Genomic DNA, 113,572 nt, shown 5'->3' with positions numbered 1-113,572 from the left:
GACATTCACGCTAAAACATTTAACGGTCTTCAATAAAATAGAGGAAGTTTTGCGGAGGTGTCTAAGATATGGAAGAAGTTAAACGACTTGGAGGACAGATCCAGGAGAAACAACGTGCGGCCAGTCGACTTACCGACAGGCGCTGAGGGCGACAATCCAAGAGGTTACCTCCAGAAGATGCTGCCTGATTGGATTCCAGCGCTCAAGAATTCCCACAGCACTCCACTGGAGATCGATAGAGCACATAGGATCTTTTCCAACAACTCCTCAAGACCGCGGACCATGGTTTTTAGGCTTCTAGGGTACACCGACCGGCAGGCTATCCTGGAGGGTGCGAGGAAAGCCAAACCTACTCTCCCTGATGGCACCCAGCTACAGTTCTTTGCCGACTACAGCCCCGGCACGATGCAGGAACGGCAGGGATACAAGGAGATCCGCGCTAAGCTTCGACAGAAGGGGATCGACTCGTTCCTCATATACCCAGCGATCTTGAAAGTGACTATCAAGGGCATGAAGATGTCGTTTAACTCGGCAGAGGAAGCAAAAGGAGTTCTGAAATCATCGGTGCTGGGAGATATGGAAGAAGACCCTGGGCAAAGTCCACACGCCCCTCGGGAGGAGATGGAACGGCATTAAACACAGCCCTGATCACAGTTATACCTAAGCCCGGTAAGGACCCCTTGGAGTGTGCCAATTACCGTCCAATCTCCTTGATAAATGCCGACCTCAAGATATTTTCCAAAGTCTTAGCCAGTAGACTTGAGACAGTAGTTGGGAAAATAATCAGCCCAAATCAAATGGGCTTTATCAGGGGGTGTCTCGCATCTGATAATATTCGCTGGCTCTTACACGTACTGAGTGCAACACATAAAATCCCGGCTGCCTGTGGCCTGCTATTTCTAGATGCTGAAAAAGTGTTCGATCGCCTTGAATGGCCATACCTTTTGAGAGTTCTAAAAGAATTTAAGTTCGGCGATAAATTTATCAATATGATTCAAACACGGTATGCTAATCCTTCAGCCCAGGTATGTGTGGGAGGAGGTTTCTCAGAATTATTTGACATAGGACGGGGCACACGACAAGGGGACCCTTTGTCTCCTTTAATTTTTAATATATCTATTGAACCGCTTGCACAAACTCTCCTCAGATCTCCCCTATTACAATAGGTACAACATTGCATTCAATATCAGTTTACGCGGATGACACGCTAGTTTATATGGCGAATGTTCAACAAACTCTCCCCTATGTTTTAAAAACACTGGAGCAATTTGGATTTCTTTCAGGATACAAAGTTAATTTGTTAAAATCAGACCTGATGCTGATTAATACGGATAAAAGTAAGGTGTCTCTTCCTCCCCAGATTAAAGTTACAAATGAGGTCCTCTACTTGGGTATTAAAGTTAATATTTCCATATCAGCTGTGGCTGAAACAAATTACTCTTTAATTCTAAAAAAAAGAGGAAGATATTAATAGATGGAGACACCTGCCAGCATCAGTCCCGGCCCGTATTTCGGTCATTAAAATGAACATCTTACCCTGCATTAATTTTATCAGCTCAATGATCCCACTTGCACCTCCGGCAGGATATTGGCAAAAACTGGACTCCTTACTACGATGCTATGTTTGGAATGGTAAACGACCCAATATAAAATGGTCAGTTCTACAATTCAAAAAGTCGAATGGGGGATTGGCATGTCCAAATTTTAAATTGTATCACTGAGCATTTGTATTAAAAAGTCTTAGCTATTGGATGGAGGAGGATAAAGTTTCGTCCTGGAAAAATATAGAACTGGAGCTAATAGCACCAATAAGGTTGAAGGACTTTCTCCTTATAGGTATGTCTACCAAAAAATGTGATTTGTATTACGATCCAATTTTAACCCATATGCTACAAGTGTTTAGGGCAGCAGAAAAATTCCTAAAATTTAAAAGTGTATGGTGTAAATCATCTCCATTATGGAACAATAATCGTTTTCTATCTGGGGGGAAACCATTCACTAACAGAACTTGGGTGGATAAAGGTATTACTACTCTTCAAGATATTAATGGGGCAAGTACTATCCTTGGCTTTCAAGAACTGGTATCTCGATATAATATTGATAAACATTCTCTTTTTTGCTACTTTCGAGTAAGATCAGCTTGTAAAGCCTACGGCGTTCCCTGGGGGTCAGATTTAAAGGACCATCCCATTTTAAATTGGATACAGAGTCCTCCAGGACAGATAGTGTTGTATATCTATGATAAATTAAACTCCCAGAAATATATGCCCACATCGGGAATGAAAGCTTGGGATAGGGACATATCTGAATTGGGACAAGACTTGGACTGGGTTGCGATTTGGGATAATGCTGCCGGTGCTTCGAAAAACCCAAATCATTGGTATATACACTTGAAATTTTTGTCATAGAGCATATTTAACACCGAGAATTAGACATCAAATGGGACTGGTTCCTGACTCTTATTGCTCATTTTGCCCCATGGAGCCATTGGCACTTTTATACATATTGTATGGGAATGTCCAGGGGATTTTGGTTTGTGGGGGAAGGTTATCAGTACTCTTACAGAACTAACGGGGGTACAATTACCAATGGACCCCGCTGTACATCTTCTAAATGATGTCTCCCACCTTTCCCTTACGGAAAAAACATGCAAAATCTGGCTGGCAGGCCTGACTGCAGCTAAGAAGATTGTAGTCCAGCGTTGGAAACCTCCCCACGATATTTCAAATACTCACGGGCTTCGGAGCTTTTTGGACATTTCTTACCTGGAACTTTCATCAGCAAGAGTAAATGATGCACGACCAAACACAATCTTAATGTGGACAAATTTGATATCTAACTTAAAAGATCTTTTGTTAAAATAGGAATGCTTTGTCTGTGTATGTACTACTATTCAGTTGATTGGTGGAGGGGGGATGGTGATGAAGGTTGGGGGGTGGCGGGGTTTAACAGTCAAAATGTAATTGGCAACTGGTTGTATTGAATGTAATTTGTTGGTGTTGCAATAAAAAATTAATAATAAAAAAAACATTGAGAAAATGAGGGGAGGGAGGAAGAGGAGGAGCCCCTTCAGTCACCCACCCTGAAACAAAATTAAGACAGGTGACCATTAAATAGGAAAGGTACGTCTTTCTTGGGAAATAGAGACTAACAACTAGGCCCCAGAACAGAAACTAATTCCCCAAATAGAGAGGGATAACGTGAGAAATTATAACTCTACAGGAATAACCATGAGGAAGAATAGACTTGTAATGACCAGTTTGATCCAGACACAGTACTTGCCCCAACCTCCCAGCTTGCCCCCATGGGGTAGAATGCATCCCCAGCACATGGCCCTGCCCTGAAACCTAACATCTTCATCCCCATAAACACAGGTCCTCTTCTCGCCAGGGGGCCAAACTCACCCTTCACCACCAGTTATACCTCCCACCGCCCAGCGGACTTCCCCTCAACCCTACCCCCCAACCTGATCGTAACATCCAAAAGGGCCTCACACCCCAACTAAACCAGACGGCGCCCAAGTGGACCCTGCCCACAGCCCCACAAAGGGGCCTACTTAACGATGGACCCCATGTTCCTCTTCTTCCCACACCCCCATGGGTAGGCCTGCGTACACATTCCTCGGCCGTATCCCTAAACATAATGACTTCACCCATCCTACGCACCCCCATAAACCTGAGCCCCCTCTCCACTGGGGGGGGCAAGTTCACCCGACTACACCATCGGTTTGGGTGCTCTAACCCTAACCCTCCCACCACCGCAAAGTCCCGTGACCTCACTACCCAGCCATACACCTCAGCCTAACACCTCCAACCCTTCAGCACACCCCCATAAACCCAAGCCCTCTCCTCACCCGGGAGCCAGGTTCCCCCCACATTACCAGAACCATGCCACCCCACAAACATCCCCAACCCTAGCATTCACCATAACCATAACTTCCAATGGACCTTGCACCAACTAAACTGGACAGCACCTCAAATAACCCAAACCACACCACACCACATAAAAGGGTTTATATAACTGTCCTTTACCCTACCCCTAAACCTAACAACTCCAACCCTGCTACACACCCCCATAAACCTAAGCCCTTACCCCATCACAGGGCCAAATTCACCCAATATCACCGGCAGTTAGGATCCTATTTCAGCCCTCACCCCTACTGCAGGGGAACCCCCCCCCCGCAATGCCATTTGCCATCCCACCCCACCTCCCTTCGCCGTGAATCCTCAACCCCCATTACCTAACTCTACCCCCGGGCATGTCCCTCCCCACACACCCCTCAATTAGCTACCACACAACCCCCAGATCACAGCACCCAGTCCCTGTAAAAAAACCCCCAAATGCAAAACACTATCCATAGGCAATAACTCCATTGTAACTTAAACGCCAGAATGGAGGTTAAAGAGGAGGAAGATCCCAGTCGGGGACCGAGATGATGACAACGTGGGCTAAAAACAAAGTGGCAGGGTAAAGTGATACTGCATCTCCAGTACGAGATCCACAAACACTAGAGGGATATTTTGCCCACTGCCCGCATACTCGCATCCTAACCAGCAGTGACACGTCCCTCATCATCCTGGTCCTCATAAGCCAAAGTAAATCCAAGGAGCTAGGAAAACTGGCACAGACGACTGAGGTTAAACCCCAACCCCAACATACATCAGCCACAAGCTCCGACCACATTATACCCACAGAACAGTAAACTCACAGTTTGAACACTAAAGTCACAATAAAACAATGTAATCCTAAAAGGAGAAATAGGATGAAATCGAATCTCAACTCTAACTAGGTATTAAAGGAATAGAAATGAAAAATTTGGAGCTAAAAGAATGGGGAGGGTCGAACAATAAAAAGGAGCAGCGCGATTAGTGGATAATTTGCCTTTAAGAATCTTAACAAACAAGGCAGACCGGGATCTGGGCAACAGCCAGAGGCTGCAGCAGAAATGGAGAAACAGGTTTAGTAAAACAATACAGAGGTGGGAGGGGGCCGGGGGTGGAGTGGAACATTTTAAAGGAGAGACCACCTCAGTCTTTACAGAATTCCCCATGAGGAAGCCACAGAGAAGAGGCGAAATTGGTGACTCTCCCAGTCGGGAAATACGCTTTATTGAAGGCAATATGCTTTGTTAAAGGCAATTCACAGGAGTCGAAATCACTGAACCCAAGATGAAAAGCAAGCGATAAGGACATTAATTAACTGGACTTCATCTGTGGTTTTCTGATTATTGTCTTACTTTAATGACGTGGAGGAGAAATTGGAGAGTATTAAAGGCAATACGCTTTATTAAAGGCAATCCGCTGGAGTCGAAATCACTGAACCCGAGACGCAGAACAAGCGGTAAGAACATTAATTAAGCGGACTTCATGGGTAGTTTGGTGATTATTGTCTTACTTTAACGATGTGGAGGAGAAATTGGAGAGAGAGGACCGGGGGCTTGTCAGCACATGGCGCGTCAGACCACCGTGGTAACTGCAGAGACCTCGGGTTTCCCAGGGATTCCTTTTCCACCACGGTTAGATTAATATATAAAATAATCCAGACTCTGCACCACCTAAGAGTTTTGGAACAAATGAACAGGCCACCAAAGGGGATTACTACCCAGGCATATAGACTGACCAAATTCATAAAGCCGGCAAACCCCTCCCAAGAAACGCTTCATAAAATTGCTGCCAATGCGGACGCTTGGGCTAAAGAAACACGACAAATTTTAATTGGACACTACCAAAGTAGCCTGCAAGAATTGGAACTTGAATCGGATCTGATTGATCGCTTACCAGAAGCAATCACCAAAACCGTAATCTGGAACATACGAAATTTAAAGGAAATTTTCAAATCAAATTGGAGGCTGTCCAAAAGCATATTTTTGGGATCTGGTCTCAAGACCTGTGCCAGAACGGCAGACCGGGCCCACGAGGCGCCGCACAATTCGGACGTGGCCACAATGACCCCACGGACAATGGAAACCGCATTCCAAGGGGGAGAGGGGAACCTTCAGGGACGGCTTCTGGGTCAGCCGTGACCGGACTCGTATCACACCCGAGCCCCGGAAAAAGACCGCCCACGCTGCACCCCGTCCGTCGGCGCCGAGTAAAACGAAGTTGTGGCCGGTAATTGCGCTGCGGGACTGTCTCAGGCCAACAGGTCCTGAGAACGATGCATGTAGTGGGAGTTCCGGCACCGTCCACGGGAGGGCGCCAGAGCCGGTCAGTCCTCTCGGCGCCGACGCCTGCAGTGGGAGTTCCGGCACCGTCCATGGGAGGGCGCTGGAGCTGGTCAGCCCTCTCGGCGCCGACGCCTGCAGTGGGAGTTCCGGCACCGTCTGCGGGAGGGCGCTGGAGCTGGTCAGCCCTCTCGGCGCCGACGCCTGCAGTGGGAGTTCCGGTATCGTCCACGGGAGGGCGCTGGAGCTGGTCAGCCCTCTCGGCGCCGACGCCTGCAGTGGGAGTTCCGGTATCGTCCACGGGAGGGCGCTGGAGCTAGTTAACTAACTCGACGCCGATGCGGCCCCACTGCCCCAGTCACAGGAACAGAGAAGACGCCAGGTGAGCCCCTCCCCAGCCATGAGCCCCTCGGAGAAGACGCAATCCAACCTAGGAGCAGGGGAGCCCCAGCCCGCCACCCCCACGGCCTCCCCGACCCAAGACTCCAGGGAATCAGCACCCCACCCCACACCAGTGCGGATGGGCAGACAGACAAGGGGAGCCAGTACACGAGGACCGAGCAAGTCTTCCACCCCAGGGAACCACACAGCCCGAGAGTCGGAGGACGTGGGACAAACAAGAGGACAGGTAACCCCTATTTGCAACAACCAGGAGGGCCAAGTAAGGAGGCATCCTCACTCTAAACAGAAAAATGTAACTTGGGAACTAAGGCCCCTTAAACCTATACTAATTATAGGGGACTCTAACATTTCCAGGATCAAAAGATGCCCTAATAAGGATGTTCAATTGGACAGCTTTCCGGGAGCCAAATTCACCCATGCCACTGCTATCCTGACAAAGTTAAAGCCACAACTGGAAACTAAGAAGGTTATCCTTTCCTTTGGAATAAACAACAGATCACATCAACCAGCAACAGCGACTAAACAGCTTCAGCAACTATTAAGAATGGCCCATATTAAATTTCCCAATGCCAGTATCTGGGTGCCAGAACTGAACTTTAGCCACTGTTTGACAGAGGCAGAACAAGCAACCCTGGGCCAACTAAATGAGGTTATTAGAACTAAGAATTATATCCCTGCAGTCCTGGCGAGGCAGTTTAAGGTAGACAGAGACCACATCGATTGGACAGAGAACACAGCCCTGACCATAGTCAAGAGGTGGATGCAGTCTTTAAACTAGAGTGGAGACAAAGCCGAGAGAGGCAGGGTCCACGACTGGGAGAGACCATCGTGAACCTCTCCCGTACGTTCATCCCTACAGAAACCCAGCAAAAAGTTCTGAACAGGGGCCTCACTTTTGTACCAACTGCAAAACTCCATAAGGAGCAGATTGAGGAGGACATGGATAAGTTCGATAGGAGATTGGTACTCGTCCACTTTGTTGCGGAGGCAGAAGGTAGAAAGACCCATTTCACCCCTCGCTCAGACTGGAGCCCCAAGAGGAGGTACAGGTCAGAAGCGGTCCTACAATTCGAGAGCACACTGGATGAGATAATGGAGAGGGAGGGAGAAGTACAGGATAAGGCCAATTTAACTAGGAAGGAGAGAACAGCCCTGAAAGAGCTGAAGGAAAATATGGATATTGTTATCAAACCAGCAGATAAAGGGAGCAGCATAGTTATCATGGACAAACAGCAATATCTATTTGAGGCACACAGAGAATTAAACAACACCGAACACTGCACTAAACTAAAGGAACCCATATACTGGGAAACACACACAGAAATTAGGAACATTCTGTGAGAACAAGAAAGGACTAGATACCTGGGGAAGAAGCAGGTGGAGTACCTGACAGGGATACAGCCACGAGCAAGAAAGTTCCATATCCTCCCCAAAATACACAGGAACCCAGACTCATGGACTGTTCCGGGAGAAATACCACCCGGCAGGCCCATCGTGTCGGACTGCAGCAGTGAGTCATACAGGATAGCAGAATACATTGATGCCTTCCTTAACCCACTATCGCAGAAACACTCCAGCTACATCAAGGACACGTACCACTTTGTCCGGATAGTCAATTCCATGTCAGTGTCCCCTGAGGCCGTACTCTTCACCATGGACATGGAAAGCCTGTACACCAATATAGAAACGGACAGGGGTATACCGGCAGTGAGCGATATCCTTCGGGAGAACCCTCAGCTAGAGAGACCAGACGAGGCCTTGATAGAACTCCTTCACCTCAGCCTAACTAAAAATGACTTTGAATTCAATAATGAATTCTACTTACAAGTCAAGGGCACAGCGATGGGAAAGAAGTTTGCTCCAGCCTATGCCAAAATATACATGGCAAAATGGGAGGAAACAGTTTATCCAAAGTGCCCCAAGATACCCATGTGTCTTTATAGATACCTGGATGACATCTGGGGAGTGTGGACACACTCGGAGGTAAAATTAGAGGAATTTATTCAAATCCTAAACACTCATCATCCATCGATTAAGGTTAAGGCCACAATAAATAGGGAGAAAGTTGACTTCCTGGACACTACGGTATTTAAACTAGCACCAGAAAATGGCAGCCAGAAACTAGCCACCAAAGTATTCTTTAAAACCACAGACACACACACCCTCCTACACACAGGGAGCCACCATCCCAAACACACCTTCAGAAGCATTGTCAAGGGACAGCTGACCCGGTTTCACCGCATCTGCACCAGGGCAGAGGACTTCCACCAAGCCACTACTATCCTCTTCTCTGCACTTAGACACAGGGGCTGCAGCAGACAGAGACTCAGACACATCAAATCTGACTTTTTAAAAAGTATCACAAATCCCCCAACACAGGACAACACAACACGGAAACTACCCTTGATAACGAGATACAGTGGGATTGCAGTGAATATTCACAAGACAGTTAAAACACACTTTGAAGAACTAAAAGTGGAAGGTAGGGACACTGGGACAATACACCATAGTCTCAGCCTTCAAAAGGGGTAGAAACTTAAAAGACATACTAGAACCCGAACCCGAACCCCGATGTGAGGTTATTAGCTTTGCTGCTCTCTTGACAGTCACTTGTATCCATCATCATCATCATCTCCCCTTCCTCCCCTTCCTCCCCTTCCTCCCCTTCCTCCCCTTCCTCCCCTTCCTCCCCTTCCTCCCCTTCCTCCCCTTCCTCCCCTTCCTCCCCTTCCTCCCCTTCCTCCCCTTCCTCCCCTTCCTCCCCTTCCTCCCCTTCCTCCCCTTCCTCCCCTTCCTCCCCTTCCTCCCCTTCCTCCCCTTCCTCCCCTTCCTCCCCTTCCTCCCCTTCCTCCCCTTCCTCCCCTTCCTCCCCTTCCTCGTATTCCCAGCATCCAGTGGCAAATGCTCAAATTAAAACTGAAGATGTTGTCCAATCTGAAACTGTTCTCGGATGGGGTGGCAGAGGAGGGGCCCAGTGAGGGGTCCACGTTGGATGGGTTTGGCTTGGGGAAGTGGTCCACATTGATGGGTCCTGACCCTGATGTAGGAGAGGGTTTTGCATTTGATGGGGCCTGGTGAAGGGGTGGAGTCCACATTGGTGGGTCCTAAGGTGGGGCCCACATTTAATGGGGCCTCATGTGGGGAAGGATGTCTGCACTGTATTGTCCCCAGGTTGCTGAATGATGTGCGAGAAGTTTTGACCGACCTTCATTTCCCTTTAAATCGTTTTTAACATTAAAAGAAAGAGTGCCCGTTAGACAGCTATTGAAATGACTTTCAATGCCGACCTCATTATTCCAGTGACTTGAACAGCAGTGCCAGTGGATGCTGTGATTACCTGATGGTTTGGTTAGGCAGCCATTGCTTCTGTATGTATTAGTTAAAGTAGATTCTTCAATAGCTGAGCTTCTCCTCCCGACCAGAACTACACAATATTGTATCATTCCAGTGGTCTAGTCACATTTGGGATGCCATTTCAATATTGCAAATCATGTAATTTAATGTCTGTTAGCTTTCTGAATGATTTTAGAGATTGTGTTAGGCACGTTTAACCTGTTACCAGTGGACATCTTTCTCCTAATTTGTACATTACATCGTTGTTTTGACTGGTTTCCCTAATAAAGTGGATTAAGGTAAATGCAAACAACAGGAATTCTGCAGGTGCTGCGTTCACCAGCAACTTTTATGTGTGTGGATTAAGGTAGACGCTGCCTTGTGTTGCACACCAGAGAGGTGCAGGATTTACCTCCTTGAGACTTTTGCAGAGCAGAAACACGTAAAAAGCATGTCATGTGTTTCATTTCCTTGTCATTTTTTCCTTCTGTTAAATTTCTTTTTGAAGTAGCTTTCTGTGCTGTTCACCTGGTTTTAGAGAGCAAAGTCTTGCACACAAATCAGAGTTAGTCACTGAAGATTTAGTCAACGTGGAGAGACAAGTACAGCAGGGGAACAGGCCCTTCACCTCTTCTCTCTGGCGTCTTCTCTCTTCATCTCTTCCTAACAAAAGCCTCAAGCCCAACCTTAGTGCCCCTCACCAGAGAAACCTGCCCTTAATCATAAGACCATAAGGTGGAGGAGCAGAAGTAGGCCCATCAGCCCATCGAGTCTGCTCTGCCATCCAATTCTTCCGGTCATTCCCATTCCCCTTGCCTCCTCCCCATACCCTAGCTAATCAAGGACCCATCGATCTCTGCCTTAAATACACCCAATGATTTGGCCTCCACAGCCGCTCATGGCAACAAATTCCACAAATTTACCACCGTCTGACTAAAGAAATTTCTCTGCATCTCTGTTCTAAATGGATGTCCTTCAATCTTGAATTCGTGCCCTCTTGTCCTAGACTCCCTGACCGTGGGAAATAACTTTATCATATCTAATCTGTTCAGGCCTCTTAACATTTGGAATGTTTCTATGAGATCCCCCTCCCCTCATTCTCCTGAACTGCAGGGAATACAGCCCAAGAGCTGCCAGACGTTCCTCATACGGTAACCCTTTCATTCCTGGAATCATTCTCATGAATCTTCTCTCAACCCTCTCCAATGTCAGTATATTCTTTCTAAAATAATGAGCCCAAAGCTGCACACAATACTCCAAGTGTGGTCACACGAATGCCTTACACAGCCTCAACATCACATCCCTGCTCTTATATTCTATACCTCCAGAAATGAATACCAACATTGCATTCGTTGCCTTAACCACCAACTCAACCTGGAGGTTAACCTTTAGGGTATCCTGCTCAAGGACTCCCAAGTCCCTTTGCATCTCTGCATCTTGAATTATCTCCCTATCTAAGTAATAGTCTGCCTGTTTATTTCTTCCACCCAAGTGCACGACCATACACTTTCCAACATTGTATTTCACTTGCCATTTCTTTGCCCATTCTCCTGAACTATCTAAGTCTCTCTGCAGGCTCTCTATTTCCTTCACCTATCTTGGTATCATCGGCAAAATTAACCACAAATCCATTAATCCCATGGTCCAAATTATTGACATACATCGTAGAAAGCAGCAGTCCCAACACCGACCCCTGTGGAACTCCACTGGTAAGCGGCAGCCAGAATTGGATCCCTTTATTCCCACTCTGTTTTATGCCGATCAGCCAATGATCCACCCATGCTAGTAACGTCCCTGTAATTCCATGGGTGCTTATTTTGCTAAGCAGCCTCTTGTGGGCACTTTGTCAAAGGCCTTTTGAAATCCAAATACACCACGTCTACCGCATCTCCTTTGTCTACCCTGCTTGTAATCTCAAAATCTTGCGGTAGATTTGTCAGGCAGGATTTTCCTTTCAGGAAGCCATGCTGGCACTGGCCTATCTTGTCATGTGCCTCCAGATACTCCGTAATCTCATCCCTAACAATCGATTCCAACAACTTCCGAACTACTGATGTCAGGCTAGCAGGTCTGTAGTTTCCTTTCTGCTGCTCCGACCCTTCTTAAATAGCAGAGTAACATTTGCAATTTTCCAGTCATCCGGTACAATGCCAGAATCTATCGATTCTTGAAAGATCATTGCTAATGCCTCTGCAATCTCTCCAGCTACCAAGGGTGCATTCCATCAGGTCCAGGAGATTTATCCACCCTCAGACCATTAAGCTTCCTGAACACCTTCTCAGTCGTAATTTTCACTGCACATACTTCACTTCCCTGACACACTTGAGTGTCCGGTATACTGCAGATGTCTTCCACTGTGAAGACTGATGCAAAATACTCTGCCATCTCTGCGTCTCTCATTACAATATCTCCAGCATCATTTTCTATTGGTCCTATAGCTACCCTTAACTCTCTTTTGCCCTTTATATACTTAAAAATGCTTTTAGTGTCGTCTTTGATGTTAGTCACCAGATTCCTTTCATAATTCATCGTTCCTTCTTCCATAAAACTGCAACTTTGAAGCACCCAGGCAACAGTCGTTGTATGCACAGACTTTCCCATCTCAGCCTCTGAAGCTTGTAACTTCTCCAGGGTTGTCACAGGTCTCTTCATGTACTCCCTCACTACTCCCCTTCTTGCACGGTCACTCAGTTTTCGAGAACGGCCTACTCCCTTCAGATTTACAGCTGTGCCATATCCTTTCCATTTCTTGATGATTGACTTAACTGTACTCCAAGGGATATTCTGCGACTGAGAAATATTCTTGTATCCATCTGCTGACCTGTGCTTTTCAATAACCTTTTCGTGGAGTTGCCTGGAGTGTTCTTTTGTCTTCGTGGTGTAGTTTTTGCCAGGATACTGACTCACCAGCAGTTGGACCTCTACTTCTTCTTCTTTTGTGTTTTATGGCAGTTGGCAACCAGTTTTTCAGTGCATTACCGCCATCTGCTCAACTCGTGGTGTTCCAACCAAATATGTCCTGGAGTTCTCTACTTTAGACAATCTAGTTCAGCCTGCAGTTCTCTATTAGCATCACTCTGTAGTTGCAATACCTGGTGACTGCTTAATGCGCTCATTAGATAATGCCACAAACTGCTATCCCTCCCTAATTTTCTCACATGCTTTCATGTAGTTGCATTACCTCAATCACATTGATTTCATCTGCATCACTTGTAAGACTAAAATCGTCTTGTTAAAGAATAGTAACTATTGCACGTGATACTTTTAAAATTGCTGTTTTTCCAAGTCTGCTGCTTTTTCAGGTTTTCCTTTTCTTGGATCGTAGCCTGCAGTTGTTTACTGAGACCTCGGAGTTCTTCTTCATTTGCTTCCATGTTTTCATTTTATAATCCAAATGTAGATAATTCACTTTGCAACACACTCCTTTTCTTTTTGTATCTTTGTAATAATTTCCTCCATTTCCCAATCTCCTTTCCAATTCACAGTTGTTCTTGTCGGGTACTTCTATTTGTTGTTGCAGTTCTGCACCCTGGGCTTCAATCATAAAATCTGAGTATTTTCCTTAAGTTCTAAAACATATTTCTTAAATTCTTTTTTTTCATATTATTTTTAATTTTTTTTATTGTACAAAAAACAGCACATCTACAAAAACCACGACCTTAACAAAATCTAATTAAATATCGAGCAGCAAAAGGGAGAAAAATATGAAGGCTAAAGTAAACATACACAGCAGAGGTGCACCGCACCAAAAAACCTCAGTCCTCACCCCGTGAGAAAGTCCAATACAGGGCCCCATATCCTTTCAAAGATGTCCCCTCTGTCCTCATTACATAGTCTCAGTCTCTCCAAATGTACAGTATTTACCAGTTCTCTCAGCCACAGATCGTACGTAGGCACAGAGTCCATTTTCGGCATTTGCAGGATTAACTTCTTAGCAATCACCCTGTCAAACAATACAGCCTTTTTTTCATACCTATTGGCTGAAGATAGGGAGCTTGTTGCTCCAAGGATGGCTATGAGCGGATCTGGTTCCCGTCGCTTCCCATAAGCCGCAGAGAAAGAGTGAAAAATACTTTTCCAGTATGCATAAAGCTTACAACATGACCAGAATGAACGTGACAAGTTACTGCTCACAGATTTACATCTATTACAAACTGGTGAAACTTCAGGGTAGAAACTGTGCAACTTTACTTTGGAACAATGAAGTTTATGTATTGTTTTAAACTGTATAAGTCTGTGTCTGACGTTGACCGAACAATCATGCATACTCTTTAAACACTCATCCCAGACCTCCTCTGTCAGTTCTATACCCAGTTCATCCACCCATGCCTGTTTAAGACCTGCAGTATTCACCCGAGCTGCATTCTGTAGAATCTGACAAAGATAGGATACCGCACTACGAGTAACAGGATCAAATTTATTTATTGCCTCCAGGGACTCATGTTTGTCTAAAACTTCGAAGTTAGGTATATATTTCCTAATATAATCTGAATTTGTAAATATCTAAAAAAAACTAGATGCAGGGATATTATAAACTGCTTGTAACTGTGCAAATGAGGCAAAGCTTCCATTACTATATAGGTCACCTACACTACAGATGCCTCTCTGTTTCCAGGTAGAAAAAAACAGTATCATTCAGGCCAGGCAAAAAGGAATGATTGTCACAAATCAGAGTGTTAATATAAATTTTTGCGGCCTTAACGTGGAGTTGAATCTGCTTCCAAATTCTTGTAGCGCTGCCAATCACGAAGCTGTTACTAAAATGTGACTTATTAACTGCAGTGGGGCAAATAAGGAGAGCTTGTAAGGAAGTCTTTTTACAAAGCACTCGCTCTCTGAGTAACCATGCTGGGCACGAGGCTGAGGTAGAGGGTGGGCCTTTTTTCCACCATGCAAGCATGGATAGGTGGGCAGCCCAGTAATACATTTTAACGTCCAGCAGGGCAAAACCACCTGCTTCCCTGGGCTTTGACAAGTGCTTTTTAGTAATTCTAATGGCTTTATAATTCCAAATGAAGGGTATAATAATTGAATCCAATTGCTTAAAATATGACAGAGGAATAAATCATGGAATTGACTGGAAACGATGAAGAAATCGTGGCAGTACAATTACCTTGATTGCATTAACCCCCCCACCAAAGAAATCGGAAGGGTTTTCCAAAAGTCAATATTGCATTTAACCTGCTCACCTTTGTTTCGCCAATTCACTTGCAAAAGGTCATCTGGGTTTTTTGTATTAGTCACACCAAGATAGGAAAAATTATCATGAGTTATTTTAAAGGGAATGGACTGTAAATATGCTGTATTAAACCACTGCAGTGACTGGCATTAGTTCACGCTTATCCCAATTAATAGAGAAACCTGAGAAACTACCAAAATGATTAATTAGAGTCAGAAGGGCGGGTATTGATGTTTGTGGGCTGGAGATAAACTCATAGTCATAGTCATACTTCATTGATCCCGGGGGAAATTGGTTTTCATTACAGTTGCACCATAAATAATAAATAGTAAAAAAACCATAAATAGTTAAATAGTAATATGTAAATTATGCCAGTAAATTATGAAATAAGTCCAGGACCAGCCTTTTGGCTCAGGGTGTCTGAACCTCCAAGGGAGAAGTTGTCAAGTTTGATGGCCACAGGCAGGAATGACTTCCTATGACGCTCTGTGTTGGATCTCAGTGGAATGAGTCTCTGGCTGAATGTACTCCTCTGAAAACCCAGTACATTATGTAGTGGATGGGAGACATTGTCCAAGATGGCATGCAACTTAGACTGCATCCTCCTTTCAGACACCACTGTGAGAGAGTCCAGTTCCGTCCCCACAACATCACTGACCTTACGGATGAATTTGTTGATTCTGTTGGTGTCTGCTACCCTCAGCCTGCTGCCCCAGCACACAACAGCAAATATGATAGCACTGGCCACCACAGACTCGTAGAACATCCTCAGCATCATCCGGCAGATGTTCAAGGACCTCAGTCTCCTCAGGATATAGAGATGGCTCTGACCCTTCTTGTAGACAGCTTCAGTGTTCTTTGACCAGTCCAGTTTATTGTCAATTCGTATCCCCAGGTATTTGTAATCCTCCACCATGTCCACATTGACCCCCTGGATGGATACAGGGGTCACCATTACCTTAACTCTCCTCAGGTCTACCACCAGCTCCTTAGTCCTTTTCACATTAAGCTGCAGATAATTCTGCTCACACCATGTGACAAAGTTTCCTACCATAGCCCTGTACTCAGCCTCATCTCCCTTGCTGATGCATCCAACTATGGCAGAGTCATCAGAAAACTTCAGAAGATGACAAGACTCTGTGCAGTAGTTGAAGTCCGAGGTGTAAATGGTGAAGAGAAAGGGAGACAAGACAGTCCCCTGTGGAGCCCCAGTGCTGCTGATCACTCTGTCGGACACACAGTGTTGCAAGCACACGTACTGTGGTCTGCCAGTCAGGTAATCAAGAATCCATGACACCAGGGAAGCATCCACCTGCATCGCTGTCAGCTTCTCCCCCAGCAGAGCAGGGCGGATGGTGTTGAACGCATTGGAGAAGTCAAAAACCATGACCCTCACAGTGCTCGCTGGCTTGACATCATCAGCGTATAACGAAAGGTGATGTTTATGTCCATGCATATCAATAGGAGCTATCAAAGGGTCCTGTCGGATGCTAACAGCCAGTGGCTCAATGATAACTGCAAACAAAAATGGAGAAAGGGGCAGCCTTGACGAGTCCCACGATGAATTGCAAAAGGGGAGGAAATATTCTGATTAGTGATAATAGAAGCAGATGGGTGTGAATAAATTATCTCAATCCATTTAATGAAAGATGGTCCAAATCCAAATTTCTTAAGTGCAAACATCATATATGGCCATTCCACTTGGTCAAACGCATGTTGCGCATCTAATGAAATGACTACAGCCTCTTCTGCATGTTTTGTGTATAAAGTATTGAAAGGATGTCGCAAATTAAACTGCATATATCTACCTGGCATAAAGCCAGTTTGATTTGGATGAATAATAGAACAAATGCATTGAAATCATCAAGAGATCCTTCATATGAAAAGGTATTCAGAAACCAAGACAGGGTCAGCAGGACTTGCGTCAACTTCTGACATGCTTGCAGAATCTTCTCCTGTTGCAGTCAAGGGTGTGGATGTTAGGGAGGAACACCGAGAAGTGGAGAGCCAGCAGGCCTCAGTCTTTGTCTCAGAACCCTCCAAGATCATCTTCCGACTCAGAATCCATTCCATGAAGTGGGATGAGATGTACTCACATTACCTCTTCCAAAAGGTAGAGGGGAGCACTTTGATCCACAGCTTTAAGGAAGAGGTCCGGTAGCACCCTTGCAAATGGCCATACTGAGGAGCTGCAAATGCTTCTATGCCATACTCCTTAGTTACTCCCATTGACTTCCATTGACTTGGCAATACAGGGGATTGATATCAAAATTCATGCACTTATTTACAAATCCTTCCATGGCTTCATCCCACCTAGCCCACTTAGCCTTTCCCGGCCAAGTATCCCAAATCTTGTCTTCCCCTGTTCCAGCTCTGGATTCTAATTCTCCAGATGTTCCCACACTCTGAGACTTCCACCTTGCATTGTTATCTCTGCACCTCCTTCCAAAAAATGTCAAACCACCTGTCCAATCTCCTGTTTAACAACTAACAATTTTTAATCGTCCAAAACACTGCTGCCTTGTTCTAACATGCACCAAGACCTTTCATCCATCTCTTCTGTCCTCACCAAACAACCTAAACTCCTAGTTAAACAACATTTCAATCTTAAGACTCTTGCTTTCAATCCCGTCTGTTTCTGCAACCTCTCCCACACCTACAAATCACCCCACCCCCAATCTCTGCACCTCCAATTCCAGCATCTTGTTCAACCATGACTTTAAGCACTCTGCTATTGATGACTGTGCCTTCAGCTGTCTGTGTCTCAAGCTCTGGAATCCCTTCCCAAAACCTTTCTGCCTCTCTCCCCACCTCTGTGATGCTCCTATGAAACTTCCCATCGACCAAACGCTGGTCACCTGTTCGAAAATCTCCTTTCACGGCCTGGTGTCAAATTGTGTTTGATGCTGCTGCTATGAGTGTCTCAGGACCTTTTGCTGTGTAGCTGTCAGTTCCAGTTCCGTCATAATTAACCTTTAGGCTCATCGGCCACTACAGCACAGAATCAGGTCCTTTGTCCTGTCCAGTCCGTACCAAACTATTATTCCACTTAGTCCCAGCTGCCTGCACCTGAACCTCGCCCTCTGTACCCCTCCTATCCATGTACTTATCCAAATTTCTCTCAAATGTTGAAATCAAACCCTTATCCACCACTTCCTCTGGCAGCTGATTCCACATTTGCACCACCCTCTGAGTGAAGGTTCACCCTTAAGTATTTCACCTTTCACCTTTAACCTATGACCTCTAGTTCTAGTCTCACCCTTCCACCATGAGAAAAGCCTGCTTGCATTTATCCTATCTACATCCCTCATAATCTTGGATACCTCTATAAAATCTCCCCTCATTCCCCTACACACCAGGGAATAAAGTCCAAACCTATTCAACCTTTCCCTATAGCTCAGTTCCTCAAGTCCTGGCAACGTCCTTGTAAATTTTCTGTGTGCTCTTTCAATCTTACTGATATCTTTTCTTTAAGTAGGTAAACAGAACCGCACACAATACTCCAAATTCGACCTTACCTTTGTGAAAGATTGTTTCTTTACATTATAAACACCAGTTTTGTTTTTATCAAACGTATCTGAAAGTGACTTCAGGCATATTACTATCTTTACCTGCTGGTTCTTAATTATTTTGGTCAGTTTCCTCTTTTGTGTTCCCATGTCAGGTGGGTGTCACTTAAATGTTCCCTTGGCCATGGGAAAGGAGTTATGGGCAATTTATACTTCTGCATTGAATCTACGCCATAGGTACGGCGTAACCACGTACGCTATGCCGTAGCCTGACCTGCATCTCCCCAAAAATGTAACCACGCGTTGCGGTGACGCAAACAGCAACAACTGATTGGTTGGCTTGATAGCATCGCATTTCCTCCTGTGCATTTCTGGTTGCTTCTTGTCTCTCAGTGGCCGGACAAGCACAGAAAATTCACCCTCCTTCTGCCTCAATCCATTCAATGCTCGTACACACCATCTCCTCCCACGTCTCGGCTCCTTTCTGCGTCGCAGTAACTTCAATAAAAGTAACTCTTGTTCAACATTTATTAGCTCCAACTGCAACATGATGCGCTCAGTTTCAGTCGCCACTGCTTGAAGTACACGAAGAAACTCAACACAGTGGCATAGAAACCCCATCGCCAACTAGCGTTTTGGCGGTGAATTGCAGAGCGACGCGGACACACCAGTGCAGAAGTATAAATGCTCACAAGGGCATAGACCACTTGCGTAGGCTACGGCATCGGCTACAGGTTAGAGCCGACGCAGAAGCATAAATCAGCCTGAACGGTGGGGTGGATGGAGAAGGGACGAGGGGAGGCCAAGTCAGTCAGATGACGTCTTGCATCTGGGTTCGATCGGCTGTTTCTTTGTGGCAACTATTCACCTGTCTCTCTGCTGAGTGCACAGATTATTCTTATTAGCACTTGTTGATGTGGAAATGTCTTTGGTACCATAGTATTATATGGGAGTTGAATTCCAAAACAGTCCAATTGGCTCAACTAATCTGTCTCAGTGTTTTGCCCCCCACCCCATACAAGAAAATAGTACTGATCATATTTACCCAATCAGCTCCTATCTGTCTTTAGACTTGTTTCCATCCTGCACCTGTCCAGTCTTTCTGCTGCAACTGTGAACTGTGAAAACAAATTCCATGGCTTCTCCAATATCTCCGGTCTTTTGTTTGAAGTTTCTTGCATTTACTGCTGTATTCATGGGCCTTTGCAGTCGATCCCATGACTACTACTGGTCCATCTTTGCAACATTTGAGAAAACACTGTCATTGCAGCACACTGGGTTCCCTTTGTCCTTACCTACCAGCCCACGAGCCTCTGTATCCAGCACATTACTCTCCAAAACTTCTGCCATTTACAGTGGGATCCTACCACTAAACACATCTTCTCCCTCCCCCCACCCCCGACTCTCACTTTCTGCTTGTCCACTCAACCCTCCCCACTGATCTCCCTCCTCCACTTATCCCTGTGAACTGCCCCTAGACCACCTCCCTCACCACTATTCAGACCCTTAAACAGTCCTTCCGTGTGAGGCGATAGTTCACCAGCAGGTCTGCCTGGGTCACCTGCTGTAACTTGGTGCAGCCTCCTCTACATTGGTGAGATTCGGCGTAGATTGGGGTATCAAATATTTGAGCACCTTCACTCTATCTGCCACAAAAGGCAGGGTCTCCCAATGGCTATCCATTTCAATTCAACTTCCTATTCCCATTTTGGCGTGTTGGTTGTCTCCTCTACTGCTTGAAGAGGCCACACTCAGATTGGTGGAGCAACATCTCATATTCGATCTGGGTAGCCTCCAGCCTAATGGCACAAACACCGAGTTCTCCAATTTCCAGTAATCTTTCCCCACTCCCTCCTTCTGTCTGTTTCCAGCCCTCATGCGGGCTCCCCTCTTACCCTTCTCTTCACTTCCTCTGGTTCCCCCCTCCTCCTTCCCTTTCTTCCATGGTCTCTATCAGATTACCTCTTCTCCAGCCCTTTCCTTCTTCCACCTATCACCTTCCAGCCTCTCACACTCCCCTCCCCCTTCCCCCTCACCTGGTCTCGCCTATCACCTTCCAGCTTGTACTCCTTCCTGTCCCCGCACCACTTTATTCCAGCTTCTGTCCCCTTCCTTTCCAGTCTGTCCTGATGAGGGGTCTGTTTATTCCTGTCCAGAGATGGTGCTTGACCTGCCAAAGTCCTGTGTTAGTGTGACCTGTGCTGTTCCAACAAGAAAGATTCCAGTTTCAAGGTCACTCAAGTTAAGAGCAGTGGGGTAATCAGGTTGTTCTCACTGAATCCTGGTCTTCATTGGTGTGTTTTCTTGCAGGGAGTGCTGTTGGAGAGAAGTGGAAACACACTAAATAAGGAGAAGTATGTGACCTAGCATGGAGCAGTGTGCAGGGGAGCCGGCTGGATTCGAACTGGGGACCTTTCGTCCCCAAGTCCGACTCTGATGCCACTACACCACCAGTCGGGTCACAGAAGGAGTATAGATGGGGAAATGCAAGCAGGCTTTTTCCACTGAGGTTGGGTGGGACTACAACTAGAGGTCGTGGGTTAAGCGTGAAAGGTGACAAGCTTAAAGGGGAACATGAGGGGAAACTCAGAGGGTCATGAGTGTGTGGAATGAGCTGCAAATGCAAGTGGTGCACGCAGACATCCCACCCTGCAAAAACTCATTTCAGGGAGGTAGCACCATCAATTTGCGAGAGACTCCTGGAACTTTCCGGAGAGGTGGGATAGCTGCAATAGAGTAGCTCCTTAGCAGCTAGCCTGCTAGTTTAAATAACGTTAGTTATGATAATGAATGAATGACACCTGTTAAACTCACCTCAACATGTCTTTTACAGTCTTAACCCACCATGGGCAATAGAAAAGTCACTGTTGCAAGCAGTGCAGCAAGCAACACTGTCATTATTTTTGACACCTGTTAGGCAGGGGTACACTTTAGTGTAGTCTGGGGTGAAGTACGTTTTATATTTTCTTTTTTCTTTTTTTGGAACACTCTGCCATCCATCCATCCTCTCTCCCTGCGCCCCCTCTCCCCCCTCCCTACCCCTCCGCCTCTCTCCCCCCTCCCCCATCTGTGTGTGTGTGTGTGTGTGTGTGTGTGTGTGTGAAAAAAAATCGATTTCCAGGATATTGTACATAATTTGCAGCCATCAGGGAGCCGCTGTCAATGTGCGGGTGACTCCTGCAACTTCCGCGAGAGGCGGGATGTCTGTGCATGTGAGCTCAATTTCAACATTTAAGAGAAGTTGGGATGGGTACCTGGGTGGCAGTGGTGTGGAGGGCTATTAACCCAGTGCAGGTTGCTGGGAGTAGGCAGCTTAAATGGTTTTCTATGAAATAGATCAGCCTGGGGCCTGTTCCTGTGTTGTATGACCTATGGAAGGCTATCTTAAGTATGAAAAAACAGTTCCAAGGGAAGCTAGAGACAGAATCGGATGCACCTTAGCTTTGGCAGAGTTTGCATGCTATTACTTCCTACAAGGTGAAACCTAACATCATAAATGGCTGAATTAAGATGAATGCCTTTTATGTACACTTTGAAAGGCAGAATAAAATAATACATGTGTAATTCCGTGCAGCATCTTATATCTGTCTCAGAGGCCGACATCTGAACAGCTTTCCAGAGGGTGAACCCTTACAAAGCTTCAGGCCCAATGGTGCACCTGGCAAGGCACTGAAAACCTGTGCCACCCAACCAACCAGTTCTATAGGAAATGTATCTCATTGGTACTGAAAACCTGTGCCACCCAACCAACCAGTTCTATAGGGAATGAATCTCATTGGTACTGAAAACCTGTGCCACCCAACCAACCAGTTCTATAGGGAAGGTATCTCATTGGCACTGAAAACCTGTGCCACCCAACCAACCAGTTCTATAGGGAATGAATCTCATTGGTACTGAAAACCTGTGCCACCCAACCAACCAGTTCTATAGGGAAGGTATCTCATTGGCACTGAAAACCTGTGCCACCCAACCAACCAGTTCTATAGGAAATGTATCTGATTGGCACTGAAAACCTGTGCCACCCAACCAGCCAGTTCTATAGGGAATGAATCTCATTGGTACTGAAAACCTGTGCCACACAACCAACCAGTTCTATAGGGAATGTATCTCATTGGCACTGAAAACCTGTGCCACACAACCAACCAGTTCTATAGGGAATGTATCTCATTGGCACTGCACTCACCCTTGCACCAGCTGGTCAACAACAATGCCTACGTCAGCCTACTGTTTATTGATTATAACTCAGTGTTCAACACCATCATTCCTTCATTACTGATCAACAAGCTTCAAAACCTGAGCTCCTGTACCTCCATCTGCAACTAGACCATCAACTTCCTGATCGGGAGATCAAAAATAACATCTCCTCCTCCAAGACAATCATCAAAGAATTATTGTAACTTATTTATTTTGTTTTCTGTATTGCAGCCACAAACAACAAATTTTACAACATATGCCAGTGATAATAAACTTGATTCTGATTTTATAATGAAGGTCCACGAACAATGCATCATTATGCATTTTAAGCACTAGTTATTTTGAAATTTGTAGCAATTTACTGTCTTTGGGCTGTACTTTTGCAACTTTGCACTTTAAAATTGCTGCAAAGCAGCTAATTTCCTGTCATATGAGACAGCATTAATAGACCTGGTTATGGTGTCATTGGAGACTTTGCTCCAGGAGGTCATCATGCCCTTAACAGTAAGTACTGTAGAACTGGTGAGTAAGGCGAACAGATTGAAATTACAAATGAGGCTAGTATGTGGATCCAGACAGCACCAAGGAAACTCCAGTCCTTGTATCTATTCAAGAGACTGCAGAATGGATGAGCAAAATTACCATAGTACGATGGTAGAAAGAATACATTTTCCAAAATCCCACCTCTTTCTTCTTGAGGTTCCCCTCAACTGGAAGGAAGTAAACGTAACCCCACTCTTTAACAAAGTTGGGAGAAGACAATTGCAGAGAAAATACTTAAAGCCTATCATTGAGTGACTGGCAACAGCACATTTGAAAAAGTTGGACTGATCAGAATTGGCGTGTAACTTGTTCAAGTTTGCTGAGAATTGATGAGGAAGACAGTAATGCTGCTCATTAGACTTTCAGAAGACCTTGAATAAAGTGCCACAGAAGAAATCATAAAGCACATGGGATTGAAGGAAATATTCTTGTGTGGGTTGAGGATCAGTTAATAAACAGAAAATAATGACCAGGAATAAATAGGTCACTTTGAGATTGGGAGGTTGTTGACTAGTGTTGCAGGAGTTGATGTTGAGCTCTAATATTCAGTCAATACCAATGATCTTGTTGAGAGGGTTTACAGTAATATACAGTATCCATGTTTGCTAATGATACCAAGTTGGGGTCTGATGATGCAGAGAAGTTTTAAATGGATGTACACACAAAATGCTGAAGGGACTCAGCAGATCTATGGGAATAAATAAACAGCCGATGTTTTGGGCCAAGACCCTTTATCAGGGCTGGAGAGGAAGGGAAAGATGCCAGAATATGAAGGGAGGAGTAAGGGAAGGAAGACAAGTTTGAAGGTGATAGGTGTAGACAGGTGGGTGGAGGAGGGGTGAGGGAGAGAGGAAGTAACAAGCTTAGAGATGACAGGTGGAAAAGGTAAAGGACTGGAGAGTGGACCATGGGAGACAGGGAAGGAGGAAGGGCACCAGAGGGAGGTGATAAACAGGGAGGAGAGGTAGTAAGAGGCCAGAGTGGGGAATGGAAGGGGCAAAATTACCGGAAGTAATTCAAGTAAGAGAAATCAATGTTCATGCCATCAGCTTAAAGACTACTTAGTTGGAATACGAGGTGTTGCAGTGTGGGATAAGGGAACAATGAGGGTTGGTGGCAGTGGTTGGGAGATCTCCAGAGCCGGTGAGGTTGCTGGTGGTGTCAGAGACAATATCCTGATGGTCCCAAGTGAGGTCCTTTTCAAGGGGTCAGTAAGAGGAGGTGTCCAGAGAATTGACACCTGGTCCCAAGATTCACAAAGCTGAATGGTTGGGTAGGCCCATTGTTTCTGCCTGCTCTCGCATCCACATACCACAACTCCATTTTATCCCTCTTGTTTCAGTTGCGTCCCACCGACATCTGCAAGTCACCTTCCAGCTTCTTACATCATTCCCCCCTCCCCCATCCACTTGGCTTCACCTATCACCTTCAAGCTCGGTCTCCTTCTCCTCTCCCTACACTTTTATTCTGGCATCTTCTCCCTTCCTTACCAGTCCTGATGGAATGTCCCAGCCTGAAGCATCAACAGTTTATTCATTGTTGGAGCGTGGACGAAATCATCAGAGAGACAGAGTCACTGGTAGGTACAAAGCAGCCTCTTTATTCGACACAAGCTACAGCAGGCATCTTACGGACGGAGACACCTTCCGCAGAAAGGTCTGCTAGCCCAATGCGGGCTCAATATTTATATGCTAAACACAAAGGCAATCGCTACTTAAAAAGTTATAGACAATGCTTCCTTTTGAGGCTACATACAAAATATCACACCATCCTTTCCTTCCAACGCCAACATGTCTGGGTTGGTATCGACAGCCTTTAGGAATGTAAATTAAGTCTACGATACATTTATTTGGCATTTCCCATGCTAACATAGAAAACAATTAATATTTATAATGCATAGATAATACTGTCTTCAAAACTACAGCATCAGGTCAAACTACGGTGCCAGAAGCATAGGAAGTGCATTGTCAAGTAGAAGTCTGGTGGCCAAAGTCACTTAAATGTAAACAAATCATTACCCCCAAAAAATTCACTCTAACATTCATTTCCATAGATGATGCCTGACCTGCTGAGTTCCTCCAGCGTTTTGTGTGTGTTGTCCTGGATTTCCAGCATCTGCAGTATCTTTTGGGTTTTAAATGGATTCATGCAGGTTATGTGAATCTGCAAGGTCACAGCTGATGGAGTGTAATGTGGAAAAGTGCAAGAGGAAATTTGGTAGGGAAAATAGAAAAGTAGAGTAGTTAAATGATGAGAGACTGTAAGGAGTTGGTGCTCAGAGTGACCTGGGTACCAGTGTACGTGAATCACTGATGCCAAAATACAGCAAACAATTAGAAAGACAAATGGTTTGCTCGTCTTTATTGAAAGGAGAAGGAGTACAAGAATAATAACATTCAAGTACATTTATATAAATATCTGGTAAGATTGTGCCTGGAATATTGTAAAGAGATCTGGTCTCTCGAGCTAATGAAGGATATGAAAACAAACGAGACTGTAGATTCTGGGATCTGCCAGCAAAAACAAAACTCTGAAAGAACTTAGCTCATCAATTAGTATCTGCAGAGGAAGAATATAAGTTGATATTCCAGGCTGAGACCTTGCACCAGGAGTGGACTGGGTGTGAATAAATGATATACTGTACAGTGGATTCTGGTTAGTTATCCTATCAGTTAATCCAGACAGCCACTTATTTGGGACAACTCTAAATCAACATAAACTAATCAAAAAAATAGCCAGAATTTCCTCACTTATTTGGGACACTATGTCTCTTAACTGGGAGGGGAGAGTATTGCCAAACAGTTTCTAACTAGTGTCAGTTGTGTGCACTTGTGTGTCATTAAATAGTACACCGTGCTTAGAGTGAACAGTTTTTAAATATCATCAGCTTGTGTTCAAAAAAGCAGTGGTTTATGTCAGGGATAGGTAGAGAGAAATAAGCAGTAAGACAATTCAGAACTGTTTTTCTCACTACAGTTTCAAGCAGTCAGGCTTGGAGATGCAAGAAATGGCTGGGAATGAAAATGAAACAATTTCACTGCTTCAACAAATTAGAAACCACGAAGAAAGTTAAGATATTGACAATCATCTTGAATGCTACAATGAAAATGAGGATTTGGAGAATGCAACAGTTTCTAACTAGCATCAGTTGTGTGCATGTGTCTGGCCATGAGACACTACAACATGCTTAGAGCAAATAGCTTTTAAATAGCATCAATTGCGTATGCTTGTGCTATGGTATTCATTTGAGCCTACTGATGCCAAGTGACAAAGCAACAATTTTTGACATGACTTCAACACTGATTTTGTTCATTTACAGTCAATCAAAAAGAACAGAGCAGCGTACACTGTATGCTGTCGGAACTATTAGGTGTTATCATAGTACTACAGTTATATTGGTAATATTCTAATTTGTTCTGTATTTATTTAAGTACATAATTTGTTACTCAGTTGAACATAGTTAGCCTTTTTAAAACTATTTTCATGAAACTTTGGCTAATTGTGGCAGCCACTTCATTGGGCCAAAATGTACTGATCCTGATGTCTCCCCATTAACTGGAATCCACCATTCTGATAAATGGATGCAGGGTTAGTAAGGTAGAAGATCAGCCATGATTGCACTGATGGTAGGACATACATGAATAGGCAAAGTGACCTAATTCTGCTTCGATTTTTTTAATGATCTCAAAAGAACGGTCAAGATCAATAAGCCTACCTTCAAAAGTCATATTCCATTAACTGCACCAACAGCCTAATTGACTAGTAAATCACCAGTTTTGCATCAGACTATAAATCAGGCCTCATATGTAACATTAGAGTACATCACCTGTTCTATCCATGCACCAACATTTGACCCCCAAATCCAAATCTCACAGGTTACACAAACTGCTCGTTTCAACCAAGATAACCATGTCAACCAGGTGACACTTACCGACAAATTGTATTGCCCCTTGCAGAACAGGATGGTGTAGGGTCAGAAGCACTGGGTGCTTACTAAATGGGATAGGTGGACCACCACAGAATGAATGTATCATGACTGCATTTAGTATGCTGGGCACTGACCTACATGATTCACTGCCAATGGTCACGTCAACTGGATCTTGAGGAAATGCTATGACCTTCTAAAATATACCAGTGTTGCCTGCAAATTATGTGCATGCAGTAATTGTGCCCTGTACCCTAGTTCAGCTTGCAACTCCAGTGAAATTACTGCACATTCTCAGTAAATTTGAACAGTCTTAATATCTCTTACACAACAGAGGACAACTAACTGTGAGTTATTAAAAACAGCTCCAATCTGAGAGAAGCCAAATGCTAAAGAGTTGTCACCACATTAAAAGGCAATGCTGTTCTTTCCCTGTTGTTGTAATTGTAGCTGGTGATTTATTTCAGTGAGTACTTTGTGTAAGGCAACCTGCACCTCAACTAGGTATCTTACTGAAGTTCAGAGAGGAGAATGTTCCATAAAGATTCTGGGCATAAACAAACTTCTGCAATGAGCCTTTCTCCACTTCCTCTCATGTCAGGATGAGTGGCTGTCCCAGCTCTGCTTGGCCCCTGTTATTAGTCACAGAATTGTACAACATAGGGACCTCGTACATTTGACCCATTGTGTCCGTTCTATCAAACAGCTCATTTACACTAATCTGATTTCCTGTTATAATAATCAATTAACCTAGTAACTTGCACATCTTTTGAGTGTGCCTCAGTAGCAGCACAGCAAGTTCCTAATGGGAATGGATGCATCTGGTGGGATCTCAGAACGAATGTGTAGACTCCACAGACAACACTAGAGATCAGGAAGGAAGCTAATGTTTGTACCAGACCTCCAAGGTAATCAGTTTCTCTCTCTTTGATCCAATACCATTCCCTACTACCATAACACACATCAAAGTTGCTGGTGAACGCAGCAGGCCAGGCAGCATCTCTAGGAAGAGGTACAGTCGATGTTTCGGGCCAAGACCCTTCGTCAGGGTGAACTGAAAGAAGAGCTGGTAAGAGATTTGAAAGTGGGGAGATCCAGAGTGATTGGAGAAGACAGGAGGGGGAGGGATAGAGCCAAGAGCTGGACAGGTGATTGGCAAAAGGGATATGAGAGGATCAACTGTCCAGCTCTTGGCTCCATCCCTCCCCCTCCTGCCTTCTCCTATCATTTTGGATCTCCCCCTCCCCCTCTCAAATCTCTTACTAGCTCTTCTATCAGTTCATCCTGACGAAGGGCCTCGGCCCGATATGTCCAACTGATCAGTCCTACTTTTTTAAATGTGCTGTTGCCACTCACTCAATGATAGGCTTTAAGTATTTTCTCTGCAATTGTCTTCTCCCAACTTTGTTAAAGAGTGGGGTTACGTTTACTTCCTTCCAGTTGAGGGGAACCTCAAGAAGAAAGAGGTGGGATTTTGGAAAATGTATTCTTTATACCATCGTACTATGGTAATTTTGCTCATCCATTCTGCAGTCTCTTGAATAGATACAAGGACTGGAGTTTTCTTGGTGCTGTCTGGATCCACATACTAGCCTCATTTGTAATTTCAATCTGTTCGCCTTACTCACCAGTTCTACAGTACTTATTGTTAAGGGCATGATGACCTCCTGGAGCAAAGTCTCCAGTGAGACCATAACCAGGTCTATTAATACTGTCTCATATGACAGGAAATTAGCTGCTTTGCAGCAATTGTAAAGTGCAAAGTTGCAAAAGTACAGCCCAAAGACAGTAAATTGCTACAAGTTTCAAAATAAATAGTGTTTAAAATGCATAATAATGCGTTGTTCGTGGACCTTCATTATAAAATCAGAATCAAATTTATTATCACTGGCATATGTTGTGCAATTTGTTTTTTGTGGCTGCAATACAGAAAACAAAATAAATAAGTTACAATAAGCCTTTGATGATTGTCCTGGAGGAGGAGATGTTATTTTTGATCTCCCGATCAGGAAGTCGATGGTCTAGTTGCAGATGGAGGTACAGGAGCTCAGGTTTTGAAGCTTGTTGATCAGTAATGAAGGAATGATGATGTTGAACACTGAGTTATAATCAATAAACAGTAGGCTGACGTAGGCATTGTTGTTGACCAGCTGGTGCAAGGGTGAGTGCAGTGCCAATGAGATACATTCCCTATAGAACTGGTTGGTTGGGTGGCACAGGTTTTCAGTGCCAATGAGATACATTCCCTGTAGAACTGGTTGGTTGTGTGGCACAGGTTTTCAGTGCCAATGAGATTCATTCCCTATAGAACTGGTTGGTTGTGTGGCACAGGTTTTCAGTGCCAATCAGATACATTTCCTATAGAACTGGTTGGTTGAGTGGCACAGGTTTTCAGTACCAATGAGATTCATTCCCTATAGAACTGGTTGGTTGGGTGGCACAGGTTTTCAGTGCCAATCAGATACATTTCCTATAGAACTGGTTGGTTGGGTGGCACAGGTTTTCAGTACCTTGCCAGGTGTACCATTGGGCCTGAAGCTTTGTAAGAGTTCACCCTCTGGAAAGCTGTTCAGATGTCGGCCTCTGAGACAGATATAAGATGCTGCACGGAATTACACATGTATAATTTTATTCTGCCTTTCAAAGTGTACATAAAAGGCATTCATCTTAATTCAGCCATTTATGATGTTAGGTTTCACCTTGTAGGAAGTAATAGCATGCAAACTCTGCCAAAGCTAAGGTGCATCCGATTCTGTCTCTAGCTTCCCTTGGAACTGTTTTTTCATACTTAAGATAGCCTTCCATAGGTCATACAACACAGGAACAGGCCCCAGGCTGATCTATTTCATAGAAAACCATTTAAGCTGCCTACTCCCAGCAACCTGCACTGGGTTAATAGCCCTCCACACCACTGCCACCCAGGTACCCATCCCAACTTCTCTTAAATGTTGAAATTGAGCTCACATGCACAGACATCCCGCCTCTCGCGGAAGTTGCAGGAGTCACCCGCACATTGACAGCGGCTCCCTGATGGCTGCAAATTATGTACAATATCCTGGAAATCGATTTTTTTTCACACACACACACACACACACACACACACACACACACACAGATGGGGGAGGGGGGAGAGAGGCGGAGGGGTAGGGAGGGGGGGAGAGGGGGCGCAGGGAGAGAGGATGGATGGATGGCAGAGTGTTCCAAAAAAAGAAAAAAGAAAATATAAAACGTACTTCACCCCAGACTACACTAAAGTGTACCCCTGCCTAACAGGTGTCAAAAATAATGACAGTGTTGCTCGCTGCACTGCTTGCAACAGTGACTTTTCTATTGCCCATGGTGGGTTAAGACTGTAAAAGACATGTTGAGGTGAGTTTAACAGGTGTCATTCATTCATTATCATAACTAACGTTATTTAAACTAGCCGGCTATCTGCTAAGGAGCTACTCTATCGCAGCTATCCCACCTCTCCGGAAAGTTCCAGGAGTCTCTCGCAAATTGATGGTGCTGCCTCCCTGAAATGAGTTTTTGCAGGGTGGGATGTCTGCGTGCACCACTTGCATTTGCAGCTCATTCCACACACTCATGACCCTCTGAGTTTCCCCTCATGTTCCCCTTTAAGCTTGTCATCTTTCACGCTTAACCCACGACCTCTAGTTGTAGTCCCACCCAACCTCAGTGGAAAAAGCCTGCTTGCATTTCCCCATCTATACTCCTTCTGTGACCCGACTGGTGGTGTAGTGGCATCAGAGTCGGACTTGGGGACGAAAGGTCCCCAGTTCGAATCCAGCCGGCTCCCCTGCACACTGCTCCATGCTAGGTCACATACTTCTCCTTATTTAGTGTGTTTCCACTTCTCTCCAACAGCACTCCCTGCAAGAAAACACACCAATGAAGACCAGGATTCAGTGAGAACAACCTGATTACCCCACTGCTCTTAACTTGAGTGACCTTGAAACTGGAATCTTTCTTGTTGGAACAGCACAGGTCACACTAACACAGGACTTTGGCAGGTCAAGCACCATCTCTGGACAGGAATAAACAGACCCCTCATCAGGACAGACTGGAAAGGAAGGGGACAGAAGCTGGAATAAAGTGGTGCGGGGACAGGAAGGAGTACAAGCTGGAAGGTGATAGGCGAGACCAGGTGAGGGGGAAGGGGGAGGGGGGTGTGAGAGGCTGGAAGGTGATAGGTGGAAGAAGGAAAGGGCTGGAGAAGAGGTAATCTGATAGAGACCATGGAAGAAAGGGAAGGAGGAGGGGGGAACCAGAGGAAGTGAAGAGAAGGGTAAGAGGGGAGCCCGCATGAGGGCTGGAAACAGACAGAAGGAGGGAGTGGGGAAAGATTACTGGAAATTGGAGAACTCGGTGTTTGTGCCATTAGGCTGGAGGCTACCCAGATCGAATATGAGATGTTGCTCCACCAATCTGAGTGTGGCCTCTTCAAGCAGTAGAGGAGACAACCAACACTCCAAAATGGGAATAGGAAGTTGAATTGAAATGGACAGCCACTGGGAGACCCTGCCTTTTGTGGCAGATAGAGTGAAGGTGCTCAAATATATGATACCCCAATCTACGCCGAATCTCACCAATGTAGAGGAGGCTGCACCAAGTTACAGCAGGTGACCCAGGCAGACCTGCTGGTGAACTATCGCCTCACACGGAAGGACAGTTTAAGGGTCTGAATAGTGGTGAGGGAGGTGGTCTCGGGGCAGTTCACAGGGATAAGTGGAGGAGGGAGATCAGTGGGGAGCGATGAGTGGACAAGCAGAAAGCGAGAGTGGGGGGGGCAGGGAGAAGATGTGTTTAGTGGTAGGATCCCGTTGTAGATGGCAGAAGTTTTGGAGAGTGAAGTGCTGGACACAGAGGCTCGTGGGCTGGTAGGTAAGGACAAAGGGAACCCAGCATGCTGCAATGACAGTGTTTTCTCAAATGTTGCAAAGATGGACCAGTGGTAGTCATGGGATCCACTGCAAAGGCCCATGGATACAGCAGTAAATGCAAGAAACTTCAAACAAAAGACCGGAGATATTGGAGAAGCCATGAAATTTGTTTTCATAGTTCACAGTTGCAGCAGAAAGACTGGACAGGTGCATGATGGAAACAAGTCTAAAGACAGATAGGAGCTGATTGGGTAAATATGATCAGTACTATTTTCTTGTATGGGGTGGGGGGCAAAACATTGAGACAGATTAGTTGAGCCAATTGGACTGTTTTGGAATTCAACTCCCATATAATACTATGGTACCAAAGACATTTCCACATCAACAAGTGCTAATAAGAACAATCTGTGCACTCAGCAGAGAGACAGGTGAATAGTTGCCACAAAGAAACAGCCGATCGAAGCCAGATGCAAGACGTCATCTGACTGACTTGGCCTCCACTTGTCCCTTCTCCACCCTCCCCACCCTTAAGGCTGATTTATGCTTCTGCGTCGGCTCTAACCTGTAGCCGATGCCGTAGCCTACGCAAGTGGTCTATGCCCTTGTGAGCATTTATACTTCTGCACTGGTGTGTCCGCGTCGCTCTGCAATTCACCGCTAAAACGCTAGTTGGCGATGGGGTTTCTATGCCACTGTGTTGAGTTTCTTCGTGTACTTCAAGCAGTGGCGACTGAAACTGAGCGCATCATGTTGCAGTTGGAGCTAATAAATGTTGAACAAGAGTTACTTTTATTGAAGTTACTGCAACGCAGAAAGGAGCCGAGACGTGGGAGGAGATGGTGTGTACGAGCATTGAATGGATTGAGGCAGAAGGAGGGTGAATTTTCTGTGCTTGTCCGGCCACTGAGAGACAAGAAGCAACCAGAAATGCACAGGAGGAAATGCGATGCTATCAAGCCAACCAATCAGTTGTTGCTGTCTGCGTCACCGCAACGCGTGGTTACATTTTTGGGGAGATGCACGTCAGGCTACAGCGTAGGGTACGCGGCTACGCCGTACCTGTGGCACTAATTCAATGCAGAAGTATAAATTGCCCTTAACTCCTTTCCCATGGCCTAAGGAATATTTAAGTGACACCCACCTGACATGGGAACACAAAAGAGGAAACTGACCAAAATAATTAAGAACCAGCAGGTAAAGATAGTAATATGCCTGAAGTCACTTTCAGATACGTTTTATAAAAACAAAACTGGTGTTTATAATGTAAAGAAACAATCTTTCACAAAGGTAAGGTCGAATTTGGAGTATTGTGTGCGGTTCTGTTTACCTACTTAAAGAAAAGATATCAGTAAGATTGAAAGAGCACACAGAAAATTTACAAGGATGTTGCCAGGACTTGGGGAACTGAGCTATAGGGAAAGGTTGAATAGGTTTGGACTTTATTCCCTGGTGTGTAGGGGAATGAGGGGAGATTTTATAGAGGTATCCAAGATTATGAGGGATGTAGATAGGATAAATGCAAGCAGGCTTTTCTCATGGTGGAAGGGTGAGACTAAAACTAGAGGTCATAGGTTAAAGGTGAAAGGTGAAATACTTAAGGGTGAACCTTCACTCAGAGGGTGGTGCAAATGTGGAATCAGCTGCCAGAGGAAGTGGTGGATAAGGGTTTGATTTCAACATTTGAGAGAAATTTGGATAAGTACATGGATAGGAGGGGTACAGAGGGCGAGGTTCAGGTGCAGGCAGCTGGGACTAAGTGGAATAATAGTTTGGTACGGACTGGACAGGACAAAGGACCTGATTCTGTGCTGTAGTGGCCGATGAGCCTAAAGGTTAATTATGACGGAACTGGAACTGACAGCTACACAGCAAAAGGTCCTGAGACACTCATAGCAGCAGCATCAAACACAATTTGACACCAGGCCGTGAAAGGAGATTTTCGAACAGGTGACCAGAGTTTGGTCGGTGGGAAGTTTCATAGGAGCATCACAGAGGTGGGGAGAGAGGCAGAAAGGTTTTGGGAAGGGATTCCAGAGTTTGGGACACAGACAGCTGAAGGCACAGTCATCAATAGCAGAGTGCTTAAAGTTATGGTTGAACAAGATGCTGGAATTGGAGGTGCAGAGATTGGGGGTGGGGTGATTTGTAGGTGTGGGAGAGGTTGCAGAAACAGACAGGATTGAAAGCAAGAGTCTTAAGATTGAAATGTTGTTTAACTAGGAGTTTAGGTTGTTTGGTGAGGACAGAAGAGATGGATGAAAGGTCTTGGTGCATGTTAGAACAAGGCAGCAGTGTTTTGGACGATTAAAAATTGTTAGTTGTTAAACAGGAGATTGGACAGGTGGTTTGACATTTTTTGGAAGGAGGTGCAGAGATAACAATGCAAGGTGGGAGTCTCAGAGTGTGGGAACATCTGGAGAATTAGAATCCAGAGCTGGAACAGGGGAAGACAAGATTTGGGATACTTGGCCGGGAAAGGCTAAGTGGGCTAGGTGGGATGAAGCCATGGAAGGATTTGTAAATAAGTGCATGAATTTTGATATCAATTCCCTGTATTGCCAAGTCAATGGAAGTCAATGGGAGTAACTAAGGAGTATGGCATAGAAGCATTTGCAGCTCCTCAGTATGGCCATTTGCAAGGGTGCTACCAGACCTCTTCCTTAAAGCTGTGGATCAAAGTGCTCCCCTCTGCCTTTTGGAAGAGGTAATGTGAGTACATCTCCTCCCACTTCATGGAATGGATTCTGAGTCGGACGATGATCTTGGAGGGTTCTGAGACAAAGACTGAGGCCTGCTGGCTCTCCACTTCTCGGTGTTCCTCCCTAACATCCACACCCTTCACTGCAACAGGAGAAGATTCTGCAAGCATGTCAGAAGTTGACGCAAGTCCTGCTGACCCTGTCTTGGTTTCTGAATACCTTTTCATATGAAGGATCTCTTGATGATTTCAATGCATTTGTTCTATTATTCATCCAAATCAAACTGGCTTTATGCCAGGTAGATATATGCAGTTTAATTTGCGACATCCTTTCAATACTTTATACACAAAACATGCAGAAGAGGCTGTAGTCATTTCATTAGATGCGCAACATGCGTTTGACCAAGTGGAATGGCCATATATGATGTTTGCACTTAAGAAATTTGGATTTGGACCATCTTTCATTAAATGGATTGAGATAATTTATTCACACCCATCTGCTTCTATTATCACTAATCAGAATATTTCCTCCCCTTTTGCAATTCATCGTGGGACTCGTCAAGGCTGCCCCTTTCTCCGTTTTTGTTTGCAGTTATCATTGAGCCACTGGCTGTTAGCATCCGACAGGACCCTTTGATAGCTCCTATTGATATGCATGGACATAAACATCACCTTTCGTTATACGCTGATGATGTCAAGCCAGCGAGCACTGTGAGGGTCATGGTTTTTGACTTCTCCAATGCGTTCAACACCATCCGCCCTGCTCTGCTGGGGGAGAAGCTGACAGCGATGCAGGTGGATGCTTCCCTGGTGTCATGGATTCTTGATTACCTGACTGGCAGACCACAGTACGTGTGCTTGCAACACTGTGTGTCCGACAGAGTGATCAGCAGCACTGGGGCTCCACAGGGGACTGCCTTGTCTCCCTTTCTCTTCACCATTTACACCTCGGACTTCAACTACTGCACAGAGTCTTGTCATCTTCTGAAGTTTTCTGATGACTCTGCCATAGTTGGATGCATCAGCAAGGGAGGTGAGGCTGAGTACAGGGCTATGGTAGGAAACTTTGTCACATGGTGTGAGCAGAATTATCTGCAGCTTAATGTGAAAAGGACTAAGGAGCTGGTGGTAGACCTGAGGAGAGTTAAGGTAATGGTGACCCCTGTATCCATCCAGGGGGTCAATGTGGACATGGTGGAGGATTACAAATACCTGGGGATACGAATTGACAATAAACTGGACTGGTCAAAGAACACTGAAGCTGTCTACAAGAAGGGTCAGAGCCATCTCTATATCCTGAGGAGACTGAGGTCCTTGAACATCTGCCGGATGATGCTGAGGATGTTCTACGAGTCTGTGGTGGCCAGTGCTATCATATTTGCTGTTGTGTGCTGGGGCAGCAGGCTGAGGGTAGCAGACACCAACAGAATCAACAAATTCATCCGTAAGGTCAGTGATGTTGTGGGGACGGAACTGGACTCTCTCACAGTGGTGTCTGAAAGGAGGATGCTGTCTAAGTTGCATGCCATCTTGGACAATGTCTCCCATCCACTACATAATGTACTGGGTTTTCAGAGGAGTACATTCAGCCAGAGACTCATTCCACTGAGATCCAACACAGAGCATCATAGGAAGTCATTCCTGCCTGTGGCCATCAAACTTGACAACTTCTCCCTTGGAGGTTCAGACACCCTGAGCCAAAAGGCTGGTCCTGGACTTATTTCATAATTTACTGGCATAATTTACATATTACTATTTAACTATTTATGGTTTTTTTACTATTTATTATTTATGGTGCAACTGTAACGAAAACCAATTTCCCCCGGGATCAATAAAGTATGACTATGACTATGAGTTTATCTCCAGCCCACAAACATCAATACCCGCCCTTCTGACTCTAATTAATCATTTTGGTAGTTTCTCAGGTTTCTCTATTAATTGGGATAAGCGTGAACTAATGCCAGTCACTGCAGTGGTTTAATACAGCATATTTACAGTCCATTCCCTTTAAAATAATTCATGATAATTTTTCCTATCTTGGTGTGACTAATACAAAAAACCCAGATGACCTTTTGCAAGTGAATTGGCGAAACAAAGGTGAGCAGGTTAAATGCAATATTGACTTTTGGAAAACCCTTCCGATTTCTTTGGTGGGGGGGGTTAATGCAATCAAGATAATTGTACTGTCACGATTTCTTCATCGTTTCCAGTCAATTCCATGATTTATTCCTCTGTCATATTTTAAGCAATTGGATTCAATTATTATACCCTTCATTTGGAATTATAAAGCCATTAGAATTACTAAAAAACACTTGTCAAAGCCCAGGGAAGCAGGTGGTTTTGCCCTGCTGGACGTTAAAATGTATTACTGGGCTGCCCACCTATCCATGCTTGCATGGTGGAAAAAAGGCCCACCCTCTACCTCAGACTCGTGCCCAGCATGGTTACTCAGAGAGCGAGTGCTTTGTAAAAAGACTTCCTTACAAGCTCTCCTTATTTGCCCCACTGCAGTTAATAAGTCACATTTTAGTAACAGCTTCGTGGTTGGCAGCACTACAAGAATTTGGAAGCAGATTCAACTCCACGTTAAGGCCGCAAAAATTTATATTAACACTCCGATTTGTGACAATCATTCCTTTTTGCCTGGCCTGAATGATACTGTTTTTTTCTACCTGGAAACAGAGAGGCATCTGTAGTGTAGGTGACCTATATAGTAATGGAAGCTTTGCCTCATTTGCACAGTTACAAGCAGTTTATAATATCCCTGCATCTAGTTTTTTTTTAGATATTTACAAATTCAGATTATGTTAGGAAATATATACCTAACTTCGAAGTTTTAGACAAACATGAGTCCCTGGAGGCAATAAATAAATTTGATCCTGTTACTCGTAGTGCGGTATCCTATCTTTGTCAGATTCTACATAATGCAGCTCGGGTGAATACTGCAGGTCTTAAACAGGCATGGGTGGATGAACTGGGTATAGAACTGACAGAGGAGGTCTGGGATGAGTGTTTAAAGAGTATACATGATTGTTCGGTCAACGTCAGACACACACTTATACAGTTTAAAACAATACATAAACTTCATTGTTCCAAAGTAAAGTTGCACAGTTTCTACCCTGAAGTTTCACCAGTTTGTAATAGATGTAAATCTGTGAGCAGTAACTTGTCACGTTCATTCTGGTCATGTTGTAAGCTTTATGCATACTGGAAAAGTATTTTTCACTCTTTCTCTGCGGCTTATGGGAAGCGACGGGAACCAGACCCGCTCATAGCCATCCTTGGAGCAACAAGCTCCCTATCTTCAGCCAATAGGTATGAAAAAAAGGCTGTATTGTTTGACAGGGTGATTGCTAAGAAGTTAATCCTGCAAATGCTGAAAATGGACTCTGTGCCTACGTACGATCTGTGGCTGAGAGAACTGGCAAATACTGTACATTTGGAGAGACTGAGACTATGTAATGAGGACAGAGGGGACATCTTTGAAAGGATATGGGGCCCTGTATTGGACTTTCTCACGGGGTGAGGACTGAGGTTTTTTGGTGCGGTGAACCCCTGCTGTGTATGTTTACTTTAGCCTTCATATTTTTCTCCCTTTTGCTGCTCGATATTTAATTAGATTTTGTTAAGGTCGTGGTTTTTGTAGATGTGCTGTTTTTTGTACAATAAAAAAAATTAAAAATAATATGAAAAAAAAGAATTTAAGAAATATGTTTTAGAACTTAAGGAAAATACTCAGATTTTATGGTTGAAGCCCAGGGTGCAGAACTGCAACAACAAATAGAAGTAGTCGACAAGAACAACTGTGAATTGGAAAGGAGATTGGGAAATGGAGGAAATTATTACAAGGATACAAAAAGAAAAGGAGTGTGTTACAAAGCGAATTATCTACATTTGGATTATAAAATGAAAACATGGAAGCAAATGAAGAAGAACTCCGAGGTCTCAGTAAACAACTGCAGGCTACGATCCAAGAAAAGGAAAACCTGAAAAAGCAGCAGACTTGGAAAAACAGCAATTTTAAAAGTATAACGTGCAATAATTACTATTCTTTAACAAGACGATTTTAGTCTTACAAGTGATGCAGATGAAATCAATGTAATTGAGGTAATGCAACTACATGAAAGCATGTGAGAAAATTAGGGAGGGATAGCAGTTTGTGGCATTATCTAATGAGCGCATTAAGCAGTCACCAGGAATTGCAACTACAGAGTGATGCTAATAGAGAACTGCAGGCTGAACTAGATTGTCTAAAGTAGAGAACTCCAGGACATATTTGGTTGGGACACCACGAGTCTAGCAGATGGCGGTAATGCACTGAAAAACTGGTTGCCAACTGCCATAAAACACAAAAGAAGAAGAAGTAGAGGTCCAACTGCTGGTGAGTCAGTATCCTGGCAAAAACTACACCACGAAGACAAAAGAACACTCCAGGCAACTCCGCGAAAAGGTTATTGAAAAGCACAGGTCAGCAGATGGATACAAGAATATTTCTCAGTCGCAGAATATCCCTTGGAGTACAGTTAAGTCAATCATCAAGAAATGGAAAGGATATGGCACAGCTGTAAATCTGAAGGGAGTAGGCCGTTCTCGAAAACTGAGTGACCGTGCAAGAAGGGGAGTAGTGAGGGAGTACATGAAGAGACCTGTGACAACCCTGGAGAAGTTACAAGCTTCAGAGGCTGAGATGGGAAAGTCTGTGCATACAACGACTGTGCTTCAAAGTTGCAGTTTTATGGAAGAAGAAACGATGAATTATGAAAGGAATCTGGTGACTAACATCAAAGAAGACACTAAAAGCATTTTTAAGTATATAAAGGGCAAAAGAGAGTTAAGGGTAGCTATAGGACCAATAGAAAATGATGCTGGAGATATTGTAATGAGAGACGCAGAGATGGCAGAGTATTTTGCATCAGTCTTCACAGTGGAAGACATCTGCAGTATACCGGACACTCAAGTGTGTCAGGGAAGTGAAGTATGTGCAGTGAAAATTACGACTGAGAAGGTGTTCAGGAAGCTTAATGGTCTGAGGGTGGATAAATCTCCTGGACCTGATGGAATGCACCCTTGGTAGCTGGAGAGATTGCAGAGGCATTAGCAATGATCTTTCAAGAATCGATAGATTCTGGCATTGTACCGGATGACTGGAAAGTTGCAAATGTTACTCTGCTATTTAAGAAGGGTCGGAGCAGCAGAAAGGAAGCTACAGACCTGCTAGCCTGACATCAGTGGTTCGGAAATTGTTGGAATCGATTGTTAAGGATGAAATTACGGAGCACCTGGAGGCACATGAGAAGATAGGCCAGAGCCAGCATGGCTTCCTGAAAGGAAAATCCTGCCTGACAAATCTACTGCAAATTTTTGAGGAGATTGCAAGCAGGGTAGACAAAGGAGATGCAGTAGACTTGGTGTATTTGGATTTTCAAAAGGCCTTTAACAAAGTGCCCAGGAGCGGCTGCTCAGCAAAATAAGCACCCATGGAATTACAGGGACGTTACTAGCATGGGTGGAGCATTGGCTGAACGGCATAAAACAGAGTGGGAATAAAGGGATCCTATTCTGGCTGCCGCTTACCAGTGGAGTTCCACGGGTCGGTGTTGGGACTGCTGCTTTTTACAATGTACGTCAATAATTTGGACTATGGGATTAATGGATTTGTGGTTAATTTTGCCGATGATACCAAGATAGGTGAAGGAAATAGAGAGCCTGCAGAGAGACTTGGACAGTTCAGGGGAATGGGCAAAGAAGTGGCAAGTGAAATACAATGTTGGAAAGTGTATGGCCATGCACTTGGGTGGAAGAAATAAACAGGCAGACTATTATTTAGATGGGGAGATAATTCAAAATGCAGAGATGCAAAGGGACTTGGGGGTCCTTGTGCAGGATAGCCTAAAGGTTAACCTCCAGGTTGAGTTGGTGGTGAACGCGACGAATGCAATGTTGGTATTCATTTCTGGAGGTATAGAATGAAAGAGCAGGGATGTGATGTTGGGGCTCTATAAGGCATTCGTGTGACCACACTTGGAGTATTGTGTGCAGCTTTGGGCTCATTATTTTAGAAAGAATATACTGACATTGGAGAGGGTTCAGCGAAGAGTCACGAGAATGAGTCCAGGAATGAAAGGGTTACCGTATGAGGAACGTCTGGCAGCTCTTGGGCTGTATTCCCTGCAGTTCAGGAGAATGAGGGGAGGGGGATCTCATAGAAACATTCCAAATGTTAAAAGGCCTGAACAGATTAGATATGATAAAGTTATTTCCCACGGTCAGGGAGTCTAGGACAAGAGGGCACGACTTCAAGATTGAAGGACATCCATTTAGAAGAGAGATGCGGAGAAATTTCTTTAGTCAGATGGTGGTAAATTTGTGGAATTTGTTGCCACAAGTGGCTGTGGAGGCCAAATCATTGGGTGTATTTAAGGCAGAGATAGATAGGTTCTTGATTAGCCAGGGCATCATGAGGAGGCAAGGGGAATGGGGATGACTGGAAGAATTGGATGGCGGAGCAGACTCGATGGGCTGATGGGCCTACTTCTGCTCCTCCATCTTATGGTCTTATGATTAAGGGGAGGTTTCTTTGGTGAGGGACACTAAGGTTGGGCTTGGGGCTTTTGTTAGGAAGAGATGAAGAGAGAAGACGCCAGAGAGAAGAGGTGAAGGGCCCGTTCCCCTGCTGTACTTGTCTCTCCACATTGACTAAATCTTCAGTGACTAACTCTGATTTGTGTGCAAGACCTTGGTCTAAAACCCAGTGAACAGCACAGAAAGCTACCTCAAAAAGAAATGTAACAGAAGGAAAAAATTAAAAGGAAACGAAACACATGACATGCTTTTTACGAGTTTCTGCTCCGCAAAAGTCGCAAGGCGGTAAATCCTGCACCTCTCTGGTGTGCAACACGAAGCAGCGTTTACCTTAATCCACTTTATTAATTAAAGCAGTCAAAAGAATGATGTAATATACAAATTAGGAGAAAGACGTCCACTGGTAACAGGTTAAACGTGCCTAACACAATCTCTAAAATCACTCAAAAAGCTAACAGAGATTAAATTACGTGATTTGCAATATTGAAATGGCATCCCAAATGTGACTAGACCACTGGAATGATACAATATTGTGTAATTCTGGTCGGGAAGAGAAGCTTAGCTATTGAAAAATCTACTTTAACTAATATGTACAGAAGCAATGGCTGCCGAACCAAACCATCAGGTAATCACAGCATCCACTGGCACTGCTGTTCAAGTCACTGGAATAATGAGGTCGGCATTGAAAGTCATTTCAATAACTGTCTAACGGGCACTCTTTCTTTTAATGTTAAAAACAATTAAAAGGGAAATTAAGGTAGGTCAAAACTTATAGCACATCATTCAGCAACGTGGGGACAATGAGTGCAGACACATGAGGCCCCATTAAATGTGGGCCCCACCTTAGGAACCATCAATGTGGAACCCACCCCTTCACCAGGCCCCATCAAATGCGAAACCCTCTCCTACATCAGGGTCAGGACCCATTAATGTGGACCACTTCCCCAAGCCAAGGCCCATCCAATGTGGGCCCCTCACTGGGCCCCTCCTCTGCCACCCCATCCGAGAACAGTTTCAGATTGGACAACATCTTCAGTTTTAATTCGAGCATTTGCCACTGGATGCTGGGAATACAAGCGAAGGTGTTTTGGGAAAGGAGGAGGAGGCATACTGGATACAAGTGACTGTCGACAGAGCAGCAAAGCTAATAACCTCACATCCTTGTTAACAGTTAAACCCATCGGATACACAATGCCACTGGGTACACTACAGTCAATGAAAATAAATAGGGGAAGTAGACAGCTTGATATCTCAAGCTAAATTGAGACAGCAGAAAGACTGCAGAACTAGAATCTACAAGGCAGCTAAAATCCAGTGACACTACGTACGAGACATTTACATTTCCAGGGGTAATTCTTTAAAGAGTGTTGTGTATGTGGCCTGGCTACACAACAATGCTATTAATAAAAATGCTGGAGACAGGAGCGAAGTTTCATGGTTCTTTACTGGTAGAAAATGATGCAGAACACACACATACGTATCAATGTGCGCCTAATAGCGCATGCAACGATGTGTTACTACAACATAAAGTAGTCCCCATATTATACAGTAGGCTGACCCGGCTGATGCTGTAGTGGCGTCACCCCGAGTTTGAATCCAGCCGGCTCCCATGCACGCTTTCCATCCATGCTGGGTTACGAGCTGGTGATCTCTTTGGAAACTCACCCGGCAGAAGGCAATGGCAAACCACTGCTGTCACTTGCCTCGTACGCGGTTCCCCACTCCGTCAGAGAGGCGTGGAGGGAAATCGTCCGGCAACTGGAGAAACTCCGGATGTGACGTAACTTTCCTTTTTCCTATACGGTACAAAGAGAGAGTGAAGAAGGTTTTCAAAGATGTCAGCGGCAGATCTCGTTGCAAGTCTGGACAGCCGTTTCTTCACTCCTTTCTATGATAAGGCAAGCACTAGATAAGAAGGAAAACATGCAGGTTAGATATTAAAAGGAGACAAAATGGGAACGTTTCTGAAGATAATCAGAACACGCATCTATCTGTAAGCTATGACGACAACTTGTGGGAATTCTTGCGATGGAGTATGTCATTTCTAAAATATTGCAAGTGAATTCATACATTGCCAACTCTTAATTCCTGTTGCTTCAAGACCTATTCGGGGAGATGGGACTCGTCAGCTCATCTAGGAGAAGGAAAATTCTGATCTCAAACCTCTGCTGCCTTGCGGCTGTACCCACTCACAGGGAAGGCTTCGGGAGTAAACCCGGAGCTGGAGTCCCTAAGGCAGTCCTACGCTGAATGACAACTCCTGTGCTGCTCCTGGTACCAAACTCAATCTGCCGTTCCTTTGGGTGCATGCAGACGGGGAGCTTGCTACATGGGGCAACAGCTTGCTCTCCATATCGTACTGCTACCTCCCTGAAATGAGTTTTTGCAGGGTGGGATGTCTGGCACTAGATTTTAACACCCGTTCCTAAACCCTAAAAATCACCTAATATAAACACAGAACTCTTTACTGAGGATTGTACTCAAAACTCTGGATTGGTTCTTAAAATATTCAGCTTACAGAAACAGGGAGGCAAGTAAGAGACAGAACTGAGAACTTCATGCTTGGCTCTATAACAAGGTTTATAATTCTGAACAATTAGTAAATCCCTTTAACTGGAAACAGTTCCAAATATCACAGCATTGTTCCAGCAGCTCGAATAACCCTCTTGCTGGTTCAGAGTTTTGAATCCATAATTTGTGTTTTATCCCCTTTAATGAACGTGCTGAGGACTGCATGTTTTTCCCCGACCCTCACTCGTTACACGTGCAGATTACAAAACACACATCTTTAGCTTAAAGAGCCTTTTCTACCATCAGTGCCCCCACAGCAGGAACCCAGCAGACACCCATCTTGTCTTGTGCTCATCTTCAGAGACCCAGTGACAGACTCTGGGACAATGCAGGCCACAACTGCTCGAAGGGAGAATGCTTATGCTCGTACCGAGCTGGGTCCAAAGCCACAGCTTACCAGTCATGGCTTCCTGCGCAAAGTACTTTACGTCCATATCTTGGTCCTGACCCAATTTCTCCAATATTGGTTTGAACTCGTTCTGTAAAGTGCTGTGATTTAAAAGCAAGTTTTAGTACCTGTGACCTTCAAAACAAGACAGCAGCACATTCACTTAAATCTAAAGCGATACTGGATATTACCCAGATTAAAATCTCCTCTTTCTGCCTCTCACGCAGGCTCCCACTACCACAACTGATCGTTTACTGGCCAGATACAGGTTAGAGCTCAACTAGCAGAGTACGGTCACAAACTGCAGCTGAGCTCATTTGGGTTAGTGGATGCAAAAGGAGAATAATTCGGATGCCGCATTTTTATGCCGTTGAAGAGAGGGGGCACTGAATGCATAAACTTCCTTTTAATGCAATCCGTCTGTTATTGCTTTCCACACAAATTCCAATCAAATCACAAACGCACAATTTCACAAAAATCGTTCACCGGACGGGTTGGCGGGGTGGAGATACGTTGCTACCAAAGGAGGTGCAGGGTGCTCCTTCCCTCCGCAGACCTGCAGGTCACCCTTGGGCAAGGTGGAACACCTGCTTGAGACCCCCCACCTGATCAGGGTCACGCAATGCCGTGGGAGCAGATGGTGGACAGTCATGTGTGCAGCCGGTGCAGATCACAAGTCCTGGTTGTGCGACCACTGATGCCGGGCAGACAATCTCTGAAGAGCACTGATAATGGCTGGGGGGTGGGGGGGGGGGGTCACCTCATCTTGTAAAAACACACACGGCCCAGAAGGCGTCAATGGCACAAACCAGTTCTGCAGGATAATTTGCCAAGAACAACCGTGGCCATGGAGAGACCACGATCGCCCACGTCACATGCTGATGAAGATGGTGGTGGCGTTAACTGAAATCTCACTGTGCGGTTTTCACTTCTAACCAGGATTTATCCATCAGTGGTTGAAGGAGAGAGGGAAAATGTATTAAAGAAGATTGGAGGAGCAAACTTTTCATGCAGGAGTTGGTAGCTGAGCTGCCAAAGGAGGTGGTGGTGGTGCAGGCCGGAACAAAAACCTGGACAGTCACTTGATAAACCTCTGGTTAGGTCACATTTGGAGTACTGAATTCAGCTCTGGTCTCCCCTCTAAAGGGCGTGGAAACTTTGAAGAAGGTACAGAAGATGTTTACAGGACGTTGCCTGTGATAAACCTCTGGTTAGGTCACATTTGGAGTACTGAATTCAGCTCTGGCCAGCTCTTTAAAGGGTGTGGAGACTTTGGAGAAGGTATGGAAGATGTTTACAGGACGTTGCCAGTGATAAACCTCTGGTTAGGTCACATTTGGAGTACTGAATTCAGCTCTGGCCAGCTCTTTAAAGGGTGTGGAGACTTTGGAGAAGGTATAGAAGATGTTTACAGGACGTTGCCTGTGATAAATCTCTGCTTACGTCACATTTGGAGTACTGAATTCAGCTCTGGCCTCCCCTTTAAAGGGTGTGGATACTTTGGAGAAGGTACAGAAGATGTTTACAGGATGTTGCCTGTGATAAATCTCTGGTTAGGTCACATTTGGAGTACTGAATTCAGCTCTGGCCTCCCCTTTAAAGGATCTGAAAAAGGTACAGAAGACATGCTGGCTGGTACTGCAGATGTTACCGGAGAGGTTGCTTTCTCCAGGGTGATGGAGTCTGAGGGAGGGACGAGTTGACAGAAGTTTACAAAATTCTGAGGCAAAAGCAGACGGCTCACAGTTGAGATGTAAAAGCCAGAAGAGAACAGCTCAAAGATGTGCTGAGGATTTGAGTACCTGGAACACACCGACGGGTCTGGTGGAAGTGGATGCAGGTATGAAACAAGAACAAGTGTTTACGATCCAATGAAGGGTCACGGTCTGAAACGTCGACTGGTTATTCATTTCCATGGACGCTGCCTGATCTGCTGAGTTCCTCCAGCGTTTTGTGTGAGCATTGAAGTATTTTAGACACTGTTAGACAGGCAAATGAACGTGCGGAGAATGGAGGATATTGGCCACGTGCGGGCAAAAGGACATGGTTCAATTAGGCGCTGCTTTATTTATAAAGTCTGCAGGTGTTGGAAACCCAGAGCAACACACACAAAATGCTGGAGGACCTCAGCAGGTCAGGTAGCACCTATGGAAATGAATAAACAGGTGACGTTTCGGGCCCAGACCCTTCGTCCGGACTGAAAAGGAAGAATTAGTTTGGTACAACATTGTGGGCCAACGGGCCTGTTCTACAGGTTCAGTGAGCAAGACAGAGGGATGTGGAGTTAGTGTGGCTGAGTGGGTTTACAATAGCAAGGAGTGATTGTCAGTATAGATGCAATGGACAAGAGGTCATGCTTCTATACAGTACAACTGACTATATCCAGAACCCAAAGGAATATTGCGCATTGCTTGGGAAAGCTGTAGTAAAATGAGGCCCTTGGAATACAAAGGCAGTGGAGAGACCTTAAACAGGTAATTTGGAGGGTAGAAACGGGCTACTAAATGTTCTTGGTGAGGATGTCCTTTCTTTAAAAAAAAGGGGAGAAGGCAGGCGAGTGGGGTTGAGGGGAATAATAAATCAGCCATGATAGAATGGCCGTGCAGTATCGATGGGCCGAACGGCCTGGTTCTGCTCCTGTGTCTTATGGCCTTAACCTCTGGATAGAGAAGAAGATCGTTTAAGGGTACCAAAGGATCAAGGTCAAGCAGGAAAGTGAGGCAAACACCACAGGGGAGGGGGAGGCCCGAGGGTTAAGTTTATGCCCCTCTCCCATGCAGTACATGGAATGAGCTGCCAGAGGAACTGGTTGAGGCAGGCACATTAACAACTTCAATAAGGACAGGTACGCGGGCAGGAAAGGTTTAGAGCAAGGGTGCACAACTATTTTGGTGCCATGGATCATTACGCTAGGGGTCCATGAACCCCAGGTTGAGAACCTGGGACGATGGGACCGGCAGAGACGGTGGTCTTGGCCGGATTGGACCTGTGGGTACAAAAGACGGTGCGACTCCATCACTAAATGCCACCACAGTGGCGTCTCAATTTCCATTCCAAACTGGAGGTGAAACATTCTCCACAGGCCGGGTTATAAGCCCCAACTCAAATACTTACCTGGCATCTAAAACCGGTCCTATTTTCTGCAATGTTTTAGCCACGTTGAAGCGAATGTTTGCCACCTGATCGCCTGCCATCTGGAGAACCGTCGGCAGCATGTGCTTTGCTGTGATTTCTTGGCCACAGGCTTCAGACAACACCTAAAAAAAACCAGCAGAAAATGCAAACGTTCATTCACAGCCCCGAACTTCACGAAGCAAGACTGAAGAAAAGATCATCGATCTGATTTGTGCGACGCTCAGAATGTATTTTGCCCCATGATAAAAAGGCATAGTCCACACTGGCACCAATGATCACCCGCAAGGAGAGAGATGAGGTCCTGCAACGGAGATTTACAGATCAATAGACAAGCTGTAAAGAAAAAGTGCTGGTATATTGTAATCGCTGGACTACCCCTTCTGCCAGGTACGAGCGAGTTTAGAAACAGGAAGGCAGGACGGCTGAAATGTACAAAGTGTGGGTGCAGAGCAGACAGCATCACTGGGATCTCTTCCATGACAAAGTGACCCGAGCCAAGAGGGAACCAGGATTATAAGACGCAAGAGCGGAATTCGGCTATCGAGTCATATATGATGGCAGAATATAGCATTAGTGGTCAGACTCCTGGCACTGTGGAGGATCAGAGGAATCTTGTGGTCAGAGTCCATAGGACACTCAGAGCTGCTATGCGGTTGACTCTGCGGTTAAGGAGGCATACGGTGCATTGGCCTTCATCAATCGTGGGATTGAGTTTAAGACCCGAGAGGTAATGTTACAGCTATATAGGACCCTGGTCAGACCCCACCTGGAGTACTGTGCTCAGTTCTGGTTGCCTCACTACAGGAATGACGTGAAAGCCATAGAAAGGGTGCAGAGGAGATTTACAAGGATGTTGCCTGGATTGTGGAGCATGCTTTATAAGAATAGGTTGAGTGAACTCGGCCTTTTCTCTTTGCAGCGAACGAGGATGAGAGATGACCTGATAGAGGTGAACAAGATAATGAGAGGCATTGATTGTGTGGATAGTCAGAGGCTTTTTCCCAGGGCTGAAATGGCTAGAACGAGAGGGCATAGTTTTAAGGTGCTTGGGAGTGGGTACAGAGGAGATGTCAGTGGTTAATGAGGTGGAGGATAAATGCGTGGCTGAGGGATTGGAGCAGGGGGCAGGGATTCAGATTTCTACATCATTGGGACCTCTCTTGGGGCAGTTGTGCCCTGTACAAAAAGGACGGGTTGCACTTCAATCTGAGGGGGACCAATATCCTGGCAGGGAGGTTTGCTAAGGCTGCTGGGGAGAGTTTAAACTAGAATGGTTGGGGGCTGGGAACCGAACTGAAGAGACTAGGGAAGAGGGGGTTGGCTCACAAATAGAGAAAGCTTGTAGACAGTGCGAGAGGGAGGATAGGCAGGTGATAGAGAAAGGATGCTCTCAGACCGAATGTTTGAGATACGTCTATTTTAACGCAAGGAGTGTTGTGAACAAAGCGGATGAGCTTAGAGCGTGGATCAGTACTTGGAGATATGATGTGGTGGCCATTAGAGACTAGGATGGCTCAGGGACAGGAATGGTTACTTCAACTGCTGGGTTTTAGATGTTTCAACAAGGACAGGGAGGGAGGCAAAAGAGGTGGGGGCGTGGCACTGTTGATCAGAGATAGTGTCACAGCTGCAGGAAAGGTGGACGCCATGGAGGGATTGTCTACGGAGTCTCTGTGGGTGGAGGTTAGGAACAGAAAGGGGTCAATAACTTTACTGGGTGTTTTTCATAGGCCGCCCAATAGTAACAGGGATATCGAGGAGCAGATAGGGAAACAGATCCTGGAAAGGTGTAATAATAACAGAGTTGTCATGATGGGAGGCTTTAATTTCCCAAATATCGATTGGTGGATCCCAAGAGCAAGGGGTTTAAGATGGGGTGGAATTTGTTAGGTGTGTTCAGGAAGGTTTCTTGACACAATATGTAGATAAGCCTATAGGAGAAGACGCTGTACTTGATCTGGTATTCGGAAATGAACCTGGTCAGGTGTCAGGTCTCTCAGTGGGAGAGCATTTTGGAGATAGTGATCATAATTCTATCTCCTTTACCACAGCACAAGGCTAATAGGAAGGAGCTTAAGAAGGAAATTAGGAGAGCCAGAAGAGGCCATGAGAAGGCCTTGGCAGGCAGGGTTAAGGAAAACCCCAAGGCATTCTACAAGTATGTGAAGAGCAAGAGGATAAGACGTGAAAGAATAGGACCTATCAAGTGTGACAGTGGGAAAGTATGTATGAAACCGGAGGAAATAGCAGAGGTACTTAATGAATACTTCCGTATTCACTATAGAAAAGGATCTTAGTGATTGTTGTGATGACTTGCAGCAGATTGAAAAGCTTGTGCATGTAGATATTAAGAAAGAGGATGTGCTGGAGCTTTTGGAAAGCATCAAGTTGGATAAATCGCTAGGACTGGATGAGATGTACCCCAGGCTACCGTGGGAGGCGAGGGAGGAGATTGTTGAGCCTCTGGTGATGATCTTTGAATCATCAATGGGGATGGGAGAGGTTCTGGAGGATTGGAGGGTTGCCGATATTGTTCCTTTATTCAAGAAAGGGAGTAGAGATAGCCCTGGAAGTTATAGACCAAAGAGTCCTACCTCAGTAAGTTGATGGAGAAGATCCTGAGAGGCAGGATTTATGAACATTTGGAGAGGTATAACATGATTAGGAATAGTCAGTATGGCTTTGTCAAGGGCAGGTCGTGCTTTACAAGCCTGATTTAATTTTTTGAGGATGTGACTAAACACAATGATGAAGGAAGAGCAGTAGACGTAGTGTATATGGATTTCAGCAAGGCATTTAATAAGGTACCCCATGCAAGGCTTATTCAGAAAGTAAGGAGGCATGGAATCCAAGGGGACATTGTTTTGTGGATCAGAACTGGCTTGCCACAGAAGGCAAAGAGTGGTTGTAGGCAGGTCATATTCTGCATGGAGGTCGGCCTCAGTTATCTGTTCTGGGACCCTTACTCTTCGTGATTTTTATAAATGACCTGGATGAGGAAGTGGAAGTGGAGGGATGGCTTAGTAAGTTTGCTGAGACACAAAGGTTGGAGGTGTTGTGGGTAGTGTAGAGGGCTGTCAGAGGTTAGAGCGGGACATTGATAGAATGCAAAACTGGACTGAGAAGTGGCAGACGGAATTCAACCCAGATAAGTGTGAAGTGGTTCATTTTGGTAGGTCAAATATGATGGCAGAATATAGTATTAATGGTAAAACTCTTGGCAGTGTGGAGGATTAGAGGGATCTTGGGGTCCGAGTCCATAGGACGCTCAAAGCTGCTGCGCAGGTTGACTCTGTGGTTAAGAAGGCATACAGTGTATTGGCCTTCATCAAACATGGAACTGAATTTAGAAGCCGAGAGGTAATGTTGCAGCTATATAGGACCCTGGTCAGACCCCACTTATAGTACTGTGGTCGCCTCACTACAAGAAGAATGTGGAAGCCATAGACAGGGTGCAGAGGAGATTTACAAGGATGTTGCCTGGATTGGGGAGCATGACTGATGAGAATGGGTTGACTGAACTCGGCCTTTTCTCCTTGGAACGATGGAGGATGAGAGGTTACCTGATACAGGTGTGTAAGATAATGAGAGGCATTGATCATGTGGATAGTCAGAGCCTTTTTCCCAGGTCTGAAATGGTTGCCACAAGAGGACACAGGTTTAAGGTGCTGGGGAGTAGGTACAGAGGAAATATCAGGGGTAAGTTTTTTACTCAGAGAGTGGTGAGTGTGTGGAATGGGCTACCGGCATCGGTGGTGGAGCCAGATATAATAGAGTCTTTTAAGAGACTTTTGGATAGGTACATGGAGCTTAGCAAAATAGGTGGCTACAGGTAAGCCGAGTAATTTCTAAGGTAGGGACATGTTCGGCACAACCTTGCGGGCTGAAGGACCTGTATTGTGCTGTGGTTTTCTATGTTTCAATGCAAGTTTTTTTTATGCAGAGAGTGGTGAGTGTGTGGGATGGGCTGCCAGAGGCGGCGGTGGAGGCGGAAACGATCGGGTCTTTGAAGAGACACCTGAATGGATACATGGAGCTTAGAAAAATAGAGGGCTATAGGTAAGCGGAGTAATTTCTAAGGTAAGGACATGTTCAGCACAGCTCTGTGGGCCGAAGGGCCTGTATTGTGCTGTAGATTTTCTTTGTTTCTATGAGTCTCCTCTGCCATTCCATCATGGCTGATTTATTTTTCCTCCCAACCCCATTCTTCTGCCTCCTCCCATATCTTTTCACGCCCTTAACAAATCAAGAATCTATCAACCTCCACTTTAGATATACTCAATGACTTGGCCTCCAAAGCCGTCTGTGACAATGAATTCCACCGATTCAGTACCCTCTGGCTAAAGAAATTCCTCCTCACTTCTGCTGTAAAGGGACGTCCTTCTATTCTGAGGCTGTGCCCTCTGGCCCCAGACTCTTGCGCTATTGGAAACCGCCTCTGTGCGTCCCTTTTATCCATACCTTTGCTCGAGCACTTTGGGAGGGTTTAAGCTGGTGAGGCAGCAGGGCTGGGACACAGGATACTAGTGTAGCAGGTGTTAACTCAGAATTCTGTGTCAAACTCACTGAACAGGCAGGTCCGGTAAGCAGAGAAGGCAGAAATAAGTGGGAAAGCACGAGAGGGCTGGGAGGTTTAACCACATGTTTCCGAACATAGAAATTCACAGCACATTACAAGCCCTTCGGCCCACAGTGTTGTGCCGACCAGGTAACCTACTCTAGAAACTGCTTAGAATTTCCCTAGCGCAGCAGTCCCCAACCACCGTGCTGCGGACCAGTACCAAGCCACAAAGCATGTGCTACCGGGCCGCGAGGAAACGACATGATTTGGCGATAGGAGTCGCTGCACCTTTCCTCATTCCCTCTCACCCACTGTTCAGCTTGAACACACGCGAGGTCATTACTCGCACATCATCCATGTCAGCATGGGAATAAGATCAGCTCCTCGAGCTTGCAAATGACGGTGGGCTGAAAAGTATGTTTGACATAACATCTCTGGCGACATTCTGGATCAAAGTCAAGGCTAAATATACTGAGATAGCCATGAAAGCACTGAAAACGGTGCTTCCATTTCCAACATATCTCTGCAATGAATGCAACGAAAACTAAATTGCGGAAAAGACTGGACATAATGAACCCCCTTCGAGTATCGCTGACTCCCATCAGCCCGTGATAGGACCGTCTTGTTGCAGGGAAACAAGCCCAGGGCTCCCACTGAATCAGCGATATTGGTGTGTTGCAATGATTTTATATGCTCATGCGGGGAAAATACGTGCTGTGTGTTTAATATCCAAATGTTACTTAAAATGTTATGATGCTATTAATTTATAAGTGACTTGTAGAACCATACAACAATTACAGCACGGAAACAGGCCATCTCGGCCCTTCTAGTCCGTGCCGAACTCCACTCTCACCTAGTCCCACCGACCTGCACTCAGCCCATAACCCTCCATTCCTTTCCTGTCCATATACCTATCCAGTTTTTCTTTAAATATTTTCTTTTTCTTCCTTCTTGTCATAGGAAGCATGGAGAATATCTAGAGGGCACACAGGGGAGACTTGCCAGGAGGCTGCCTGCATTAGAGAGCGTGTCTTATGAGGAAAAGTTGAGTGAGTTGGGGCTTTTTCTGTTTGGAGTGAAGGAGGATGAGAAGTGTGGATAGAGTGGACAGCCAGAGACTTTTTCCCAAGGCAGAAATGGCCAATACCAGACGCATAATTTTGAGATGATTGGAGGAAGGTACACAGGTAAGATTTTTGTTTCACACACACAGAGTGGGTGGGTGTGTGGAATGCCCCGCCAGGCGTGATGGTAGAGGCAGATGCATTAGGGGCATTTGACAAACTCTTAGATAGGCACACAGATGATAGAAAAATGGAGGGCTATGTAGGAGGGAACGGTTAGATTGATCTCAGAGTAGGTTAAAAGATCAGCACAGCACTTTAACACAGTGCTTTAACGTTCTATGTTCTAGGTACAATTGCTCTGCCTAGTTTGCCAACTAACCAATTCACCATCATTAGCACTAACACTGCAAGACAAAGCTCACATTTTTATGTCATCTTCTAAACTTCTAGCCACATCCAAATCATTTACAGGAGAGTTCCAGCACAGATTCCTGTGGTACGCCACGGGGTAATCACAAAAGCTGATCAGCAAATCAACTTTGAACCCAATTTGTGAAGTTACTTCGGATCCCTCGGTCTCTTGCTCATTTGGGGATTTTGTCAAAATATTTACCGAAGTCCCTGTAGACAACACCAACTGCATGAGTACACCCGTAACTCCAAGAAACTCAAACTGGCCGACAGAATCACCGCTTGCACGCTGACCATTTCTGATGAAGCTCTGCCCAAGTGCAGCTGAATCCCGTCCCTCGAGACTTTTTACAACACCCTTTCTACCACTGATGTTAGATTCACAGCTCTGTAGTTACCAGTTGCTGCCTTCGTCGAAGAACGGCACCGTACTGCTGGGATCCAGTTACCTGGCACCTGTTCTGTGACAATTTAGGATTTTAAACAACCAGGATCCTTGAACACACACAAAATGCTGGAGGAACTCTGCAGGCCAGGCAGCATCGGTGGAAAAGAGTACAGTCGACATTTCCAGCCGAGACCCTTCGGCAGGAGTGGAGAAAAAAGATGAGTAGATTTAAAAGTTGTGGGGGGGGGGTGGAAGGTGAGTGGAGAAAGAAATACAAGCTGCTGGGTGAAACCAGGAGGGGGGAGGGATGAAGTAAAGAGCTGAGCAGATATCACAGAGTGAGAGAAGGTTTCACTGACTCCCGTCGAAGGGAAGCAGAGATCACGGAGGGGGAGCAATGAGAGAGCAATGGGAGCACTGAACTCTCAAAGAGACCTTGGGAGCTCAGCCCTTCCTTCCCATAACAGCCAAGGATACATTTCATCAGGCCTTGGAAATACATCCATATCCAACCCCACTAAAGACTCCTAATAACTCGGTTTCTTGCCCTGCTCGAGTTTTCCAGTCACGTCCTTCTCTCACTCTGTTTCTCACGAAGTTTTCCTGGATCCCCCCTCCTTTGGGCCATTCCCTTTGAAATCGTTCGTGCTGATATCAGAGAAGTTGAGGTTCTGTACTGCTATAACCTGATAACTCGCACAACTGTGTTTTGCCTTTCTCCTTCGTATCCAGGACATCTTTGAGGAGCGATGCCTCAAAAAGGCGGCATCCATGGTGAAGGACCCCCACCACCCAGGACATGCCCTCTTCTCACTGCTACCCTCAGGAAGGAGGCACAGAAGCCTGAAAGCACACACTCAGCGATTCCAGAACAGTCTCTTCCCCTCTGCCATTTCTGAATGGACACTGAACCCATGCTCTACTTCACTATTTTTTATTTCTGTTTCCGCACTATTATTTTATATATTTACTGTAATTCACAGTTTTCTCTATTATTATGTGTTGCACTGTGCTGCTGCCACAAAGACAGCAAATTTCACAACATTATGCCGGTGACGTTAAACCTGATTCTGATATCCTTGCTCCTGTACCTCATGCTGAATACTGGGAGAGCTGTCGTATGTGACCACTCCTAGGGACTACCTGTACACTGTTACTTAAAGCTCTTTTTGCATATTCCTCCAAGGAATGTGTGGGCATCACAGGTTGAAGTGGTATTTAATTCCTTTGTGGTGGGCTGCAGTCCTTGAGGTGTGGGTGCACCCACAATGCAGTTAGGGTGGGTGATCCAGGATTCTGACCCAGTCAGAGTCAATGCCCTGGTTCAGATTTTTACTGCTATGCTGTAGGCATTTCATTTTAGCAGTTCTGTAAGAGCAATCTGTTCTGCTTTCAGCCTGTTTGGGTCTGAGCTCAGGAATGAGGTGTCATCCAATCAGGATGGTAGAATTGGGAGAAGGTGCTAGAGATTACTGGGCAGAGAGGTCTTTGTTTGGCGGGAGCTGGGAGAAGACAGGAGGAAAGATGGTGGACGATGAGGGTGCTTTCTGCAGATGAATGGCTTCAAGGAGGAAGGACCAATAATCCCGTGGGAAAGCCTCTTTGTTCAAGATGGATTTCCAGTGACCTTCGGAAGGTGCTGTGTGCTTTCACACAGACCGAGGGAGGGTCCAGCGCGCGATTTACAGAGAAGTTCAAGATTTGAGCTCCAGTGTGCAGTTGTGACTTTTTAAGTAGAATGGGCCCTTTTTGCTTTTTTTCTCTTTCTTTCCTTTAATAACTCTTTGCTTAAGTTAACATTCTTAAATATACTCCTGAATAATTCTATGCAGTGTACAATCTGTTATTTTCTGCTGACAGGCGATTGCCAGGGGCAGTAAATCACACAGCATTCACACAAACCGGGGTTTGGGTAGGTGAGACATCCCAACCTCACGGATTTTGCGGGACCAAAGTCACATACACCTTAGATGTACGAAGCCTGAAATTTCTCCCCGCGGAGTCCAGTGGCTGTTTGCGAGGGGCTAAAAGGCTGCATTTCCAGAGACGCCCAGTGAAAAGATGGTTTCAGAAGTAATGGCAATATATTTCCAAGTCCGGTTGGTGTGCAGCTTGCAGGTAATATTCCAATGTTTTGCTGTTCTTGGCTGTTTACATCAAGTTCAAGTTTAATTGTCATTCATAAATACCCATGAATACATCCAAACGAAACAGTGTTCTTTCAGGGTCAAGGTACAAAACACAGTACCAACAGTCATACACAGCACGTGGCACATATAGCAGTAAAATATAGTCACACAACAAATATAGTCCAAGTCCCTGAGTCCATGAATGTTGCAGCAGTCTGTAGTCGAACACATACATCCTGCCTTCTGCCAAGCAAACACTTTGGGGGAGAGGGACAGCACCAATGTTAGCTTAAACGCTGCGCTACACCACCTCCAGTGCCAGCTCTTGATGCCTCTCTCCTGGGTGGCTGCAAACAGGCGGCCCCATGGCTTGAGGCCACATCCGCTCACCCTGCAGGGGTGTCAGTCACCCCTGCTGCCAGCCCCTGTAGTCCGCAATAAATCAGAAGACCAGACTTGCAGCATTACACATTAACAATGCTCAACAGGGTTTTGCAATCACAAGAAAGGAGACTAAGACAATTGCTCGCTGCCAGTCTGCACGCCAACCACATTGCTGACTCTCTGACACAGGGAGCAGAACGATCTGCCCCAAGTCCAGCTTCTTCAGTTTCTACGCCGTTGGGGTAGGCCGCAGCACTCTTTAAGTGCTTAACTTCCAGCAGGGTCTTGAGATTGTAAAGAAATAAACAAAAGATAGTAACACGTTTGGCTGGCCCCGTAGAACCCGCCGCGCCCCAGCACACCGCCATCTTACCGGAAGTTCACCAGTAGAGGCTTGTGGATTAGTAAGGTGTGTCCCAGAATGTCCTCCTCCTCGATATTTCAGTAAGAAATCAATATTACGGTGCCACGCCCACCACACCATTCACTGAGTGAATCGTTCAGCCATTCAACCCTCTCTATGACAGTAACAATATCACCCTCCTGTGAGCTCATTTGCTTTACTAGTAATGTTGCTTACACCAAAATAAATATAATCTTGCATTTCTTATCAGACTGAGGTTTGCTCTCCTTACTGGGCTTGCTTTGTTTCCCTTCGATATTTAACTCCACTGCCACCTCAACTGTAAATGTGGCCTGTGGCCCATCCCTATGAGTTTGAATCCCAGCGAGCACTCCCGCAGGCTGTTAGCCCTGTTTTGGTCCAGCCCGCGCAGGCATATCTTTCTGAGGTGTTCCTGCTGATCCAGAGGTCTAAATTTCAAAGTACATTGCTACCAAAGTATGAACTCCATATACAAGCAGGAGATTCGTCTTCTTGCAGGCAGCCATAAAACAAAGAAACACAAGAGAATCCATGGAAAAAGAAAGAATCCTACACAGCAAAGACCGTCAGACACGCAATGTGCCCAAAAAGAACAAATCGGGCAAACAAGAATAAAAAAATAGTAAAGCAGTAAGAAACAGAACATGAACCGCAGGGTCGCCGAAATTAGGCCCACAGGCAGGGAGCCAGTTCAGATCAGTAGATGGCTGCAGGCCACAGCAAGGGAATCAGTTCTGTGCTGAGAGAAGTGAAACCAGTCCAGGGGCCCAATGGTTGCAGTCCACAGCCAAGGAGCCAGTTCAGCATTTTATCTGAGCCAGGGGCCCAATGGTCGCAGGGCACAGCCAGCAAGTCAATTCAGTGCGGAGACAAGTGCTGACAGTGACAGTCGGTTCACTGCTGAGGTGTGTAAAGCCTCACAGAGAAGTTAGTCTTTCCCCCTGCGACTCTTTAAACTTTTTAACCTGGCTCGTTGTTGAAATCGACTGAACACCACTTCATTTTCCCCTCTCAGGCCACTCTCATCCAACCTGAAGTCCACTCCCAGCAATGGCCGCGGCCGCTGCACCTGCATTCTTGAGAGTCCAGCTTGCCAAATCCTTGAGGATACCGCAAAAACGCCAGGTCGTGCAGACCTCTCGACACCCTCCAGAACCTATCAAGCTCCACTTTAAATACACCCAATTACTTGGCCTCCCATCGCCGCCTGTGGTGATGAATTCTGTAGACTCACCACGCTTCGGCTAAAGAAATTCTTCATCTCCGTTCTAAAGGGATATCCCTCTGTTCCAAAGGCTGTGCCCTCCAGTCCTAGACTCACCCACTTTTAGAAACATCCATTTTATCTGGGCATTTCAACTGAATCTCTCCATCACCTTGTCCAAACTCCAGCAAAGCCCAGGCCCATCAAATAAATCCAGGGAAAGAAGTTAATTCCGCAACTGGAATGACTGTGGGGGCCTTTAAGTACACTTGTAAATTGAAACTAGTTGCGTCAAAAAACTTACAATTCCCTCAGCCAGATAATGTATAATGTCCATTTCAAGGTACTCAGAACTCTAAGCAAAAGACAGAGCCATAGTCCACTACAGCACGGAAACAGAGCCTTGTGAAATAAAACTTGAAAGCTGTAAGCCATCTGGTGGGTCAACAGGTCATTAAATCAGTTGTCCTTCAGCTAACACCATCAGTCCATTTCCACAGGGACGGTTAGGAACTCTGCTCCACGAAATCATAAAAAGTCTCACCCTCAACTCAATTTTTACTCCAGACACCTTGCAGATTAAACACAAAACACCACTACACCTCAGCAAATAACGCAAGCACAGAAGCTCGTATCAAGCAGATGTCAATATTGGAAGGAGGAGCTTTGGCAAAGTGTTAATTGATTTTTTGCAGAATCTAAACATTCACAAAGAATATATTAAAAGAACATTTTAAACAAATCCATATTATTTTTGTTAAATTCTTTATTCTTTAGTGTGTGTTCTAACTGTACGTTTTATTCATGAAATATTTTAGCAGCTTGTGAAGTGTAATGGAAGTATTGTCAAAGTTATACTCATGTTATGCAGAACAGAGTGGTCATTCTGCAATGGTAGTCGGAGTCACTAGCCATGGGCAAGTACATTGTCAAAGCTATACTCACGTTAATGCAGAAGAGGGTGGTCATTCTGTGAAGGTAGTTGGGGTCACTGGCCATGGGCAAGTACATTGTCAAAGCTATACTCACGTTAATGCAGAACAGGGTGGTCATTCTGTGATGGTAGTTGGGGTCACTGGCCATGGGCAAGTACATTGTCAAAGCTATACTCACGTTAATGCAGAACTGGGTGGTCATTCTGTGATGGTAGTTGGGGTCACTGGCCATGGCAAGTACTTTCGGCATAATGGTGGATTCTGCCCAGTCTTTGCCAAACTTCTCCACCAACTTGGTCAAGTTGTTGGTCGCGGCCTCGCGAATGGCGTACACTGCAAGACAGCATTGACAGGTCAAGAAATGATCTGATCGCTGTTACTACTTGATTTTCAAATATGTACCTTGCTGATAAAATACAAAGTTCCGAAATGAAATGCTCGTACCACCTTTTTCAAAGTGTCAACCTGTTCCATACCAAGTTACACACAGTGGAGGAAATTATGCACTTGGAAAGTAGCATTTTAATATACTTATTTATTATTGATTATTTATTGAGATACAGCGTGGAACAGGCCCTTCTTGCCCTGCGAGCCACCCCCGATTAACCCTAGCCTAATTACAGGACAATTTACAATGTCCAGTTAACCTACCAACCAGTAGGTCTCTGGGAGGAAACAGGAGCACCCGGAGGAAACCCACGCAGTCAGGCTGAGAACGTATAAACTCCTCACAGGTGGCAGTGGGAATCGAACCCAATTGCAAAGTGTTGCGCTAACCAGACGCCACTGTGTTGCCCCATTAGATACTTAAAAAATACTTCGAATAGATTACCATTATTTATTACTTAGTAGTCTGATTGGTCATTGTAAACTGTCCTGTGATGAGGCGAGGGTTAAATCGGCCGGTTGCTGGGCAGTGCGTCTCGTTGGGCCTGTTCCATGCTATTCTCGAATAATTAAATAAATAAACGTATCGGTCAAAGTCAAGTCTGTTTCTTGTTGCCATGTCTACAAGTGTACGACAAGATTGCTTGCAGCAGTAATAACTGGGGGGGGGGGGGTGCGGGTGTTTGGATTATGATGGTATTGGACATTGGACAGGAACCTGGGAGTACAAACTGGGATAAATGCACTCAGAAACACACAATTGAAAAGTGGAAGTCATTTTGGGCTTCACTTGGATGAGGCTCTGCAGAGTTTTGTCCCACTGAGACAGGGAAAGAACAGAAGGGTGAAGGAGCCATGCTTGACAAGAGATGTGCAACAGCTAGTCTAGAAGCATAGGATGGAAGCTAGTCTAGAAGCATAGAATTAACCAGTTGGGAGGTTAATTCATCACTGTTACCTGTCCCTGTTTAGGCTAGGGTTGGATCAGAGATTGCTGGGCAGCACGGTTCGAAGGGCAGGAAGGGCCTTATTCCTCCATGTACCTTTAAATAAATAACCCAGTGAATCCTATGCTACCACATCCACAGCAGGATGCTATTTCAACTTCACGATTTAAACGTAATTATGCATGTGCTGGATTATTTAGATTACAGATCCCACACTCCTGACCCGCACAGTATCTCTCCTCGACATGACAGTGCACCATTCTACATTCACGTCTCCCATGTGGTTAATACATTCCACTTTCTACATTCAGTCACTGGGAACAAGTTAGCCTTTGCATAATTCTCAGGTTACTTTGCTTCATATCCAGCACAGCTAACAATTCCCAGGGTAACCACGTGGCTGAGTAGTCCAACCACAAGCTCTGCCCGTGACTCTGACTCAGACCTTGACAACTCTTTACCATAGAAAGTACAGCACAGAAACAGGCCCTTTGGCCCTTCTTGGATGTGCCGAACCATTTTCTGCCTAGTCCCACTGACCTGCACAAGGACCATATCCCTCCATACACCTCCCATCCATGTATCTGTCCAATTTATTCTTAAATATTAAAAAAGAACCCATATTTACCACCTCGTCTGGCAGCTCATTCCATACTCTCACCACTGTCTGTGTGAAGAAGCCCCCCCCAATGTTCCCTTTAAACATTTCCCCCCTCACCTTTAACCCATGTCCTCTGGTTTTTTTCTCCCCTTGCCTCAGTGGAAAAAGCCTGCTTGCATTCACTCTATCTATACCCATCATAATTTTATATACCTCTATCAAATCTCCCCTCGTTCTTCTACGCTCCAGGGAATAGTCCTAACCTATTCAACCTTTCTCTGTAACTGAGTTTCTCAAGTCCCGGCAACATCCTTGTAAACCTTCTCTGCACTCTTTCAACCTTATTTATATCCTTCCTGTAAATTTGGTGACCAAAACTGAACACAATATTCCAGATTCGGCCTCACCAATGCCTTATACAACCTCATCATAACATTCCAGCTCTTATACTCAATACTTTGATTAATAAAGGCCAATGTACCAAAAGCTCTCTTTACGACCCTATCTACCTGTGACACTACTTTAAGGAATTTTCTATCTGTATTCCCAGATCCCTCTGTTCCACTGCACTCCTCAGTGCCTTACCATTAACCCTGTATGTTCTACCTTGGTTTGTCCTTCCAACATGCAATACCTCACACTTGTCTGTATTAAACTCCATCTGCCATTTTTCAGCCCATTTTTCCAGCTGGTCCAAGTCCCTCTGCAGACTCTGGAAACCTTCCTCACTGTCTACTACACCTCCAATCTTTGTGTCATCAGCAAATTTGCTGATCCAATTTACCACATTATCATCCAGATCATTGATATAGATGACAAATAACAATGGACCCAGCACTGATCCCTGTGGCACACCACTAGTCACAGGCCTCCACTCAGAGAAGCTATTCTCTACTACCACTCTTTGGCTTCTTCCATTGAGCCAATGTCTAATCCAATTTACCACCTCTCCATGTATACCTAGCGATTGAATTTTCCTAACTAACCTCCCATGCGGGACCTTGTCAAAGGCCTTACTGAAGAAAATCTACTTTGTGTTTGCACACCGAAACTGAGAGCGATTTGCTTCCTTAAAACCAAATACATACTAAATCCGGTATGATACAGGAGAGCTTAAGTAAGCTACAGAGAGTTATAAAATTAGTCAGCTCCATCGTGTGCTCCAGCCTCCATATTATCCAGGACATCTTCAAGGAGCGGTGCCTCAAAAAGACACTGTCCATCATTAAGGGCCCCACCAGCCTCTTCTCATTGCTACTACCAGAAAGGAGGGACAATTTGTCTGAAGACACACACTCACTGATTCAGGAACAGCTTCCTCCCCTTTGCCATAAGATTTTTGAGTGGACACCGTACCCATGAACACTACCTCACTACTCCTGCTAGTTACCGACACAGAGGAGGAATCTACAACAACCAGTTTACAACCAGCACGTCTTTGGGATGGAGGAGGAAATCGGAGCACCTGGCAGAAACAGAGATGAGGAGTGATTTCTTCAGCCAGAGGGTGGTGAATCTGTGGAATTGATTTCCATGAACAACCGTGGAGGCCAAGATATTGGGTATAATTAAAATGGAGGCTGACAGGCTCTTCATTAATCAGGGCGTGAAAGGATACGGGGAGAAGACAGGAGAATAGGGTTCAGAGGGATCACAAATCAGCCATGGTGGAATGTTGGAGCAGACTCAATGGGCTGAATGGACTAATTCTGCTCTCAAGGTCATTTGCTTCCAAACAATTGGTTTATTGATCATTACAGAATATCTCTCTGGTGCTTCCCTCTACCTTCCCCTTTTCCCATTCAAAGATTCAAAGGTTCACTTATTTGTTTTCAAACATCTCTTTATTGCTTTTACAGAATGAAAAGTAAACACATTCGATCATCCATAGGTTTGAAAGTGCAACAAGGTTAAAGAAAAAGGGAAAAATAAAATACATCAGAAATAAAAGGAAAAACAACGCACAAAAAAAGCAAACACCCGGCCATTAAAAACAAGCTGTCAGTTCAATTTGTTACTTTCATCATCCCAAATATTGTTCTCCAGAAACTTGTAGAAAATATCCCAAATTTCCCGACATTTGCCAAGTTTGTTTTTCTGTGATGGAGTTGATCTTTTCTAGAGCAAGATACGAAGTCACTCCTTTCAGCCATTGTGAAAGTCCACTGGTTGTGGGTTTCTTCCATGAATAGGCTATGCAACGTCTGGCTTCCAATAAACAAGTATTAAGCAGAGACCTTGCATTTTTGGAGGTTACAAAGTCCTTTGGATAAATGTTCAGAATACATAATTTAGGATCAAGGAGCACCTTTTTTCCAATAATCTGACTAATCAAATCCAGCACCTTCTTCCAGAAGCAGATTATCTGGGGGCACTCGCACATACAATGGAACAGAGACCCCTTTTAGTGATTACATTTAAAGCATGTGTCTGGAATGTTGGGGTTAAAGTGACGAAACCTGACTGGAGTAATGTACTGTCTGGTTATCCGCTTAGAATGAGTGTTCACTGACTGGGTTTGAACGAAGGAACAAGCTTCTGACCACTCTTTTTCTGACAGATTCTCATGCAAATCAGTTCTCCATGCTTGTAGCATGTTGTTTGATGACTCTTTGCATTTACTTGCAAACAATTTGTATGTAGCCCCCTGGTAAGCCTAGACTCGCTCAGCTCGCTTTCGTCTAGGGGGAGCAGCCTTCAGCCCCGCCAAACGGGGTGATCAGGTCTGTGTGGATGCTGTGTGATGTACCCCACACCGCCAATTAACCGACAGTACGCCATATGCCATTAAATGATTACACTTTATAAGTATTTCTTGGTGATGGGTTAGTAGAAACAAATAGAATAAAGGTGCCAAGACAGTAACTATCAGTTCGGTGCACACTCGTTGGAGCTCTTACAGAACCGGGTCCCCCTTCCTCCAATCAATGTCCTCTGAACTCCGCCAACCCACGAATGGGACCACCCTCGGTGATCCACCAAACACTCCACACGAGTCTGTCCTCGTCTCCTATCCTCGCTGAAGACCCTGGGCCTCGGACTCCCGCTCGGGGTCCGTGCCGTTGCCCAGCTTACAGCATCTCTCTCCTCGCGTCTCCTCTCTCTGTCCCCATCACGCCTTCTGCCCAGAGCCCACGAAAAACAATAGCTTACAGACATACAAGAAAGAATACCATCTATCCCAATTGGTTAGCAAATGAATACAATTCCTGTATCAGTAATTATAACCCAAAAAAGCTGCTCTAGAGAACCACTGTCTCAGCAGTTAACAGTACAGAGAAGCCATTTTATTAGCCTGAGCAAGTAACATAAAAGAAGAAAGCCTTACATGTATAATTCAGACACTTGTCCCCTAGCTTCAGATAATTTCAGAGTGATGTCGTCTAGGGTAAATAAAGGAGGGAGCTTCAAACTGTAACTTTGCCTGGACATAATAAAACTTTGCAACTAAAGGCATTTAAAAAAGTGTTTTGTTGGAATTCCATATGTGACCTTGAGTTCTTCAAAAGACATAAATGAATTGCCATTATAAAGATCAGACACCTTAGCTATGCCTCGGGGCGACCAAGTTTTAAAATTAGGATCCGCTCTGCTGGGCTGGAGCTATCATTACCAAAGATAGGAGTAAACTGGGATAACTGTGATGTCTCACCCATTTACGCAAGAGCACCGTGCCAAATCATTATTGTATTTTTTAAGAAAGGGATTTTAGATTGTGTGACCAGGTTTTCCTTATTTGCTGAATACATATATAGTTCTAGAGGGATATTGATCAACTGGGATTCCATTGAGACCCAAGGAGGGGAGTGATCCTTAACAAAATAAAACATTCCTGCTCTAATTTGGGCCGCCCAGAAATACCATATAAGATGTGGTAGCTGTAAGCCACCTCTATCATACGGCAGATATAACAGGAAAAGCCTGAGCCTTGGACATCTATTATTCCAGATGAAATTAGAAAAAAATTTCTTTAATAAATAAAAGAAAGAGTAAATAAGTACATAGGAATTGGATAATTATGTCTGCGGGCAGGAGCAAGCACGAACAAATTAGGATATAAACACCTGCAATGGTTGATACTTAGGGTTATATACAACATTTTGGACCAGTGGAAATGGTCCAGAAGGGATATATGGAAACTATTATTACCATTTTTCTTAACAACTAATTCCATTACTTAGCCTAATTGGTTAGATTTACCACAGTACATAATTATCTATTTAAATGTTTATTTTCCTTTTGTATCATCTCAATGTGTACTTAAGAATGTATAAATAATTGTAGTTTTATACATATAAAAAAATGGAAAAGGTTATATGTGTGAAAAAAGTACATGATATTTGTGAATTCCTTATCCAAATAAAAATAAAATAAAAAAAAAAATAAATAAAAGAAAGATGATGGAGGAGAAAGTGGGATAGATTGGAAAAGGTACAGGAACTTCAGTAAAATTGACATTTTTAGAATGTTTATGCGTCCAATCAAATTTATGAGCAATTTCGTCCATCTGTTTGTAAGTTGAATAACTGAGTCTGTGAGAGGTTTATAATTAGTTGGGATAATTTTATCAATAGTAGGAGTAATTTTAACACCCAAATAGGTAAACCCTGTTCTGACAAAATTACATCATCCATGTACAGGGCTATGCGATGTTCTACATCTCCTATAGTTATTCCTGCTATGTTAGCCTGTTTTCAAATTGGCATAGCAAGTGGCGCAATGGCCAGGATAAACAGGAGGGGAGATAGGGGACCGCCCTGTCTTGTTCCCCGTTGGAGTTTAAAAGATGCCGAAAAAAGCTCGTTAGTTGAAACTTCAGCCTGTGGGTTAGAATATAGAAGCTGTATCTTAGAAGTTTTCCCCCTATTCCACTCCACTCTGTCAAAGGCTTTCTCGGCATCCAATGACAGAATAGCGCTATCAGAGCTTCCAGATTTTTCATAAAGTATATTAAGCACTCTTTGAATGTTGTGGAAGCCCTGCCTTCCCTTACAAATCCATTTTGGTCAGTGTGGACCATTTTTGGCAAGAGTGGCTCCAGCCTCCTAACTAATACCTTACAGAGAATTTTGAGATCATTGTTCAGATGTGAGATTGACCTATAAGATCCACAAAGGGATGGTGGTTTTCCAGGTTTTAACAGTAGTGTGATTGCTGCCATAATAAGAGAGGAGGGAAGGGATCCAGTGTCAAATGACTCCTGATACATATCAAGCAGAGGTGGTATTAGTTTAGTCTTAAAGATTTTGTATATTTCAATCGGAATTTCCATTGGGCCCAGGAGTTTTCCCTCCCTTCATGTTAGTTATAGCTGCAGACAATTCTTTAGCCTCTAAGTTAAACTCCAGTGATGTCATGGACGTTTCGTCTCGGGGTATAAGTTGTAACAAGTCGAGAAATTCCTTTTGTATTTGTGGAGCTGAATCTGAATATTCTGAGCTGTACAGATCTTGGTAAAATCTCAAAAAGATATTGTTTATTTCCTCTGCGACAACCGTTGTCACCCCCTCATCTGATTGTATGGAGTTTATTGCCCTTTCTGTTTGTGTCTGTTTGATGTGCAGGCCAAAGGCTCACTTATTATCATGTACAACTCCGAAATTTGTCTTCCCCAGATAGCCATGAAACAAAGAAAAAACATGAAAGTCATTGAATGGCATCCTGATCATCAGACCCCCCCCAAAACCACCCCTCCCTCCACACAGAAAATGGAACAGCAACAACCCCAGCCCACCCCCCACACAAAAACCAACAGAACATTTTACCTCCAAACACCCTCCCCTCGCACAACAAAATGAAAAGAAACAGACAATATAAAAACAGAATATAAAATCCGTAAGTCTGACAAAGTCCGCAGTCCTTAAACAGGGGCCTAAACCTGATGGTCTAAACCAGGGGTTTCCACCCCTGCTTGGTTAATGGTCAATTAAAAAAAAGGTTGGGAGCCCCGAGTCTAAAGTAAGACTACCCATGTCAGTGGGCTACAAGTATAATTGCTACTATCGCACATTTGCTTCTGGTGCAAAAGGAAAGAAGATGTTCAAAGTTATTTCCGTCTTTAAACTAAAGTATCAATTTGATATAGGCAGTCATTTCCATTCTGCAAATCATCCATATGGAAGCATTGCTAATAGACTATAAAAACATTTTAGAATAAACCACCCACCAGCAGCCCTGCAAGCAGAGGCATGTACTCGATTATCGCAAGGCGCACTCTCCATTTGGCATCTTCTGCTAATTCTACAATGGCTGGCAGGAGAGACTGTGATAACTGGCGAATTCCAACAACTTCATTCACGCAGTCCAGATTGGAGATTATGTTCAAACGGACCTCAGGGCACTAGGAAGGAAAGGCAATTTTCTGAGTACAGCAAAGGTGAAAAACATTCATACTGCGAACGCTGTCTGACAAACACACTGGCGCTCCCCAGACTCTCTGCTTTCAAAGTATCATCTTGGACATTTATGAAATATTAATCTCACAAAAGAAATATGAATGCTACTTTCACACTTACAGTACTTAGGCACATGCACATCCAGCCAGGGTGCCAAAGACTTTTGCACAGAACTGTACTTGCCAACGTGCAGTGGAGAGCAAGTTTGTAAATCTGGCGGGAGCACAGGATGTTGGGAATGGTGAGAGTGGAGCACCCACGGGAGGGGTGTGAGAGAGGTGGCTGAGGTGGACTGCCAGGGGCAGGAGGGGGTGGTGCGAGTGCAGACACACTCAGCCCTGAGAACACAAGCAAGGGCATTTGATTCCAAACAATTGGTCTATTGGTCATTACAGAATGTCTCTCTGGTGCTTTCCGCTCCCTTCCCCCTTTTCCCAACCAAAGAGTCAAAGGTTTGGTCATGATCAAAGCACGTATCCAAATACAACTCTGAAATTTGTCTTCTCCAGATAGCCACGAAGCAAAGAAAGAAGATGAAAGTCACTCAGAGAGAAGCATGAAACCTACACCTCCCCAGCCCTGGTACAAAAAATAATGGCATCCTGATCATCTGATCCCCAAAACTACCCCTCCCGCCACACATAAAATGGAACAGCAACATCGACCCCCCCCATCCATCCCCCGCACGAAAAACTAACAGAGCATTTTACCCCCAAACACCCTCCCCTCACACAACAAAACGAAAAGAATAAGGCGATGAAAAAAACAGAATATAAAAACCCTAAATCTGAAAAAGTCCACAGTCCATAAACACAAATGCAGAACCAGGATATCATCCTACGCTATCACCGACATTCACCAAAAGAGGGGGACAGGGACACAACTCCCCTCTCCCTGCCCCCTTCCCACTCTCAGTCCACATCAGAGACCCATATCAGACATCTGCGAGGTTTATCATCACTCACAGATGTCAAGAAATTTGATTGTTTTTTGCGGCAGCAGCAGCACAGTGCAGTATATAAGAATTACTACCGGACCGTGCTAAACTCAGACACCCCAGCTATATACACCAGCCTAAGACTTTTGCACAGTACTATACATTATGGTCCAAGTTATGGTCACACGAGCAGTATGCCAGAAATTCGAGAGTCAGTTAGCAGAAGTGAGTGCAGTTGCTTTTATTAAGGAGAAGGTGCTTGGGAAGCTGAAAGTTTTGAAGGTAGTCAAGTCACCTGGACTAGATGGGCTACACCGCAGGGTTCTGAAAGAGGCAGCTGTAGAGATTGGGGAGGCATGAGTAATAATCTCTCAAGAGTCATTAGAATCTGGAATGGTTCCAGAGGACTGGAAATTTCCAAATGTCACTTCACTCTGAAGGGAGGGAGGCAAAAGACATGAAACTATAGGCCCTTCAGCCTGACTTCAGTGGTTGGGAAAATGTTGGGAGTCCATTATTAGGGACGAGGCTTCCAGTACTTGGAGGTGCATGGTTTCCTTAAGGGGAAATTACAGGCAGGATAGACAAAGGAGGGTCAGTGGATGTTGTTTACTTGGAGTTTGACAAGATGCCGCACATGAGACGCCTTAGCAAGTTAAGAGCCCATGGTATTACAGAAGATATCCTAGTAAAGATAGAAGCTTGGCTGACTGACGGGAGGCAAAGAATTGCAAATGAAAGGGGCCTTTTCTGGTTGACTGCAGGTGACCATTAGTGTTCCACAGGGGTTGGTATTGTGACCGTTTCTTTTCAAGCAGATGTCAATGATCTGGACAACGGAATTGATGGCTTGATGGTGACATTTGTGGATGATACCAAGATAGGTGGAGGGGCAGAGAGTCTGAAGAAGGACTTGATAGATTGGTAGAATAGCAAGGCAGTGGCAGTTGGAATATACTGTGGTGTCCGAAAGTGTTTCGAGTAGGTAGGATTCCTCAGCCTTGGGCGGCAGCCCGCTTAGGAGAGGGAAAACCCTGATTTTAAACCTCCACTGCCTTGCAGTCATGCCCACCCATGGGAAAGGCTTTGGGGGTAAACCCCTAAGGCAGTTTGATGTCGTTTACAGCTTCACTCTGGCAACCTCTGCGATGACACTGGTGCCGAGCTGTATTGGCGCTTGCCCTTCCCTTCGACAACATGAGTGATGTGGAGAGGGGGAGCCTGCTGCATTGACAAGAGCCGGTCCTTCAAACCTACTTGCCCAGGAGAGGACACAGTCCACCAGAGGCACAAACCCATCATCCCCGGGATCGAAGGGTGCCTACTACCAGAAACGTATGGCCATGCACTTTGGTAGAAGGAGTAAAGACGTGTACTATTTTCCAAATGGGCAGAAAATTCAGAAATCAGACGTGCAAAGGCAATTGGGAGACCTCGTGCAGGGTTCCCTAAACATTATCTTGCAGGCTGAGTTGGTGGTACGGAAAGAAAATGGAATGTTGGCATTCATTTTGAGAGGACTAGAAAAAATATAAGGGTAATGCTGAAGCTTTATATGGCATTGGTCAGAACGCAGTTTGGGGTATAGTGAGCAGCTTTGGGCCCTTTATCTAAGATGTGCTGGTATTAGAGAGGGTTCACGAGGATGATCCTGGGAATGAAACAAACAAGAGGAGTGCTTGACGGCTCCGGCTTTGTCCTCGATGGAGTTCAGACGGGAAGGAAGAGAGGTGAATCTCATTGAAACTTATGGAATATTAAGAGGCCTAGAACAGGGAGGACGTTTCCTGTGACCAGAGGGCACTGCCTCAGAATACAGGGACGTCCATTTAGAACAGAGCTGAGAGGAAATTTCTTCAGTGAAAGGGAGGTGGATTTGTGCAATCCATCAACGCTGATGGCTGTGGAGGACGAGTCACTGGGTATATTTAACGTGGAGGCTGACCCGTCCTTGATTAGTCAGGGTGTTAAAGGTTATGGGGAAGAAGGCAGGAGAATGGGGCCGAGAGGGTAATAAGCCAGCCATGATGGAATGGCGAAGCAGACACGATGGGCTGAGTGGCCTAATTCTGTTCCTGAGTCTTAATTGTCCTTTATTGTCCGTTCACTCTCCCTGAGTGCAGGCGAGCTCCTCGGGAGGGCCATGGGAGGAAACAACGGTCATTTTGTGAAAAGCTGCATTTCACAAAAGAAAAACACTTGAATTTCTGCGTTTGAGAAATCTTTCTGCACCTTTGGCATAAATACATGCAAAATACTAATCACTATTAAATTATACAACAGTTCAAATCATGATTCGGCAGGCTTTTTTCTTGATTTCATTTCAAACTAACAAATAATTCAAGGCTTGAATTAACAGCTGACAATTTGAAGATGTACACTTGGAATCTGTCAGCTGTGCCTGGAAAATCGAGGCATTTCCGACATTTGGGGAATCTTCTGAGGTGTAGCACATGAAGGGAATCAAGTCTGCAGACGTTGAAAATCCAGAGCAACTCACCCAAAACGCTGGAGGAACTCAGCAGCTCAGGCAGCATCTATGGGAATGAGTAAACAGTCGGTGTTTCAGGCCGAGGCCTTTTATCGGGACTGTAAAGGGAGGCGGAAGATGCTAGGATATAAAGGTGAGGAGAGGGGAAGCAGGCCAGCTGGAAGGTGTTAGGTGAAGACAGGTGGGTGGGAAACGTCAATGGCTGGAGAAGAAAGAATCTGAGAGAGGAGAGGAGAAGAGAGTGGACCACAGGACAGGTGGAAGGAGGTGGGGACCCAGGGAGAAGTAATAGACAGGTGAGAAGTAAAAGCTCAGAGTGGGGAATTGAGGAAGGAGAGGGGAGGGGAGAGATTTTTTTTTACATATTTAAAAATAATTTTAATTCTGTAAAAATAATGAAAGAATGCAAATTTCCATATTAATTAAAAAATCCAGAATTTGCACATGCAGCAGTTTTGTTTAAGTTCACAACAAAATAAATAAGGAACATGATAGATGGAGAAATAACAGCTCCATCACACCATTAACCGATTGCCCTTTAATCCAATATGCACTGAGATTACAAACCAGCTCACATCACTGCTTCTAAAGAACGCACTGCACATTTGCTCTTATCTAAAGCTCTCAAACTAAAAGAACAGTTGGAGAGACTCTGGTGGAAGAAACAGTTGTTATTCCATTCATGATTCAGAAAAACATAAGAAATCGGAGCAGGAGTAGGCCATCCGGCCCATCAAGCCTGCCCCGCCATTCAGTAAGATCATGGCTGATCGGTCCTTAAACTCAGCTCCATCTACCTGCCTTTTCCCCATAACCCTTAATTCCCCTACTATCTAAAAATGTATATAACTGTATCTTAAATATATCTAGTGAAGAAGCCTCCACTGCTTCCCCGGCCAGAGAATTCCACAGATTCACCACTCTCTGGGAAAAACAGTTTCTCCTCATCTCTGTCCTAAATCTTCTCCCCTGAATCTTGAGGCAGTCCCCTAGTTCTAGTCTCACCTACCAATGGAAATAACTTTCCTACTTCTATCTTATCTATCCATTTCAAAATTTTGTATGTTTCCCTAAGATATCCTCTCATTCTTCTGAATTCCAGAGAGTATAGTCCGAGGCAACTCAATCTCTCCTCATAGGTTAACCCCTTCATCTCTGGGATTAACTTGGTGAACCTCCTCTGCACTGCCTCCAAAGCCAATATATCCTTCCTCAAGTATGGAGACCAGAACTGCACACAGCACTCCAGGTACGGCCTCACCAGTACCCTGTAGAGTTGCAGCATGACCTCTCTGCTCTTGAATTCAATCCCATGAAATGATCAAATGAAAACCCAGACAGGTATCTCAGTCAACACGCACAAAATGCTGGAGGAACTCAGCAGGCCAGACAGCACCTACAGAAACATCGACTGTACTGTTCCCCATAGAAGCTGCCTGGCCTGCTGAGTCCCTTCAGCATTTTGTGTGTGTTGCTCGGATTTCCAGCATCTGCAGATTTTCTCTTGTTTGTCATTAGATATCTCCCTCATGATGCCATCCTGCTCCACGTTCTTCTGATCCACCTGGTCAGTCACGGATCATTCTTAAATAATTTTGTTTACAGTTTGATATTCCAGTTTATATAAATCATGGAACAGAACCGGCCCTATGACCCACAATGTTATACTTAAATTCCTAATCAAGTGGGCAATCTTATCTACACGATGTCCATATTCTTCCGTTTTCCTCACATTCGTGTGCTTATCTAAACGTCATTAAAAGTCCCCGATATATCTGCCTCTCCCATCACTCCAGGCAGCCAACACCATGTTAAAAACCCAGCAACACACACAAGATGCTGGAGGAACTCAGCAGGCCAGGCAGCACCTATGGAGAAAAGGACAGTCGACATTTCTGTCCAAAACCCTTCCGCAGAACTCAGCCCTTTGGGAGAGGGGGATGGGGAGGGAGTGGGAGAGGGGGGTGGGGAGGGAGTGGGAGAGGGGGATGGGGCGGGAGAGGGGACGGGAGAGGGGGCAAGATGTGACTTGTGCTTGGACATTGAGCTTTTCCAGTTACAAGCAGTTCAGAGTGATAAAACTTGAATTAAAAGGTGCCTGAATCCTCGTTTCAGGCCCACCCAAAATACTGAGGGACTTTTTCCTGAAGTGAATGAGATGAGTTGCTACATTGATTTTAGATAGACTGTATAACCAGCCAAGAATTTGAGAAGGCATATTACCTTAACATACGGTAAGATGTGACTTATTATGACAGTCTCCCTGCAATCTACTGGCAAGTTTTCACAGAAATCTGCAAGATAGAGTACTGCACGTTAGAGAGTTATTCTCAAACAAAACAATGGAGTCAGAGAAAAGTACAGCACAGAAATAGGTCCTTCAGCCCATCTATTCTGTGCCGATCCATTTAAATTGCCTACTCCCATCAACCTGCATCCGGACCATAGCCCTCAATACCACTACCATCTACGTACCCATCCAAACTTCTCTTAAACGTTGAAATCGAGCTTGCACGCACCACTTGCGCTGGCAGCTCGTTCCACACTCTCACCACACTGATAAATCAATAAAGTTTAACAGATTAAGCAATTGCTGAAAAGCATCTGCCTTAATATTTCTATCTTCTCAGAAGATAGTGGCAAGAGAAAACATACATTCTGAAGCACAATTTAAGTCGCACAAGGAAAAGCAAGGCCAGCACCTACAGTGTAAACATCAAGAGTCAGACAGCACAGGTTCAATTCTGGCACATCTGTACGGTCTCCCTGTGACGGTATGGGTTTCCTTCGAGTGCACATTTCATAAGTTAACTGGTCATTAACTGGTAAATGTCCCGTGATTAGGTCAGGATTGAATTGGGGGATAGCTGGGCAGCGTGGCTTAGTGTACCTATTCTGCACTGTAATCTTACTAAATAGATATTCAGAGGTATCACATTGGCCCACTCCTCCTCTAAGTTGTTCTGATGCAAATGAACTCCATGAGTTGGCATTAATGTACCAGCTACTGAAGATGACTGGCAAAGAACTTTGGCAGGCACATCACAATTCACTTGAAACATTTGATTTATGGAAACTGGCCAGGCCAAGACGACTGATGCTGCGATACTTATCCCGGCCAGCTCCACTTTGCATGAAGGCATAATCCATGACTAAACTACCACAATCTGAAAGGCTAAATATAACTCATGCATTCCTTTTCAAAACGCACGATTGGAGCCAGATTTTGTGGATGAAGTGGGTCCATCTGGGAAGCAACATCACAATATTTCTACCTTTGTCTACTAGCTTGCTTACTCAAAAGTAGGGAATCAAAGCAAGGGCCTCACACTCAAGTGAATCTCCCTCTCTTCCCCCGATGCTGTCGGCCGATGGTACCTGAGCATGCTTTAATCGAAGTAGATTTCGACTCATTCAGGTTTATGATGTGCTCTAGTTTCTCGTTCCAGTTTATCTCTCTATGTGATGATGTGCTTCTGCAGACACAATCGGTGGACAGTGGTGTGGCTGGGTGGCCCGACATCCACCCCAGTTTCTCTGATGAAAGATCCGATCAAGTGACACGTACATGAGAAAAGATGCAGCTTATTAGGCAGTCAATGATTCCTTAAGGTTGTCATGGCCAGGGGCGGTAATGGGGACAAGCTCCCACTACAGACTAAATGCTCCTCATGGCATGCACCTCAAACAGCCTCTCACACCAAGTCCAGCTCCTGGCCTTTGCATGTGGCTTACTGAAGCAGAAGGCAGGTCACTGACACTTTAAAACTGGTCACTTCGGTCAGATAGGGCTCATGGTTGGCAGCTCATCTAGGAGAAGGAAGACTCTGAGCTCAAACCTCCAATGCCTTGCGGCTATACCCACTCACAGGAGTAAACCCAGAGGGAAAAATCCAGAGCCGGCTTCTCCGAGGCAGTCCTACGTTGAGTTCAACGCTGACTGTCAACTCCTGCGACGCCACTGGTACCAAACTGTATCGGTCTCTGCCAATTCTTTGGATTCATCAGATGCGTGGAGAGGGGGAGCCTGCTACATGGGCAACAGCTTACTCTCCATATCATACTGCCCTGGCTTACGTATCACGTAGACAGCTGCACGTAACATCCATGGTGGACCCTGACCAACGGAGGGCCTCGGGTTAGGCAGTCAGTGGTACAAACGTAAAGAACACCATTCACTCTTTTTCACAATCTCACAACCTTTCAAGACTCTGCACAAGCAATGAAGTGCAATTTGTAAGGAGCAGCCACCATCGGAACATGAAGTCAAGTGGCACACAATTCCTTTCCATTTGCTGTCATCCAGTTCTGGGATCAGATCAGAATGCCAAAGGGGAGGCATGCTGGCATGCTGTTCTCACTTGGAGAAGTGTCACCTGGATATGTGGTACCACATTAAATAGAGTCATAGAAAAGCACAGCGCAGAAAAGGCCCTTTGGCCCCTCTCGTCCATTCTGAACAATTCAAAATGTCTACTCCCATCTGCCTGCACCAGGTCCATAACACCACCACCACCCCCATATCCCTACTATCCATGTACCTATTCAAACTTCTCTTAATTATTGAAATCAAAACTGCATGGTCCACTTGTACTGGCAGCTTGTTCCACTCTCATGACCCTCTGTGTGAAGAAGTTTCCCCTCATGTTCCCCTTAAACTTGTCACCTTTCACTCTTAACCCATGACCTCTGGTTGCAGTCCAACCCAACCACAGTGGAAAAAACCTGCTTGCATTTATCCCATCCATACGCCCCCATAATATTGTACCTCCATCAAATCTCCTCTCAATCTTCTGCATTCTGAAGAATACAGTCCTAACCTATTCAATCTTTCCTTCTAAGTCAGGTCCTCCAGACCAGGCAACATCTTTATACATTTTCTCTGCATTCTTTCAACCTTGTTTACATCTTTCACAGGAGTTCAAAGTTCAGGGGTGTCCAGGGAAGGGGTCGCACCTCTGGTGAAGGGGCTTGTCGTGTCCATTCCGGGGCAGCTCACTAACCTTTGCTCCCCACCGGACACTCATCTCTCCCCTGTGGCTGCAAGCAGCCATTTGCACGTGACAGCAGTCTCATACTCCGGTGAGATTCGGACAAGCCAGTCCTAGCACGCAAAGTCAGCCTCAGCGGACTGGTCGGGTGTGATCTACAGTAAAACCCAACGGCCAGGAAGGTGGCTCTGCATCGCTCTGCGGAGAACGAGGGGCATGAAAAGACACAGAAAGCATCCTGGTCATCCACTGCAAACAAGAAGACTCCTGTTTCTTCTGGCGCTTGTTCATACCACTGGACCCGGACTTCTGAGGCCAAGAGAGTGGAACTGCCACAGTGCAAAGGCTTTTCCATTTTAAAAACTCTCCCGCACAGGTTTCCTGTCATCGTCGGACAAAATGTGCAACCACCATGCGTACTATACACAACCTTGACATTTGTCTCCTTACAGGCAGCCACAAAGCAAAGGAACCCAACAGAACCCATTAAAAACAGAAAACCATCAATCACACAATGCGCAGGAAAAAAAGACAAATTGTGCAGACAAGAAACGGAAGCAAATAATGTTCAGGACTGCACTGCAAAATGCCAGGTTGTACAGCTGGATCAAAGGCCTCGTCTCCACTAGGATTGTTACAGGCACAGATTGCAGTGTCATTGCCCAGAACGAGAGTCTATTACTAAAGTAATTGATAGTTGTTTCTGCTGCCAGAAAGTTGTCACTGTGCTTTACCAACAACATCTTAAACCGGATGGAAAAGACAAGAATGAGAATTCCCAACCAACCTTTAACTTTGTTGGCCCCAGCTGCTCGCACTTCAGCCTCACAATCTTTCAACAGGTTTTGGAAAGCAGGAACCAGATCATTTTCCGCAATTTCAGGACCCACGGTTTTCTGAAGCCCTAAAGGCAAGAGAAACCAAATGAATAACAAAGATAGAGCGGGTTTCAATAGCAGCAATCTGTGCATTAACACGTGAACAGAGGAATCACAAAGACATCACCATCATTCTTTTCCACACTCGTCTCGCTGCTGCCATCAGGTAGAAGGTACAGAACCCTCAGGACCCACACCACCAGGTTCAAGAACAGTTACTACCCCTCAACCATCAGGTAGAAGGTGCAGGAGCCTCAGGACCCTCACCACCAGGCTCAAGAACAGTTACTGCCCCTCAACCATCAGGTAGAAGGTGCAGGAGCCTCAGGACCCACACCACCAGGTTCAAGAACAGTTACTACACTTCAACCATCAGGCTCTTGAACTACAGGGGATAAGTACACTTAATCAATTGAGATGTTCTCACAAGCAATGATCTTACTTTAATTACTCTTTATCTTTTTATTTCATACTCTTGTTATTTATTGCTATTTATTTATATTTGCATTTGTACTTTATCTTTTATTGATCCTGTTTACAGTTACTATTCTATAGAAATTGCTATGCCCACAGGAAAATGAATCTCAGGGTTGTACGTGGTGACAGGTATGTACTCTGAAAATATGAACTTCAAAATTGAAAATCTGAACTGTACTTTAGCTATGGACTTCATTGCAAGATTAGTTTATATGTGGTCTTGAGCATAGAAAGTGCCTTCTGTTGTGGTCTGTCATTAGCAATGATAGCAGAACATTATAAATACAATAAACTCCGTACCGTTCTAATGCAATTGTTTTCCAATAATGGGTTGGTGCCAATTTCACAAGTGCTCTGGCAACCTTTATCTTGTTCTGGCATATTTCCCCTTCCTTTCCAGTCCTGATGAAAGGTCTTGGCCCAAAACATCCACTGCTTATTCACTTCCATAGATGCAGTCTGATCTGCTGAGTTCCCCCTGCATTTTGTGTGAACCCTTTCCCACGAACTTTCCTTCAACTATCACTTTCTAGAATATTCCCCTTCTCCTCCACACCCCCCGCCCCCCGCCCCCCACGTTCTTATTCTGGCATCTTCCCCCTTCCTTTCTGGTCCTGATGAGGGGTCTTGGCGCAAAACACCGACTGTTTATTCACTTCATTAGATGCAGCCTGACCTGCTGAGTTCTTCCAGCATTTTTGTGTGTGTTACCTTATATGGAGCTTATTTTTGAACACGGGTTAGTTATCGTATAAAGACAGACAATATAACCTCTTTGCCTGTTCCAAGGGTAACAATCCTAAGATGACAAAATGGCTGTGTTTTCTGTGTGCTTTTCAACACTGGTCCATCTGTAATTTGCTTTAATTTTCGATCAGATTTACAGTTTTGAATTATGTAATTTTATCATGGGTGGCAGGGTGGAAATACATCTCTACCAAGAGAGGTGTAAGGCGTTCCTTCCCTCCGCTAGCCTGCAGGTCACCCTTGGGCAAGGTGTAGCACCTGCTTAGCCAACCCCACCCCCCCAATCAGGGTCACGTGAAGCCATGGGGTAAGAGGAAAGAAACCCAGAGAAATGTTGCCATTGTGTTCAGATGTTTATCAATGAGTGGATACCTCATGCTCTGGTAAAGAAATAAATGAGTGGGGAGAAAAAGGGAATGTTTAGATAAATGGTGTCCATTTAGAAGCAGCAATCTTCAGTGTTACCCAGGTAAAACAGCTGTAATGATCTATCCTTGGTAAAATATCCACAGATAAACCAGCTGCTTCAGTACAGATTTTACACTTATACAGAACAGAAAGATTTAATCTCAATGCTTTGGGGTGGGACCGGAATTTCCTGGCCTTAAGAGAAGGAATTTTAAATTTTTAAAGAAAGGCAAAGTTGAGAAAATATTGTCGTTGATGGCTCTGAATCCGAAAGTATGGTACACAGACAACAACGTGAGCAATTGTAATCAGCTAGTTTCTCACGTCAAAAAAACTAAATAATGTTACTTAATCATTAAATAATGTTTCTTAATTGTTAAATAATGTTAACCTGATTGTTATTGTTTGCAATTAACCTATGTAGGCAATGTGCCTTTATTTTGAGGATTTGTATTACATTGTGGTGAGAAAAGCACAGAGATTTCAGTTGATCTGAGTGTTTTCCCAGGCTGGGAAAGTCTAAGACTAAAGGGCATAGATTTAATTGGAGACACAGAACAGAACAAGCTGTTCTGGCCCTTCAAACTGCACCGCCAGTAAGCCACCAACTTGTGCAACAATCTACAATGACCCTTTAACATACTAACCGGAATGCTTTTGGACTGTGCGAGGAAACCGGAGCACCAGGAGGAAGCCTGAGGCAACAAGTTTTATACTGAGAACAAAGACCATCTGGTTCAAAAAACATAAACACACAGGAGATTCTGCAGATGCTGGAAACTTAGCACAAAATACTGGAGGACCTCAGCAGGCCAGGCAGCATCTATGGAAATGAAATAAGCAGTCCATGTTTCGGGCCGAGACTGCTCTTAAGGGCTATAAATCTGCCGATGACACAACTATTGTTGGCAGAATTTCAGATGGTGACAAGGAGCCGAAGAGGAGTGAGATAGATCAGCTGGTTGAGTGGTGTGGCAACAATCTGGCACTTTGTCAGTAAGACCAAGGAACTGATTGTGGACCAGAGGAAGGTGAAGTTGAATCACAACCTCCCTACCCCATACCCGGTCTGTGTGAAGTCAGCAGTGGGAAGGAACCAGCAAGGTCCAGTCCATCAAAAGTTTTAAGCAGCATTTAATTAATGCACTACATCACAAAATTTACCACAACGACAGTAAGACCAAGGAACTGATTGTGGACGTCAGGAAGGGGAAGTCAAGGGAACACACGTCAGTCCTAATCAAGGGGACTGTGGAAAGGGTGAGTAGTTTCAAGTTCCTGAGTGCAAAGTCTCTGAGGATCGTCCTGGCTTTTCGACCTTTCGCCTCATTTTTAAACAGAACTGAAGTTCCCCTTGATTTCCTCCAGTCAAAAGTGAAAAATATCAGTGTCATCAACCTGTGCACGTGCTGAATCCCCAGATCCCTGGCACTATGCCAACAAGTTTGTTCTAAACCCCTGTCACAGGATTATCCTTCAGATACACTGAAAAAGATCTGAGCTCAATTCAGACCAACTTTGTTCTATTTCAGATCCATGTTTAAAAACAGGCTAATTAAATGAGTCTGGTAAGAAATCTCAGCACCTTTTGGCATGTCAGTCAATTAGCTTTTTATATTAAAAATACGCAGGTGCTTGATTTAATGATTTTTTAAAACTATATTAGAGGAACTAATCATGTTTTCATGACTTTTGACAGAATCAGAAGGGATTCCAGCTGGAACAGAAAACTTAAAGACTAGCTTTAAAACATAAATGCACCATATCATCATACCAAAGAGATGCACTTTGTGCTGTAGCAATAACACGTACTTCAGAAAATTTGTCTGCCACCACATAGCGAACACGCCAGGATTTATCGTCCACTGCCTGCCGGAGGGTCGGCATCACCAACGCTTCCAGGTCTTCCTGGGGCAGCAGCTGGGCTATGCTCACACAAGCCTCAACTGCCAACAGCCTCACTGAATCCTGTGAAAAAGATGTTCAAACCGGGATTGAGCTGGTTCTTCATTAAAAAACAAAATTAGTTTACTGAAGTTAACATTAGGAAGAACTAATCTCATCAAAAAAATCATAAAAATAAATACTGACAATATAACAATTGATTCCCGGATGATATCCGTCAGATCACCTAGAAAGTAGCAACAGGATTCATTACTTTGCAATGTGTGCTGGAATCTTCCCATGATACAAGTACTGGAGTGTATCAACATGCAACCTTTGATGGAAGCATTCCTTGGATCAGTATATTAGCAAATGTCATGACAGAGCAAAATTTATTGATGAATCAATTTTCTTTCTCCTGCTCTTGAAGCACCACTCTCTGCTGAGTGAATCTCCAAGCTAATCACCCAAGTGGTCACTTTTCACCGTAGGATATAGGAGCTGAATTAGGCCATTTGGCCCATCGAGTCTGCCCTGCCATTTCATCATGGTTGATCCATTTCGCCTTCAGCCCAATCTCCTGCCCTCTCCCCATATCCCTTCATAGAAACACGGAAATCTACAGCACTTTACAGGCCATCCGGCCCCAAAGTTGCGTCGACCAAGTAACCTACTCGAGAAACTGCCTAGAATTTCCCTACCACATAGCCCTCTATTTTTCTAAGCTCCATGTACCTATCTAAGAGTCTCTTAAAATACCCTACTGTATCCATCTCTACCACCTTTGTTGTCAGTGCATTCCACACACCCAGCACGCTCTAGTTGAGAAAATTCCCTCTGACGTCCCCCTTATACCTACTTTCAAGCACCTTAAAACTATGCCCCCTCATGTTAGCCATTTCAGCCCTGGGAAAAAGCCGCCGGCTATCCACACGATTAATGCCTCTCATCGTCTTATACGCTTCAACCAGGTCACTTCTCATGCCCTGACTAATCAAGAATCTATCAACCTCTCTGCCCTGAAGATACCCAATGACTTCTCCTCTGTGACAATGAATTCCACAGATTCTCTGGATAAGGAAATCCTTCCTCATCTCCATTCTAAATGGACAAACCTCTGTTCTGAGATTGCTTCCTCTGGTCTTAGGCTGTCCCACCATAGAAAACATCCTCCCCATATCCACTCTAGAGGCCTTTCAGTATTTGACAGGTTGCAATGAGATTCCTCCCCCTCGTTCTTCTGAATTCAAATGAGTACAGGCACAGAGCCATCGAATGCTCCTCGTACGACAAGCCTTTCAATCCTGGAATCAGTTTCGTGACCCTCCTTTGAACCCACTCCTGTCTTGGCACACCCTTTGTTAGATAAGGGGCCCAAAACTACCTTCAATATTCCAAGTGAAGCCTTATAAAATGTGAACATTGCATCCTTGTTTTCATATGCTAGCCATCATTGGTGGGGTCTGAACCTGGAACAAGTGTGAACATCTCTTTGGCTACAGATGTGAAGGTTTATTTCCAGGAGTCACGGGACAGTAACCAGAAGAGAAGCTTACTCAACACCAAGGAGCACACGTCCAACCGTTAACCAGAAGCTAGGTGAGGGTCAAAGTGTCCATCCCAGCTCCCCTTCAGCGTACCATTTCTGTACGACTCTGGCTCCTTAGTACACAAGGATACTGCGGACTGCGTCAAGCCTTTTGCCCGGGATACTTTAGGTTGGAGGAATATGAAAGGACACACACTGATTAAACAGTTCGCTCTTCAGGCAAAAGCCTCAAGATAACCACCTTCTTGGAGGAGCATCTCCAGCTGGAGTACTGGAATGGTGTAATCATGTCGATAGATTGACAGGCACTGCTTCCATCTGCTGTGGACAAAGGAACTTTATAAAGCAGGGGCTCCCAACCTGGGGCCCCTGGGTTGATGGTAGGGGGTCGATGGCGTAAAAGAGGGTTGTGAACCCCGGTTACAAAGGTGAACAGATGGTGCAGACTATGACAACAGAAACTTTGCAAGCAGGAAGTGGCATTAACAAGGCGTAGCATATTGAGTACGTAGACATATTAACCGGATGCAACTCAGTTCTTTGCCACGGACACACCATCCGTACTAATCTTTCCCACTTCCAGCTCATCCATACAGTAAAATGCAAGCGGTAATGTTGGGGGGGAGGTGTGAAATCATGCAATTGCTCCAGTGAGCGGAATGACAGACAGCCTGTGACCGGAATGAGCCAAGTGCTCTCCGTTATTTCACACACTGCCATGACGTGTGGGATACAGAGGCTCCTCAGTACAAGCAATTGATACACATGTGACATAAAGCCAAGGTGACAGCAGCAGCTTCAGCAAGATAAATCATGACAAGCCATGGGGAATAAGATCACCTTTCTTCACTATAATCCACGCTTCCCTCATCCACGTCACCTGCATTCCCACCCCACAAGCCTTTCCAGCGCATCAGTGTCTGTAGCCCCCACCACCCACAATAGACTCCTAGACTAATCTCAATCCTCCGCTATCTGCAAGAGGCCTCTGCCACTAATCACACCCCACTTTCCCCACCCCACCCTTCAGGGTTCCACGCCACTCATTCATCCTCGCCGCTCTCCCCGAAAGCAAGACAAGGTCTACACTCGCCCATTTGCCTCCGTTCAGGGCTGCAAACAGTTCTTGCAGGCGAAGCGGTGCTTTCCTCTCGGGGCTATTCGCTGTATCTGGAGCTCCTGCCGTGGCCTCCTCGACATCGGAGGACCAACACAGATGGGGTTGGGGAGGGGGCGGTTCTTCATCGAGCACCTTCTCTGGGTCCGCTGAGACAGCCGGGGTATCCCAATGGCCACCCACTTCAATTTGACTTCCCGCTGCCACCCCAGTGTCTGCTCTACAACTACATACCTGCTCATCAGAAGCCAGGGAAGTGAAGAGGGGTATAATGTCACTTTTCAAAAACTCCAGCTCCACAACCTTTGCAAATTCACCCAACTTTGATGCTGCTGCCTGGCGGACCACTGGCGTGTCATCTGAGCACAAGCTGTGGAAAAGTCTGCAGAAAAAATAAAATTAAAGGTCACATAGGAGTAGTCGCCCATTGATGCAGAACTTAACAATTCGCAAGCAGAAATACAAGCACTAAAAATTGACATTTTTGCAATTAATGTTTCTAAATCAGAAGCTACTAAAATATTTTGCTAAACCCATCATCATTATGTGCTGCGTCATATGCTATGGGTGGTCACAGTCTTTCCATGACCCTGATTGTTCTCCGTAAAGTTTTCTACAGAAGTGGTTTGACATTTCCGCCTTCTGGGCAGTGTGTGTCTTTACAAGGTGGGTGACCCCCAGCCCATTATCAATACACTTCAGAAACTGTCTACCTGGCGTCAGGTGTCGCATAACCGGGACTTGTGGTCTGCACCGGCTGCTCATCCACCACCTGATCCCATGGCTTCACCTGACCCTGATCGGGGGGGCGGTGGGGGGGGGGGGTCGTTGGTATCTAAGCAGGAGCTACACCTTGCCCAAGGGTGGCCTGCAGACCAGCAGAAGGAAGCCTTACACCTCCTTTGGCAGAGACGCATCTCCACCACACCACCCAAAAATCCAATATTTGTGGTATTCAGATTTTATCCTGAGAAATACTTCAAGATAGCAACAGAATATAGAAATTTACTGCACATTACAGGCCCTTCAGCCCACAATGTTGTGCTGACCACGTAACCTACTCTAGAAGCTGCCTAGAATTTCCCCACCATACAGCCCTCTCTTTTTCTGAAACAACTGACTGTGTCTGAAAGTTTACACAAATGACACCACAAAAAATTTTAATTCAGGGAGTAAAGCGGCTGGAAGTGAACCCCAGATGTGGGACTCCCGCACTTGGAGCAGAACAGAGCCATTGGTTGTGGACTGCAGGGGCACACAGTTACCAAAGCAACCTTCTCGTCCGACAAAACTCAAACACCTCCGAACAAGTGAAATCCTCTGCGCGCCAGATTAATCAAAATGGCCCTGAAGCAGAGCAACAGGCTTGACAAGACACGGCTCTCAAAAAGAGCACGCCTTTGTAAATGACAAGGCCACTTCAACCACACAGCCGAGAGTAAGCGATGAGCACCACTCGACTATGATGCACCTCGGCTTTTGCTCCTTCCTCACTAAAAACACACAAAAAACCTTCAGTTTATGTCATTAAAAACAAAAATGCCACACTTTCTGTGCTATTTTGGGGCTGATTATTCTCTAAACTAGAAACTTCTACCCACTCAGTTAAAACAAGGTCCTGTCCACCATGGTGGTAGCATCTTATCGCCAATAAAACCAAATTATACTGAAATTGGGTGGCAGGAAGGAAATACGTCCCTGCCAAAGGAGGTGTAAGGCACTCCTTCCCTCCACTAGCCTGCAGGTCACCCTAGGGCAAGGTGTAGCACCCGCTTAGCCTCCCCGATCAGGACTACGTGAAGCCGTGGGAGCAGGTGGTGGAGGGTTGTATGAGCAGCAGGTGCAGATCTTAACTCCTGACACTGACACCAGGCAGACAGTCTCGGAAGCGTATTGATAATGGGCTGGGGGTCACCCGTCTTGTAAAGACACACGCTGCCCAGAAAGAAGGCGATGGCAAACCACTTCTGTAGAAAACTTCGCCAAGAACAATCGTGTCCACGGAAAGACCCACGATCGCCCACACCATACCACACGGTACATAATGAGCGATACTACAGGATGTAGATTTTCTACAATAATACTGTAATATTCCTAGCTAACTTCAATCATGTTCATCTCCAGCATTCCAAGGGAGGAAAGTACTTACTGACGCAGCTCGGCCTTTACAGAACTGGATACCCGAGGGTAGCAGACGCTGAAAAGGCTGCATGCCGAAGTCCTGGACGTGAACCAGTCACCACAAGTCAGGCGCTTGACCAGTGGCACAAAGTGGACTTCTAGGTCTGCAGGAGAGTGCTCGTGGGAGATGGCTCGCAGTGAATCGATGGCTTTATCTCGTACTACCGATTTTTCCACCGTTGCCAGGTTCTCCAAGGGAGGCTGATTAGTGGGAAAGAATTAAACTGAAACACATCTTCTTTTTACTCTACTTCTAAGGTACACAATATTTAGAAACAATCTTTAAGATAAATTCTTAAATTGCTGAGAATTAGGAATTCTCATAAAGAAAATGAGACAGAGAAACATTTAAAGGCAGAAGAATATAGAGCCATGCTGGAGGACAAAACACAAACTATCAAAAACTGTATAAATCAAAGGACATATTTTCTCAATCACAGAAATTCCCAAGGTTCCTAATCAGAAAACACTGTACTAATATTAAATAAATGGAGCAATCAATAGTGCATTAGGTTGTCTCTCCCCAGTTATAAGAGACAAAGGCGCCGCTCTTAAAATTATCAATTCGTGCACAAAAATTGTTGGAGCTCACGCATCTGGTGTTCTTTCATAAACGACCTCCGCAGAACCGCCAGCAACCTCCGGACCATCGAATTCCCATATACGCCGTCCTGTGACCATCGAGCGCTCCCCACACTTGTCCTTCCTCTTCCCTCGCCTCACCAGAAAGCCTGTGTACCAACTCGGTTTCCAAACATACAAGATAGAATAACATGTCTCCCATTGGTTAGTTCCCTGTTATCTGTAGTTATAACCCAAACATCACAGCTACAGGGAAACCATTACATCAGCAGTTAGCATTGCAGGGAAGACATTACATTCGCCTTAACAGTTAACATTACAGAGAAGCCATTTTAATAGCCTTAGCAGTTAACATTACTGAGAACCATACATACATACTATTTATTATAAATTGCACATTTAGACGGAGACGTAACATAAAGATTTTTACTCGTGTATATGAAGGATGTTGGTAATAAAGTCAATTCAATCGAGCTCGCATCCACTACTTGTGCTGGCAGCTCATTCCACACTCTCACCACCTTCTGAGTGAAGAAATTCCCCCTCATGTTCCCCTTAAACCTCTCACCTTTCACCCTTAAACCATGGCCTCTGGTTGTAGTCTCACCCAACCTCAGTGGAAAAAGTCTGCTTGCATTTACCCTAGATCCCTCATACCTCTGTCAAATCTCCTCTCAATCTTCTATGTTCCAAGCAATAAGGGCCTAACCTATTCAATCTTCCCTCATAACTCAGGTCCTCCAGTCCTGGCACCATCCTTATAAACCTTCTCTGTACTCTTTCAACTTTACTGACATCTTTCCTGTGGGTAGGCAGCTGAAAGTGCACGCAACACTCCAAATTAGGTCTTACTACTGTCTTATAGAATTTCAACATAACATCCAAACTTACCTTGATTTATGAAGGCCAATGTGCCAGAAGCTTTCTTCATGACCATATTTACCCATGGTACCACTTTCAGTGAATTATGGTCCTGTATTCATGGAAATGGGTGTCCAAAGCAGAGGCTTGGCATCTGTAGAAAGAGAAACCATTTAATGACTGGGCTCGGGACTTGTGCTGATGAGAATAATGTTGTGCGGTGCCCAGTGGAGTGGCCAGTGTTATTACTCAACCTCATCAACTGTACTAATGAATTATGCCTGTACCATATAGCCTACTGTATAACATGGGACTATTTTATGTCGTAGTAACGCGTTATTGAGCATGCGCTATTAGGCGCGTATTGATCTGTATATCTGTGTTCAGTTCGGGTTCCGTCAGTGAGAAAAACCCTGTTAACTTGGCTCCAGTCTCCAGCATTTTTATTTATCGTTTTATTGTGTAACCCGGCCACAAACACAACAATGCCCAAGCAAGAAATGGATTGAATCGCTAAATCGTGAGATCCAATCTTTCTATCACAACAATAACCTCACTCTGCTCTGGAAGTAATGCTTTCTGCTATGGGTTTCTGTTCTGTTCGCCATTACCTGCATTTAATTGTTACAACAATTGTTACAGTGGTGTATTTTTGATTGCAGCATAGTTTAAGCAAAATATCTTTTTTTTTCCAGAATTCTGTTCAGGGTTGGATGGCATTGATCAATTTCATTTCTTTCCTTTCCCCAGTCACGGTTGAACAACATAAAGCAACTGTCCACAACTGCCTTTGCCTTGTTTGTAGAGCGTACCCACAATGAGCTGCTCCCACTTCTGACTGGTAGGTACAAAGCTGCGTGTGGTTGGGCTGCCTCTCAGAGTCGCCTTGCCACTGATTTCTCGTCTCGATGCAGACACCATTTTCGATGAAGACGAGGCACTGCTGGCATTAGCGGAGCAACTAGGGAGCTTCACGGTGCTCGTTGGCGGACCGGAGTATGTTCACTGTTTGCTGGTAAGAGCGGACGTACATTTACAAAGCACTGCACAAGACGGACACGCGGTTAATGCCATTGAAGTGGTATTACTGTCTTAATAAAGGTTAATTTCCAGAAGATGATTCTCAAAGCAGCAGGGTACCACAGGCAATGATAAAGTAAATGACTTAATAATGAGTCATAGAAAAGTTCAGCACATGTTCCCCTTAAACATTTCACCTTTCACCCTTAACCCATGACCTCTAGCTGCAGTCTCATCCAACCTCAGTGGACAATGACTGCTTGCATTTACCCTATCTAAACCCCTCATAATCTTGTCTCCTTCTGTCATATCTCTTTGCAATCTTCTATGTTCCAAGTTAAAAAGAAGTCCTAACATATTCAATCTTTCCATATAACTCAGGTCCTCCAAACCCGGCAATGGCCTTGTAATCTTTCTTTGTTATGATGGGTTCCATGAATGAGGGGTAAATGGACACATACAGAACCCTCTCTGCTTTTATTGTTTGCAATAAAATCTTTGAGGCGGATGAGGCTTTGTGCCACCCCAACACATTTGTAGGCACGAGAAAGTCTGCAGATGCTGGAAATCCAAAGCAACTCTCACAAAACGCTGGAGAAACTCAGCAGCTCAGGCAGCGTCTGTGGAAAAGAGTAAGCGGTCGATGTTTCTGGCCGAGACCCTTCTTCAGGACCTGGTTGAAATATTGGAGGGGTGTATCATTGAGAATTGCTACAGTGAAGTGTAGTTACTCTACCCCTGATCCAGGTTCACCTGCGCAGCCTGTTGGAAAACCGACACGGACTGATACCGTCCCCCGAACACTGAAACCTCTGCTCTGTATTGACCAAATATACGTTCAACATGAGCCCAACCGGGGGAAACAAAACACAGATTTTAATGCCCAGATGCAATGGTCCTATGCATTAAATATTTATTTAAAATAACATACTTGTATTGTTTTTAAATACCCGTAATGGGGAACAAGATTCTGAAATTAAATAACGAGAGCCTCAGGCTATTACAGGGAATAGATCAAATTAAAATGATTTTCAGTGATCAGTTCATCATAGGACAATTCAGAATTAAAACAATGAAATCAATTTATGAAACCACCAAAGTAGCTCGATCAATGAGGTTTAACCAGGATGCTGCCTGCTTTAGAGGAAGTGCTGCAACTTTATCAGACTCTGGGTGGGCCACGTCTGGAGTATTGCATGCAGTTCTGATTGTCCCACTATAGGAAAGATGTTGGGGCTTTGGGGTCGATGCGGAAGAGGTTCGCCAGAATGTTGCCTGGTTTAGAGGACATGTGATCATGAGAGCTGGATAAACTTATGTTGTTTTCTCTAAAGCGCTGGAGGCCGAGGGGAGATCTGCTAGAGGTTTGTAAGATTATGAGGAGCATGTGCATAGATAAAGTAGAGAGGAGTATCTGTTTCCCAGGATTTAAATGTCTAATACCAGAGGTATGCATTAAAGGTGAGAGTGGGTAGGTAGGTTCAAGGGGGATGTGAGGGGTAAGTTTTTTTTACCACCAGAGTGGTGGATGCCTGGAATACATTGACTGGTATGATGGTAGATGCTTTTCAGAGACTTTTGGATAGGCACAAGGGTATGAGAACGATGGAGGGAGATGGACATTGTGTAGGTAGGAGGGATTAGGTCTTGGTGGTTTTTGATTTTGTTTTTAGCTGGTTCAGCACAACATTGTGGGCCGAATGGCCTGTTTCTGTACTGTACTGTTCCATGTTTTACTTTATTGTTTGCAGTGGTTCCAAATCAGACATTCCAGCGTCAGTATGTTGCATATAGAGTGTGTACGTTCTTTTTGTATTGATACTCCTTTCAAAACTGTTTTCTTTTTGTGTAAAATTACCTGCGAGTACAGGCAGAGAATTCTTAAAGCATTTACGTCAGGAATCCAATTTGCTCATGTGTGGGTGGGGGCTGTATATAAAATAACACAAACTCTTAGCAGTTTTTCGTGAAGAACGCTGAGATGGCGTGGCTTTGTATTACAGAAAATAGCAATTCAGAAACGTTTTCTTGGAGCCCCTGTGATGCCTGCAATTCTAAACTGAAACGTGGGCACAGTTGTTGTTTGAATAGTTCCATAAGATATAGGTGCAGAGTTAGGCTATTTGGCCCATCGATGCATTTTCCCCTCTCAGCCCCAATATCCTGCCTTCTCCCTGTATCCTTCCATGCTGCGATTAATCAAGAGTCTTATCAATTTGTCTTTCAATCATGGCTGATCCTTTTTTCCCCTCCTCTGCCCCACTCCCCAGTCTTCTCCCAGTAACCTTTGATGCCATGAACCTATCAAGAACCTATCAATCTCTGCCTTAAATATACCCAATGACTTGATCTCCACAGCCACCTGTGGCACAGAATTCCACATATTCACCACCCTCTGGCTGAAGAAATTCCTCATCATTTTCATTCTAAAAGCATATCCCTCTATTCTGGGGCTGTGTCCTCTAGCCTTAGACTCCCCTGCCATAGGAAACATCCTCTCCACGTCCACTCTATTCAGACCTTCCAACATTTGATAGGTTTCAATGAGGTCTCTTCTCATTCTTCTGAACTCCAGCGAGTACAGGCCCAGAGCCATCTAACTCTCCTCACGTGACAAGCCTTCCATTCCCAGTATTATTTTTGTGAACCTCCTTTAAACTCTGCACAATGTCAGCACCTCCTTTCTTAGATGAGGGGCCCAAATCTCCTCATAATACTCTAAATGATGCCTCACCAATACATTATAAAACCTTAACATTACATCCCTGCTTTTATATTCTAGTCCTCTCGAAATGACTGCTAACATTGCATTTGCCTTCCTCAGCCTGCAAGTTAACCTTCAGTGAATGCTGCACGAGGACTCCCAAGTCCCTTTGCACCTCGGATTCTTGAATTTTCTCCCAATTTAGAATGTAGTTTACACTTTTATTTCTTCTAACAAAGTGGATGACCATGGACTTCCCTCAAACTTTGGCAAAATTATTATGACAGGCAGCTTCATGTTTATTTGCATATTAAAACCTCATAGGATGAGCAATTATTGGTACTTAATTTGAAGATGAAATAGTAATTACTGATAATTAAGAACATGACAGTGTAATTTCCATTTAATATTAGTACAGTGTTTTCTGGTTAGGAACCTTGGGAATTTCTGTGATTGAGAAAATATGTCCTTTGATTTATACAGTTTTTGATAGTTTGTGTTTTGTCCTCCAGCACGACTCTATATTGTTCTGCCTTTAAATGTTTCTCTGTCTCATGTTCTTTATGAGAATTCCTAATTCTCAGCAATTTAAGAATTTATCTTAAAGATTGTTTCTAAATATTGTGTTTCTTAGAAGTAGAGTAAAAAGAAGATGTGTTTCAGTTTAATTCTTTCCCACTAATCAGCTTCCCTTGGAGAACCTGGCAACGGTGGAAAAATCGGTAGTACGAGATAAAGCCATTGATTCACTGCGAGCCATCTCCCACGAGCACTCTCCTGCGGACCTAGAAGTCCACTTTGTGCCACTGGTCAAGCGCCTGACTTGTGGTGACTGGTTCACGTCCAGGACTTCGGCATGCAGCCTTTTCAGTGTCTGCTACCCTCGGGTATCCAGCTCTGTAAAGGCTGAGCTGTGTCAGTAAGTACTTTCCTCCCTTGGAATGCTGCAGATGAACATGATAGAAGTTAGCTAGGAATATTACAGTATTATTGTAGAAAATCTACATCCTGTAGTATCGCTCATTATGTACTGAGTTGTATGGTGTGGGCGATCGTGGGTCTTTCAGTGGACACGATTGTTCTTGGCGAAGTTTTCTACACAAGTGGTTTGCCATCGCCTTCTTTCTGGGCAGCGTGTGTCTTTACAAGACGGGTGACCCCCAGCCCATTATCAATATGCTTCCGAGACTGTCTGCCTGGTGTCAGTGTCAGGAGTTGACATCTGCACCTGCTGCTCATACAACCGTCCACCACCTGCTCCCACGACTTCACGTAGCCCTGATCGGGGAGGCTAAGTGGGTGCTACACCTTGCCCTAGGGTGACCTGCAGGCTAGTGGAGGGAAGGAGTGCCTTACACCTCCTTTGGCAGGGACGTATTTCCTTCCTGCCACCCAATTTCGGAAAAATTTGGTTTTATTGGCGATAAGATGCTACCACCATGGTGGACGGGACCTTGTTTTAACTGAGTGGGTAGAAGTTTCTAGTTTAGGGAATAATCAGCCCCAAAATAGCACAGAAAGTGTGGCATTTTTGTTTTTAATGACATAAACTGAAGGTTTTTTGTGTGTTTTTAGTGAGGAAGGAGCAAAAGCCGAGGCGCATCATAGTGGAGTGGTGCTCATCGCTTACTCTCGGCTGTGGGGTTGAAGTGGCCTTGTCATTTACAAAGGCGTGCTCTTTTTGAGAGCCGTGTCTTGTCAAGCCTGTTGCTCTGCTTCAGGGCCATTTTGATTAATCTGGCGCGCAGAGGATTTCACTTGTTCGGAGGTGTTTGAGTTTTGTCGGACGAGAAGGTTGCTTTGGTAACTGTGTGCCCCTGCAGTCCACAACCAATGGCTCTGTTCTGCTCCAAGTGCAGGAGTCTCACATCTGGGGTTCACTTCCAGCCGCTTTACTCCCTGAATTAAAATTTTTTGTGGTGTCATTTGTGTAAACTTTCAGATACAGTCAGTTGTTTCAGAAAAAGACAGGGCTGTATGGTGGGGAAATTCTAGGCAGCTTCTAGAGTAGGTTACGTGGTCAGCACAACATTGTGGGCTGAAGGGCCTGTAATGTGCAGTAAATTTCTATATTCTGTTGCTATCTTGAAGTATTTCTCAGGATAAAATCTGAATACCACAAATATTGGATTTTTGGGTGGTGTGGTGGAGATGCGTCTCTACCAAAGGAGGTGTAAGGCTTCCTTCTGCTGGTCTGCAGGCCACCCTTGGGCAAGGTGTAGCTCCTGCTTAGATACCACCGACCCCCCTCCCCACCGCCCCCGCCCCGATCAGGGTCAGGTGAAGCCATGGGATCAGGTGGTGGATGAGCAGCCGGTGCAGATCACAAGTCCCGGTTATGCGACCCCTGACGCCAGGTAGACAGTTTCTGAAGTGTATTGATAATGGGCTGGGGGTCACCCACCTTGTAAAGACACACACTGCCCAGAAGGCGGAAATGACAAACCACTTCTGTAGAAAACTTTACGGAGAACAATCAGGGTCATGGAAAGACTGTGACCACCCATAGCATATGACACAGCACATGATGATGGGTTTAGCAAAATATTTTAGTAGCTTCTGATTTAGAAACATTAATTGCAAAAATGTCAATTTTTAGTGCTTGTATTTCTGCTTGCGAATTGTTAAGTTCTGCATCAATGGGCAACTACTCCACTGGAGCAATTGCATGATTTCACACCTCCCCCCACCCGCCCCCCCCACATTACCGCTTGCATTTTACTGTATGGATGAGCTGGAGGTGGGAAAGATTAGTACGGATGGTGTGTCCGTGGCAAAGAACTGAGTTGCGTCTGGTTAATATGTCTACGTACTCAATATGCTGCACCTTGTTAATGCTACTTCCTGCTTGCAAACTTTCTGTTGTCGTAGTCTGCACCATCTGTTCACCTTTGTAACCGGGGTTCACATCCCTCTTTTACGCCATCGACCCCCTACCATCAACCGAGGGGCCCCAGGTTGGGAGCCCCTGCTTTATAAACTTCCTTTGTCCACAGCAGATGGAAGCAGTGCCTGTCAATCTATCGACATGATTACACCATTCCAGTACTCCAGCTGGAGATGCTCCTCCAAGAAGGTGGTTATCTTGAGGCTTTTGCCTGAAGAGCGAACTGTTTAATCAGTGTGTGTCCTTTCATATTCCTCCAACCTAAAGTATCCCGGGCAAAAGGCTTGACGCAGTCCGCAGTATCCTCGTGTACTAAGGAGCCAGAGTCGTACAGAAATGGTACGCTGAAGGGGAGCTGGGATGGACACTTTGACCCTCACCTAGCTTCTGGTTAATGGTTGGACGTGTGCTCCTTGGTGTTGAGTAAGCTTCTCTTCTGGTTACTGTCCAGTGACTCCTGGAAATAAACCTTCACATCTGTAGCCAAGGAGATGTTCACACTTGCTCCAGGTTCAGACCCCACCAATGATGGCTAGCATATGAAAACAAGGATGTAATGTTCACATTTTATAAGGCTTCACTTGGAATATTGAAGGTAGTTTTGGGCCCCTTATCTAACAAAGGGTGTGCCAAGACAGGAGTGGGTACAAAGGAGGGTCACGAAACTGATTCCAGGATTGAAAGGCTTCTCGTACGAGGAGCGTTCGATGGCTCTGTGCCTGTACTCATTTGAATTCAGAAGAATGAGGGGGAGGGATCTCATTGTAACCTGTCAAATACTGAAAGGCCTCTAGAGTGGATATGGGGAGGATGTTTTCTATGGTGGAACAGCCTAAGACCAGAGGAAGCAATCTCAGAGCAGAGGTTTATCCAATCAGAATGGAGATGAGGAAGGATTTCCTTATCCAGAGAATCTGTGGAATTCATTGTCACAGAGGCAAAGTCATTGGGTATATTCAGGGCAGAGAGTTTGATAGATTCTTGATTAGTCAGGGCATGAGAAGTGACCTGGTTGAAGCATATAAGATGATGAGAGGTATTAATCGTGTGGATAGCCGGAGGCTTTTTCCCAGGGCTGAAATGGCTAACATGAGGGGGCATAGTTTTAAGGTGCTTGAAAGTAGGTATAAGGGAGACATCAGAGGTAAGTTTCTCACCTAGAGAGTGGTGGGTGTGTGGAATGCACTGACAACAAAGGTGGTAGAGATGGATACAGTAGGGTTTTTTAAGAGACTCTTAGATAGGTACATGGAGCTTAGAAAAATAGAGGGCTATGCGGTAGGGAAATTCTAGGCAGTTTCTCGAGTAGGTTACTTGGTCTGCACAACTTTGGGGCCGGATGGCCTGTAAAGTGCTGTAGATTTCCACGTTTCGATGAAGGGATATGGGGAGAGGGCAGGAGATTGGGCTGAAGGTGAAATGGATCAACCATGATGAAATGGCAGAGCAGACTCGATGGGCCAAATGGCCTAATTCAGCTCCTACATCCTACGGTGAAAAGTGACCACTTGGGTGATTAGCTTGGAGATTCACTCAGCAGAGAGTGGTGCTTCAAGAGCAGGAGAAAGAAAATTGATTCATCAATAAATTTTGCTCTGTCATGACATTTGCTAATATACTAATCCAAGGAATGCTTCCATCAAAGGTTGCATGTTGATACACTCCAGTACTTGTATCCTGGGAAGATTCCAGCACACATTGCAAAGTAATGAAACCTGTTGCTACGTTCTAGGTGATCTGACGGATATCATCCGGGAAACAATTGTTATATTGTCAGTATTTATTTTTATGATTTTTTTGATGAGATTAGTTCTTCCTAATGTTAACTTCAGTAAATTAATTTTGTTTTTTAATGAAGAACCAGCTCAAACCCGGTTTGAACATCTTTTTCACAGGATTCGGTGAGGCTGTTGGCAGTTGAGGCTTGTGTGAGCATAGCCCAGCTGCTGCCCCAGGAAGACCTGGAAGCGTTGGTGATGCCGACCCTCCGGCAGGCAGTGGACGATGAATCCTGGCGTGTTCGCTATGTGGTGGCAGACAAATTTTCTGAAGTACGTGTTATTGCTACAGCACAAAGTGCATCTCTTTGGTATGATGATATGGTGTATTTATGTTTTAAAGCTAGTCTTTTAAGTTTTCTGTTCCAGCTGGAATCCCTTCTGATTCTGTCAAAAGTCATGAAAACACGATTAGTTCCTCTAATATAGTTTTAAAAAATCATTAAATCAAGCACCTGCGTATTTTTAATATAATTGACTGACATGCCAAAAGGTGCTGAGATTTCTAACCAGATTCATTTAATTAGCCTGTTTTTAAACATGGATCTGAAATAGAACAAAGTTGGTCTGAATTGAGCTCAGATCTTTTTCAGTGTATCTGAAGGATAATCCTGTGACAGGGGTTTAGAACAAACTTGTTGGCATAGTGCCAGGGATCTGGGGATTCAGCACGTGCACAGGTTGATGACACTGATATTTTTCACTTTTGACTGGAGGAAGTTAAGGGGAACTTCAGTTCTGTTTAAAAATGAGCCGAAAGGTCGAAAAGCCAGGACGATCCTCAGAGACTTTGACACTCAGGAACTTGAAACTACTCACCCTTTCCACAGTCCCCTTGATTAGGACTGATGTGTGTTCCCTTGACTTCCCCTTCCTGACGTCCACAATCAGTTCCTTGGTCTTACTGTCATTGTGGTAAATTTTGTGATGTAGGGCATTAATTAATTAATTTAATTAAAATTTTGATGGACTGGACTTTGCTGGTTCCTTCCCACTGCTGACTTCACACAAACCAGGTATGGTGTAGGGAGGTTGTGATTCAACTTCACCTTCCTGTGGTCCACAATCAGTTCCTTGGTCTTACTGACAAAGTGCCAGATTGTTGCCACACCACTCAACCAGCTGATCTATCTCACTCCTCTTCGGCTCCTTGTCACCATCTGAAATTCTGCCAAGAATAGTTGTGTCATCGGCAGATTTATAGTCCCGAAGAGCAGTCTCGGCCCGAAAGATCGACTGTTTATTTCATTTCCATAGATGCTGCCTGGCCTGCTGAGTTCCTCCAGTATTTTGTGCTAGGTTTCCAGCATCTGCAGAATCTCCTGTGTGTTTATGTTTTTTGAACCAGATGGTCTTTGTTCTCAGTATAAAACCTTGTTGCCTCAGGCTTCCTCCTGGTGCTCCAGTTTCCTCGCACAGTCCAAAAGCATTCCGGTTAGTAGGTTAAAGGGTCATTGTAGATTGTTGCACAAGTTGGTGGGTTACTGGCGGTGCAGTTTGAAGGGCCGGAACAGCTTGTTCTGTTCTGTGTCTCCAATTAAATCTATGCCCTTTAGTCTTAGACTTTCCCAGCCTGGGAAAACACTCGGATCAACTGAAATCTCTGTGCTTTTCTCACCACAATGTAATCCAAATCCTCAAAATAAAGGCACATTGCCTGCACAGGTTAATTGCAAACATTAACAATCAGGTTAACATTATTTAACAATTAAGAAGCATTATTTAATGATTAAGTAACATTATTTAGTTTTTTTGACGTGAGAAACTAGCTGATTACAATTGCTCACGTTGTTGTCTGTGTACCATACTTTCGGATTCAGAGCCATCAACGACAATATTTTCTCAACTTTGCCTTTCTTTAAAAATTTAAAATTCCTTCTCTTGAGGCCAGGAAATTCCAGTCCCACCCCAAAGCATTGAGATTAAATCTTTCTGTTCTGCATAAGTGTAAAATCTGTACTGAAACAGCTGGTTTATCTGTGGATATTTTACCAAGGATAGATCATTACAGCTGTTTTACCTGGGTAACACTTAAGATTGCTGCTTCTAAATGGACATCATTTATATAACCATTCCTTTTTTCTCCCCTCTCATTTATTTCTTTACCAGAGCATGAGGTATCCACTCATTGATAAACATCTGAACACAATGGCAACATTTCTCTGGGTTTCTTTCCTCTTACCCCATGGCTTCACGTGACCCTGATTGGGGGGGTGGGGTTGGCTAAGCAGGTGCTACACCTTGCTCAAGGGTGACCTGCAGGCTAGCAGAGGGAAGGAACGCCTTACACCTCTCTTGGTAGAGATGTATTTCCACCCTGCCACCCATGATAAAATTACATAATTCAAAACTGTAAACCTGATCGAAAATTAAAGCAAATTACAGATGGACCAGTGTTGAAAAGCACACAGAAAACACAGCCATTTTGTCATCTTAGGATTGTTACCCTTGGAACAGGCAAAGACGTTATATTGTCTGTCTTTATACGATAACTAACCCGTGTTCAAAAATAAGCTCCATATAAGGTAACACACACAAAAATGCTGGAAGAACTCAGCAGGTCAGGCTGCATCTAATGAAGTGAATAAACAGTCGGTGTTTTGCGCCAAGACCCTTCATCAGGACCAGAAAGGAAGGGGGAAGATGCCAGAATAAGAACGTGGGGGGCGGGGGGGGGGTGGTGTGGAGGAGAAGGGGAATATTCTAGAAAGGGATAGTTGAAGGAAAGTTCGTGGGAAAGGGTTCACACAAAATGCAGGGGGAACTCAGCAGGTCAGGCTGCAGCTATGGAAGTGAATAAGCAGTGGATGTTTTGGGCCAAGACCTTTCATCAGGACTGGAAAGGAAGGGGAAATATGCCAGAACAAGATAAAGGTTGCCAGAGCACTTGTGAAATTGGCACCAACCCATTATTGGAAAACAATTGCATTAGAACGGTACGGAGTTTATTGTATTTATAATGTTCTGCTGTCATTGCTAATGACAGACCACAACAGAAGGCACTTTCTATGCTCAAGACCACATATAAACTAATCTTGCAATGAAGTCCGTAGCTAAAATACAGATCAGATTTTCAATTTTGAAGTTCATATTTTCAGAGTACATACATGTCACCACGTACAACCCTGAGATTCATTTTCCTGTGGGCATAGCAATTTCTATAGAATAGTAACTGTAAACAGGATCAATAAAAGATAAAGTACAAATGCAAATATAAATAAATAGCAATAAATAACAAGGGTATGAAATAACAAGATAAAGAGTAATTAAAGTAAGATCATTGCTTGTGGGAACATCTCAATCGATTAAGTGTACTTATCCCCTGTAGTTCAAGAGCCTGATGGTTGAAGGGTAGTAACTGTTCTTGAGCCTGGTGGTGTGGGTCCTGAGGCTCCTGCACCTTCTACCTGATGGTTGAGGGGTAATAGCTGTTCTTGAGCCTGGAGGTGTGGGTCCTGAGGCTCCTGTACCTTCTACCTGATGGTTGAGGGGTAGTAACTGTTCTTGAACCTGGTGGTGTGGGTCCTGAGGGTTCTGTACCTTCTACCTGATGGCAGCAGCGAGACGAGTGTGGAAAAGAAAGATGGTGATGTCTTTGTGATTCCCCTGTTCACGTGTTAATGCACAGATTGCTGCTATTGAAACCCGCTCTATCTTTGTTACTCATTTGGTTTCTCTTGCCTTTAAGGCTTCAGAAAACTGTGGGTCCTGAAATTGCGGAAAATGATCTGGTTCCTGCTTTCCAAAACCTGTTGAAAGATTGTGAGGCTGAAGTGCGAGCAGCTGGGGCCAACAAAGTTAAAGGTTGGTTGGGAATTCTCATTCTTGTCTTTTCCATCCGGTTAAGATGTTGTTGGTGAAGCACAGTGGCAACTTTTTGGCAGCAGGAACAACTATCAATTACTTTAGTAATAGACTCTCGTTTTTGGCAATGACACTGCAATCTGTGCCTGCAACTTTCCTAGTGGAGGCGAGGCCTTTGATCCAGCTGTACAACCTGGCATTTTGCAGTGCAGTCCTGAACATTATTTGCTTCCGTTTCTTGTCTGCACAGTTTGTCTTTTTTTCCTGCGCATTGTGTGATTGATGGTTTTCTGTTTTTAATGGGTTCTGTTGGGTTCCTTTGCTTTGTGGCTGCCTGTAAGGAGGCAAATGTCAAGGTTGTGTATAGTACGCATGGTGGTTGCACATTTTGTCCGACGATGACAGGAAACCTGTGCGGGAGAGTTTTTAAAATGGAAAAGCCTTTGCACTGTGGCAGTTCCACTCTCGGCCTCAGAAGTCCGGGTCCAGTGGTATGAACAAGCGCCAGAAGAAACAGGGGTCTTCTTGTTTGCAGTGGATGACCAGGACGCTTTCTGTGTCTTTTCATGCCCCTCGTTCTCCACAGCGCGATGCAGAGCCACCTTCCTGGCCGTTGGGCTTTACTGTAGATCGCACCCGCCCAGTCCGCTGAGGCTGACTTTGCATGCTAGGACTGGCTTGTCCGAATCTCACTGGAGTATGAGACTGCTGTCACGTGCAAATGGCTGCTTGCAGCCACAGGGGAGAGATGAGTGTCCGGTGGGGAGCAAAGATGAGTGAGCTGCCCCGGAATGGACACGACAAGCCCCTTCACCAGAGGTGCGACCCCTTCCGTGGACAGCCCTGAACTTTGAACTCCTGTGAAAGATGTAAACAAGGTTGAAAGAATGCAGAGCAAATTTATGAGGATGTTGCCTGGTCTTGAGGACCTGACTTATAAGGAAAGATTGAATAGGTTAGGACTGTATTCTTCAGAATGCAGAAGATGAGAAGAGATTTGATGGAGGTACAATATTATGGGGGGGTATGGATGGGATAAATGCAAGCAGGTTTTTTCCACTGTGGTTGGGTTGGACTACAACCAGAGGTCATGGGTTAAGAGTGAAAGGTTACAAGTTTAAGGGGAACATGAGGGGAAACTTCTTCACACAGAGGGTCATGAGAGTGGAACAAGCTGCCAGTACAAGTGGACCATGCAGTTTTGATTTCAATAATTAAGAGAAGTTTGAATAGGTACATGGATAGTAGGGATATGGGGGTGGTGGTGGTGTTATGGACCTGGTGCAGGCAGATGGGAGTAGACATTTTGAATTGTTCAGAATGGACGAGAGGGGCCAAAGGGCCTTTTCTGCGCTGTGCTTTTCTATGACTCTATTTAATGTGGTACCACATATCCAGGTGACACTTCTCCAAGTGAGAACAGCATGCCAGCATGCCTCCCCTTTGGCATTCTGATCTGATCCCAGAACTGGATGACAGCAAATGGAAAGGAATTGTGTGCCACTTGACTTCATGTTCCGATGGTGGCTGCTCCTTACAAATTGCACTTCATTGCTTGTGCAGAGTCTTGAAAGGTTGTGAGATTGTGAAAAAGAGTGAATGGTGTTCTTTACGTTTGTACCACTGACTGCCTAACCCGAGGCCCTCCGTTGGTCAGGGTCCACCATGGATGTTACGTGCAGCTGTCTACGTGATACGTAAGCCAGGGCAGTATGATATGGAGAGTAAGCTGTTGCCCATGTAGCAGGCTCCCCCTCTCCACGCATCTGATGAATCCAAAGAATTGGCAGAGACCGATACAGTTTGGTACCAGTGGCGTCGCAGGAGTTGACAGTCAGCGTTGAACTCAACGTAGGACTGCCTCGGAGAAGCCGGCTCTGGATTTTTCCCTCTGGGTTTACTCCTGTGAGTGGGTATAGCCGCAAGGCATTGGAGGTTTGAGCTCAGAGTCTTCCTTCTCCTAGATGAGCTGCCAACCATGAGCCCTATCTGACCGAAGTGACCAGTTTTAAAGTGTCAGTGACCTGCCTTCTGCTTCAGTAAGCCACATGCAAAGGCCAGGAGCTGGACTTGGTGTGAGAGGCTGTTTGAGGTGCATGCCATGAGGAGCATTTAGTCTGTAGTGGGAGCTTGTCCCCATTACCGCCCCTGGCCATGACAACCTTAAGGAATCATTGACTGCCTAATAAGCTGCATCTTTTCTCATGTACGTGTCACTTGATCGGATCTTTCATCAGAGAAACTGGGGTGGATGTCGGGCCACCCAGCCACACCACTGTCCACCGATTGTGTCTGCAGAAGCACATCATCACATAGAGAGATAAACTGGAACGAGAAACTAGAGCACATCATAAACCTGAATGAGTCGAAATCTACTTCGATTAAAGCATGCTCAGGTACCATCGGCCGACAGCATCGGGGGAAGAGAGGGAGATTCACTTGAGTGTGAGGCCCTTGCTTTGATTCCCTACTTTTGAGTAAGCAAGCTAGTAGACAAAGGTAGAAATATTGTGATGTTGCTTCCCAGATGGACCCACTTCATCCACAAAATCTGGCTCCAATCGTGCGTTTTGAAAAGGAATGCATGAGTTATATTTAGCCTTTCAGATTGTGGTAGTTTAGTCATGGATTATGCCTTCATGCAAAGTGGAGCTGGCCGGGATAAGTATCGCAGCATCAGTCGTCTTGGCCTGGCCAGTTTCCATAAATCAAATGTTTCAAGTGAATTGTGATGTGCCTGCCAAAGTTCTTTGCCAGTCATCTTCAGTAGCTGGTACATTAATGCCAACTCATGGAGTTCATTTGCATCAGAACAACTTAGAGGAGGAGTGGGCCAATGTGATACCTCTGAATATCTATTTAGTAAGATTACAGTGCAGAATAGGTACACTAAGCCACGCTGCCCAGCTATCCCCCAATTCAATCCTGACCTAATCACGGGACGATTTACCAGTTAATGACCAGTTAACTTATGAAATGTGCACTCGAAGGAAACCCATACCGTCACAGGGAGACCGTACAGATGTGCCAGAATTGAACCTGTGCTGTCTGACTCTTGATGTTTACACTGTAGGTGCTGGCCTTGCTTTTCCTTGTGCGACTTAAATTGTGCTTCAGAATGTATGTTTTCTCTTGCCACTATCTTCTGAGAAGATAGAAATATTAAGGCAGATGCTTTTCAGCAATTGCTTAATCTGTTAAACTTTATTGATTTATCAGTGTGGTGAGAGTGTGGAACGAGCTGCCAGCGCAAGTGGTGCGTGCAAGCTCGATTTCAACGTTTAAGAGAAGTTTGGATGGGTACGTAGATGGTAGTGGTATTGAGGGCTATGGTCCGGATGCAGGTTGATGGGAGTAGGCAATTTAAATGGATCGGCACAGAATAGATGGGCTGAAGGACCTATTTCTGTGCTGTACTTTTCTCTGACTCCATTGTTTTGTTTGAGAATAACTCTCTAACGTGCAGTACTCTATCTTGCAGATTTCTGTGAAAACTTGCCAGTAGATTGCAGGGAGACTGTCATAATAAGTCACATCTTACCGTATGTTAAGGTAATATGCCTTCTCAAATTCTTGGCTGGTTATACAGTCTATCTAAAATTAATGTAGCAACTCATCTCATTCACTTCAGGAAAAAGTCCCTCAGTATTTTGGGTGGGCCTGAAACGAGGATTCAGGCACCTTTTAATTCAAGTTTTATCACTCTGAACTGCTTGTAACTGGAAAAGCTCAATGTCCAAGCACAAGTCACATCTTGCCCCCTCTCCCGTCCCCTCTCCCGCCCCATCCCCCTCTCCCACTCCCTCCCCACCCCCCTCTCCCACTCCCTCCCCATCCCCCTCTCCCAAAGGGCTGAGTTCTGCGGAAGGGTTTTGGACAGAAATGTCGACTGTCCTTTTCTCCATAGGTGCTGCCTGGCCTGCTGAGTTCCTCCAGCATCTTGTGTGTGTTGCTGGGTTTTTAACATGGTGTTGGCTGCCTGGAGTGATGGGAGAGGCAGATATATCGGGGACTTTTAATGACGTTTAGATAAGCACACGAATGTGAGGAAAACGGAAGAATATGGACATCGTGTAGATAAGATTGCCCACTTGATTAGGAATTTAAGTATAACATTGTGGGTCATAGGGCCGGTTCTGTTCCATGATTTATATAAACTGGAATATCAAACTGTAAACAAAATTATTTAAGAATGATCCGTGACTGACCAGGTGGATCAGAAGAACGTGGAGCAGGATGGCATCATGAGGGAGATATCTAATGACAAACAAGAGAAAATCTGCAGATGCTGGAAATCCGAGCAACACACACAAAATGCTGAAGGGACTCAGCAGGCCAGGCAGCTTCTATGGGGAACAGTACAGTCGATGTTTCTGTAGGTGCTGTCTGGCCTGCTGAGTTCCTCCAGCATTTTGTGCGTGTTGACTGAGATACCTGTCTGGGTTTTCATTTGATCATTTCATGGGATTGAATTCAAGAGCAGAGAGGTCATGCTGCAACTATACAGGGTACTGGTGAGGCCGTACCTGGAGTGCTATGTGCAGTTCTGGTCTCCATACTTGAGGAAGGATATATTGGCTTTGGAGGCAGTGCAGAGGAGGTTCACCAGATTATTCCAGAGATGAAGGGGTTAACCTATGAGGAGAGATTGAGTTGCCTTGGACTATACTCTCTGGAATTCAGAAGAATGAGAGGATATCTTAGGGAAACATACAAAATTTTGAAATGGATAGATAAGATAGAAGTAGGAAAGTTATTTCCATTGGTAGGTGAGACTAGAACTAGGGGACATTGCCTCAAGATTCAGGGGAGAATGTTTAGGACAGAGATGAGGAGAAACTGTTTTTCCCAGAGAGTGGTGAATCTGTGGAATTCTCTGGCCAGGGAAGCAGTGGAGGCTTCTTCACTAGATATATTTAAGATACAGTTATATACATTTTTAGATAGTAGGGGAATTAAGGGTTATGGGGAAAAGGCAGGTAGATGGAGCTGAGTTTAAGGACAGATCAGCCATGATGTTACTGAATGGCGGGGCAGGCTTGATGGGCCGGATGGCCTACTCCTGCTCCGATTTCTTATGTTTTTCTGAATCATGAATGGAATAACAACTGTTTCTTCCACCGGAGTCTCTCCAACTGTTCTTTTAGTTTGAGAGCTTCAGATAAGAGCAAATGTGCAGTGCGTTCTTTAGAAGCAGTGACGTGAGCTGGTTTGTAATCTCAGTGCATACTGGATTAAAGAGCAATCGGTTAATGGTGTGATGGAGCTGTTATTTCTCCATCTATCATGTTCCTTATTTATTTTGTCGTGAACTTAAACAACACTGCTGCATGTGCAAATTCTGGATTTTTTAATTAATATGGAAATTTGCATTCTTTCATTATTTTTACAGAATTAAAATTATTTTTAAATATGTAAAAAAAAATCTCCCCCCTGCCCTCTCCTTCCTCAATTCCCCACTCTGAGCTTTTACTTCTCACCTGTCTATTACTTCTCCCTGGGTCCCCACCTCCTTCCATCTCTCCTGTGGTCCACTCTCTTCTCCTCTCCTCTCTCAGATTCTTTCTTCTCCAGCCATTGACCTTTCCCACCCACCTGTCTTCACCTAACACCTTCCAGCTGGCCTCCTTCCCCTCTCCTCACCTTTATATCCTAGCATCTTCTGCCTCCCTTTACAGTCCCGATAAAAGGCCTCGGCCTGAAACACCGACTGTTTACTCATTCCCATAGATGCTGCCTGAGCTGCTGAGTTCCTCCAGCGTTTTGGGTGAGCTGCTCTGGATTTCCAACGTCTGCAGACTTGATTCCCTTCATGTGCTACACCTCAGAAGATTCCCCAAATGTCGGAAATGCCTCGATTTTCCAGGCACAGCTGACAGATTCCAAGTGTACATCTTCAAATTGTCAGCTGTTAATTCAAGCCTTGAATTATTTGTTAGTTTGAAATGAAATCGAGAAAAAAGCCTGCCGAATCATGATTTGAACTGTTGTATAATTTAATAGTGATTAGTATTTTGCATGTATTTATGCCAAAGGTGCAGAAAGATTTCTCAAATGCAGAAATTCAAGTGTTTTTCTTTTGTGAAATGCAGCTTTTCACAAAATGACCGTTGTTTCCTCCCATGGCCCTCCCGAGGAGCTCGCCTGCACTCAGGGAGAGTGAACGGACAATAAAGGACAATTAAGGCTCAGGAACAGAACTAGGCCACTCAGCCCATCGTGTCTGCTTCGCCATTCCATCATGGCTGGCTTATTACCCTCTCGGCCCCATTCTCCTGCCTTCTACCCCGTAACCTTTAACACCCTGACTAATCAAGGACCTGTCAGCCTCCATGTTAAATATACCCAGTGACTCGTCCTCCACAGCCATCAGCGTTGATGGATTCCACAGATCCACCGCCCTTTCACTGAAGAAATTTCCTCTCAGCTCTGTTCTAAATGGACGTCCCTGTATTCTAAGGCTGTGCCCTCTGGTCACAGGAAACGTCCTCCCTGTTCTAGGCCTCTTAATATTCCATAAGTTTCAATGAGATTCACCTCTCTTCCTTCCCGTCTGAACTCCATCGAGGACAAAGCCGGAGCCGTCAAGCACTCCTCTTGTATGTTTCATTCCCAGGATCATCCTTGTGAACCCTCTCTAATACCAGTACATCTTAGATAAAGGGCCCAAAGCTGCTCACTATACCCCCAACTGCATTCTGACCAATGCCTTACAAAGCTTCAGCATTACCCTTATATTTTTTCTAGTCCTCTCAAAATGAATGCCAACATTCCATTTTCTTTCCGTACCACCAATTCAGCCTGCAAGATAATGTTTAGGGAACCCTACACGAGGTCTCCCAATTGCCTTTGCACCTCTGATTTCTGAATTTTCTGCCCATTTGGAAAATAGTACACGTCTTTACTCCTTCTACCAAAGTGCATGGCCATACATTTCTGGTAGTAGGCACCCTTCGATCCCGGGGATGATGCGTTTGTGCCTCTGGTGGACTGTGTCCTCTCCTGGGCAAGAAGGTTTGAAGGACCGGCTCTGGTCAATGCAGCAGGCTCCCCCTCTCCACGTCACTCATGTTGTCGAAAGGAAGGGCAAGCGCCAATACAGCTCGGCACCAGTGTCATCGCAGAGGTTGCCAGAGTGAAGCTGTAAACAACATCAAACTGCCTTAGGGGTTTACCCCCAAAGCCTTTCCCATGGGTGGGCATGACTGCAAGGCAGTGGAGGTTTAAAATCAGGGTTTTCCTTTTCTTAAGCGGGCTGCCGCCCAAGGCTGAGGAATCCTACCTACTCGAAACACTTTCGGACACCACAGTATATTCCAACTGCCACTGCCTTGCTATTCTCCCAATCTATCAAGTCCTTCTTCAGACTCTCTGCCCCTCCACCTATCTTGGTATCATCCACAAATGTGACCATCAAGCCATCAATTCCGTTGTCCAGATCATTGACATCTGCTGGAAAAGAAACGGTCACAATACCGACCCCTGTGGAACACTAATAGTCACCTGCAGTCAACCAGAAAAGACCCCTTTCATTTGCAATTCTTTGCCTCCCGTCAGTCAGCCAAGCTTCTATCTTTACTAGGATATCTTCTGTAATACCATGGGCTCTTAACTTGCTAAGGCGTCTCATGTGCGGCATCTTGTCAAACTCCAAGTAAACAACATCCACTGACCCTCCTTTGTCTATCCTGCCTGTAATTTCCCCTTAAGGAAACCATGCACCTCCAAGTACTGGGAGCCTCGTCCTTAATAATGGACTCCCAACATTTTCCCAACCACTGAAGTCAGGCTGAAGGGCCTATAGTTTCATGTCTTTTGCCTCCCTCCCTTCAGAGTGAAGTGACATTTGGAAATTTCCAGTCCTCTGGAACCATTCCAGATTCTAATGACTCTTGAAAGATTATTACTAATGCCTCCCCAATCTCTACAGCTGCCTCTTTCAGAACCCTGCGGTGTAGCCCATCTAGTCCAGGTGACTTGACTACCTTCAAAACTTTCAGCTTCCCAAGCACCTTCTCCTTAATAAAAGCAACTGCACTCACTTCTGCTAACTGACTCTCGAATTTCTGGCATACTGCTGGTGTGACTATAACTTGGACCATAATGTATAGTACTGTGCAAAAGTCTTAGGCTGGTGTATATAGCTAGGGTGTCTGAGTTTTGCACGGTCCGGTAGTAATTCTTATATACTGCACTGTGCTGCTGCTGCCGCAAAAAAAAAATCAAATTTCTTGACATCTGTGAGTGATGATAAACCTCACAGATGTCTGATATGGGTCTCTGATGTGGACTGAGAGTGGGAAGGGGGCAGGGAGAGGGGAGTTGTGTCCCTGTCCCCCTCTTTTGGTGAATGTCGGTGATAGCGTAAGATGATATCGTGGTTCTGCATTTGTGTTTATGGACTGTGGACTTTTTCAGATTTAGGGTTTTTATATTCTGTTTTCTTCATCGCCTTATTCTTTTCGTTTTGTTGTGTGAGGGGAGGGTGTTTGGGGGTAAAATGCTCTGTTAGTTTTTTGTGCGGGGGATGGGTTGGGGGGGGTCGATGTTGCTCTTTCATTTTGTGTGTGGAGGGAGGGGTAGTTTTGGGGATCAGATGATCAGGATGCCATTATTTTTTGTACCAGGGCTGGGGAGGTGTAGGTTTCATGCTTCTCTCTGAGTGACTTTCATCTTCTTTCTTTGCTTCGTGGCTATCTGGAGAAGACAAATTTCAGGGTTGTATTGAGATAGATGCTTTGATCATAAACAAACCTTTGACTCTTTGGTTGGGAAAAGGGGGAAGGGAGCGGAAAGCACCGGAGAGACATTCTGTAATGACCAATAAGCCAATTGTTTGGAATCAAATGGCCTTGCCTGGGTTCTCAGGGCTGAGTATGTCTGCACTCGCACCACCCCCTCCTGCCCCTGGCAGTCCACCTCAGCCACCTGTCCTACACTCCTCCCGCAGGTGCTCCACTCTCACCATTCCCAACATCCTGTGCTCCCGCCAGATTTACAAACTTGCTCTCTGCTGCACGTTGGCAAGTACAGTTCTGTGCAAAAGTCTTTGGCACCCTGGCTAGATGTGCATGTGCCTAAGTACTGTAAGTGTGAAAGTAGCATTCATATTTCTTTTGTGGGATTAATATTTCATAAATGTCCAAGATGATACTTTGAAAGCAGAGAGTCTGGGGAGCGCCAGTGTGTTTGTCAGACAGCGTTCGCAGTATGAATGTTTTTCACCTTTGCTGTACTCAGAAAATTGCCTTTCCTTCCTAGTGCCCTGAGGTCCATTTGAACATTATCTCCAATCTGGACTGCGTGAATGAAGTTATTGGAATTCGCCAGTTATCACAGTCTCTCCTGCCAGCCATTGTAGAATTAGCAGAAGATGCCAAATGGAGAGTGCGCCTTGCTATAATCGAGTACATGCCTCTGCTTGCAGGGCTGCTGGTGGGTGGTTTATTCTAAAATGTTTTTATAGTCTATTAGCAATGCTTCCATATGGATGATTTGCAGAATGGAAATGATTGCCCATATCAAATTGATACTTTAGTTTAAAGACGGAAATAACTTTGAACATCTTCTTTCCTTTTGCACCAGAAGCAAATGTGCGATAGTAACAATTATACTTGTAGCCCACTGACATGGGTAGTCTTACTTTAGACTCGGGGCTCCCAACCTTTTTTTTAATTGACCATTAACCAAGCAGGGGTGGAAACCCCTGGTTTAGACCATCAGGTTTAGGCCCCTGTTTAAGGACTGCGGACTTTGTCAGACTTAGGGATTTTATATTCTGTTTTTATATCACCTGTTTCTTTTCATTTTGTTGTGCGAGGGGAGGGTGTTTGGGGGTAAAATGTTCTGTTGGTTTTTGTGTGGGGGGTGGGCTGGGGATGTTGTTGTTCCATTTTCTGTGTGGAGGGAGGGGTGGTTTGGGGGGGGGCTGATGATCAGGATGCCATTCAATGACTTTCATGTTTTTTCTTTGTTTCATGGCTATCTGGGGAAAACAAATTTCAGAGTTGTACATGATAATAAGTGAGCCTTTGGCCTGCACATCAAACAGATCCAAACACAGAAAGGGCAATAAACTCCGTACAATCAGATGAGGGGGTGACAACTGTTGTCCCAGAGGAAATAAACAATATCTTTTTGAGATTTTACCAAAATCTGTACAGCTCAGAATATTCAGATTCAGCTCCAGAAATACAAAAGGAATTTCTCGACTTGTTAGAATTTATACCCCGAGATGAAACGTCCTTGACCTCACTGGAGTTTAACTCAGAGGCTAAAGAATTGTCTGCAGCTATAACTAACATTAAGGGAGGGAAAACTCCTGGGCCCAATGGAAATTCCGATTAAAATATATAAAATCTTTAAGACTAAGCTAATACCACCTCTGCTTGATATGTATCAGGAGTCATTTGACACTGGATCCCTTGCCCCCTCTCTTAATATGGCAGCAATTACGCTACTGTTAAAACCTGGAAAACCACCATCCCTTTGTGGATCTTATAGGTCAATCTCACATCTGAACAATGATCTCAAAATTCTCTGTAAGGTATTAGCTAGGAGGCTGGAGCCACTCTTGCCAAAAATGGTCCACCCTGACCAAAATGGGTTTGTAAGGGAAGGCAGGGCTTCCACAACATTCGAAGAGTGCTTAATATACTTTATGAAAAATCTGGAAGCTCTGTTAGCGCTATTCTGTCATTGGATGCCGAGAAAGCCTTCGACAGAGTGGAGTGGAATAGGGGGAAAATTTCTAAGATACAGCTTCTGTATTCTAACCCACAGGCTGAAGTTTCAACTAACGAGCTTTTTTCGGCATCTTTTAAACTCCAACGGGGAACAAGACAGGGCTGTCCCCTATCTCCCCTCCTGTTTATCCTGGCCATTGCGCCACCTGCTATGGCAATTTGAAAACAGGCTAACATAGCAGGAATAACTATAGGAGATGTAGAACATCGCATAGCCCTGTACATGGATGATGTCATTTTGTCAGAACAGGGTTTACCTATTTGGGTGTTAAAATTACTCCTACTATTGATAAAATTATCCCAACTAATTATAACCCTCTCACAGACTCAGTTATTCAACTTACAAACAGATGGACGAAATTGCTCATAAATTTGATTGGACGCATAAACATTCTAAAAATGTCAATTTTACTGAAGTTCCTGTACCTTTTGCAATCTATCCCACTTTCTCTTCCATCATCTTTCTTTTACTTATTAAAGAAATTTTTTTCTAATTTCATCTGGAATAATAGATGTCCAAGACTCAGGCTTTCCCTGTTATATCTACCGTATGATAGAGGTGGCTTACAGCTACCAAATCTTATGTGTTATTTCTGGGCAGCCCAAATTAGAGCAGGAATGTTTTATTTTGTTAAGGATCACTCCCCTCCTTGGGTCTCAATGAAATCCCAGTTGATCAATATCCCTCTAGAACTATATATGTATTCAGCAAATAAGAAAAAACTGGTCACACAATCTAAAATCCCTTTCTTAAAAAATACAATAATGATTTGGCACGATGCTCTTGCGTAAATAGCAGAGACATCACAGTTATCCCAGTTTACTCCTATCTTTGGTAATGATAGCTCCAGCCCGGCAGAGGGGATCCTGGTTTTAAAACTTGGTCGCCCCGAGGCATAGCTAAGGTGTCTGATCTTTATAATGGCAATTCATTTATGTCTTTTGAAGAACTCAAAGGCCACATATGGAATTCCAACAAAACACTTTTTTAAATGCCTTTAGTTGCAAAGTTTTATTATGTCCAGGCTAAGTTACAGTTTGAAGCTCCCTCCTTTATTTACCCTAGAAGACCTCACTCTGAAATTATCTGAAGCTAGGGGACAAGTGTCTGAATTATACATGTAAGGGTTTCTTCTTTTATGTTACTTGCTAAGGCTAATAAAATGGCTTCTCTGTACTATTAACTACTGAGACAGTGGTTCTCTATAGCAACTTGTTTGGGTTATCATTACTGATTTGGGAATTGTATTCATTTGCTAACCAATTGGGAAAGATGGTATTCTTTCTTGTGTGTCTGTAAGCTATTGTTTTTCGTGGGCTTTGGGCAGAAGGCGCGATGGGGACAGAGTGAGGAGACGTGAGGAGAGAGATCCTGTAAGCTGGGCAACGTCACGGACCCCGTGCGGGAGTCCGAGGCCCAGGGTCTTCGGCGAGGAGTGGAGAAGAGGACAGACTCGTGTGGAGTGTTTGGTCGATCACTGAGGGTGGTCCCATTCGTGGGTCGGTGGAGTTCGGAGGACATCGATTGGAGGAAGGGGGACCCGGTTCTGGAAGAGCTCCAACGAGTGTGCACCAAACTGATAGAGTTACTGACTTGGCACCTTTATTCTATTTGTTTCTACTAACCCATCACCAAGAAATACTTATAAAGTGTAATCATTTAATCGCATATGGCGTACTGTCTGTGGGGTACATCACACAGCATCCACACAAACTTGATCTCCCCGTTTGGCGGGGCCGAAGGCTGCTCCCCCTAGACGAAAGCGAGCTGAGCGAGTCTAGGCTTACCGGGCGGCTACATACAAATTGTTTGCAAGTAAATGCAAAGAATCATCAAACAACATGCTACAAGCATGGAGAACTGATTTGCATGAGAATCTGTCAGAAAAAGAGTGGTCAGAAGCTTGTTCCTTCGTTCAAACCCAGTCAGTGAACACTCATTCTAAGCAGATAACCAGACAGTACATTACTCCAGTCAGGTTTCGTCACTTTAAGCCCAACATTCCAGACACATGCTTTAAATGTAATCACTAAAAGGGGTCTCTGTTCCATTGAATGTGCGAGTGCCCCCAGATAATCTGCTTCTGGAAGAAGGTGCTGGATTTGATTAGTCAGATTATTGGAAAAAAGGTGCTCCTTGATCCTAAATTATGTATTCTAACATTTATCCAAAGGACTTTGTAACCTCCAAAAATGCAAGGTCTCTGCTTAATATTTGTTTTTTGGAAGCCAGACGTTGCATAGCCTATTCATGGAAGAAACCCACAACCAGTGGACTTTCACAATGGCTGAAAGGAGTGACTTCGTATCTTGCTCTAGAAAAGATCAACTACATCACAGAAAAACAAACTTGGCAAATGTCGGGAAATTTGGGATATTTTCTACAAGTTTCTGGAGAACAATATTTGGGATGATGAAAGTAACAAATTGAACTGACAGCTTGTTTTTAATGGCCGGGTGTTTGCTTTTTTTGTGCGTTGCTTTTCCTTTTATTTCTGATGTATTTTATTTTTCCCTTTCTCTTTAACCTTGTTGCACTTTCAAACCTATGGATGATCGAATGTGTTTACTTTTCATTCTGTAAAAGCAATAAAGAGATGTTTGAAAAAAAATAAGTGAACCTTTGAATCTTTGATTGGGAAAAGGGGAAGGGAGAGGGAAGCACCAGAGAGATATTCTGTAATGATCAATAAACCAATTGTTTGGAAGCAAATGACCTTGAGAGCAGAATTAGTCCATTCAGCCCATTGAGTCTGCTCCAACATTCCATCATGGCTGATTTGTGATCCCTCTCAACCCTATTCTCCTGCCTTCTCTTCATATCCTTTCACGCCCTGATTAATGAAGAGCCTGTCAGCCTCCATTTTAATTATACCCAATGTCTTGGCTTCCACGGTTGTCCATGGAAGTGAATTCCACAGATTCGCCACCCTCTGGCTGAAGAAGTCGCTCCTCATCTCTGTTTCTGCCAGGTGCTCCGATTTCCTCCTCCATCCCAAAGACGTGCTGGTTGTAAACTGGTTATTGTAGATTCCGCCTCTGTGTCGGTAACTAGCAGGAGTAGTGAGGTAGTGTTCATGGGTACGGTGTCCACTCAAAAAGCGTATGGCAGAGGGGAGGAAGCTGTTCCTGAATCAGTGAGTGTGTGTCTTCAGACAAATTGTCCCTCCTTTCTGGTAGTAGCAATGAGAAGAGGCTGGTGGGGCCCTTAATGATGGACACTGTCTTTTTGAGGCACCGCTCCTTGAAGATGTCCTGGATAATATGGAGGCTGGAGCACACGATGGAGCTGACTAATTTTATAATTCTCTGTAGCTTCCTTAAGCTCTCCTGTATCATACCGATTTAGTATGTATTCGGTTTTAAGAAGCAAATCGCTCTCAGTTTCGGTGTGCAAACACAAAGTAGATTTTCTGAGCTAGAAACTCACAATGTTCCTGTTGTGCTGTGTTCCCATGCTTTATGGTTAATCATAAAACTATTTAGTCAATATTTACACCTTTGTGGTTAAAGAGTTTTTCGAGGAGGTTACCAGGAAAGTGGTTGAAAGGAAGGCATTGGATATTGTCTACATGGACTTCAGCAAGGCCTTTGACAAGGTCCCGCATGGGAGGTTAGTTAGGAAAATTCAGTCGCTAGGTATACATGGAGAGGTGGTAAATTGGATTAGACATTGGCTGAATGGAAGAAGCCAAAGAGTGGTAGTAGAGCATTGCTTCTCTGAGTGGAGTCCTGTGACTAGTGGTGTGCCACAGGGATCAGTGCTGGGTCCATTGTCATTTGTCATCTATATCAATGATCTGGATGATAATGTGGTAAATTGAATCAGAAAATTTGCTGATGAAACAAAGATTGGAGGTGTAGTAGACAGTGAGGAAGGTTTTCAGAGCCTGCAGAGGGACTTGGACCAGCTGGAAAAATGGGCTGAAAAATGGCAGATGGAGTTTAATACAGACAAGTATGAGGTATTGCACGTTCGAAGGACAAACCAAGGTAGAACGTAGAGGGTTAATGGTAAGGCACTGAGGAGTGCACTGGAACAGAGGGATCTGGGAATACAGATACAAAATTCCCTAAAAGTGGCATCACAGGTAGATAGGGTCGTAAAGAGAGCTTTTGATACATTGGCCTTTATTAATCAAAGTATTGAGTATAAGAGCTGGAATGTTATGATGAGGTTGTATGAGGCATTGGTGAGGCCGAATCTGGAGTATCGTCTTCAGTTTTGGTCA

General features: G+C 44.8%; 1 protein-coding gene and 1 long non-coding RNA gene across 2 annotated transcripts; one reads left to right on the top strand and one right to left on the bottom strand.

Moving 5' to 3' along the window:
- Positions 1–5,836: 5,836 nt before the first annotated feature.
- Positions 5,837–85,640, bottom strand: LOC140203586 (serine/threonine-protein phosphatase 2A 65 kDa regulatory subunit A beta isoform-like). Its single transcript, XM_072269633.1, has 12 exons — positions 85,578–85,640; positions 84,928–85,160; positions 83,013–83,160; positions 80,035–80,196; positions 76,506–76,614; positions 72,951–73,021; positions 67,064–67,244; positions 59,148–59,302; positions 47,485–47,627; positions 44,380–44,471; positions 34,785–34,972; positions 5,837–6,229 (listed from the first exon to the last, which is right to left on the bottom strand). The coding sequence occupies exons 1-12, from the start codon at positions 85,638–85,640 to the stop codon at positions 5,837–5,839; spliced, it is 1,938 nt and encodes a 645-aa protein (XP_072125734.1).
- A 16,434-nt stretch (positions 85,641–102,074) lies between these two features.
- On the top strand, positions 102,075–111,049 carry LOC140204474 (uncharacterized). Its single transcript, XR_011887635.1, has 3 exons — positions 102,075–102,147; positions 107,857–108,030; positions 110,669–111,049. It is a non-coding gene; the product is annotated as an uncharacterized lncRNA (long non-coding RNA).
- The last annotated feature ends 2,523 nt before the right edge of the window (positions 111,050–113,572 follow it).

The sequence above is a fragment of the Mobula birostris genome, chromosome 10 (assembly GCF_030028105.1).
Source record: "Mobula birostris isolate sMobBir1 chromosome 10, sMobBir1.hap1, whole genome shotgun sequence".
NCBI classification, from domain to species: domain Eukaryota; kingdom Metazoa; phylum Chordata; class Chondrichthyes; order Myliobatiformes; family Myliobatidae; genus Mobula; species Mobula birostris.
The sequence above is the reverse complement of the archived record's forward strand: the minus strand, read 5'-3'. Positions and strand labels throughout refer to the sequence as shown.

Coding starts and splice junctions, on each gene's coding strand:
- LOC140203586 (XM_072269633.1), bottom strand. CDS start 85,640: ATGGTCACAGGACGGCGTATATGGGAATTCGATGGTCCGGAGGTTGCT. Junction 59,303..67,063: donor TGCAGGGCTGCTGGTGGGTG/GTTTATTCTAAA, acceptor GCTGTCTTGCAG/TGTACGCCATTCGCGAGGCC. Junction 47,628..59,147: donor CCACCCAGTTCTGCATTAAC/GTGAGTATAGCT, acceptor GGTTTTTTTTAG/GTGTTGTCTGAAGCCTGTGG.